Genomic DNA, 144,179 nt, shown 5'->3' on the forward strand with positions numbered 1-144,179 from the left:
CCTGTGATAGCTTAAGGAGCCATTCACATGTCGTGAACCATTCATATGTTGATGGTTGAATCAAAATCGGCAAAACAAGCCTATGGGTTCGTGAAAAATTCATGTGTCGCTCGGATGACATCCAAGTACAATCCGATTTTCAGACTGTAATAAAGGAGAAGGTGGAGAAACTTTTTTTTCTCCTCACGTATGATACTCGGACCAAACTCTCATCAAGATCTTGTTAGAACCCTCCTGTTAGTTTTTTCTATCTTGTGTTTTGCGGTCACGTGACCATCTGCCTTTATATTCCAACTCCACCCTTCTGGTTGTGCTGGACTTCAGTGTTGTTTAACTGTTTTGCTAGCCTGGGGCTTCGGTGCCTATCTCTGTCAGTTCGCTTGGTCCTCTTGGACCGCTAGTACTTTTTGTCAGTTTGTCTTTTGTGTTCTGAAACAAGTTCTGTTTAGGAGGTGTCCCATTTTTGTCCCAGTTCTTAGTACTTTTTTCTAGTCTTCGTTCAGACTAGCCGAGGACTAAGGCGGGTCTGTTCACAAGGAACAAGCAGCCCGCTACATCGCAGGGATTCAGCTTAGTCTTACTGTAGGGACAGCTTTCCCCTATCTTTCCTTAGTACTTGTTGCAGATCATAACAGATCTGATCCAAAATATAGTTCCATTTTTCTTGTACGTGAAAAAATGGACATCTGAATAAGACCTATGTCAGGCAAAATGTATTTTTGTCCTAGTTTTAAAAATGTTGAAAGGACAGCCAGAGATGTCTTAAATCTCCACCCCCTGTTCACTTGGAAGGGACCTCCATAGAACTCTACTCTTGCTTCCCCCAAACAAGGAATTTTTATAACCGCCATAAACATCAGCAGAGAGCAAGCATACTGGTCTACACTGGATTTCCCCTCCAAAGCCCTATTGTGTAACTGTACAAACTTTTAATGTCGAGTTTAATAATGCACATGACTGTCACAAACACATGGACCACATTTTTGGGATGTACACCTTTTTCCAGTTATGATGGTGTATCTTTCATAACTGGGAAACCACCAGAAACCTAGGAAATGGGTTCTGAGCTTCTGAACGTCATAGAAATATCATATTTGATATCAATCTCCGTGAATATTGGTGACGGCAAACATGATGTATCTATCTTGGATGTGGGCCTCCCCCATACCAAGATATGAAAGATGAAGGATTTTTATGTCTTGTGCAGCTGGGTGGGTTCACAAAACCAAGCCCCCATGTGAGGTAAACAACATGGGTGTGTCCTAGTGTTTTGCCTCCTTACTAAAAACCAGAACGTCCATCTTGGCTCATTCCAACCCAGGGACGTCAGACACAAGCACTCCTCACTGTGTGGAGGAATCACACCTAATTTCCGGGGAGCCGTCCCCCCCCACAGAATCTGAGACCATCACCTTGTGGCGCAGGTTTTGCTATTATTTACCCCTTTTATTTTAATAACTGTTTTATGCATATTTTGTAAACACTGCCAACTTTCGGGAGTAAATTAGTATTATTTACCAGCTTCGTTCTTCTTGTCCTATGTCGAGCAAACACGTTCCTCACCCGCTAATTCACGTTACCTAACGGGGACCCGATCCACCTGTTAAGAGATCGGTGGTGGCAGCATGCGGTGTATTTATGTGATATTGTGGTTGAGGGTGGCTGGATTGAGGTATATATACGTTCCTGGAAGGAACTGGTGGTATATATACGTCCTGTCACATCACGTGCCACAATAGTTGACATAAATGAGAGCAGCTGCGCCCTGTTGCTTATCCTCGGTCAATACCGTGTTTGACCAGCAGGATAAGGGAGCGCCAGAGGGCTGCAAGGTCTGACCAAGTTTTCCTGACAACCTAACTGAGATTTTAACCTGTAGCTCAGCAACAACTCATCCTACGAGGTCAAGGAGAAGAGGAGAAGACAACTCTATCGGAGAAATAAAGCTGCTATGAAAGTTTCAGAATTTTATCTGTATTTTATAAATTAACATGTCTGCTTCTATGATATCGCAATACCATTGGCTTCTATCCTTACACCAGGCCCATATCTCCACATGTGGATGGTAAGACATCAGACTCACCTTCCCTTTATCTCCTTCAGTCTATTGGGGTTCCATGTTTGATTGTACTTTATTGGACACCTTGCTTTGAAGGCATTACCTTATAATATACTAGGCTGTACAGACATACGTTCACATACCTTTCTGTACATGTTGGGTGTTTAGGTTCTATCTCAAGTTATTGATGCCCTGTATTCTTATCTTAGACAGGCTTTTATATGAAATTTAAAGAGCTAGACTCTAATGTTTATTTGTATGAATTCTATTCATTTAGGTAAATATCTGCGATATTACATTCAATTTATATGTTTTCTGTTTATGCTAAGTCTTTTTGTCAGGTTTGCTTAATTTAGCTCATGAAATTGCATAACACCTAAACCACAGGTGTGTACAGAGACCATAATCCCTCAAAGGAATGAGGAACTCACAAAAGAATATATCCTACAATATAATGGAGTAATGACCCCCCAAAATGGACAACATTGAAATATCAGCCATTATAGAATTTTAGAGATAAAAAATATAAATTTTATTGCAAAAGTCTCAGAAAGATAAAAGGCTTATGTATACCAATGGACAGACAGTAACATACAATTACACAAAAGAAATAGTAGGTCAATGCTAAGGACATAACTTGGACATCACCAAGGACAATAATATGTACAATGGAAAGATATAGGTGTAGCTGAAAATATATACATATACATGGTAAGTAGAAAGAATATATATAAGACAAGTCGCAATTCAGGAAAAGATAATGACATGCAGCAATATAGTATGGCCACAAGTTGGCACCAGAGTAAAGGAACAGTGTTCACAAAATATTACTACCAGAGTTTAGAGTCAGGATGTGTGTAATTCACTTGAACTGACCATTATTATGGGAAATAATGACTTATATTATAACGGTAAAAGGTTTACCCATATAATCGATTGCCCTGGTGTATATCTTCAGCCCTGACGCGCGTTTCACGTGTGCTTGCTTGGGAGGGGGGGGGCTGTGTGAGCCACTGTGTAATGTAATGCTTTTCATACTACCCCCAACAGGTATATGGGCTTTCTGCTGGGGCAATTGAGCGTTTGAGGGCGGGTCCTCAGCTGAGGTCAGGTCACTTTCGGCGATCTCAATGAATGCGTGGGTCAAGGAAAAGTTTCCTGTGGTGTTAATGGCCCGCGTTGTCTTGTTTGGATACCTTAAGGGACGGTGGTGGATCAGAGCTCCAACGCGCATGCGCATGCTGCGGCGGTCATTTTTCAACAGGGATTAAGTGTGTGCAACTCAGGTGAGTAAAAGTGTAAATAAAGAAAAAGGATGTAAATGAGTGAAAGGACCAAGGGATATGTGAATGGTAAATCAGTATGAAAAAAATGTTACACAATTGTGAAAGAAAAGAAGAAGGGAATGGGGGAAGAAAAAAGAAGAAATACTAATGCACAATAAAATTATTTATATAAAAAGTACTGTGTCACTGCAATTAGTACAAAGAAAAGGAGAAAAGAAAAAATAGGAAAAATAATACAAATACATATGATTAAAGGGGTTAACCCATGAGCAAAAGTTGATTTTAACCAATAGATCTTGAAATAATAATAATTTCCACAATTGGATGTGATATAATAATGTTCCTGTGCTGAGATAATCTTATAAATGTGCCCCTGCTGTGTACTGTGTAATGGCCATGTCTGACCATTCAGGGACATGGTCTGAAGCCCTTGTGTCTGGACATTGTCGATGGCTCCTGTGCCCTGATTGGCTAGCCCTAATTTGCACACATAAATTTAGGGGAAAAAACTCTCCCCACCCCCTCCCCTCATCTAACACGTCCCCCCGCTCATCATACAGCACCACTATCCTAGCCAAAGTGGAAACAGAATAATTTCCCGCACCTTTACCAAATTTTGCTGATTTTAAGTAAAAAAGCTTGTGTGTCTGATCACGAATTCAAATGTGTAATGTTCGGGCCGAATTTGAAATTGATGAACGTTTTTCGAACATGTTCACTCATCTCTAATTGTAATCCCATGAGGTCATAAATACATTTTAATTATTGCTGACATTTCCCCTCTAGCTAGGACTAGCAAACTAGCCAGTTATGGGGTAGCCATAGTTATGGGGTAAAGTCAGCCTCCTGCATTGCAGAGCAGATCTGGGTCTGATAAATTCCATCAGCTCCTGCTTCCTCCTGGCATCAAGTGATCACATGATCGTTTGCATCAGAGGAGGAAGCAGTCAGAGCTTCATATACTGTATACTCAATGCTTTTTTAGTGCTGGGTATACAGCAATCAAGAAGGCAGAGATAGTAAAAAAAAAGTCTGCCTTAACCATATGGAGTCCAGGCTTATATAACATCTGGCTCCCTACTCCTGCAACTGCACAATATTCCTGCAGCTGTTTACAATGACATTCTAAAATGTCAGATCAGAGTAATATTTGACACTGTTGACCACCAGCTGCTCCTCACTATGCTCCACTCATATATATACAGGGTGGTCCAAAAGTAGGTGGCCAGAAAATAATAACATAATAATAATAACATTTATTTTGATTTATATATAAAATTATATTTACTAACACATGCATAACATTAACTATTAAATTTTATTCTGAACAATAATACAAAAGCCCTTAAATTTGATCAATGCAGGCGCTCAAACTGTTTTCCATTACAATTTGCACAGCTTTGAAGTCTGCCTCTAACGCTTCGAAAAACTTTTCTGCACAAGTCTCTTTGGGTATTAATTTCTTGAAATGCATCTCTTATGTAATTTTTCAAATCACTGAAACTTTTTGATTTTCGACTATAAACTTTGTCCTTGAGTACTCAACAAAAGAAAAAATCCATTGGGGTCAAGTTTGGTGAATGGTGGCGGCCAATCAAGTGGGCCTCTTCGGCCAATCCATTTATTAGGAAATGTTTCATCAAGATACTCGAGGACTACTCTTGAATAATGTGGAGGGGCCCCATCTTGTTGAAAATAAAGGTCATTTGAATTAGGCTGTTGCTGCAACTGGGGAACAACTTGGTTCATTATAATTTCGAGATACTTACAGTACAGACCAAAAGTTTGGACACACCTTCTCATTTAAAGATTTTTCTGTATTTTCATGACTATGAAAATTGTACATTCACACTGAAGGCATCAAAACTATGAATTAACACATGTGGAATTATATACTTAACAAAAAAGTGTGAAACAACTGAAAATATGTCTTACATTCTAGGTTCTTCAAAGTAGCCACCTTTTGCTTTGATGACTGCTTTGCACACTCTTGGCATTCTCTTGATGAGCTTCAAGAGGTAGTCACCGGAAATGGTCTTCCAACAATCTTGAAGGTGTTCCCAGAGATGCTTAGCACTTGTTGGCCCTTTTGCCTTCACTCTGCGGTCCAGCTCACCCCAAACCATCTCGATTGGGTTCAGGTCTAGTGACCGTGGAGGCCCAATCACTCTTTTTCTTGGTCAAATAGCCTTTATACAGCTTGGAGGCGTGTTTGGGGTCATTGTCCTGTTGAAAAATAAATGATGGTCCAACTAAATGCAGACCGGATGGAATAGCATGCCGCTGCAAGATGCTGTAGTAGCCATGCTGGTTCAGTATTCCTTCAATTTTGAATAAATCCCCAACAGTGTCACCAGCAAAGCACCCCCACACCATCACTCTTCCTCCTCCATGCTTCACGGTGAGAACCAGGCATGTAGAGTCCATCCGTTCACCTTTTCTGCGTCGCACAAAGACATGGTGGTTGGAACCAAAGATCTCAAATTTGGACTCATCAGACCAAAGCACAGATTTCCACTGGTCTAATGTCCATTCCTTATGTTCTTTAGCCCAAACAAGTCTCTTCTGCTTGTTGCCTGTCCTTAGCAGTGGTTTCCTAGCCGCTATTTTACCATGAAGGCCTGCTGCACAAAGTCTCCTCTTAACAGTTGTTGTAGAGATGTGTCTGCTGCTAGAACTCTGTGTGGCATTTACCTGGTCTCTAATCTGAGCTGCTGTTAACCTGCTATTTCTGAGGTTGGTGACTCGAATAAACTTATCTTCAGAAGCAGAGGTGACTCTTGGTCTTCCTTTCCTGGGGCGGTCCTCATGTGAGCCAGTTTCATTGTAGCACTTGATGGTTTTTGCAACTGCACTTGGGGACACTTTCAAAGTTTTCCCAATTTTTCGGACTGACAGACCTTCATTTCTTAAAGTAATGATGGCCACTCGTTTTTCTTTACTCAGCTGCTTTTTTCTTTCCATAATACAAATTCTAACAGTCTATTCAGTAGGACTAACTGTTATGATCTGCAACATAAACTAAGGAAAGATAGGGGAAATCTGTCCCTACAGTAAGACAAAGCTGAATCCCTACGATGTAGCGGGCTGCCTGTAACTTGTGAACAGACCCGCCTTCGTCCTCGGCTAGTCTGAACGGAGACCTATAGAATAAAGGGAGGCGTCCCTAAAATAACTAAGAGCTGGGACAAAAATGGGACACCTCCTTTCAGAAGTTGTTGCAGAGCAAAAGACAAACTGACAAGAAGTACTAGAGGTCCCAGAGGACCAAGCAAACTGACAGAGATAGGCACAGAAACACCTGGCTAGATAGAGAGTCTAGAAAACACTGTAGTCCAGCAAAGCCAGAAGGGCAGAGCTGGAATATATAGGCAGATGGTCACGTGACCGCAAAACACAAGATAGCAAAAACTAACAGGAGGGTTCTAACACTATCAGCTGTGTATCCATCAGACTTCTGCACAACACAACTGATGGTCCCAACCCCATTTATAAGGCAAGAAATCCCACTTATTAAACCTGACAGGGCACACCTGTGAAGTGAAAACCATTTCCAGTGAGTACCTCTTGAAGCTCATCAAGAGAATGTCAAGAGTGTGCAAAGCAGTCATCAAAGCAAAAGGTGGCTACTGTGGAGAACCTAGAATATAAGACATATTTTCAGTTGTTTCACACTTTTTTGTTAAGTATATAATTCCACATGTGTTAATTCAAAGTTTTGATGCCTACAGTGTGAATGTACAATTTTCATAGACATAAAAATACAGAAAAATCTTTAAATGAGAAGGTGTGTCCAAACTTTTGGTCTGTACTGTATCTCCTGTGACTGTTCCTTCAAAAAATATTGGTCCTAAAACACCAAAACCTGAAATACCACCCCAAACATTGACACCAGGCTCATTTAGTTGTTGCTCTAATGTTAAATGCATGTTCTCATTATACCAGTAAATACAATTATGTATGTTAATATGGTCGGATAATTTGAAAGAAGCTTAATCACTCCACATAATGTTATCTAAAATTACTGGATTTTCTTCAATTTCGTTAAGCATAATCTCACTAAATTGCAGCCGCCTGTTTGAATCATCCTCCAATAGACCATGAATTAGACGTGGACGATAAGCTTTCCACCCAGTAGATTTCAGGATTCGCATGATAGAAGCTCGTGAAAATCCCAATTCCAGAGAGCCTCTTCTGTGGACTTTTTTGGACTCTGAACAAATGTTTCAGCAACACGTTGTTTATTATCTTCTGTACAGACTGTTTTGGGTCAACCAGTTTTTAGAGCATTAAGGATTGAGCCAGTGGCATTGAATTTGTCACGAATGCTGTAAATGGTTTGTCTCTTTGGGGCTTGAGTACCAAATGTTTCAACCCAATTTGCTCTAACGGTTTCAGCATTTTGAGATTTCCAATACTCTGTTAAAATCCATTTTCTTTGATCTGTATTTAAATTATTTGCTATTATGTGTTTTCTGAATTATCTGAAAAGAAAACAGATTTTGGGGAGATCTATCTGTGAATACTAGATCTGTGAAACTGGCTCAGTTGCCCTTAGAAACCAATCAGATTCCACCTTTCATTTTCCAAAAAGTCTGTGAGGAATGAAAAAGTGGAATCTGATTGGTTGCTAAGGGCAACTGAGCCAGTTTCACTTTACACCATGTTTGATAAATCTCCCCCTTCATAACCTTATTACACTTTCTGTCCACCTACTTTTGGACCACCCTGTAGATATATATATATATATATATATATACAGGGGCGGAACTACCGCCCGTGCAGCCGGTTCATTGAACGGGGGCCCCGAGGGAGAGGGGGCCCCTTCAGCCTCCAGCAGGGCCGCCATCAGGGCATGACTGCCCTGACTCCAGTATGGGGCCCAGCCGGTAGGGGCCCCCTTGGGGGCCCCCCTCTTGTGCGTCTCTCTCCTCATGGGGCCCCCGGCCCCATGCTAAGCGCCGGGGCCGGGACATCTCAGCGCTGCGCTGCTGCGGCAGCGCTTTCATGATTCCCCTGACTTCCGGTCATGTGACGGCACCGTCACATGACCGGAAGTCAGGAGAACCTGGTGTCAGCGATTTGGACGAGCGCCAGGATTCTGCAGGGATCGCATGGGGGTAAGTATAACAAGTTTTTTTTTTTTTTTAAATACAATTTACTAGGAGTGGGGGGAATGGGAGATGCACATGTGGTGGAGGGGGATGAGAGAGGTGCACATGTGGGGGAGGGGGATGAGAGAGGTGCACATGTGGGGGAGGGGAATGAGAGAGGTGCACATGTGGGGGAGGGGGATGAGAGAGGTGCACATGTGGGGGAGGGGAATGAGAGAAGTGCACATGTGGGGGAGGGGGATGAGAGATGTGCACATGTGGGGGAGGGGGATGAGAGATGTGCACATGGGGGGATGAGAGAGGGGCACATGTGGGGGAGGGGAATGAGAGAGGTGCACATGTGGGGGAGGGGGATGAGAGAGGTGCACATGTGGGGGAGGGGGATGAGAGAGGTGCACATGGGGAGGGGGATGAGAGAGGTGCACATGTGGGGGAGGGGAATGAGAGAGGTGCACATGTGGGGGAGGGGGATGAGAGAGGTGCACATGTGGGGGAGGGGGATGAGAGAGGTGCACATGTGGGGGAGGGGGATGAGAGAGGTGCACATGTGGGGGAGGGGGATGAGAGAGGTGCACATGTGGGGGAGGGGGATGAGAGAGGTGCACATGTGGGGGAGGGGAATGAGAGAGGTGCACATGTGGGGGAGGGGGATGAGAGAGGTGCACATGTGGGGGAGGGGGATGAGAGAGGTGAACATGTGGGGGAGGGGGATGAGAGAGGTGCACATGTGGGGGAGGGGGATGAGAGATGTGCACATGTGGGGGAGGGGGATGAGAGATGTGCACATGTGGGGGAGGGGGATGAGAGATGTGCACATGGGGGGATGAGAGAGGGGCACATGTGGGGGAGGGGGATGAGAGATGTGCACATGGAGGGGTGAGAGCTGCACATGGGGGAATTGGGAGAAAATGAGCTGCACATGGGGGAATTGGGAGTAGGGGGATAATGAGCTGCACATAATGAATGTGGGGTGGGGGACAGTAAATGATAAATGATGATGGGGTGGATGGGGTGGGGAGAGCAGGACATGATATAATGAATTGGGGCAGGGGGTGCATGTAAATAATGGATGCGGGGAGCAGGAAGTATAGAGTAGGGGGCGTTGCGGATGCAGGAGTGTAACTGGTAACAAATTGGCGGAAAGAGTAGAGGTTCTAATTAAATTATATATTAAGTGCCTATTTACAGTTAATGGGGGCACCGTGGTGGATTACAATTTATATTTGGAATGGTAGGTTGTATAATAACTAACCATATATTGATGGTGGATGCACGTCTGTATTCAGCTGCGTAATGTAGAAGTTGGGGAATGTGCTCTAGATAACTGTGTTATTTTATGCAGAGACGAGTCCTGGCTGGAAGACGTAATGGCGGTCTGTGCTGGATGAAGGAGAAAAGCGTAGCTGAAGGACTTCACCTAGAGACGTCACCAGTGAGTCAGTGTATTACATGTACACTTACACTATATACTATGTACCGGGCTCCTGTGTATAATGTCACTGGTGATCACTGTATTACCTGTACACTGACACTATATACAGAGCTCCTGTGTATAATGTCACTGGTGATCACTAGATTACCTGGACACTTACATTATACATACCTTGTATAGAGCTCCCGTGCATAATGACACTTATGGTAATATTAGTAATGTGGTGGTAATATTAGTAATGTGGTGGTAATATGTGGTCTGGTCATGGTGTGGCAGTTTTTCCCCCTTCTGTGTGGTATTATTCGGTCACTATGTTGTGGTAATATGTGGTCTGGTCATGGTGTGGTATTATTGGTCATTTAAAAAAAAAATGTATATGACACATTCCCTTAAAGAAAACTAAATAAAAATATATCTAAAAAGAGTATTGGATAAGAAAATTTTAATAGGTTAGAGTAGGGCCCTGCCAGAAGAGTCTACCTTATCGTGGTGGCGGCTTTAAAAATCTTTTGGCCAAAACAAAAGCTGATGGCTATGCATGTGGCACCGTCTGGTGGCAGCGACGTGGACGAGCGCCAGGATTCTGCAGGGATCGCATGGGGGTAAGTATAACAAGTTTTATTTGTTTTAAATACAAGTAGTTAACTAGGAGTGGGGGGGATGAGAGATGCACATGGGGGGGATGAGAGATGCACATGGGGGGGGATGAGAGATGCACATGGGGGGGATGAGAGATGCACATGGGGGGATGAGAGATGCACGGGGGGGATGGGAGATGCACGGGGGGGATGAGAGCTGCACATGGGGGGATGAGAGCTGCACATGGGGCGGATGAGAGCTGCACATGGGGGGGATGAGAGCTGCACATGGGGGGGCGAGAGATGCACATGGGGGGGTTATGTTTAGATAACTTTGTTGCCTTATGAAGCGCAGGGGGGGGGGGGGGGCCCAAAAAATTTCTTGCACAGGGGCCCACTACAGTCTGTGTCCGCCCCTGTATATATATATATATATATACATATATCAAAGAAAGTTCTCTCTCTTGGTGCATCTCTTCTATTGACATCAACCCCACTTATATACAAAATACTACGGACTGTCTATCTGCTGTCTCCAACATCATATCCTCCCTGTATCTGTAACTGAATCTCACCAAAACTAAACTTCTTGTGTTTCCTCCCCCTACCAGCCAAACGTTACCCAATATTGCAATTTCCTTGGGTGGTTCTACCATACCTCCCAGACAGCACGCTCGCTATCTTGGCACACAACTTTCATTTTATTCCCTGTATCCAATCACTCAGGTCAATCGCATCTTGAAAACATCTCCAGAATCCGTCCTTTTCTCACCTTTGAAACTGCTAAAACTCTTACTGTCACTCCTATTTACTCCTGTCTGGACTACTGCAACACTCTTCTGATCGGTCTCCCTCTAAGCAATCTTTCTCCTCTCCTATCAGTCCTCAATGTGGCAGCCAGGGTTGTATTTCTGTTCAGCTGTTATACTGATGCCTCCACCTTGTGCCAGTCATTACACTGGTTACCCATCTGTTACAGAATATAATACAAACTCATCTCTCTCACCCACAAAGCTCTCCAGAGTTCTGCACCACCCTATATCTCATCCCTCATCTCATCTCTGTCTATCACCCTACCCATTCCCTCCATTCTGCAACTGATCTATGATTAACATCCTCAATAATCCAAACCTCCTACTCTCATCTTCAAGTCTTCTCTTGTGCTGCCCCAGTTTTTTAAAATGCACTACCACAAGCAATCTGATTAATACCAAGCCCCCGCATTTTTAAGTGTGCTTTTAAAAACACATCTCTTTATTCAGGACTATCACCTCACTTCAGTAATTTAAATTTTCCCTGTTCCTTCTTTCTAAATTTTCCCCAGATTATGCTCCCTCTCATTCTTCTATCTCCATATCCTCCATGCACCAAATAGCACTTAGACAGATATTGGCTGGTGACCGGATCATGCAGCTGATTTGAAATGCCCTATTTATTATACTGATGGCAGGACCGTGCATGACAAGCACTTATTATCTATTGTGTCCCCCTATTTCTTTGTAGATTGTAGCTTGTGAGCAGGACCCTCACTCCTCCAGTAACTGGTGAACTTTGTGTTACTTTGTAATGTCTTTATTGTTTGTACATGATACCAATTTATGATAAAGTGCTGCGGAATATGTTGGCTCTATATAAAAAATTATTATTTATTTGGCTATGAAAACCTGTGGTAGCAGAAGTTATGATGCGAGAATCATCATCATATTCCAAAAAGTTTTACACTTCAGAGGGTGAATGTGCAAACCATAATAGATATTACCCCATTAAGACATTATTTGATTCAAACAATAGGAGTGAGTATCCCGCTCATAGGAGCCTAAAACTTTTGAGGAAACCAGGGTGACTTAAGAAGTAATTGTCATTGTTATATCCAATGATCCAGTAATCTTTACTACTAGAAGTGTAAATATACATAAACTTGCATGATCCAGTCACCAGTCAGTATTTGTGTATGTACAGATCTGAAGACCACCGGGTACAAGTGTGTGAGGGAATAGTTGAATGAGTCATGGGGTGCTCCCCTTTCTTTGTGGTGTATAAAAATTGTAACATACCTGGCGGCGTCCTTGCATAGTGGTCCATCTCCCACTGTGCAAGAGCGCGCGCTTGATCTCCTGTCCAGAATGTCTCTCTGGCTTCCCTCCATGCTGTCTGTTTGTGTCTGTTTCTGCTGCTTAAGGGCGGCGCCCGATCACTTCCTGCTTTTTGTACCTGCTGTGGGTCACACCCCTTGTGCGTCCTCAGCCTATTGCTGTCTGTCACCTGGTATATAGCTCAGCTGCTCCAATCAATTCCTGCCTGAGCATAGTGTTTCATTCAGTGTGTGCTTGCACTCTGAAGGTGCCAGGTCCCGTTCTGTGTTCTCTTGTCTGCCTATTCTGGAGGCTGTATTTCCAGGCCTGTCTGAACACGCTCCTAGCCTGTTCCTCCCGCCTTCTAGGGGCCGATTACCTAGACCCGCTCCTGTATCTTGTTTGTCCTGTCTGAACACGCTCCTAGCCTGTTCCTCCCGCCTTCTAGTGGCCGATTACCTAGACCCGCTCCTGTATCTTGTCTGTCCTGTCTGAACACGCTCCTTGCCTGTTCGTCCCGCCTCTCTGGGGGCAGTATTCCCAGACCCGCTCCTGTATCCTGCTGCAGTGTCGGTCTCCTCCGTACACTCAGTTCCAGTCTGAACTCTCTCCTATCCTTTACCTGTTTTTGCCTCTATGTCCGTTCCCTTCCTTTTTCTGCAGAGTCTGAACTCGTACCTAACTCCTGCTTGTTGTCTCTGTACTCCCGTTTGTGAGTTTGTGGTCCACTCGCTACTTCACTGCAAGTACCCTGTGGGTATCTGGCTCTGCCTTTCTCTTCCTGTCTGTTCCGTGTGAACAGAGCCCTGTCCCCCCTGCTCTGCCTTGCTCACCGCTCCGGCGGTTCTAGCCTGCTCCTACTCCTTTGCTCACCGCTCCGGCGGTTCTAGCCTGCTCTGACTCCTTTGCTCACCGCTCCGGTGGTTCTAGCCTGCTCTGACTCCTTTGCTCACCGCTCTGGCGGTTCTAGCCTGCTATGACTCCTTTGCTCACCGCTCCGGCGGTTCTAGCCTGCTCTGACTCCTTTGCTCACCGCTCTGGCGGTTCTAGCCTGCTCTGACTCCTTTGCTCACCGCTCCGGCGGTTCTAGCCTGCTCTGACTCCTTTGCTCACCGCTCCGGCGGTTCTAGCCTGCTCTGACTCCTTTGCTCACTGCTCCAGCGGTTCTAGCCTGCTCTGACTCCTTTACTCACCGCTCCGGCGGTTCTAGCCTGCTCTGACTCCTTTGCTCACCGCTCCGGCGGTTCTAGCTTGCTCTGACTCCTTTGCTCACCGCTCCGGCGGTTCTAGCCTGCTCTGACTCCTTTGCTCGCTGCTCCGGCAGCCTTGCTCCGCTCTGACCCTTTTGCTCACTGCTCCGGCAGTCTTGCTCCACTCTTACTCACCGCTCCAGGCGGCCTCGTCCTGCTTTACTCTTGCTCACTGCTCCGGCAGTCTCGCTCAGCTCTGACCCTTTGTTCACCGCTCCTGGCGGCCTTGTCCTGCTCTACTCTTGCTCACCGCTCCAGGCGGCCTTGTCCTGCCCTGTTCTCGCTCACCTCTGTTGGCGGCCTCACTCTGCTGTGTTTGTCCGCCATATCTGTGGTTCTGTTCCTGAGTACCAGTGTGTACTGGGTCCTATCCCGCCAGTGTCCCTACCTGCTAGTGCCTTCCTGTCTGCACTCTAGCTGTGCTTGCCCGCACCCCTCTACCTGTATTGTTCCTGAGTCCCAGTGTGTACTGGGTTCTATCCCGCCTGTGTTCCTACCTGCTAGTGCCTCCCTGTCTGCACTCTAGCTGTGCTTGCCTGTACCCCCCTGCCTGCATACCAGTCATGCCTGCCTATACCCACCAGTCTGTGTGCCAGCCTACCAGTTTGTTCCTGTATTCCCCTGTGTGGGTCAACAGCCGTGTCCGGGGTCTGTCCTGGAGTAGCACCTGGTCCCTCTGCTCGGTCCCTCCTTGGTGCACTGGCGTCGTATGCTGTCGTGCGACCCTGGTCGGATGGGGTGAATACCTAGTTACGCCCCTCCAGTCATTCACTCTCCGGCACGGTCCAGTGGAATCACTACAATCACACGCACACGCCGCTCAGCCCGGGCGTGTGCCTTACAAAAATGTTCCTCAATCGGTGACAAGGTAGGAGAAACAATAATGAATGCTAATTAGTGATGAGCAAGCATGCTCGTTAGTTGATGTTTACGAGCATGCTCGGGTGTTTTCCGAGTATCTTCAGCATGCTCCGGTGTTATATTTCAGTCACTCCATGCTCGTGATTTGCGACTGTCTGACAGCTTTAATACATGTGAGGAATGTGTTCACCTCCATGTGCCTCGCCACAAATTTTAAGAGGGTCAGTCAATAAGTGATGCCTCCTATTTTTTTTGAAAACCACAACATTAACGATTAATTTGTCACTTTTCAATATAATCTCCATTCATTTCCACAGTCTTGGTCCACCGTTTAACAAGGGCATGTATTCCAGCCTGGTAAAAAGCATTCTTGGGACCCACCGTTCACAAACTTTTCTGTATCCCAGTTGTCCAATAATTTTCATCACAATGCCTTTACTGAGGCAAATAATGCCACACAATTCATCTGCAGTCACCCGGCGGTCACCACGAATGATGTCATCGACTCACTGAATGTTGCTTGGAGTCACTGCGGTTACTGGCCTGCCACTCCGCATTTTGTCAGCCAATGGTGATGGCCCTTCAGCTGTGTTACAGTGATGAACCCATCGTCTAACAGTACGAATGGGCGTAAAGAGGAAATTCAAGATGTTTAAGCAACCCATCATAAAACGTATTATTACACAAGATAATAAATGAGGAAGCCGGGCAGCAAATTAATCATGGAACTAGCAAGGTGAGCCAGGGGGCAGCAGAAAACTACTATTTGCAAAGAGAAGAGCAGAAGAGTCTGAGGGTCTGGTCTTTATAGTTAGGAAATATTAGTGGGGGTATATAAAAAAATGCCTTTAAAAATGTAATACAGAAAAAAATGATGCTGACTCCTTCACATTTCCTCATCTCAGATCTTGAGTTCTAAAAAAGTGTAGACAACCATGAATTAGAATTCTATGTGCCATCACGAACCAGCAACTTATGAAGAATTTACGGTCATTACTGGCCCCAATCTCCTCCCTTTCCTATCCCAAAATTACTTTGAAAAATTTTAAGACACTGGTATCTGCTTTCGATGAAGCTGCAGAACAACCTGGCACAGATGTTGGCAACCCTGGCACACAATACAAACACTGCAAAACACATTTTCTTCAATGGTGCTCTAGGCGTAGTGAACATCGGTGAAGAAAATTACTTTCTGCAGAAGAGTTCTTCCATTTAAAAATTTTTGCTCAAAAGATAAAACTGTGTCCTTCATTTTGACAAACAATCCTATTTCACCACTCTCATCACCTCACTTTCCAACTCTTCATATTGACTCTTTGACACATTCCCTCTTTAGTCTTAAAGTGCAGCCCCAATCACCAACCTAAGCGCTGACAACCTGGCCACTTATTTAAAATAAAAAATGTACCATATCCAACAGGAAAATTTCTTCCAATTCCCCAACAACATGGATCTTCTTTCTTCAGTCATTTCACCAAGTTCACTTTCTACCTTTAAATTGGTCAAGGAAGAAAAAGTTACCAGGCTTCTTCTCACCTAACTATATACACCAGTGACCCTATGTCCATACATTTCCTCCAGTTCCTCTCCCCGGTTGTCAAAATTGTGAATTTAACCATTGGGTTTTCAAAGCAAAAACGGAGCAGAAACTGCAAGATTTTGAAGAGTTTTGCATTTTCTAGGAAATTGAGGCATTTTTGCTCAATTTCTACTTCAAAAACACCTGAAAAAAACTCAGTGTGCACATACCCTTAGACTGCCATGTATCTGTGAGAGTCAGCAGGTTAAAAGAAATAAGCAACGAAAGTTGGGTTTAGTGTATTAAAAACTGGTGGATTTTCTTCCAGAAAAATAGGCAATTTCACCTGTATGACATCCATTTTGCTGCAGTTTTGACCTTCATGCTTGCATGGTTTTGCAGTTGCTAGGTTAGCTTGTTAAACTACTACACTACTGCTCATCTATACTTTACATAGAAAGTGGAAATATATTGCAGAGAAAACACATGTGCTAGTCAGACTGTTTCAGAAAATTCAAGAAAATTTTAAAAAAAAGCATATAAAAAGTTACATGGATGGAAACCGAGGTCCAGCCAAGAGCTTTGTAAGTGATTAAGGCACGTTTAAGATATTAATTTTATTTTTTTTAAAAGGGTTCCCTAAGTTTGTACTATTTGGCATGTCCATAGAATCGGTGATAAATGTTGATCTTTCAGCTTCTGGAGAATGGGTTCCCCTTATGCTGTCAGAAAAAAGGTGGCCACACACACTCGTCTCCATCTATTCATTTTTATGGGAGTTTCAAAATTTACCAGATGTGCTTGCCAAACTCTACAATCTGTCAAAATTAACATTTTGTAACGTAAAGCTGAAATTTCACTTCTAGATCAATTATTGTCACAAGTTAATGCAGAGCGAATCATTTCAAATCAAATTCATTTGTCTGAAATGTTCCAAAAACTTTTCAATTTGCCACAATTTGAATTTTTTACATTTTGATTTTCCTTGAATCCAGTAAAGTAGCTGACCACATTTTTTCTAAATTCAAAAAGGCCAGGAAAAGTTAAAATAAATAAATAAGACTCATTAGACCCTCGTCTACTTTTTCTGGTCTGGTCACCAGTGTGATCTTTACCGAGTTCTCTTTGGCATCTTCATGTGCCCAGAATCTTTGTCACCTTCCCTAGTCCATTATGCATGCTATGCAATGTCATGATGTCCATCACATGTCGTTATAACATCATGGCTTAGTCAGTGTAAGAGACGCGGAACATGCTGGCTCTTTTGGAAGATGTTGAAGATGGTTCATTGAAGATTGTATCGGTGGCTGGACCGAAGAATACAACATGACCAAAACAGGCAAGAGTTTGGTGAGCGTACATTTTTTTTCTTTCTTTTTTTTTTTTTTTACATATGTTTATTACACTCTTGGGTCTGGATTCTTATAACACAACAATTTATAGGCCATTTGATTCACATAAAAAATATCAACGCAAATTGAATTTTCAGGCCAAATTGAAGGGAACTGCTGAATTAAAATTTTGTCAAATTTCCAGATTTGCTCATCTGGTACATCTGAAAGAATTATTAATAGTGATGATGAGATTACACTTACATTTTATGACAGGAGTTAGAAATTAAAGTATCATTGGAAATGGTTTACTAACTTTCTTTTTTAAAAATTTCGCCCTTTATTCGGCACTATACAGTATGAATCCCCTGCTATAAAGCACATGTTATACCAACTTCATCCTAATTACAATGTGATGCATAGAAATGTCATCTATTGCTGCACACATTTCCATCATGTCTCATCTTCTGGAGTCCGGACTGATGACAGCTGCGTAGACAATATGTTCTTCCTGATTTTGGCATGAAGTTGGATTTCTTGATTGCAGCTTGGTCTTGTTTAGTTCAGTATAGAGAATGTTATCCTAGGAGAGAACGTTCAGAAATATTAATATTTCTAATAAACAGTAATAAATCAAGCAGTATGCCCACACACACATTCTTATAAATGTGAACAAGGAGCAATTAGCTCACCTGTCCAGGTGCACTGCAAAATACTCCTGTAATAGCAACAATGAAGAGGTAGTTATCTAGCAACTCGTGAAAGTGACTTAAAAAATAGCCTTTATTTTGAAAAAATTAAAACCATGAGACCTATAGTCTCAGGCATAGGTTCACTGCTGGAGAGATTGGGTTCATGTTTGGATGACATGTTACAACCATTGGTAGTGATATCGCCCAGCTATTTGAGGGACAGTAAGCACGTTTTAACCATCATGAATGATGTGACATGGAGTGAGGATCTTACCTGGATGACCTGTGATGTCAGAACTTTATATTCCTGCATTCCGCACAGTTTGGCCATTCAAGCATTAACGGAACAAGTAAATGCGAATTCTAATTACTCTGATGAAATTAAGGAATACATTCTTGATGTTACTCTTTTCTTGCTTCAAAATAATTACTTTAAGTTTCCCATCAGTTTTATGTACAGTGCCACGGATGTTCCATGGGGGGCCAAATTCTCACCATCCCTGGCAAATCTGTACATGAACTGGTGGAAATCTAAATACATTTATGCTATTTCTAACCCTTATTCAGACTATCTGCGGTATTACATGCGCTTCATAGATGATGTTTTAATTGTTTGGAGTGGACAAGAGAGTGAGATTCTCGGGTTTAAACACTAATGAATTGAATTTATCCTTTACCATTGAAGCAAGAAAGGAAGAAATTTCCTTTTTAGATTTGAAATTGAAGGGTCATATTAATAACCATAGGGTGGAATGCAACCTTTTTCGTAAAAAAATAGCTGGTAATTCTATATTGCAAGCCTCGAGACAGAACCCTAAACATGTTATTAGCAACATACCCACAGGAGCGTTCATAAGGGCACGCAGGTGTTACACTGATGGCGTCAAATATGAACAGGAATGTCAAATCATTGAAGAGATGCTAATAAATCGAGGGTATGACACTAAAACCATAGAAGCATCAAAAGATAAAGCTAATGGTAAACCCAGGGATCCATATTTAGTACAGAGTTCCAAAAATGCAAATAGAATACATAAATTCCTGAAAGAAGTGATATTCTCAACCACATATAACAAAAATTATTATAATGTTATTGGTGTTGTACAGAAATATTTGCCATTGCTTTATACCGATAATACTCTAAAGGAAATTTTGAAAAATGGATGCAAATTTGTTCCAAAGAGGTCACGCACAGTGGGGAACATTATTTCTCCTAGTGAATTTAGAAATAACGAACATAGAAAGAGGGGGAATTCTTGACTGTCCACAAAAGGCTCATTTAGGTGTGGACAAAGGCAATGTGGCTTGTGTCCGTATATGATCAATAACAAATCGGTAATTAATAATGAGGGACAAATATACCGTCTAGTGACCTTTATGAACTACGGCAGTAATCATTGTGTTTATGTGATTCTCTGCACACAGTGTAATAAACAGTATGTCGGGTCCACAAGCCGCACTTTGAGAAAACGTTTGTCAGAACACATATACGATGTCCTAAATCCCACTACCCGCAGTTTGTCAGGAGCCTCCAGGCATTTTTTGCATGAACATGGAGGTAAAATCGGCTGCTTACGTATAAGTGCATTGGAATCTGTCCCTATATCTCATCGTGGTGGGGACAGGGTTAAATTATTATGGAAAAAAGAAGCACAGTGGATTTTGAAATTAAATACTAGATATCCAACGGGTTTAAATAGGAGAAATTAATTAATGTATTTGTATTAATATTCCGGTTATTTCCACCTGCACTATTTTACACCAGCTGATTTCCTGCTACATTCATTATAACTATCTGTTTCTAGGTCAATATTATGTGACTTATATTTAGCGAGTTATATTGATGGAGTTTGTAATTGTCTGGCAACTTTCCAAATTTTTTTTTTTCCCTTTAAAATAGAAACAGTCAGTTCATTTAGGGTTAAGTTTTCTGAGACTCTGGACTCATGTATAATTGAGCTTCTGAACAGGTGATGTTGGTGGGCGGCTACTTTCTCCATATGCCTTAAAAGTTTTTCCATTTCAACATTGTATTATGCTATGAATAAGGATCTACGTATCCGAAACGCGTAAGCCTCTGTATGCTTTTATTTGCACCATGGTCTCATGGTTATAATTTTTTAAAAATAAAGGCTATTTTTTAAGTCACTTTCACGAGTTGCTGGATAACTACCTCTTCATCACTGCCCAATATCTCCCACACGGGGATCTTTACAATCCGAGCACCGAGCCTCATGAGAAAGTGGACCGAGCAGGCTGACCCAGGTGAGCTGAAATATTTTTTCTACATTACTTACTCCTGTAATAGCAACAGCATAAACAATAGCCAGCACTAACATCTTCTTTAAAGAATTGGGTTATTGATCCAGTAGTACAAAATGCTCAAAAAATAGTTGAACATAACAACACAAAAGTTAAAGAGGCAGAATAGAAATATCCGCTGCACTCCCAGGCAAAAGGTCTTGGGTGTGTCAGGTGTGACAGACAGTTGCTCTGGAGCCGGCTGCAGAAGGTCACTGCGCTTGGCATTGCAGATGCCTTCTTGATCCTCTCATCTCTTTAGTATAGCTATATCCTTCTTCCTTTAGGACCCAGCAGCGACCTCCACCTTCTGCTGCTGATTGAAACACCCTTGCTTGGTAATTAAAAACTCTCAGTTTCTCCAGAAAGTCGCTGGTGATAGTTCTATGTACCTCTGTGCAGACTTGGAGTACTGGCAGTCAGCTAGTCTCGTCTTTGGTGCTCTTAGAGGACAGTAGGCGTTATCTCTCTGGTGTCTGCTCAAGCTAAGTGTATCCCCTTTGTTTGTTTACCTTGTTGTCTTTAGTTTGTAGTGGGGCCTGACTAGTGCTCATCCCGTCCCTTCTCTATCCAGGGCCTAGCTCTAGGGAAATGCTGGGCTTAGATTTCTGCTCGGCGATTTGTGCAAAACCAATATAGGGACAATAGAGTTGGCAAGGTGATATTAGATCTGACTAGGGGTCTCCACTCCCCCTTTCCCTAGTTGTTGGGCTCCCTCTCCCCTCTTCCCGTCATTGTACACTTATTCCTTTCCTCACCTTGTGTGACAACATGTCTCAGACCTACATGTTTTTTTGTCAAGCCTGACAAAGGACCATGTAGGTCTGAAACATGCTGCCTGGGAGTACAGCAGACATTTCTATTCTGCCTCTTTAATTTTTGTGTTGTTATGTTCAACTATTTTTTAAACCTTTTTTACTACTGGATCAATAAAGCAATTCTTTTAACTGTTGACCTTCTTATCAATTTATTGTTTTTCTTTTTTTTAGCTAAGATATATTTCTAAAAAATTAAAAGAGGCAGGTATCTCCATGAACTTTCATTTACTGTTATTTTTTATATGTGTGTTAGAAGGGTTGGGGTGTGGATTATGAAATAAAAGGGTTTATCTCATCTTGATAAATGGATTCAATTGTAAAGTAATTTTAAAAACAAGCAGTTTTGAAATTTACCTCTTATTAAAAATATTCTGCTTTCTCAAAAAAGATGGACATTTGAATCTAAAATGTACTGCTTATTACCAAGTTTTCCCGTCTACAAGGAGTGGCTGGTTTCCTAGTGTTTTCTATAGAGTTTGGTAACTCTGCTTTGAAGGTGGATGAATATTTAAACCCAGCCAGTTTCAGTCACCCTGTGCTTCTCTAATGCTTCCTTGTCGGAAAGTGCACAATTCGGATTACCAATGCTACCATGGCACCGGCCCAAACTGTTGTTCTTCAGGAGAGCACTGCCCACCGCCTACATAGGAAGCTGGGAGTCTTGGGAGACAGAATATTACATAAGTAATACAAAACAGAGCTATTCAGAAACAATAGACTTACACCAGTATAGCATTATCTACACAAATCATTTTCAATCCCGAAGAAAATAAAAAAGTTAAATTCTCCCAATATTTTCTCTACAATAACAAACATCTTGGAGACTTTAAACTATTTGCTAAAGCATAAAATGGTAATAAGAAGGAAAAACCAAATTGGAAGCTACTTTAAGTATAAAAAACAAGCACCGAAATTATTCGAGTTACTTATTTACCTTGACCCAATTTCCTGGTTATTCAGAAATACTGGGTCTTTGTGTGGGTTACTCCAAAGCCAACTCTCAACACATAAAAAAGGTGTAGATCTATGCTGAACTCAGACATCTGTGAAACAGTCTACGGACTCTGAAGTACAGACTGGCCATGAATACTCTGTAAACTTGACAGTTTCATAGACATTTATGAGACTGTTGAATTTGGAGTAGAAACTTCAACACCGGATCAAAATAAATAACACTGCAGTCCCATTTTCTTTTTTCTGGTGCTGAAGTTTCTACTTCTATTAGTCTGGACCACAAGTCCCTTCCTCAAAGCAAATTTACAGTATATCTAAAAGAACAGTGCTGCTCGTCTTTTTACTTCACTGCTGAATTTGGGCTAGGAGACCTCCATTTTTTCCCTGAAGAAAATTAATGAATGAATGCAACAATGGATGGAATACTGTTGAAATACTATTGCATCGGTGTTTTAACCCCTTCACAACTCTTTACATAAACTTTTGTCATGGTCAGGAAGAGGTTCACACAAAATTATTTAAATTTATATTATGGTCCATTAAATCCTCTAACTGCCGTGATCAAAAACCACCATACAGCTCCATCAGCGGAGAAATTTAATAGCTATATCTCTCAGAATACAAAATATGCAAAAAGAATGCTATTTTCTATAAAATAGTTTTTATTGTGTAAAAGAGCCAAAACAAAAAAAATATATAGATATGTGGTATCTCTGTAAACATACTAACCCAAAGAATAAAGCTGCCTTATCAATTTTACCACACAGTGAATAGCATAAAAAATCACCAAAAATCAATTCTCGAATTTCTGTGTTTTGTTCATTCTGCCTCCCAAAAATGGTACCAATCAAAACTCGTTCTGCAAAAATCAAGCAATCACATGACTCAAAAAATATAGAAAAATTATAGCTCTCAAAATATGGCTGTGCAAAACCATGTGTCTTTTAGTGTGTAACAGCAACCAAACATAAAAAAAAATATATAAATCTGGTATTACTGTAATCGTACCAACCCGAAGAATAAAATTGTCTAATCACTTATACCACACAAGGAATGGCATAAAAAATAAATAAAACCGATTCTTCACCTGCTGTTGATTTGTTCATTCTGCCTCACAAAGATCGCAGTAAGGCTCTTCTCACATCTATCCTGCTGAGCGCTTACACCGGGGTTTCCGTGTAAATCTCTGAAATATGTGATTCAGACAGATGCTTGCGCTTCAACTCAATCCACAAAAAAGCAAGTCCCTACTCAGCTCTGCCATCCATCAATGGAAATATAGGGGGCTTCCACATTATGAGTAGTACAAAGGCTCTTGAAAAGCGCTATGGCTCCTCACCCCCCCAAAACAAATCCAGCGATTTCTGTGCTCCCAAAATCAAATATTCCCCTTTCTTCTAAGCCCCACAGTGTGCCTAAACCACATTTAGTGTCCACATGTTTGGAATTTCTGTAGCGATGAGAGCCCACCTAATTTACGGGGTCCATGTCTCCAAAACCACAAGCTCTGCATAATGTACGGGCACTACTATGGCAGATTTGCAGTTTTCACTCAACAACATCCACTGCTCCTTGTTTCTGGAAAACATCCATGAAGTCAAAATTTTACACTACACCTGTAGATAAATTCCCAAAGGGGTTTAATTTCCAAAAATGCGTCACTTGTGAGGAGATCCTGCTCTTCTGGCACTTAAGGACTCTGTATGTGACGTCTGCTAACTATTCTACAATAATTTGTTCTCCAAGAGTCCTTCCCTCTCGAGTCTTGCCTTGTGGTATCATTTTTACCAATTTCTCCAAGTGAAAATATAAAAAGTGGGGCTAAAACAATGGTATAAAATTCTGTGACACTTGTGATGTTAATATGATCACTGCATGCTTAGATGAATTCATTGAGGTGTAGTTTGTAAAATGGGTCACCTTCCCTTCTGAGCTATCCACAGTGCCTGAAAAGAATTTCTCGAATACATGTAGGGTATTGGCTCACTCAGGAGAAATTACACAACAAACTGTGAGGTCCATATTTTTATATTAGCCCTTATAAAAATTAAAAACTTGTGGTTAAAATAACATTTTAATGGTAAAAATGTAATTATTCTTTTTCCACTGCCCAATGGTATAAAATTCTGTAAGGCACATATGGTGTCAACATGATCACTGCACCCCTAGATTAATTCATTGGAGGGTGTAGTTTATAAAATGTGGTCATTTATGGGGAGTCTGCTATTCTGGCACCTCAGGCGCTCTGCCAATAGGACATGGCACCCTCAAACCATTCCTGTAAAATCTAAATTCAAATATGGTGATTCTTCCATTCTGAGCTTTGCACTGTATTTCAAAAGTAGTTTTTCACCACATACTGCATAGTATTGACGTACTAAGGAGAAATTTTCTCCTATTATTCTTTTGGAAATGAAAAACTTTGGGCCACAGCAACATTTTAGTGGAAAAAAAAAGGTAATTTTCCATTTATTCAGCAAATGTTATATTCTGTGAATCGCCTGAAGGTTAAAAATGCTCAGTACACCTCAAAATGAATTTCTCAAGACGTGTAATTTCCAAAATGTGGTCACTTGTGGGAGTTTCTGCTGTTTTGGAATGTCAGGGGCTCTTCAAATATGACATGGCATCTGCAATCTATTCCAGCCAAAATTGAGCTCCAGAATTCAGTTGGCTTTCCTTCGCTTCTGAGCCCAGCATTGTCCCAAATAGTAGTTTTCCACCACATATGGGGAATTATTGTACTGAGCAGAAATTGCACAACAAATTATACAGTGCATTTTCCTCCAGTTACCCTTGTGATAAGAAAAAAACATCATTTTTGTGGGAAAAATGCATTTTTTCATTTTTCATGGCTCAAGGTTAAAAAAATCTGTGAAGCACCTGTATGTTCCTCTTCACACCCCTAGATAAGTTTCGTGAGGGATGTAGTTTTCAAAATTGGGTCACTTGTGGGGGGTTTCCGCTCTTTAGGTACATAAGCAGCTCTGCAAACATGTCATGGTGTCTGCTATCGATTCCAGACAATTCTAAAAATCAAATGGTGCTCCTTCCCTTTCAAGCCCTGCCGTGTGGCCAAACAGTAGTTTTCTCCCACATATGGTGTATGGACATACTCAGGAGAAATTGCACAAGACATTTTTTGTGCCATTTTTTCATGTTACCCCTTATAAAAATTTAAAATTTAGGGCTAAATTAACATTTTTGTGGGAAAAAGTAACATTTTCATTTTTTCCTTCCACACTTGCTTTAATTCCTGTTAAATACCTGAAGGGTTAATAAACTTCTTGAATGTGGTTTTAAGCACTTTGAGGGGAGCAGTTTTTAAAAAATGGTGTTACATTTGGGTGTTTTCTGTCATATTGGTCCCTAAAAAAAAAGTACAATGTGTAGCAAAAAAAAATAGAATCACTAGAATCACTGGGATACATTGAAGCATTTCAGAGCTGTTACCACATAAAATTACACTGGTCAGAAATGTAAAATTTGGCATGGTCAGGAAGGTGAAAACAGGCTTGGAGGTGAAGGGATTAAACTCTCTCTATAGACTTTAAGGGGTATATTCAATCTATAAAAACTGGTTAAAGCAACACATGCTGTGATTAAGAAAAGAAACAGCTTAAAAAATGACCTTGAAAATAAACCTATTAGCTTAAAGCACTATACATGAATCCATAAAATATGGACGCGTGCACTAGAGATTGTACAGGAGGAAACAGCTAAGAGTACAGGCTATGAATGTTAAGAAGCTTGATAAGATGAAAAAAAGTTCATGCAACCACGACAAAGTCAATAGAGAATGTACAATTGGAGATTTGTAGTTGAAGACCTGAAGAAAGAATGATACTTCTTGCTTACTTGAGATATTAGTGGCTCTATACGGAGAGATGACAATAGAAGATTGTGAATGGAAATGACATGAAGAAAATTTCCTCTATCCCGTATGGAATAAACGGAAGCCATATACAGGATATAAAAACAACAGCCTATGATTGATGGGAAATAAATAGAGATGAGCAGATCATTTGAAATTAGAATTCACAAGCTTTGGCAAATTTTTGCACAGAATTCGAATTGCGGTGAATAAAGTTGAAATGAATTGCAATACTGCAAGAAAAAGAAACGTATAACACTCTGCAGTCTTCTAGGACTGTACTGAACTCCTTTCGATCTCTGTAGTGAAAACACAGCCTTATTAATGTCCAAGTGACCTCAATCTTAATGGCTAGGGTAAAGCGGATTTTAATTGGTGGTATTCAACAGCGCTATTGAGGTGGCGTGTACAGCGCTAACATTGAACTATCACTTCAAGGAAGTGAGCAAAAATTTTTTGAGATTTTATTAATTATGAAGATTTTTCTTTTGTCTTCTAAAATAAATAAGTAAATTAATAAATAGTGACTTGTTCCTTTCACAATCGAAGTAGAACACTTTCTGTGACACACAAGCCTTGATTTCAGATTTTTTTGTTTATTAGAACAGAGCGGTGTTACACTCCCCTCTTTGTTTGCAATTTCGTATCATTACGGTGGTGTTCTGCGGTACGTCAAAGATCAATAAATTCACAGTCACACTGACTATGAAGGTACAGCACCTCACTATTTATCACTTGAGTTTGGGATTATTATTCTTATACTGACATTACCATTCCCATTTTACATCTGACTCAGCACTGTAGTAGTATACTAAAATCAGATTAGACCTCTTTCTTTTCCTAGGTGGAATGAGCTGTGCACTCTGACCTTCTATCCCTATGCTGCAAAATCATAAAATGGGGCTACTTGTCCGACCTCCGTATTTTTACTGGCTGTGATAGCCCTCATGATTGGCTGTGCTATGCCATGTGATGTGATAACTGCAAGGCATTATGGGCAATCCCTCTTGGCTAGTGTTGAGCCACCCCCGTAGTGTTCGAGTTCGGTTCGGTTCGTCGAACACCCGTGTGTTCGCCGAACTGTTCGTCGAACACCTTCGAACACCGTTAAAACCAATGGCAGGCAAACAAAAACACATAGAAACACATAGAAAACACCTTCAAAGGTGTCAAAAAGCTGACAAACTGCTCAGAAGACACAACTAACACATGGAAAAGTGACAAGTACATATAGTCATGCGAAAAGAAAAGAGGTGGAGGAGTAAAAGGAGGGGGAGACACAGATATAGGCATGTCATGCCCTTCTAAAATCCAAAAAGTGAGAAGCCGACATGTTCAGTCTGCTCCTGCCCGTGCCACCTCCGTGTCGCCGGGTTTGTGCCAGAGCCGCGGTGAACCCTGACGGCCAGCCCCCCTCTCCCAATACTGGTGCCTGTCCGCTGGTGGGTCGAGCGAGCCCCCCTGTGGTGGAGGCAGCTCTAAGCTTTTTAATTTAAATTGTCTCTCTAATTTGAATGAATACACTTTAAATCCATTTACAAGGATCTATTGGAGGGCAAGTCTCATGCCAGCAGCTGCGTAATTCCAGCTCCAGTAGCGTCCACTAAAGCTGCAAAAGTTAAAAAGCTTTTATAAGGATCGAGCTCGGCTGTCCACTGCAAGGCATCCTACTGCCAGTCCCAGCCCCTATGCCTTGGGGTGCCTCCTGATGCTCTTCACTGAGTATCCCGTGGTCCCGAAGCATTTCCTTTGAAAAAATTAAGTGTCCAAACTACAGGTGGTGTACCTTGCTTAACAGCCGGGATAATCCGCTGACTAGCAGACACTGCTACTAGGCACAAAGTATTTACTGGGCTAGATGCAGTTAAAAATTTGTAATTAGATACTCTCGTTGGATGCTGAGAAAGCATTCCATAGAGTCTCCTGGCACGCCATATATGATTCTCTTAAAAAGCTTGGGGTAGGGGGTCTAGGGGACCCTTTTATAGCCAAAATCACGGGCCTGTATCGCAATACGTCACCTAGGCTGAAGATAAATGGAACTGTAGCACCCCGAGGGCTCGGTTGCTACAGAGGTATTGCACCTCACCCAGAGGTGTGATATCTCACTCTCAGGTAAGGATGGAGTGTGGATCAGGACCCGACACCTGCATGCATTACACCACATTGCCGTGGGGCAGGGCGACCAATATGCCCCTGAGATGGGCACGACAGTCCCTGTCCCTGGCTGGAGTGGGGGGAGGGAACACTGAGGAAGGGGAACCCTGTAGTGCAGGAGCAGGGAGGAAGCAGTTCCTGGGTGCATTGAGAAGGGAGTATAAAAGGTGGGCACCATCTTAGTTCAGTGCAGAGAAGTCTGAGCAGAAGTGGCAGGGAGCAGGGGCTCTGCATGAGCTCTGCTCCGGAGGCGGGCCTAGTAACAGAGGCCCAGGCCTGGAAGAGGGAGAAGGAAGGAAGAGGAGCGGAGAAGGCTCCAGGAACGAGGAACGAAGGGATCCCAGGGGTGCGGACGGGCGAGTCGCCACCGCACGCCCGAATCCACCTGCGTGGAGGGGTCAGGCCAAAGGGGGAGACCGGTCCCCGAAACTAGTGGAGGCAGGAAACGACCCTCAGCTAGAAACCGGAGGCTGTGACATTTTATGTGGCGCAGCCCCTCGCTACACCCGCTAGGAAGGCACCACATAGGGTCAGGGAAACTGGCGCCAAGTTTACCAAGAGGAGGCCCGAGGCAGCCGGACAGAAGGGTTGGTAAGAAAGGCCAGACAAAGGACACACAAAGGGGGTCCTGTGAAGCGCTCCAAAGTTATCTGGGAGTTGTCTGAGCCCCTCACCTGGTGAGCACAGTACGACGTGGGCAGCCGTTACCTGCAGACGTGGTCTGGATAATAAGAACTGTGAGTAAAGGCCCTGGACTGCATCACTGACTCCGTGTCGTTACTGCTGCTGCCCTGCACCATCCCCCCCGTCCTCCGCATACACTGCCCTGAGGCTATACTCCTCCCGTGGGGAGTTATGCTACGCTCTGCTGCACCCACAACACCAGCCTCAGCGGTCTGCCCTGCAGCGGCGGTTCACTCTGACCGCAATCCACGGGTGGCGTAGTCGGACATTTAAACATCAAAACCACATAAATAGTTCCGCCACTGGTTTGACCACCTTGAGCCACGGAATCGGGTCGCCGGCACGAAGACTACAACCACCAGCATCCACCAAAAAGGGTCCGGCTCCGGGTGTCCCAAGGCCCAGGGGGTGCATCAGAACATTTTCATCACCTTTCACAATCACCAATGGGACAAGGAAGGGATGTCCTCTGTCCCCTCTCTTATACATCCTAGTGACGGAGCACCTGCTCTCATCAATTCGCCATAACCCCAATATTAGGTGGATTGAGGTGGGAGGCACCGAGTACAAGTGCTCTCTATTTGCTGATGATGTCCTAGTATATATCACTCAATCACATATATCCATCCATGCTGTTATGGCTGAAATAGATCACTTTGTTACATGGTCAAATTTTAAAATCAATGCAGCGAAGTCTGAGGCCCTCGATGTCTCCCTCCCCAAATCCATATAGGATTCCATCCAGTCCAACTTTCCCTTTGCCTGGCCCTCACAGGGTATCAAATACTTAGGAATTCCTATTCATAGAGACCTCTCCCATCTATGTTATCTTAATTTTGGGCCCTTTATTGAACAACTCCATACAGACCACGGTTGGCAAGTTAGAACTGTAAGATTCACTACGTGAACCACTGGTGTTTTGTGGAAAAGCACATGTACACTGTGTTCCAAATTATTATGCAAAAAGTGTTTAGGAGTGATAAGGGAAGAATTTGTTTGTTGGCAGTTAAACTCATTGATGGTGATGTGTGTCAGGGCTCTTTATATCACTGTAAGCAATTGCAGACACCTGTGCTAATTAGTTTGGCAGGTGTGACCAATGAAAGGCAAGACTACTTAAGAAGGCTGTCTCACATTATTAAGCAGCCTACATTTTCTGCCAAAATGGGAAAGAAAAAGGATGTGTCGGCTGCTGAGAAGCAACAAATTGTGGAGTGTTTAGGTCAAGGCATGACTACAATCAATATTGTGCGATGATCAGGATGAAGTGTCTTGGCAATCAAGAAGTATGTAGCTGATTCACAGTACACACGTGTGCGTGCTGATAAGGGCAAATTGAGGACTCTTTCCTACAGGCAATTACGTCAGGTTAAAAGAGCAGCGGCAAAAAAGCCTTGTCATAGCAGCAGACAAGTTTTTGAAGCTGCTGGTGCCTCCAACGTCCCCCGAACAACAAGATACAGGGTCCTTCAGAGGTTTGCAGCTGTGCATACGCCATCCTGTCGACCTCCTCTATCCACTTCACACAAGCAGAAACGGCTCCAGTGGGCCAAACATTACATGAAGACTGATTTCAAAACTGTTTTGTTCACGGATGAGTGCCGTGCAGCGCTCGATGGTCCAGATGGATGGAGTGGAGGATGGCTGGTTGATGGACACCCCACGCAAACACGGCTACAGCGCCAACAAGGAGGAGGTGGAGTAATGTTTTGGGCTGGAATCATGGGGAGAGAGATTGTCGGCCCCTTTAGGATCCCTGAAGGCGCTAAAGATGAACTCCATAATGTATGTGGATTTTCTCAAACAGCACTTCCTGCCATGGTTCAAGAAGAAGAACCGTGTATTTCACAGCAAGATCATTTTTTTGCATGATAATGCACCATCTCATGCTGCACATAAAACATCTGCATCTCTGGCTGATATGGGCATAAAAGGGGACAAACTTATGGTGTGACCCCCATGCTCCCCTGACCTCTACCCCATTCAGAACCTCTGGAGCATCATCAAAAGGAGTGTCTATGATGGCGGGAGGCAGTTCACATCTAAGCAACAGCTCTGGGAGGGTATTCTGTCCTCATGCAAAACAATTGAAGCAGAAACCATCCAAAACCTGACAAATTCAATGGACGAGAGAGTTCAGAAGCTCCTTTCGAACAAGGGGTCCTATGTGAAAATGTAACATCACCTAGAATAAAGTTTTGAGTTGAAAACTGTTTGATTTCAGTTTCTAATAACCTGCTAATGCTTATCATTTCAAAAATGACCATTTTTTTGGTCTTTATTAAAATGAAAAGGTTGATCGAAAAGTTTGGGGGATCTAAGAGTGTGGCAACCCAGTAGTCATGATTACTTCGAATTCTGACAATATGAGGGTCATGTTGCAGGTAGTGCAGCAAGAAGGCACTTATGTGTCTTGCGCATCTCGGAGCCCCAAAATTATTTTCCGGGCTAGATGCAGCTAAAAATTATTATTAATTTTAAATCTGGTGGAGCTTAGTATAGATGGCCTAATAGGATCAGTGCTGCACACTGCTACAAAGCCCAAATTATTTTCCAGTCAAGATACAGATAAACATGATTAGTAATTTTAAATCTGGTGGAGCTTATTATAGATGGCCTAATAGAATCAGTGCTGCACATTGCTACAAAGCCCAAATTATTTTCCAGCCAAGATACAGATAAACATGATTAGTAATTTGAAAGCTTAAAACGGTTGGTAGGGTGATTTTAACCAATCATCAAGCTTTTACTCTCCCCAGGATGACACAGGGGTAGAAAAGTCGTTTCGGATCCATGATTTGTTCATCTTTATGAACGTGAGTCTGTCTACATTATCAGTGGAGAGCCGCGTGCGCTTATCTGTCAGCACACCACCAGCAGCGCTGAACACACGTTCAGACAGAACGCTGGATGCGGGGCATGACAAGATCTCCAAGGCGTAAGTGGCTAGCTCCGGCCATTTATCCAGATTGGAAGCCCAAAAAGAGCAAGGGTCCAGTGACACAGTCATGGCTTCAATGTTTACTTGGAGATACTCCTGTACCATCGTCTCTAGGCGTTGACTATGTGTCAGACTTCTTGTCTCCTGTGGCCTTGCAAAGGATGGGCTAAAAAAGTGGTGAAATGATTCCACAAAATTGATGTTACCAACAGATACTGTGGTTCTGTTACGGTTTGAGTGCTGAACACTTGACGGTCCCATGGTTGGCAAGTTGGAACTGTGAGATTCACTACGTGCACCACTGGTGTTTTGTGGAAAAGCACATGTAAGATTCTGCAACAGTCTCTGCTCATACTCCTGCATGCGTGCATCCCTTTCTATGGCAGGAATAATTTCTGCAAATTTACTTTTGTACCGGGGATCTAACAGTGTGGCAACCCAGTAGTCAGGATTATTTCTAATTCTCCCAATTCGAGGGTCATGTTGCAGGTAGTGCAGCAAGAAGGCACTCATGTGTGTTGCGCATCCAGGAGCACCAAGTCCCTGTTGTGTTGGTGGCGAGGTAACAATCATGCTTCCTTCCTCTGTCCTCTCCCCCCAACCTCGCACAACAGAAATGTGATCAAGCTCTCCCTCATCTGATGAGTCTTCCATCAGTTCGTCCTCCACTTCTTCCTGGGCTCCTGCACCTTCCGCACTAGTTTGGCTGCTACCATGCGCCCTGGTAAAACCATCTCCCCCACCCTCACATGCCTGCTGCCTTGGTGCTGCCGACCGTCTGGACCTTGCAGATGTTAGCCCTTCCGCATACAACTCCTCCTCCTCTACTTCCTCCACCTCCTCTTGTGCCACCACCTGACTCCGAATTCTGTTTAACATGTGCTCCAGCATGTAAATCACCGGAATAGTCATGCTGATAATGGCATCGTCAGCACTAAACATCTTCGTTGCCATTTCAAAACTGTGCAGAAGGGTGCATAGGTCCCTGATCTGAGACCACTCCTCCAGCGTGATTTGCCCCACCTTTGGATCTCGTTGGCCCAGGCTATACGTCAGAACGTATTGCACCAGGGCTTGTCGGTGCTGCCACAGTCGCTGCAACATGTGCAGAGTTGAATTCCACCGGGTAGGCACATCGCATTTTAGCCGGTGAAGTGGCAGGCCCAACGACTTCTGTAGAGATGTAAGTCGCTGAGCTGCGGGATGCGAACGGCGAAAGTGAGCACACAGCGACCGTGCCCTCTGCAGAAGGCCATCTAGTCTGGGATAGTGGGCTAAAAATTGCTGGACAACCAGGTTCAACACGTGAGCCATACAAGGCACGTGTGTGACATTGCCCCGGCGAAGGGCCGCACCCAGGTTTGCAGCATTGTCGCACACGGCCTTCCCTGGTTTCAGGTCCAGTGGAGACAACCATTCATGAAATTGGTTCTCCAGAGCTGACCACAACTCCTCAGCTGTGTGACTCACATTTCCCAGACATTTCAAAGTAAAAACCGCCTGATGACTTTGAGCCCTACTGCCAGCATAGTAAGGAGGTGTGCAGGATCCCTTCTGCGCAGTAAGAAAGCTTGTGGCATGACCAGACAGGCTTTGGGTGCAGGTGGAAGACCGAGAGGAGGTTGAGGAGGCAGAAGCAGTGGAGGAACTTTGACATAAAGAGGAATGACGCACAACTCGTGGGGACGGCAAGACTTGGACAGCAGCCCCTTGTCCTGCTGTCACCATAGTTACCCAGTGCCCAGTCAGCGACATGTAACGCCCCTGTCCATGCCTACTCGTCCAAGTGTCTGTAGTGAAATGCACCCTGTCACACACAGAGTTTCTCAAAGAAGCGGTGATGTTGTGTGTGACATGCTGGTGGAGCGCAGGCACACCTTTCTTTGAGAAGTAGTGCCGACTGGGCATCTGGTACTGGGGCACTGCGACGGACATAAGGTCTCGAAAATCCTCTGTGTCCACCAGGCGGAAAGGCAGCATTTCTGTAGCCAAGAGCTTGCAGATGGTGAAATTCAACCTCTTAGCTTTCTCATGGCTAGGAGGAAATGGTCTTTTACTTGTCCACATCTGAGGGACCGAGGGCTGGCTATTGTGCTTAGACGGGGTTGATAAGGGTGTCCCCGGCAAACTGCCGGTCTGTGAGGAAGATGCAGGCGGACATGTTAGGTTGCCTTGATCCAAAGCGCTCAACACCAGCTGGTGTTACCACCTCCAAAGAAAATGATGACCTGCCAATCACGCTGGCTGTTGCGGGTAAAGAGGTGGCAGGTCTGCGCCCCAAAACAGGTGTGACTGCTGTCCCCCCAGTCACAGAGGATGAAGAGGCCGCGGATGCACAAGATATGGCAGACGGTGGTTGGCCCGGCTGGCTAGGCCGCATTGTAGCACACTGAGCTTCCCACTGCAACTTATGCTTCATGTCCATGTGCCGGTTCATGCATGAAGTACTCAAACTATGTATTTTTTGGCCTCTACTTAGCTTTTGCTGACAAATGTTACAGATAACACGAGTTGGGTCATCTTTATCGATCTGAAAAAATGCCCAGGCTATGCAAGGCTTAGCACCCATGCGACCTGAAGAGCCACCACGACTTGTGGTGAGAGGCAGAGTTGTGTTTGAGGATGCAGTTGTTGACGTGCTTCCAGTACTACGTCTCTGTCCAGGAAGGCGCAACCTGACCTCGTCGTCACTAGCATCTTCCTCCACCTCCTCTGCTGACCTCATCTCTTGGCTGACTGTGGGTTGACAGTAAGTGGGATCTCCAACCTCATCATCATCACCCTGTGCGTTATCACACCCGTCGTCCTCAGAGCCAACCTGTTCCTGCCCTGACAAAAAACTAAAGTTGTCGCTCCAATCAGGTATTTGAGTCTCATCATCGTCTTCCTCATTGTCTCCACCAACAGGAGTTACAGTTTGGGAATGAGGGTCTACATTATGGTCAGAACCTTCTGCGTCTGGTCCTGGATCCGACTCATAAAGATTCTGGGCATCAGTGCAGATCATTTCCTCGTCTGGATTCACAGAAGCGCTGGAGTCGACCTCTGATTCCCAGGCTATAGTATGAGTAAACAGCTCTGCAGACTCAACCATCTGTTCTACCTCATACTCAGACGGGCAGCTGGAGATTTGGGAACTGTGAGGAAGCAAGTGCGATTGGGGTGACACCTTTGAGAACTGGAGTATTTGTGATGTTGAAGTTGATGTGGAGGAGAGCCCACTTAAAGGAGCACTTGATATCCGTTGAAGCACCTGCTGTTTTGTGCGTCATCTGGAATTTGTAGCGATTGGTGTGGCCGTAAGAAAGGGATCTTATCACATTGTCCGCTAAAAGAAGTAAACATTTTAGTTTGGCTGGAAGATGGTCTTTCTTCTGCAGATGTTACTGTTGCTTTAACACCTACCCCACGGACACAACCTTTTTTCCCCTTCCCAACACGCCTATTCCCCTTTCCACCAGCAGCAGGCCTTTTTCCACTCATTTTGGTGGTTAACTAATTCACAACTCTGGAGTTGTTTGCACAAAAAAACAATGGATGGGAACCGAGAAGAGCTGAGTGGCCAAACTGTGGTATTAGGCCAAAACTATTGGCTGGGTTAGATGCAGAAAAAAATTATATTCAATTTGCAACCTGATGGAGGTCAGTATAGATGGACTAATAAAACAAGTCCCACACACAGCTAGAAGCCCAAATATTTTTTCAGAGGTAGATGCAGAAAAAAATTGTATTCAGTTTGCAACCTGATGGAGGTCAGTATAGATGGACTAATAGAACAAGTCCTACACACAGCTAGAAGCCCAAATATTTTTTCAGAGGTAGATGCAGAAAAAAATTATATTCAATTTGCAACCTGATGGAGGTCAGTATAGATGGACTAATAGAACAAGTCCCACACACAGCTAGAAGCCCAAATATTTTTTCAGAGGTAGATGCAGAAAAAAATTATATTCAGTTTGCAACCTGATGGAGGTCAGTATAGATGGACTAATAGAACAAGTCCCACACACAGCTAGAAGCCCAAATATTTTTTCAGAGGTAGATGCAGAAAAAAAATATATTTAGTTTGCAACCTGATGGAGTTCAGTATAGATGGACTAATAGAGAAAGTCCCACACACTGCTAGAAGGCCAAATATTTTTTCAGAGCTAGATGCAGACAAAAAATTATTTTGAATTTGCAACCTGATGGAGGTCAGTATAGATGGACTAATAGAACAAGTCCCACACACTGCTAGAAGGCCAAATATTTTTTCAGAGCTAGATGCTGAAAAAAATTATATTCAGTTTGCAACCTGATGGAGGTCAGTATAGATGGACTAATAGAACAAGTCCCACACACAGCTAGAAGCCCAAATATTTTTTCAGAGGTAGATGCAGAAAAAAATTATATTCAGTTTGCAACCTGATGGAGGTCTGTATAGATGGATTAATAGAACAAGTCCCACACACAGCTAGAAGCCCAATATTTTTTCAGAGGTAGATGCAGAAAAAATATATATTCAGTTTGCAACCTGATGGAGGTCAGTATAGATGGACTAATAGAGAAAGTCCCACACACTGCTAGAAGGCCAAATATTTTTTCAGAGCTAGATGCAGACAAAAAATTATTTTTAATTTGCAACCTGATGGAGGTAAGTATAGATGGACTAATAGAGAAAGTCCCACACACTGCTAGAAGGCCAAATATTTTTTCAGAGCTAGATGCAGATATAAATTATTTTTAATTTGCAACCTGATGGAGGTCAGTATAGATGGACTAATAGAGAAAGTCCCACACACTGCTTGAAGGCCAAATATTTTTTCAAAGGTAGATGCAGATAAAAATTATTTTTAATTTGCTGCCTGATGGAGGTCAGTATAGATGGACTAATAGAGAAAGTCCCACACACTGCTAGAAGGCCAAATATTTTTTCAGAGCTAGATGCAGATAAAAATTATTTTTAATTTGCAACCTGCTGGAGGTCAGTATAGATGGACTAATAGAGAAAGTCCCACACACTGCTAGAAGGCCAAATATTTTTTCAGGGCTAGATGCAGAAAAAAATTATATTCAGTTTGCAACCTGATGGAGGTCAGTATAGATGGAGTAATAGAACAAGTCCCACGCACAGCTAGAAGCCCAAATATTTTTTCAGAGGTAGATGCAGATAAAAATTAGTTTTAATTTGCAACCTGATGGAGGTCAGTATAGATGGACTAATAGAACAAGTCCCACACACTGCTAGAAGCCCAAATATTTTTTCAGAGCTAGATGCAGAAAAAAATTATATTCAATTTGCAACCTGATGGAGGTCAGTATAGATGGACTAATAGAATGATGCTATGCCCAAAAGATTTTACTTCACTAGGTGCAGTAAAAAAATTGGTATTCTATACACAGGTGGTATATCTTGCAACACAGATAGGCTACTCCACTGACTAACACACTCTGCAATAGGCCAAAAAGGATTAGCTTTGCTAGATTCAGCCAAATGCTGTGAAAAAAACTTGCACAGCACTGGCACAGACCTGCCTGGCAAAAACTGATAGGAACTGATGTAACCTAGTCCTGAAAAGGACTGCAATTACAATTAGTCTTTACTCCCACAATCTATCTATTTAAGAGCACAGACCTGCCTGATAAAAGTCATAGGAAATGCTGTAACCTAGTCCATAAAAGGACTGCAATCACAACTATTCCCTACTCCCAAGCTATCTGTAGATTTGTGCGAAAATTGGCTTGAAATTAACAAGGTATAGCGCACACAGCAACAGCGGTGCCGTCTAACACGCAGCTGCAGCAGTGAGAAAATGGTGGCGACGGGGAAAATGGCTGGGTCTTATAGGGCAAGGACATGTGACATACACTGCCAATGACACATGCCCTTGCTTGTGTGAAAAAAAGCACTTCGCTCCGTGTGTGCGCTGCTGATAGGCTGACAGATTGCACCTCCCCACTGCAAATGCGGGAAAGAGAAAAAAAAATGGAGATCTTCATTATTCCTGCAGAGATCCATCCCCTGCCCCTCCCCCCACCCCGCTGTACACTCAAACTGCGTATTAACATTAATTTTCATCATTACTGAGAAAAAATCCAGTTATGATTTTGGTGCACGAACAGTTATCGAACATAACCTCGAACAGCCGAATTTTTCTCAAATCGTTCGTGTTCGCCGAACGGCTCGAACACCGCCCAAAACAGCTCGAATTTGAGATTGGCGAACAGTTCGAGTCGAACAACGCTCATCTCTACTCTTGGCCACACCTGACTTCATTATCTCACTGTGTGAGTCTTCAGCAGTGTGTGAATTGTGCCCGACATTTTTTTGTTTGTGATCCTCACAAATTAAATTGAAAAGTGTTCTAGTTTGTGAATATTTAAGAAAATGTGAATAGAAGTTGGTCTTCCAAAAATCGATCTGCTCATGTTTAGATATAGCATATATAAAAGATCCTGAATCAATTACTGTGGGAGCACTGGCAGATATATAGGGAGAGATGACAATAACAGACTGTGAGTAACAAGTTTCTTTATCCACCCTTTTTAACCATTGAAGGCTGAACAGTAGAGTGACAGACTGACATTGGTGAGAGGAATGATAGCATAAAGGAACATTTCTTCATCATTTCTCCAGGTGTGACAGGAGAATGGAAAAAGGGAGTAATAACAAGAAAAAGTTCCAATATACTTCAGTTGGTTCACTGGAGCCTGTACAGAGGAAGAAATGATTGGTAAGATAATATGATAGCAAAAGAAAAGTTCCTCTACTTCCCGAGGAGTCACTAGAGGTTGCTTAAGGAGATATATTACAAAAACACACAGTAGTTATCAAGAGGTGATTACATAAGGAAAAGTTATTGTGGTCCCTCCCCCCACACACAAAACGGTTGTTTACTTGATGTTTTGATGACTTTTTATTGTATTTTTTCTTTTTTTTTGCAGAGATTCGGAAACCAAAAAAAGGCAGATCTTGCAATTCAATTTTTTTAGTGGCATGGCTTTAACTGTGTAACTTAAAAAAAGATTTTATTTTGATAGATCAGACTTTTACAGACAACGCAATACCAAATATGATTATTTAATTTATTATCTTTATTTTTTAACCACTTTACAGCACAGGACGTACTAATACATACCTGCGCCCTGGGCTTTAAGAGCCAGGTACATATTAGTACGCCCTGTTGATTTTGACCGCACACAGGCTGTGCAGGAGCGATCGCCGCCGGGTGTCAATTGATTGTCACAGCTGATACCCGGTGCTATGTGCTGGTAGTGCACAGCTCCTGGCACATTAACCCCCGCAATTCTGGGATCGAAGTCGAAATTTCATGTGCCTGAAAATGGTACCAATAAAAACGTCAGCTTATACCTCAAAAAACAAGCCGTCACATGACACTGTCGGCCAAAATATGGAAAAATTATAGCTCTCAAAATATGGCGATGCAAAAACAAGATTTTGCAAAAAAATGTGTCTTTTAGTGTGTGACAGCTGTCAATCATAAAAACCCGATATGATTCTGGTATCGCTGTAATCGCACCGACCAGAAGAGAAAAGTAATCTAATCACTTATGCTGCAAAGGAACAGCATAAAAAATAAACTCTAGGGTTAGGGTTAGGGTTGTGCTAGGGTTGGGATTTTTTTTCAAAAATAAAATAAAAAAAGATGACGATATGGCGACTAGTGTTGAGCGCAATTACCTCATAAAGTGACAGTGATCAGAATTGTAAAAATTGGCCTGGTCATTAACGTGCAAACCACCTTGGCTAGTAAAGGGGTAAAGGAAGAAATGTCGGGTGAATTTTAGAGTTTGGTAAAAACTTATTTTAAGTCCCCTTAAGGAATTTGAATCTGCAGTCATTTGATCACTGATGCTATTAACTGATATTGTTATGGTCTCCCTGAAATCACATCGTGGGGGGCAAAGAACTCAACTCTGTCTGCTACTGGTCCTGGCAGATGTTGGGTGTATACAATACTCAAAACAAATTGATGTTCTCCAGGAGTAGTGATCACCCACAGCATCATTATCTGTATATAAAGAAAGTAGAGGAGTGGACCTATAGGCAGGTTCACTGTAAATTCATTCTGCTGCTACTTACAGTTTCCTGTTCATCTACTTCTCTTTCCATCTTCTTTTCCTTTGCTCTCTCTTTGTCCTCCTCTGCTTGGTTACATTTTGTGTTCTAAAAATGAATTAAATTAATTATATATACACTCTTCAACACTGAAATTGCAGCACCAAGAAGGAAAAGTTGTGGTATTATGAAAATTAATGAATTCATTACTGAGTTTGAGTACAGAAATCCTTGCACTTACAGCCTCAGCTGCTATCAATGAGGTTATTGGTGGACACCCGAGGAAGGTTCTGCCACACTGAATGAACTTGAGCACATAAATCATGAAGATCCGCTGCTGGCTGCTCCCTGTACAATTGTCAACCAATAATGTCTCAGATCTTCTGATAGGAGACAAGTCCGGAGATGCTGCAGCCATGGGTGCAGGTTTGGGCCACATAGGCTGCTTACAGTAGCATGAGCAAAATGCGACCTGGTGTTAACAATGTCCCAGGAGCCGCTATTCAACATGACAAGTTCCCTTGTGAAGACCTCTTTATGGTGCTGCCCGAGTCATGTCCAGAGCAATCTCCAGTTATCTTTGTATGCAAGACCTCCATTTCAAGCCTCCATTGTCATCTTGCTCTGCACCATGATGGTGTTTAAGGGCGGTGATGTGACATCAAAAGAACAACTTCAGTTATAAGTTGTTGTCTTAACGCATTCTGTTGGTTTGTATAGTCACTATTTGACACCTTAGAATTAGTATGTGACATTTAATTTTACTTGTAGTACAGAATGGGTCACTTCACATAATCTCCTCACTCCATCTAAAACTGAATCTATCAAAAACTAAACTCCTTGTTTTTCTTTCCTAATCTTTCCAAACCCAATATTGCCATTTCCATGTGTGGTTTTACCATTACACCATTACAGGTCATATTTGACTCAGATCTTTCTTCCACTCCCCAAATCTGATCACTTGCTCACTCGTGTTACCTACACCTCAAAAACATTTCTTGAATTCAACCTTTTCTTACCTTTGACTCTGCAAAAACTCTTACTGTTGCTCTTATTCATTCTCGTCTGGACTATTGCAACTCTTTACTAATAGGTCTCCCTCTTACTAAATTCTCCCCTCTCCATTCCATCCTTAATGCAGCAGCCAGGATCATATTCCTTTCCAACTGCTAAGCTGATGCCTCTTCCCTGTGCCAGTCATTGCACTGGTTGCCTATCCACTACTGAGTCCAATATAAACGTATCACTCTCATACACAAAGCTCTCCATGATTCAGCCCCACCCTACTTCTCCTCCCTCATCTCAGTCTACCACCCTACCCATGCTATCCTTTCTGCTAAAGACCTAAGGCTAACATCCTCAGTAATTTGAACCTCACACTCACGTCTCCAAGACTTCTCATGAGCTGTGCCACTTCTCTAGAATGCACTACCCAGGAAAAATTGATTAATTCCCAATACTCACAGTTTTAAGCATGACCTAAAAACACACTTCTTTAGACTGGCCTATCACCTCACATCACTTAATTAACTATTCCAGTTTTGCCCTTCCAAAATTTTCTTCCAAATCTGGTCCTTCGTAGCATCTGTTTACAAACCCTCCATGCACTTAATAGCCCTCTGTTTCTATACTTATACAGTTACTGGCTGATGACCGGTTCATGCAGCATTATTTGAATACTTGAATACTCAATTATTACAATGATGGCTGGACCATACAATACAGACACTTTTTATCATTTACCTTTTGGGTCGCCCCTATTTCCTCATAGATTGCAGTTTGCGAGCAGGGCACTCACTCCTCTATTGAATTATATGCTATTCTGAAAATGTCTTGATTTTCTGTACAAGTCCCCTCTCTAAGATAAAGTGCTGTGGAATATGTTGGTGCTATAGAAATAAAAATGATTATATCATTCTTCGAATCAGATAAAACCTTGTGGGTATAGCCATGAAGAAGCCTTCATGAGGGAACATCAAATTGGTTCTATTCTTAGGATTATGGAGTGAGGTCGTATAATGTATGGCAGCCGGAACCCTTTATTCTTTATTCCAGGTAAACTAACAGCTCAATGTTACATTGATTTGGTCATGTAACCAATGGTTCAGCCATTTCTCCAAAGTGTTAAAGGAGCCATTTTTCAACCCGAAAACACCAGACCACATTTTGCAGGTTTTACTATGGGAACAATAATGGGAATGTGGTATGAGTAAACCATAATGAATGATCCAGCCTGTCCTAAAGGGTTTTCCCTTTTTGTTCCTGAGTGTTGATCAACTGCATCAATATTCCAAACAAAAATTTTATAATTATGTTAATTTCTTCTAAAAAGCACCTAAAACTTTTTTAGACCATCAATGTCTCCCACTATAACCAGCTCTGTTGGTAGACTATTTCACAGATTAGTAGTTCTTATGTTAAATATGTCTATTCTCCTCTGGAGATTGAACCTGTCTTTCTCCAGGAGGATGTAATGCCACCTTGTCTTTTGATGGTGTTCTATATAAAATAGCACTTGTCCAAAATTTTTATGGGCCATTTATGTAATTGAACAAATTAGTCATGTCCCCCCATAGACATCTTGTCTCAAGACTAATTGTGTTTAATTCTTTTAATTGATGCTAGTAGGTAAGATCATCCATGTACCTTATCAGTTTCGTGACTCTTCTTTATAACTTTTCTAATTTCAGGAGCTCCTTTCTATGAGCTGGTGCCCAGAGCAAAACTGCATATTCCAGATGAGGTAGCATTAATGCTTTGTATTAGTATTATGTTCCTTTCCCATGAGTCCATACCTCTATTAATACAAGACAATATCATGTTGCCTTTAGAGGCAACATTGTATGTTGTTATTTAGTTTGCAATCTATAAGACCACCCAGATCCTTCTTTACCAGGGACTCTCCTAGCTTTACTCCCCGTAGAACATCTAGTGCCTCAGATTAGTACTGCCCATGTCCATAGCTTTACACTTTTCCATTCTGAACCTTATCTGCCAAATGGATTCCAAAACACTTAGTTTCTCCAAGTCAGCTTCTAACTTTGAACATTCTCAGTAGGCTGCATTGTATAGCTTAGTGTCATCTGCCAAAATAGAAACACCACTATTAATCCCATTTTAAACATCACTAATAAACAAGTTGAATAATATTGGTCACCACTTACAGCAGAGAACATTAAGAGAAGCAGTCTATTTGGTTCACATCTAATAAATGTAATTTTCAAATTTCCTGGCCGACTTTGAGTGATTCGGGCACAATCCGATTATGCCATATTCGCTCATCCTTAGCCCAAACCTTTCTGAAACCTAAGTACAAATAAGCCCCTGCTGCCAACTAATGTCGATAAAGAAAGTACCAGAATCCCAAAATTAATAACAGATTCTTAAAATGTAGGCTGTAACAGAACCCAAAGGATTCATTAACTATTTTAGGGTAATTGAGATTCTCACCTTTGTTGAAATTTCACAATATGGCCTTTCCTCTAAAGGTAAATCTTTTGGAAATGAAATTAAAGGAGACTTTAAGTTATGTAAGAACAAAAACATAGAAAACAAAAATAATATTAAGTAAAAGACTGAAGTTTACAACTTGTAACAAATGTTCTTAGAAAGCAACTTGCAGCCTTTCTTTTAATATGTTTTACGATGTATCCAGAATTAGTATTTTTTTTTCAATGAACTATATCGGAATCTTTCTTTGTGAGACAGGGATTACTTGCGTCACCCACCCTAAATCTTTGAATATTTATGCAACAACATTATTTTCAGTTCTTTATTTCTCTTTTCCCACCCAAAAAGGTTTCAGATTAATTTTCAACTGCATTGTACAAAATTACAGGCGACATGTTGAAAATGTTCTGAAATTATTCTTCTGGGAATAATTTTTTTTAAATGACAAAAACTTTCCATTTCAACCTGGGTGTGAAGATGCCTGTATGAGCCAAACCAGAATCTCAATATCACTCTTCACAAGGAGAAATGTTATTCCTAAGACCCCAGTTAGAGGCCTCTCATACAGCTAAATCAGATCTCATACTTTGCACTGCGGAGGGGAAACACCTCGAAACACCATGTCTGCAAATTGAGATTCTGGTTTGGCTTTTATCCTAAGTCATGTGACCAGGCTCGTTAAAGAGTCGATATTGACTTTTAGAATCGCTGCTTCCAATAGGTGGCGCTAGAGTTCTAGTCCTTTTCCTCTCTGAAGAGACAATTTGCACATAAAAAGGTAAACAGAAATTGATTTTATCTCACATTTTTAATAAAAAAAATAGTCATCATCAAAAGATAATGGTAATAAATTTCACATTTATAATTACCCTCTTCTGCATTATCCATGTTCTTCGTTTGCCTAGGTTCATGAAAAGAAAAAAATTAATGTACGAGCAGTCCAATTTCTCCCAGTTCATTACCATGTTAAGGAGTGACAAAGAGGTTGGTTTTCCCTAAAGACTGCCATGAATATGATGTTATATTGTATTAGACTATGGCTAGATGAGTGTTTATTATCTCATGCGAGAGAATCGGATCAGTTTTGTTTATGACACTGAGTGTCAGGTTAGTGTGATATGATTCTCTCGGATGAGTAGAAGATGGAGAAGAAAATGTCTCCATCTTCTCCATATTGTGAATCTGTGGAAATCAGACTGCACTCAGATGTTATCCAAGTGCAATCCGATGAAATATCTTTAAAAATTAGCACTAAATGAAGAGGCCTATATCGCTAGTCACTACTCATGGACAAGTCGTGAGGTACGGTAGTCAAACCTTCCTGGGTCTGTTACCAAGACTGTAATAAACTAAAAGGGAAAGACAAAGGTAAAATCAGATCACAGTCCCAGGTCAGAATACCAGAAAGATAGCAGATCAGTGCAAAGAGGGTAGGCAAATGAATGGTCAAAACAAAGTCCAAGGTCAGGCAGCAGTAGATCAACAAATAGAGCACAGGAATACAAGGCAAAGCACCACCGAGCAAATGCTATGACTGGCAGTGATCTGGGACTGACAGTTTAGCTAATTAGCTGCGTAATCACTTGGAACAGGGAACACCTGAAGGAAACTCAGCACTTCCCAGTCTCAGATTGAATGGCTGAGCTGTCAATCAAAATACAGAAAGCTCAGTACGAGCCTGCACTATATTGGATGACTGAGCTGTCAATCAAAACATTGACAGCTCAGCACGCCCCTGCACTAGATTAAATAACTGAGCTGTCAGTCACTGCGTCCAAGACACACTGAGCGGAGGAATCGTGACAGTGGATATAGAATGAAAAATAAAAAAGAATACCCAGAAGAACAGTGGTAATAAAATATGAGCAACAACTATATACAGTACAGACCAAAAGTTTGGACACAGCTTCTCATTTAAAGATTTTTCTGTATTTTTATGACTATGAAAATTGTACATTCACACTGAAGGCATCAAAACTATGAATTAACACATGTGGAATTATATACTTAACAAAAAAGTGTGAAACAACTGAAAATATGTCTTATATTCTAGGTTCTTCAAAGTAGCCACCTTTTGCGTTGATGACTTCTTTGCACATTCTTGGCATTCTCTTGATGAGCTTCAAGAGGTAGTCACCGGAAATGGTCTTCCAACAATCTTGAAGGAGTTCCCAGAGATGCTTAGCACTTATTAGCCCTTTTGCCTTCACTCTGCGGTCCAGCTCACCCCAAACCATCTCGATTGGGTTCGGGTCTGGTGACCGTGGAGGCCAGGTCATCTGGCGTAGCACCCCATCACTCACCTTCTTGATTAAATAGCCTTTACACAGCCTGGAGGTGTGTTTGGGGTCATTCTCCTGATGAAAAATAAATGATGGTCCAACTAAACGCAAACCGGATGGAATAGCATGCCGTTGCAAGGTGCTGTGCTAGCCATTCTGGTTCAGTATGCCTTCAATTTTGAATAAATCCCCAACAGTGTCACCAGCAAAGCACCCCCACACCATCCCTCCTCCTCCTCCATGCTTCACGGTGGGAACCAGGCATGTAGAGTCCATCCGTTCACCTTTTCTGCGTCGCAAAAAGACACGGTGGTTGGAACCAAAGATGTCAAATTTGGACTCATCAGACCAAAGCACAAATTTCCACTGGTCCAATGTCCATTCCTTGTGTTCTGTAGCCCAAACAAGTCTCTTCTGCTTGTTGCCTGTCCTTACCAGTGGTTTCCTAGCAGCTATTTTACCATGAAGGCCTGCTCCACAAAGTCTCCTCTTAACAGTTGTAGAAGAGATGTGTCTGCTGCTAGAACTCTGTGTGGCATTGATCTGGTCTCTAATCTGAGCTGCTGTTTACCTGAGATTTCTGAGGCTAGTGACTCGGATAAACTTATCCTCAGAAGCAGAGGTGACTCTTGGTCTTCCTTTCCTGGGGCGGTCCTCATGTGAGACAGTTTCTTTGTAGCGCTTGATGGTTTTTGCAACTGCACTTGGGAACACTTTCAAAGTTTTCCCAATTTTTCACACTGACTGACCTTCATTTCTAAAAGTAATGATGGCCACTCGTTTTTCTTTACTTAGCTGCTTTTTTCTTGCCATAATACAAATTCTAACAGTCTATTCAGTAGGACTATCAGCTGTGTATCCACCAGACTTCTGCACAACACAACTGATGGTCCCAACCCCATTCATAAGGCAAGAAATCCCACTTGTTAAACCTGACAGGGCACACCTGTGAAGTGAAAACCATTTCCGGTGACTACCTCTTGAAGCTCATCAAGAGAATGCCAAGAGTGTGCAAAGCAGTCATCAAAGCAAAAGGTGGCTACTTTGAAGAACCTAGAATATAAGACATATTTTCAGTTGTTTCACACTTTTTTGTTAAGTATATAATTCCACATGTGTGAATTCATAGTTTTGATGCCTTCAGTGTAAATGTACAATTTTCATAGTCATAAAAATACAGAATAATCTTTAAATGAGAAGGTGTGTCCAAACTTTTGATCTGTACTGTATATTTATTTTTTCTGGGGAGATTGCTCTTCTCAGTAGGGCTGCCTAAAATGGCTGCCTCTCCTTCCTGGTTTGGACTTTATGAGGCCCTCCAAAACTCTCCTCCCACCAATGCAGTCCCACCAATCCCTATGTTCCAACTCACCCACATATTTCTTTTAACCCCACCTGCGCCTCAGTGCAAATCCCTAACTTTATTCCCAGCCTTAACCCTGTCATGCCTGCCTCCCTTTAATGGCAGGGCCCAGTACGGCCTTACTATCCCTAATGTAAAATAAAAACACATTATACTCACCTTCCATGCTGACACCATTCCAGTGCTGCATGCACATGGTCTCTCGAGCTGCCCATGACCATGTTATACCATGTGAGCCCTGCAGTCAATCAGTGGCTGCTATTTAGCTGCTGTGCTCTCATTTCTTTTGGACAAACCTCGGACGTCAGGTTAAAGTGCGAGTGCAGCTGCCTATTAGTGATTCCTAATTGGCTGCAGGGCTCATGTGACATAAAAATGTTATGTAAGCCCTGGGAGACTTGAGAGAAGGGAATATGGAGAGCAGAGAAAGTCATCAAAACTAGCAGTAGGAGCTCCAATGGAGATGTATAAATTTTACTGGGCTCTCAGATGATTAAGTTTTTACAGACACTCTGCTGCAGCAATATGATACATCATCCTTAAAGGAAACCTGTCACCTTGGAAAATGCTACTTACCTGCAGATATAGGGTAAATGTGTAGATTAATGGCATTACAATGCTTCTTGGCTGCCTGAAAGTGCGGCTACCAGGAGAATTGAAGTAATGTCCTGCTGGGAGACACCAGCTTTCAGTCATAGAGGCGTGTACAGAGTATAGTGACCACTTACAGCACAGCTCACTATACATTGTGAAGGGGCTGTAAGCATGACCCAGCACTTTGATTGACAGATTGCTTTGAGCGTGCTTAAAGTCACTTCTCACACTATACTGAGTGATGGATTTAGCCACCTCATACACGTGTGAAAATGGTTGACTCCTGGGATTAAATAAATACATTTTCTCTCGGAAGAAGCGCTTCCAGTAAGGCGGCCAGGCAGCATTGTAGCGCTATTTTCCTGCAGATTAATCATATATCTGCAGGTAAACTGCATTTTATGAGGCGACATGAAGACTATTTTGAACTTTACGTAGCTTTGCATTTAGGAGGCAAATGAACAATAAAACAGTATGTGTAAAGCTGTGCATAACCCTAAGCTATGAGCAATATTATGTGATTATCTCTGCTTTTTTTTCAGTGTATAAGATGATGTGGCCATGTCTTCCATTAATGCCCTTTTGCATTAATGCACTAGATATTTATTACTTAGTATAGGACAGTAATACTTACACATTTTTCTTTTTAAAAATGACTCCTAAAAAAAATATAAGCAGAATTACCCAAAAGAATACCTCTATCTAGTTTTGCATTCTGTCTGGCATTGAAATTAAATACAGAGTAAAGTAAATTCACCCAACGGTAGAAAGATGGGCCCTTTGCACGGCAGATAAATTGCCTGAAACAAGCTCTGATCTACAATATAGAAAGTAAATTGCAGTCAGAGTTGTGCCTAGAAGATTCATGTAGGTATATAGGGTCACAAGGGAACCCTAGGTAAACCATATACTGATGTATGGTGTCCCAGTATTATCCTCTGGAAATCAAACTCCTTTAGGGTGTTACCAAAACAGTTTTTTTGAGGAAATCCCAAGAGAAAAAAATCCTCATTGTTCCACCTTATGTTATTAAAGGTTTGGTCTGATAAAGTGGGGCCAAATAAATGAGTATGGGTCTCGTACACTGACTCAGTAGAATGCAAGACAAAGTAAAGATTTGGCGTATGAGAGGAAAACTAAAGGTTGAGACTCTTGAAAACATCAACTAAAACCCTAACACTCAACACAACTGCCTTGAAGGTTTCATGCAAGAAGACTGTGGAGTATAAACATTGAGATGGAAGGTTGCCCTGTAACAGAATGCAGTACATACTTCTCCTACCTTTTGTTTTCAAGATAATCAATATCATACACAGAACCAACAGGACCACCACAGAGATGGAAATAATGATCACAAGTTGGTAATCACCAAGGCCATTCTCAGATTCTGTAGAAGAATGAATCACAAGAATGACAGATTGTACATGAATCATGGAAGCCTCCATCATATCATATCTATAATGCACAATATGTATACACAACGATTATTTTTGTGATGAGGTTCTATATAATGATTTAGAAAGCTTTAAGGGGTTTTACCACCAAATAGTCATTAACATGCGATAGTTGATAAATAAGTCACCTCTTAGTGCTGACTCAAGCACGCCCACTCAGTGAGACTGGCGTGTACAATGATGGTATGTAGGCATCAGGGCCATTGTGAGTGGGTTATGGCAACTACAAGGACTTCAGTGCCTCTAGTGAAGAAAAAGTATTGAAAGTTAAAGGGGTTGTCAACTCCATTTTTTTATTTTAAAAATGGGCCCATAGTAGTCTTTAAATAAAAAAAGCCCATAGTGTCCTGCAATATGGTCACATTAATCACCTACAGTAAGAGGTAGCAAGGAGATTGGAAGGGCACATGTGCAGTTGTGAGGTGGAATGCCAGGAGTCCATTAGATGAGTATGTGTTTTTTTTCTTTAAGACCACAATAAGCCTACTGTAAAAATGTAGTGAGCAAGATAGTTAGTGGCAGGAGACACAAGTTTTCTTTCACCAAGGTCAAATATTGATTACAGCCCTAGTCATGTACACCTTGTTGCCCAAAGCTCTTTGCCATAATTATGCCCTACTTCAAATAATAGAGTATTGTGTATGTGGGATGACTGTCCAATGCAGTCTTCGGGTCTTCAATGAAATGGCGATGGAGTCAGCTCATGTGCAGATCAAGACCTCGGGTAGCATTTTATTGAAGACCCGAAGACCAGACGTGGAATATCACACTGCTCACACAGTGGCCACCCAATGATGGCAGTGGTGCAACATTTCAAAATGGAGGCTGGTCACTAAATAATTAATGACCTGTATAAACAAAGGAGGCAGGTGGAGGGGTGGAAGCAGAAGAAGATCCAGCCCCTCCAACCGTCCCAATGTACAGAGGACATAATCATAAGAAAATTGAAAACCATGGAACCACTGATCGGATTCTTTCAAAAAAATTATCAATTTAATCAGTGTAATAGCGCCATTATGGCTATATCTTTATATTATAGTGCTAAATTCTGCTGACCGGTTCTATTTAAGTGTGAGAGACTATTGGTTACAGAAAGTAGACTGTGAGAGGGCTCAAGAGTTCCAGATAACATACACAAGTGCATTGCAAGGATGAGAAAGACGTGTGCTGTTCGGATTGAGAGTCACACGGAGACTCTCCCAGTGTGATGGTGACGTTTCTGAGAAGAGTACCAGCAAGCTAACTTGTCACAAGTGCAGACTCTGTTACAAATGCAAAACTTTCTGCCTTGGTTCAAGTTATTTCCTCTTGTGAGATTGTGTGGAACCACAAAGTTTCCATTCAAGATACTATGTAACCTTCAAGCTCATTGCCTTTTTGTGAGTAAAGCTGTTTTTTAACTCTCCTCAGTGCATATAGTCCTTCTGACAATTCAATCTTACCTACTAGTGATGGCCTACTTTATGTCATTTAGTGTGCATGTGCTGTAAAGTGATTTACCAAACAAGGAGTATCGGCTTATTTGATTTTCCATTTTTTCCATTTATTGCTCTTTCAGCGGTTTAGTTTGATGACAATACCATATTTGCATCTGTTCAGTGTAAAATTAAGTACATAAATGTTTAATAACATTGTTTTTTACCTTCGACAATTAGCCTGGTTCCTTCTCCATACTGAATTATTTTTTCATATTCTCTATTTCCCGTGCACACCTTGAGCATCACAAAGCAGTAATACGTGGAGTCGTCTGACGTCTTCAGCCCCTGTATGTGGAGATCCGCTGCTCCTTTAATTTCTATTCTCCCTTTATAACTGGAATGAACCATTTCTTTGTAGGGGTGGTAGACATAAGGTCCACTTTTATTGCCCGCTCTCCAGTAAATATTAACCCAGAGGACGTCATTTTCTCTGTATTGGCTGTGAGAGCAGGTGAGAGTTACAGAGTCTCCTTCACGACCTGTGATGGTATATGGCTGCGTTACAGTAAATGGTGCAGAGGACAAAGAATCTAGAAAAACACAATGAATTAAAATATTCCAATTTTAAAAAGTAATTTATCAGACTAATAAAATATACTACAGATTCTCAGAGTTCACACTCTACACGACAATTGACATATACTTATTTACCAATTTGGTTAAAAATTATTGATCAATCTTTGCAAAGTTATCAATCTTTGCAATATATTCCATAATTTTATCTTGCATCCTCCCAAACCCCATGCTGAAAATGCTGTATGAACGGCCTCATCCATGGACCACTTAAGGTAGCGGATTTAACCTGAAGGTCTCTCCAATATCTGTATTCCAGTTCCCCTCTCCCATGCTTAGATTAGTTTTGTTACTCTTTAGCTCGCCTTTATGGGCTGTGCATCTGGTCTATATCGTAGAGAGTTTTGGTGGGCACTCAGCATGGTAAGGAGGTCCGGGTTGAACTCATTACCAACCTAAATTGAAATCGTAAAGAAATTAACCGCACTCAAGCTTGGAATATTTTTTACTGCTGAAGTTTTATTAGTACAACACAACGATGTAGTGCTGGGTATTTGGACATATGCGACTGGCAACGTGACATTTAGACCCATCCTGTGTCTTTTGCAAAGAGTCCCTGGTGGAGAAGTGAAAAAATAACATAATAAATGTGCTGTACAAGAAATAGTGAAAATAATACAATAATGTATTTGAAATGAAGGTCTCTTCAATATCTGTAGATATTCCTCTCTTCCATACTTAGGTTAGTTTAGTTACTCTTTGACTCCACTTTTTGGGCTGTGCATCTGGTCTGTATAGCTTTCCACAAACAAATACAAAACAGTCAGGTCTGGGTCCTGCCCTGCCCCCGTCTATTTTCAGGTGTGCGGACATATTGCGAGGTAAACCACAAGAGTTGGGGACAATCCTGATTGAGTACACCTTGTCGCTGTGGGATGGCTTTTATGCCATAGTCCCCTATGTTATTTACATGCACTATTACTATTTACTTACTCTAGGGCAGGGAAGTCAAAGTCAAACACACAGAGGGACAAAATTAAAAACTTGGAAAAAATCGCGGGACAACCAGTATACAGTATAATGGGCCCCACACAGTCCTCAATACAGTATAATGGACCCCACATAGTCCTCAATGCAATATAATGGACCCCACATAGTCCTCTGTACAGTATAATGGGCCACACATAGTCCTCCTTGTAATATTATGGCCCCACACTGCCTTCTATTCAGTATAATGGGCCCCACATAGTCCTCCATACAGAATAATGGGCCCCACATAGTCCTCCTTATAGTGTTATGGCTCCACACTGCCTTCTATACAGTATAATGGCCCCACATAGTCCTCCTTAAAGTATTATGGGCACCACACTGCCTTCTATGCAGTATAATGGGCCCCACACAGTCCTCAATACAGTATAATGGACCCCACATAGTCCTCTGTTCAGTATAATGGGCCACACATAGTCCTCCTTGTAATATTATAGCCCCACACTGCATTCTATTCAGTATAATGGGCCCCACATAGTCCTCCATACAGAATAATGGGCCCCACATAGTCCTCCTTATAGTGTTATGGCTCCACACTGCCTTCTATACAGTAAAATGGACCCCACATAGTCCTCATTCAGATTAATGGGCCCACATAGTCCTCGTTATAGTATTATGGCCCCACACTGCCTTCTTTACAGTATTATGGGCCCCACATTACCTTCTATACAATATAATAGCCCCACATAGGGGTGGTGGTTCTGGTGTCACGAGCCAAATATAATCACCCTGCTGGCCAGATTTGGCCCACGGGCAAGAGATTGACATGTGTGCTGTAAGGGATGTGCTCATTTTGTTTTTATCTTAGGGTCTGTCTATTAATGGCCACATTTTGAACGTGCACCTGCACATTGTACTTATCAGAACAAGTGTTCCGGCTCATTTCTTTGGTTTTCTTTTTAGTTTTTTTACGTTGTACATACAGGTCCATGGCTCCCCCTTTTTGGGCTGTGCTGTATCAGATTATAGCAATGCCTAAATTCTGACTCAGCAGTGGAAAAAAAAGAAGAAAACCTAATTCTAATATAACCTGATTTCTGGAAATACATGCAAGCATTCAGTGGTTAGTTCCAAGTATTTTGTCGCATGCTTGTCATGAAGGGAAAAAAAGGCAAAGTAATGAGTATTGAATCAAACTGCAACTAAACTAATCTGAGCTAAGAGTTACGTGCACTAACTGACATGATAGGTGTGGGTAATGTACAATGCCAGTTTTAAAAAGGAACTGTTATTTTCATTTTTATTTCATAAATCAATAATATACATAAAAATAAGAAACTTAGTCATATATCTTATCAGAAAAAAAAATCACTTTTTCCTCCTGGATTGATTGATCAGTCTCAAAATTCTAAATTCACGGGTAAAATCTGTATTCAGTGAAGGCAAGTTTACTCATTACTGAGATAAGAGATGACAGCTGGTGCGCACAAAGTTCTATGGAACTTTTCCAGTAGCTGTTCCCACCTCCCTACCGCCTCCAAAGCATTTTCTAAGCACCAACTGTCATCTACTAACTCAGCATTGGGAAAATTTGTCTTTCAATAATATACTTTTTATTAAGGGCTTTTTTTCCTGAGCACAAATTTTACCGATTTTTCTCATAAAGTGAGAGTGAAATTTCTCTGATGAGATACAGTTGAAACCAGAAGTTTACATATACTATATAAAAAGACTAGTGTTGAGTGAGCATGCTCGACACTGCTCGGTACTCACCCAAGCATCTCACTACTCGGGATGTTCGGCGAGCACCGAGCTTTTCCTGGTTACTCGGGCGGGAGCTCGGGTCTCCGCCCTGCATGTTTTGCGCTCTTTACAGAGCCAATGAACATGCAGGGATTGCCAGCCAGTCACTGTAATGTCGCAGACATGTTGATTGTGGGCATTACAGTGATTGGCTGGCCGCACAGCATCACCTCGTGTATTTAAAACCAGGCGCCACCATCTTGGACACAGTCGCTCCGGATCAGACGGTGTAGGGAGAGTGCTGCTGAGTTATGGAGAGATATATACTGCGAAATAGGTAGCGTAGGGTCTCTAAAGCCTGCCAAATCAAACAAACAGTCCTTCTCAGGACTAATATCCATCCCAGATATCAGGCAGGCAGGTTGTATAGGAGACGCAGTGGTTATGCCAACAAACACTGCATTACAGTCCTGTGTGCTGCTTTTCAAATTGCTAGGGGTCTCAGGGGCCAGGAAAAATCCCTTTTTTTCATCTAAATCCTCTTTTTTTTTTTTTTCCCTCAATCATACTGTACAAATACCCATCTCATTAACCTTTTGGTACTCCCCTCCATCCCCCCAAAAAAAAATAAAATTGAGTGTGTCTGTGAGTGTTCAGACACAAATATATCTGTTTAAAAGAGTCTGGTGTAGGCCAGATAACTAGAACTGTGGTTTTGCAGTACCACGGTTCAAATCTCTGTATTATCCACTTTTTTGCCCTTTTTCCATTAAAAAAAAAACATTTTGAGTGTCTCGCTGACTGTTCAGACACAAATATATCTGTTTAAAAGATTCTGGTGTAGGCCAGATAACTCGAACTGTGGTTTTCCTCTTCCACGGTTCAAATCTGGGTGTAATCCACCTTTTTGCATGAAAAAAAAAAGTTTCAGTGTCTCGCTGACTGATCAGACACAAATATATCTGTTTAAAAGAGTCTGGTGTAGGCCAGATAACTAGAACTGTGGTTTTCCTCTTCCACGGTTCAAATCTCTTTTTCATTACCCTTTTGCCATTGATAGTGCGAGTGTAAGCTATTTTACTTCATTTACAACGGGCAAGGAGCGTGGCAAGGGATGTGGAAATGGACGTTCTGGTGATGGTGCGTGCAGAGGACGGGGCCACAACCAATAGCCACATCTTCTCGCTCCCAGTTCTTGGCTGAATTACTAGGGAAACACACAACAACACCACTATTGCGAACTGATCAGTGTGAACAGGTTATTTATTGGATAGCAGATAATACTTCCAGTCACCTGGGCACCACCACTTCCGTGCTGTCTTCCACACGGTCAATTCTTAGTAGCCGTGAGTCTTGACCACATACTCCTCCTCACCCTGATGCTCCTTCCTCCCACCATGCCGAGTGTTGTCAGACAGCAACTGATCCCACAGTTGGACACTCTGAAGAGCTGTTCACTGGTCCATTTCCCTATTTGGGCCCCTCGCCTGCTCTGCTTGAAGTGGTGGAAGAGGAGATCCCATGTAGCGATGGCCAAATATTTGAACAGCCACGGCCACAGGAAGGCGACGCTGGCAATTTGTCACAAGAGGTGGATGATGACGAGAGACAATTTCCACGAATTGAGGAGGAGGACCGTGGTGCGGAAGTGGAAGAGGAGGAGGTGGTGGATGATCTAGTAACTGACCCAATGTGGCAGGAGGACACGCAGAACGAGTCTAGCAGCACACAGGGGGAGGGAGGCAGAGTACCCCAACAGGCAGGAAGAAGCAGTGTGGTGGCCGCAGACAGAAGGCGGGCAACCGCTCCCCGTAACACCAACACGAGGGATGTTGCCATTACAACCGGTAGGTGTTCCAGAGCCTGGAATTTTTTTAAAGATTCTGCTGATAACCCCAAAAAGGCCATCTTTACCACCTGCCAGGCCAGAATCAGCAGGGGTGACAAAACTACCAGCCTGACCACCACCAGCATGATCAGACACATGGCAGCAAAGCACCCGACTTTGTGGGGAGAACCCCAGGGTCCACGACCAGTGTCAGCGGGTGTCACCACTGCTTCTTCCTCTGTTGTGCGTGTAAGAGAACCCCCTGTTATGCGTGCAAGGCAATCCCCTGTCCATACTGCATGCAAAGATGCCCCCTCGTCTCAGTCTTCACTTGTTATGGCAGTTTCTCAAGAAACAGCATCAACGTCCACGTCCATGTCCCACCGCAGCGTTCAATTGTCCATATCCCAGTGCTTTGAATGAAAGCGCAAATTTGCAGCCAACGCCCCACAGGCCACAGTCCTAAATTCGCACATTTCACGACTGCTTTCATTAGAAATGCTGCCTTTTAGGCTGGTGGAGACGGAATCCTTCCGCAACCTTATGGCGGTGGCCGTCCTTCGGTACTCGGTCCCCAGCCGACACTATTTTGCCCCGTGTGCCATCCCCACACTACTCAAGCACGTGTTCCCAAACATCTGCCGTGCCCTCAACGCAGTTACTGGGAGAGTCCACCTGACAACGGACACGTGGACAAGTGCTTGTGGCCATGGACGGTACATCTCCCTGACGGCGTACTGGGTAAACATAGTGGAAGCCAGGACCCAGTCGGACCTTGGGACGGAACACATCCTCCCAACACCAAGGATTGCGGGCCCTATGTAAGTCTGAGTTGCCCCCACAGTGTACATCTCCTGCGCATCATCCTCCTCCTTCTCATGTTCAGCCTCCATCTCAGATATCACCACATTAGTTACAAGCTGGACGTACTGCAGTACTGCCTCAGCCAAGCGGCAACAGGCTGTGCTGAAACTCATAAGCTTAGGTGATAAACCTCACACTGCTTGTGAGTTGTGGACAGCTGTGAAAGAGCAGGCAGGTCTGTGGCTGTGACCACATCCGGGCATGGTCGTGTGTGACAATGGCCGTAACCTGGTGGCGGCTCTGAGGCGAGGCGAGATCACACACATACCATGCTTGGCTCATGTGCTTAACCTCGTGGTTCAGCGGTTTCTTAAATTGTACCCCGAGTTGCCAGATCTGCTCGTCAAAGTACGCCGCCTGTCAGCTCATTTTCGGAAGTCGGCTACAGCTTCTGCCGCCCTTGCTGTGTTGCAGCAGCGTTTCCAGCTTCCGGCACACCGACTGGAGTGTGATGTCCCCACATGTTGAAACTCTACCCTCCACATGTTGCAAAGTATTTGTGAGCAGAAGAGAGCAGTTGTGGAGTACCAGCTGCAAAAAGGCCATCAATATTCAGTTCAGACACCACACATAAGACCTCAGGAGTGGACCTGGATGTCTGACATATGTACCATCCTAACAAACTTTGAGGAGTCCACCAAGATGGTGAGTGGCAATGACGCCATCATTAGCATTAGCATCCCACTTGTCTGTCTTTTGCAACGCTCTCTGCAGAGAATTAAATAGGAGGCATTGCAGCCAGAGTATGATGATATGGATTAAGAAGCCATAGCGGGCGATCTCATCCCAAGGTGCATTGGGAGACAATGAGGGATAGGAGGAGGAGGAGGAAGAACAGGAGCTGCTATCATGAGCTGTAGACAGTAGTATCTGTGCAACTGTCATACCGACAGTTCAGCATTGGTGGCCTGAGGACAGGGGGGAGGAGGAGGAGGAGGAGAGCATGATCAGTCGTCATCTTGGTGAGGACACGGAAGTCTTGCCCGTTACCAGTCTGGCACGCATGACTGACTTTATGTTACGCTGCCTTAACTGTGACCCTCGCATTCTCAAAATGTTGAATGACAGTCATTACTGGTTGGTGACACTTTTAGACCCCCGCTACAAGGAGAACTTTCACTCTCTTATTCCTGAGGTGGAGAGGTCTACAAAAATGTGGCAGTACCAGAAGGCCCTTGCTACAGAACTGTTAAAAAATTCCCATCTGAACACGCTAGCGGCAGAGGTCAGAGTTCGTTGCCCCACCAAGGCAACTCCAATCCAGCAGAGGCAGGGGAACACTGTCAACGTTCTGGGACAGTTTTCTGAGACCCGCCCAGCTTACAGGCCCTGAGGCATGGGGTAAGCTCAAAAGGAGTGGAAAGTTTCAAATGATGGCCAACCGTACCAGCGTCCTCCGTGATTCCTCTGTGCCTTTTAATTATTGGGTATCCAAGCTGGACACTTGGAATGAACTCGATCTGTATGCTTTGGAGATCCTGGCCTGCCCTGCCACTAGCGTGTTATCGGAGCGTGTTTTTTAGTGCCGCTGGGGGAATTAAAACTGATTAGCGCACTCGCCTGTCAACTGATGATGCTGACAAGCTGACCCTTATCAAAATGAACAAGGGCTGGATTGGGCCAGACTTCTCATCACCACCAAATGACAGCAGAGTAACAAAGTCAAATCCACTGTGTTATTTCGGGAGGTGTATTCCCATGTACCGCTTCACACCCACACATGGGTATACGCTTCCTCATTTCGGCTGTTTTTTGCTCTTCTCCTTATCCTCAGCCTCCACCACCACTATACCACCAGGGTGACCGTGGTCCGTGTCGCCAGCATTGCAAGTTCCTCCATCCGAATTTTTGGCAGCTTTTGCTTGGAAGGCATAGGCAAAGACTATGGGAGACCCACTCCCCAATAATGGGAATAATGTTTTTAATATGCTGTACTGCATGGCTCTTGTAAGGGGCATTAAAATTGTCTCGTTAAGCTACTGAGACCTCCACGTCTCTTCCAAGGGGCATTGATATTGTCTTTTTATTCCACTACGATCTCCACCACTCTTCCAACGGGAATTGATATTGTGTTTTTATTCCACTGTAACCTCCACCACTCTTCCAAGGGTCATTGATATTGTCTTTTTATGCCACTGGGACATCCACCACTCTTTCAAGGGGCATTGATATTGTCTTTTTATTCCACTGGGACCTCCACCACTCTTCCAAGGGGCATTAATATTGTCTTTTTATTCCACTGGGACCTCCACGTCTCTTCCAAGGGGCATTAAAACCGTCATGTTAAACCACTCTGAACTCCATGTCTCTTCCAAGGGGCATTAAAACCATCTTGTTAAGCTACTGTGACCTCCACGTCTCTTCCAAGGGTCATTGATATTGTCTTTTTTTTCCACTGGGACCTCCACCACTCTTCCAAGGGGCATTGATATTGACTTTTTATTCCACTGCAACCTCCACCACTCTTCCAAGGGGCATTGATATTGTCGTTTTATTCCACTGCGACCTCCACTACTCTTCCAAGGGGCATTGATATTGTCTTTTTATTCCACTGTGATCTCCACCACTCTTCCAAGGGGCATTGATATTGTATTTTGATTCCAATGCGACCTCCACCACTCTTCCAAGGGGCATTGATATTGTCTTTTTAATCCACTGCAACCTCCACGTCTCTTCCAAGGGGCATTAAAACCATCTTGTTAAACCACTCTGAACTCCACGTCTCTTCCAAGGGGCATTAAAATTGTCTTGTTAAGCTACTGTGACCTCCACGTCTCTTCCAAGGTGCACTGATATTGTCTTTTTATTCCACTGCGACCTCAACCACTCTTCCAAGGGGCATTGATATTGTCTTTTTATTCCACTGGAACCTCCACCACTCTTCCAAGGGGCATTGATATTGTCTTTTTATTCCACTGTAACCTCCACCACTCTTCCAAGGGGCATTGATATTGTCTTTTTATTCCACTGTAACCTCCACCACTCTTCCAAGGGGCATTGATATTGTCTTTTTATTCAACTGCAACCTCCACCACTCTTCCAAGGGGCATTGATATTGTATTTTTATTCCATTGGGGCCTCCACGTCTCTTCCAAGGGGCATTAAAACCGTCTTGTTAAACCACTCTGAACTCCACAGCTCTTCCAAGGGGCATTGAAATGTTGTTTTTAATTACCTCTAACCACCACGACTCTTACAACGGGCATTTCATTTCCTCCTAATTTTAGTCAGCTTTTGCATTTCAATGCATAGGCGAACACTAAGGGAGACCCACTCCCCAATAATGGGTAGAAGGTTTTTAGTATGCTGTTTTCCACGTCTGTTTCAAGGGGCATTGCAGTTCCTCATAATTTTTGGAAAGCCTTCCATTCACTGCTTAGGCCAACAGTGTACAGGAGACCCAGTTGCTATAAATGGAAAAAAACAGTTTAGTTAAGGCTCTCTGACCTCTATGTCACTTCCAAGGGGCATTGGAGTGCCTCGAAATTTTTGGTAGGCATTGCACTCACTGTATGCCCTATTACTGTGTAGCCGAACCACTCCTTTTGGTACAGAAACATATCCTACAAGACTTGTGTGGTTGACTGGCCTGATATTGATGTGAATGATCCCTGTTCCTCCTGCTCTTTCTCCTTTACCACCACCTCATCCATCATTCATCACCTGAAGCTTTGTTTTAACAGGAGTAATAGAACTGGGATAGTTGCAGGAAATCATCCAGTAATCCTCGGAGGAGGTAGGATATGCACCAAAACTCTGACCACCTCAGGCCTAGCCGCTACTGCATACATGCGCTTCCATTCCAAGGAACAGAAAGCTAAGGAGATGGATGGCCTCATGATGATGAATAATTTATTCGTTGTGTAGGAGGCCGACCACTGCTGCTGTCTACCTTCTGAACTTTGTGTTGAAGCCTGATTGACCCAGGACTCGCAATCCTCTATGTGTGGAGGACGTGTTGCATTCCAGTGTTCAACTGTGTCCCGGCTTCCACAATATTAACCCAGTGTGAAGGCGTCAGTGAGATGGACCATCCCTGGCCACATTCACTTGTCCACGTGTTTGTGGTTAGGCTGTCCTTCCCACTAAATGCACTGGGGAGGGCAAAGGTAATGTTTTGGTATGTGCGCTTGTGTAAAAGGCGCATCGGGACAAATAGGGGCTGCTGGGGTCCGTTTATGCACACCCGGCCACCCCCGGGCGGCTGGGAACCCTGCGTGGGCACCTGGCCGTGGGGCGGCTGGGGACTGAGTATGGATACCAGGCCGCCGATGCAGCCATGACATGGTGGCCTGATTCCGCCTCCACATGCCTAAAAGGCCCAATTTAAAGTGCAAGCAAGCAGTATGGTATTGCACATGGGGGTGGGTGGGTGGCAGGCTGCATACTTGTGCTTGCATTGCAAGGAATGGGGGAGATATAATTGAACACTGCCCTGGGACAAGGACTTGCACGGGGATAGTTGCAAGTCTGCATCTTCTGATGCGGCAAGGATCACTTCTGATGGGCACACTTTTAGGCAGTGACCTGGGTGTCAGAGATGCTTCCAGGGGTCTTCCCCATGCTGTTCCCATGTCTTTTCTGCATTGTATGCATGTGTCACACAGCACATGGCCAGATAAGGTTGTAAAATGTTAAAATGAAATTTCCAGGTGAATGCATTTGTCACGGTTGAAAGCAATACCAAAGTGCAAAAACGCATAAAAAATGTTACTTGTGAACATAGCCCAAGGTGTGGAGGAGTATTTTTGCTTTTGTTTATTTATTTTACCTTATACACAAGTCTTTACCCTGGAAAGGATGTTCCTTAACATATTTCACAGGAAAGCAGTTTCAGTTTAGTTTTTGAACGTTTTATTGTGAGCCCATAAAAGTGGCTTAATACCTCTGACCACGTTGTTGACAGCAGTGACCTGGGGGTCCGAAATGCTTCCTGGGGCGATACCCATATTGTCCCCATGTCATTTGAGCACTATTACTATCGTTTTGGGCACTTTTTAGGCTTTCTACAGACTGCCGGGGGTGCCGCCGCAAAAATGCTCGGGTCTCCCATAGACTAACATTGGGCTCGTTGCTCAGGCCGAGCACCCTAGTATCACAGTGAGCTCGACCCGAGCTTCGAGCACCCGAGCATTTTAGTGCTCGCTCAACACTAAAATAGACACATCTGCGTGTTTTCTCAAAATCTCACATGAAATCAGAATAAACTTTTCCTGTTTTAGATCAATTAGGATTACCATAATTTTTAATATTTGTCAAATGCCAGAATAATGAGAGAATGTTTTAAGGCATTTTTATTACTTACTGCAAAGTCAAAAGTTTGCATACACTAAGATTGCTATGCCTTTAAACAATTCCAGATAGCCCACATCATGTGGTCATGTGTTTGGAAGCTTCTGATAGTTTTTTTGGCAACATCTAAATTAATTAGAGACACACCTGTGGATGTATTTTAATGCACACCTGAAACACACTGCTTTGTGTTGCATCATGGGAAAGTCTAAAGAAATCAGCCAAGATATCAGGAAGAGAATTGTAGACTTGTACAAGTCTGGTTCATCCTTCGGTACAATTTCAAGATACCTGAAGGTGCCTCGTTATTCTGTACAAAAATTATACTCAAGTACAAACAAGATGGGAATGTCCAGCCATCATACCGCTCAGGAAGGATAGGGGTTCTGTGCCCCAGAGATGAGTGTGCTTTGGTCCAACATGTGAATATCAACCCAAGGACAAAAGCAAAAGACCTTGTGAAGATGATGGCGGAAGCTGATAAGATTGTGTCAATGACCACAGTGAAACAAGTACTGTATCAGCATAGGCTTAAAGGCCACTGCCAGGAAGAAGCCATTACTCCAAAAGAAACATAAAAACACCAGATTAATGTTTGCAAAAGCACACAGGAACAAAGACCTTAATTTTTGGAGACATGTCATGTGGTCTGATAAAACTAAAATTGAACTTTTTGGGCATAATGACCATCGTTACATTTGGAGGAAAAAGGGAGAAGCTTGGAAGCCAAAAAACATCGTCCCAATTGTGAAACACGAGGGTGGGAGCATCATGTTGTTGTTTGTTTGTTTTGCTGCAGGAAGGACTGGTGCACTTCACAAAACTTCAGGAAGTTAAATCATGGGTGGAAATGGGTCTTCCAAATGGACAATAACCCAAAGCATACTGCCAAAATGGTAAAAAAGTAGCTTAAGGATAACAAAGTCAATGTTTTGGAGTGGCCATCACAAAGCCCTGATCTCAATCCTATTTCAAATTTATGGGCAAAGCTGAAAAGGCAGGTGCGAGCAAGGCAACCTACAAACCTGACCAGTTTTGTCAGGAGGAATGGGCACAAATTCTGACTAACTATTGTGAGAAGCTTGTGGAAGGATATTCTAAGCGTTTGACCAAAGTCATTCAGTTTAAGGGCAATGGTACCAAATACTAATGAAAGTTATGTAAACTTTTGACTTTGCAGTAAGTAATAAAAATGCCTTAAAACATTCTCTCTCTCAGTATTCTCGCATTTGGCAAATATTAAAAGTTATGGTAATCCTAACTGACCTAAAATGGGAAATGTTTATTTGGATTTCATGTCAGATATTGAAAAAAACATACATATGTGTCTTTTTATATAGTGTATGTAAACTTCTGGTTTTAACTGTATATTAGAAAGTTGCTTATTTTCAGAAATATTATTGATTTCTAAAATAAAAAATAAAACAATGGTTACTTTTTAACCCCTTAATAACATCTGACGTACTAATACGCGTCTGTGCCCTGGGACTTAAGAGCCAGACCCATATTAGTACGTCATATCTTTAATGCGGCACCGCGACTTAAGTCGCGGTGACAGCATTAAAGTTACGGTGCCATCTTACCTCCTGGTAGATGGCGTCATCATCCCGGGGGCTGTCGCCGCCCCCCCGCACCAGCGTTCGCTGTGATTGGCTGTTCAAATCTGAACAGCCAATCACAGCATTTCTCACTGTTTCCGGCAATGTGATTGCCGGAAACAGTGATCTGCAGCCTAGGATCGGTGCTCCTATGAGCACCGATCCTAGACTGTTGCTAGGACACCCCAGCCCTGGCCCCGGACTGCTATGATCGGTGCGATCGCCGATCACATCGATCGCACCGATCGTAGCGCGACCGCGCGGTGACAGGGCGGTCATGGGGCGGTGACCGGCTTGTGACCTGCCTGTCACCGCCCCATGACCCCCTGTAATGTGACTCAAGCCCCCAGACTGCTGTGATTGGAGCGATCGATGATGACATCGATCGCTCCAATCAGAGTACCTGAATACAGGTGACCAGGCGGTCACAGGGAGGTGTCACCCCTCTGTGACCCCCTGTGGTGCGTGCTCTGCTCCAGCCATGTCTGATTGGTGCAATCAGTGTCACCAATCAGATGGCTGGGGCACAACATGCACCACAGGGGGTCACAGAGGGGTGACACCTCCCTGTGACCGCCTGGTCACCTGTATTCAGGTACTCTGATTGGAGCGATCGATGTCATCAATGATTGCTCCAATCAGATTACCTCCACCTGTCACCACCCCATCATCACCCTGTGACCGACCTGCAGACCCTCACATTTGGTGAGGATTTCTACAGAGCGATCACATCTGATGTGTCTGTGCTGGGCCTTGTAGTGCCACAGAATATTCTGTGACACCACAAGACCATCTTCTCACTGTTCCAGTCGCTGCTGCTGCCGCTGCTCCTGGATCTTCTGTTCCAGCGTCCTGGATCTTCTTCTCCAGCTCCTGGATCTTCTGCTCCTGACCTGCTGTGGTTCCTGCTCCAGAGCCTGCTGCTGATCCTGCAGAGAAGACTTTGGTAAGTCTGTTCTCCCCTCATCCACCCCAATCCCCCCTCCCCCCTCTTTTTACCCCCCCTTACCTTTTTTTTCTGCGTCCTGCAGCGGTCTCCAGCTCTGGTCCGAGTCTCCAGCTCCACTCCTGGTCACCAGCGCCGGGCTCCTGGTCACCAGCGCCGGGCTCCCGGTCTCCTGCTCTGGGTCTTCTGTTCCAGTCCTGCTGACCCTTTGGTAAGTCCATCTCTGATCTCCCCTCATTCACCCCAATCCCCCTCTTCCCACTCCCCTGTCTTTTTACCCCTCTTCCCACTCCCCTGTCTTTTAACCCCCCTTCCCACCCCAGTGTCCCTGTTAATTCTTTTGCTTCTGATCTCCAGCTCCAGTACCGGTCTCCTGCACCGGGCTCCTGGTCTCCTGCACCGGGCTCCTGGTCTCCTGCACCGGGCTCCTGGTCTCCTGCTCCGGGCTCCTGGTCTCCTGCTCCGGGCTCCTGGTCTCCTGCTCCGGGTTCCTGGTCTCCTGCTCTGGGTTCCTGGTCTTCTGCTCTGGGTCTTCTGTTCCAGTCCTGCTGACCCTTTGGCAAGTCCATCTCTGATCTCCCCTCATCCACTCCAATCCCCCTCTTCCCCCTCTTCCCACTCCCCTGTCTTTTTACCCCTCTTCCCACTCCCCTGTCTTTTAACCCCCCTTCCCACCCCAGTGTCCCTGTTAATTCTTTTGCTTCTGATCTCCAGCTCCAGTACCGGTCTCCTGCACCGGGCTCCTGGTCTCCTGCACCGGGCTCCTGGTCTCCTGCACCGGGCTCCTGGTCTCCTGCACAGGGCTCCTGGTCTCCTGCTCCGGGCTCCCGGGCTCCTGCTCTGGGTCTTCTGTTCCAGTCCTGCTGACCCTTTGGTAAGTCCATCTCTGATCTCCCCTCATCCACCCCAATCCCCCTCTTCCCACTCTCCTGTCTTTTTACCCCTCTTCCCACTCCCCTGTCTTTTTACCCCCCTTCCCATCCCAATCTGCCTCACCCCAGTGTCCCTGTTAATTCTTTTTCTTCTGATCTCCAGCTCCAGTACCAGTCTCCTGCTCCGTGCTCCTGGTCTCCTGCTCCGGGCTCCCGTCTTCCTGCTCCGGGCTCCCGGTCTCCTGCTCCGGGCTCCCGTCTTCCTGCTCCAGGCTCCCGTCTTCCTGCTCCGGGCTCCCGTCTTCCTGCTCCGGGCTCCCGGTCTCCTGCTCCGGGCTCCCGTCTTCCTGCTCTGGGCTCCCGGTCTCCTGCTCCGGGCTCCCGGTCTCCTGCTCCGGGCTCCTGTCTTCCTGCTCCGGGCTCCCGGTCTCCTGCTCCGGGCCCCCGGTCTCCTGCTCCGGGCTCCCGGTCTCCTGCTCCGGGCCCCCGGTCTCCTGCTCCGGGCCCCCGGTCTCCTGCTCCGGGCTCCCGGACTCCTGCTCCGGGCTCCCGGTCTCCTGCTCCGGGCCCTCGGTCTCCTGCTCCGGGCCCCCGGTCTCCTGCTCCGGGCTCCCGGTCTCCTGCTCCGGGCTCCCGGTCACCAGAGCCGGGCTCCCGGTCACCAGCGCCGGGCTCCTGCTAAGGGCTCCCGGTCCTGAAAGAACAGAGAGGACTTTGGTAAGTAATCTGATCTCCCCTCATCCAACCCAATTCCCCTCTTCCCACTCCCCACTAGTGTTGAGCCACCCCCGTAGTGTTCGGGTTCGGTTCGTCGAACACCGGGATGTTCGAGGAACTGTTCGTCGAACTGTTCGTCGAACACCTTAGAACACCGTCGAACACCGTTAAAACCAATGGCAGGCAAACAAAAACACATAGGAACACATAGAAAACACCTTCAAAGTTGTCCAAAAGCTGACAAACTGCTCAGAAGACACTCTCTTTAAAAAAGCCGGCCGGCAATTCAGCAGCGGCATACACCGGTACCCGACAATTTAGACATGAAGGAATAGAGCCTCACACATAGATTAGATAGATAGAAACGTGTCAGTCACATATATATGAAGTACAGTGACAGTGTTGCTTACTGTACTTGTCATTTAGTGTAAAGGATTTATTAAAAAATATAATAGTGTTTTCGTGCACCGTCTCTTTAAAAAAGCCGGCCGGCAATTTAGCATCTGTACCCGACAATTTATAACAGACAGAATAGAGCTTCACACATAGATTAGATAGATAGAAACATGTCAGTCACATATATAAGAAGTACAGTGACAGTGTTGGTTACTGTACTTGTCATTTAGTATTAAAATAAAGGATTTATTATTAAAAAAAATTGGCGTGGGGTTCCCCGTAATTTTAGGCTCTAGCGGAGGTTAAGCAGACAGCTGGGGCAGATGTTTGAAGCCTGGGAAGTGGGTAATACCCACGGAGCTTCCCAGGCTACTAATATCAGCCCCCAGCTGAATACCTAGCCTTTACTAGCTATTAAAATGGAGGACCCCCTCCAAAAAATGACGTGGGGTCCCCCCTAATTTAATAGCTAGCAAAGGCTAGGCAGACAGCTGGGGGCTGATATTAATAGCCCAGGAAGGGAGCCATGAATATTGGCCCCCTCCCAGGCTAGAAACACCAGCCGTCAGCCGCCCCAGAAATGGCGCATCCATAGGATGCGCCAATTCTGGCACTTAGCCTCGCTCTTCCACGCTGCCCTGGTGCGGTGGCAGGGGGTAATAGGGCTGGGGTTGATGTCAGCTTATAATGCCAGCTGACATCAAGCCCAGGTTAGTAATGGAGAGGCGTCTATAAGACACCCCCATTACTAACCCCATAGTCAAAGTTAAAAAAAAAACACAAACACCCAGAATAAAGTCCTTTAATTGAAATAAAGACACAATTCTTTATTGTTCTAAATTAAACCATACTTACCATCACGCCCATTCCAGCTGAAGCCAACGATCTCCTGCAATAAAAGAAAAATAATAAAGCAACCTCATCCTTACCTTTCGATGGATCCCACGACAGCTTCAGCTCTGCTACATCGAGATGACAGGCTGGACCGCAGCAGAACGCTGCCATCCAGCCTGTCATCCCGCGGACACTGAGAAGCGCAGGCATGCTTGCGCTCCTCAGTGTCTGACTGTGACGGCATCCAGATGAGCCGACAATGAACTCGGCTCACCTCATGTACGTCACTGACAGCGTGGGAAAATTCTCCTGCACTCAGCGCTTCAGCGTGAGAATTTTCCCACGCTGTCAGTGACGTGCATGAGGTGAGCCGAGTTCATTGGACATGACCTCGGCTCATCTGGATGCCGTCACAGCCAGACACTGAGGAGCGCAAGCATGCCTGCGCTTCTCAGTGTCTGCGGGATGACAGGCTGGATGGCAGCGTTCTGCTGCGGTCCAGCCTGTCATCTCGATGTAGCAGAGCTGAAGCTGTCGTGGGAGCCATGGAAAGGTAAGGATGATGTTGCTTTATTATTTTACTTTTATTGCAGGAGATCATTGGCTTCAGCTGGAATGGGCGTGGCGGTAAGTATGGTTTAATTTAGAACAATAAAGAATTGTGTATTTATTTCAATTAAAGGACTTTTTTTCTGGGTGTTTGTGTTTTTTTTAAATACTTTACTAGAAATTCATGGTGGTCATGTCTAATATTGGCGTGACCCCATGAATTTCGGGCTTAGGGCCAGCTGATAATGCCAAGCTGGCCTTAACCCCTTTATTACCCAGTGAGCCACCGCACCAGGGCCCTGGATGAGTTGGGTACAGCGCCAGAAGATGGCGCTTCTATGAACGCGCCATTTTCCGGGGCGGCTGCGGACTGCAATTTGCAGCGGGTGGGGCCCAGAAAGCTTGGGCCTCCCTGCGCTGCAGATTCCAGCCCCCAGCTGCCTAGTTGTACCTGGCTGGACACAAAAATAGGGCGAAGCCCAACGCATTTTTTTTTTAAATTCATGAAATTCATGGAATAATTAAGAAAAAAAGGCCTTCCCTATATTGTTGTGTCCGGCTAGGTACAAATAGGCAGCTGGTGGTTGGGAGCAGCCCGTTCCTGCCTGCTGTACCTGGCTGGACACAAATATAGGGCGAAGCCCCACATCAATTTTTTTTTCATTATTTCATGAATTTCCTGAAATAATTTAAAAAAAATTGACCTGGGGCTTCGCCCTATATTTGTGTCCAGTCAGGTACAGCAGGCAGGAACGGGCTGCCCCCAGCCACCAGCTGACTATTTGTACCTGGCCAGACACAACAATATAGGGAAGCCCTTTTTTAAAAAAATTATTTCATGAAATAATTAAAAAAAAATTGACGTGGGGCTTCGCACTATATTTGTGTCCAGCCAGGTACAGCAGGCAGCTGGGAGCTGGAATCCGCAGCGCAGGGAGGCCCAAGCTTTCTGGGCCCCACCCGCTGCAAATTGCAGTCCGCAGCCGCCCCAGAAAATGGCGCGTTCATAGAAGCGCCATCTTCTGGCGCTGTACCCAACTCATCCAGGGCCCTGGTGCGGTGGCTCACTGGGTAATAAAGGGGTTAAGGCCAGCTTGGCATTATCAGCTGGCCCTAAGCCCGAAATTCATGGGGTCACGCCAATATTAGACATGACCACCATGAATTTCTAGTAAAGTATTTAAAAAAACACAACACCCAGAATAAAGTCCTTTAATTGAAATAAAGACACAATTCTTTATTGTTCTAAATTAAACCATACTTACCGTCACGCCCATTCCAGCTGAAGCCAATGTCTTCTGCAATAAAAGTAAAATAATTAAGCAACCTCATCCTTACCTTTCCATGGCTCCCACGACAGCTTCAGCTCTGCTGCATCGAGATAACAGGCTGGACCGCAGCAGAACGCTGCCATCCAGCCTGTCATCCCGCGGACACTCAGAAGCGCAGGCATGCTTGCGCTCCTCAGTGTCTCGCTGTGAGGGCATAAAGATGAGACAAGCTCATGTCCAATGAACTCGGCGCACCTCATGCACGTCACTGACAGCGTGGGAGAATTCTCCTGCACTCAGCACTTCAGCGTGAAAATTCTCCCACGCTGTCAGTGACGTACATGAGGTCAGCTGAGTTCATTGGACATGAATGAGCTCACCTCATGCACGTCACTGACAGCGTGGGAAAATTCTCACGCTGAAGCGCTGAGTGCAGGAGAATTTTCCCACGCTGTCAGTGACGTGCATGAGGTGAGCTCATTCATGTCCAATGATCTCAGCTCACCTCATGCACGTCACTGACAGCGTGGGAAAATTCTCCTGCACTCAGCGCTACAGCGTGAGAATTCTCCCACGCTGTCAGTGACGTGCATGAGGTGAGCTCATTCATGTCCAATGAACTCAGCTGACCTCATGCACGTCACTGACAGCGTGGGAGAATTCTCACGCTGAAGTGCTGAGTGCAGGAGAATTCTCCCACGTTGTCAGTGACGTGCATGAGGTGCGCCGAGTTCATTGGACATGAACTCGTCTCATCTTTATGCCGTCACAGCGAGACACTGAGGAGCGCAAGCATGCCTGCGCTTCTCAGTGTCCGCGGGATGACAGGCTGGATGGCAGCGTTCTGCTGCGGTCCAGCCTGTTATCTCGATGTAGCAGAGCTGAAGCTGTCGTGGGAACCATGGAAAGGTAAGGATGAGGTTGCTTTATTATTTTTCTTTTATTGCAGGAGATCGTTGGCTTCAGCTGGAATGGGCGTGACGGTAAGTATGGTTTAATTTAGAACAATAAAGGAATGTGTCTTTATTTCAATTAAAGGACTTTATTCTGGGTGTTTGTGTTTTCTTTTAACTTTGACTATGGGGTTAGTAATAGGGGTGTCTTATAGACGCCTCTCCATTACTAACCTGGGCTTGATGTCAGCTGGCATTATAAGCTGACATCAACCCCAGCCCTATTACCCCACTGCCACCGCTACAGGGCAGTGGGAAGAGCGAGGCTAAGTGCCAGAATTGGCGCATCCTATGGATGCGCCATTTCTGGGGCGGCTGACGGCTGGTGTTTCTAGCCTGGGAGGGGGCCAATATTCATGGCACTCTTCCTGGGCTATTAATATCAGCCCCCAGCTGTCTGCCTAGCCTTTGCTAGCTATTAAATTAGGGGGGACCCCACGTCATTTTTTGGTGGGGGTCCTCCATTTTAATAGCTAGTAAAGGCTAGGTATTCAGCTGGGGGCTGATATTAGTAGCCTGGGAAGCTCCGTGGGTATTACCCCCTTCCCAGGCTTCAAACATCTGCCCCAGCTGTCTGCTTAACCTCCGCTAGAGACTAAAATTACGGGGAACCCCACGCCAATTTTTTTTAATAATAAATCCTTTATTTTAATACTAAATGACAAGTACAGTAACCAACACTGTCACTGTACTTATTATATATGTGACTGACGTGTTTCTATCTATCTAATCTATGTGTGAAGCTCTATTCTGTCTGTTATAAATTGTCGGGTACAGATGCTGAATTGCCGGCCGGCTTTTTTAAAGAGACAGTGCATGAAAACACTATTTTTTTTTTAATAAATCCTTTGCAGTAAATGACAAGTACAGTAAGCAACACTGTCACAGTACTTCATATATATGTGACTGACATGTTTCTATCTATCTAATCTATGTGTGAAGCTCTATTCTGTCTGTTATAAATTGTCAGGTACCGCTGCTGAATTGCCGGCCGGCTTTTTTAAAGAGACGGTGCACGAAAACACTATTATATTTTTTAATAAATCCTTTACACTAAATGACAAGTACAGTAAGCAACACTGTCACTGTACTTCATATATATGTGACTGACATGTTTCTATCTATCTAATCTATGTGTGATGCTCTATTCCTTCTATTCTAAATTGTCGGGTACAGATGCTGAATTGCCGGCCGGCTTTTTTAAAGAGACGGTGCATGAAAACACTATTATTTTTTTTGATAAATCCTTTACACTAAATGACAAGTACAGTAAGCAACACTGTCACTGTGCTTCTTATATGTGTGACTGACATGTTTCTATCTATCTAATCTATGTGTGATTCTCTATTCCTTCTATTCTAAATTGTCGGGTACAGATGCTGAATTGCCGGCCGGCTTTTTTAAAGAGACGGTGCATGAAAACACTATTATTTTTTTTGATAAATCCTTTACACTAAATGACAAGTACAGTAAGCAACACTGTCACTGTACTTCATATATATGTGACTGACATGTTTCTATCTATCTAATCTATGTGTGATGCTCTATTCTTTCGGTTCTAAATTGTCGGGTACCGGTGTATGCCTCTGATGAATTGCCGGCTTTTCATGTTTCACTGTGAGCACTGTTCCCATCGATTTGGGCAATCACTGTAATGCCACAACCACCATGGCTGTGGCATTACAGTGAGTGGCAGACAATCCCTGCATGATTGGTGCTCTAAATAACGCCAGACATGCAGGACACGCTTTTGGTGCACGAACAGTTATCGAATATAACCTCGAACAGCCAAATTTTTTGCAAATCGTTCGGGTTCGTCGAACAACTCGAACACCGCCCAAAACAGCTCGAATTTGAGATTGGCGAACAGTTCTAGTCGAACACCGCTCATCTCTACTCCCCACACATTTGTGCGCACATCCAGCAGCCGCCGAGTATTGATCGGTGGCATAGTTCACCAATCCACACTCATGCTCGCTGTTTGCACCACATACAGTATTTCCTTTTTCCACACACTCTAAATAAAGTACTGACACACACACACTCTCAAAGAATTGACACACACGCACCAGATACATAACAAACAATGTCCTGCTCATCCCAAACTCATTATTCAGCGGAGGAGGCATACGCTATTCTTGCCTCCGACACTGACAGTGAGGGTGAGGATCCCACATTTCTTTGTTTTTCCGACTCCTCGTCGTCTTCCTCCTTCTCTTCTTCCTCCTCTTCCTCAGGTTCTGCTGGCCCGCCCCGCCGTCGTCGCAGGAGAGATGTTCCAGCTCCCCCCACTACTGAGCCTATATGGACTTCACCCCCCGAAAATTATGAGCCGCTGATTCCTGATTTCGTAGCGGAATCAGGAATCAAGTTTGACACCACCGGCCTCACAGAAATAGACTTTTTCAAAGTCTTTTTCTCTGAGGATTTTATAAACCTCATGGTGGGAAAAACTAATTTATACGCTCATCAATTTTTAGAACAAAACCCCTCTTCATCATTTTCTCACTGGTCTCCTGTAGACGCAGTAGAAATGATGAAGTTTTGGGGCCTGGTCCTTCTTATGGGGATCTTGAAGAAGCCCGAGCTTCGGCAATACTGGAGTGTTGACGTTTTGTATAACACTCCAGTGTTCCGAATGGTCATGCCCCAGACACGTTTTCAGGCCATCTACAAGTTCTTGCATTACTAAGATAATGCAAGGTGTCCTGCACGCGATGACCCGAACTTTGATCGTCTTTTCAAAGTTCGGCCGGTCATCGAACACTTCAACAACAAGTTTGGTGAAGTGTACGTGCCCCAAAGGGACATTTGTGTGGATGAGTCCTTAATTTCGCCGCCGTGTTTTTTTTTTCACTTTTTCATTGTTACGAATCAATTTGTGAAGCACCTGGGGGTTCCAATTGCTCACTATGCATCTAGATAGGTGCCTTGGGAGGTCTAGTTTCCAAAATGGGGTCACTTGTGGGGGAGCTCCAATGTTTGGGCACACAGCGGCTCTCCAAACGCAACATGGTGTCGCTAACAATTTGAGCCAATTTTGCGTTAAATTTGTTAGTGGACACCATGTTGCATTTAGAGAGCCGCTGTGTGCCCAAATATTGGAGCTCCCCCACAAGTGACCCCATTTTGGAAACTAGACCACCCAAGGCACCTATCTAGATGCATAGTGAGCACTTGGAACCCTCAGGTGCTTCACAAATTGATTCATAAAAATGAAAAAGTGTTTTTTTTTTCACTTTTTCATTGTTACGAATCAATTTTTGAAGCACCTGGGGGTTCCAAGTGCTCACTATGCATCTAGATAGGTGCCCTGGGGGGTCTAGTTTCCAAAATGGGGTCACTTGTGGGGGAGCTCCAATGTTTGGGCACACAGGGACTCTCTCAATGCAACATGGTGTCCTCTAACAAATTTAACGGAAAATCGGCTCAAATTGTTAGCGACACCATGTTGCGTTTGGAGAGCCGCTGTGTGCCCAAACATTGGAGCTCCCCCACAAGTGACCCCATTTTGGAAACTAGACCCCCCAAGGCACCTATGTAGATGCATTGTGAGCACTTGGAACCCTCAGGTGCTTCACAAATTGATTCATAAAAATGAAAAAGTGTTTTTTTTTTCACTTTTTCATTGTTACAAATCAATTTGTGAAGCACCTGGGGGTTCCAAGTGCTCACTATGCATCTAGAAAGGTGCCTTGGGGGGTCTAGTTTCCAAAATGGGGTCACTTGTGGGGGAGCTCCAAAGTTTGGGCACACATGGGCTCTCCAAACACAACATGGCGTCCGCTAATTATTCAAGCAAATTTTACAATCAAAAAGTCAAATGGCGCTCCTTCCCTTCCGAGCCCTGCCGTGCGCCCAAACAGTGTTTTTTCCCCAAATATTGGGTATCTGCGTGCCCAGGGGAAATTGCACAACAAATTTTGGGGTCCATTTTTTCTTGTTACCCCTGTGAAAATAAAAAAAATTGGGTCTAAAGTAACATTTTTGTGAAAAAAGTTAAATGTTCATTTTTTTCTTCCACATTCAAAAAATTCCTGTGAAGCACCTGAAGGGTTAATAAAGTTCTTGAATGTGGTTTTGAGCACCTTGAGGGTGCAGTTTTTGGAATGGTGTCACTATTGGGTATTTTCTGTCATAAAGACCTCTCAAAGTGACTTCAAATATGATGTGGTCCCTAAAAAAATGGTTTTGTAAATTTTGTTGGAAAAATGAGAAATCGCTGGTCAATTTTAACCCTTATAGCTCCCTAACAAAAGAAAATTTTGGTTCCAAAATTATGCTGATGTAAAGTAGACATGTGGGAAATGTTATTTATTAACTCTTTTGTGTGACATATCGCTCTGATTTCAGGGCTTAAAAATTCAAATTTTGAAAATTGCAAAATTTTAAAAATTTTCGCCAAATTTCCATTTTTTTCACAAATAAACGCAAGTGATATCGAAGAAATTTTTCCACAATCATGAAGTACAATATGTCACGAAAAAACAATCTCAGAATCAGGGGGATCCGTTGAAGTGTTCCAGAGTAATTACCTCATAAAGTGACAATGGTCAGAATTGTAAAAATTGGCCCGGTCATTAACGTGCAAACCACCCGCGGGGCTTAAGGGGTTAAAGTATTTAACCAGCTACTCTGATACAAACAGGCAGTGTAGGACAGTGTGTCCAATACATAAAAATAATTGCAATAAAAGGGGAAAACAATTAAAATAATATTTTAGTGGTCCTTTTTGGTCATAATTCAAAAAAGTAAGTAAATATAAAGTGAAAAATAGATACATATTTTTTTTCTTTATATTATCTTCTGATATTAAGATGAAACTTATTTTCAGATTTCAGCTGCTGCTAAATCTCGTAGAACTCCTTTCTAGTTTTTTATTGTACAGCCTTTAGAAAAATCAAAGTGACCTCACCTTATCTGACTAGGGAAAAACAGAAAGTAACCGATGTTAACCAACAGTCTGTTTAACAACACACCGCAGAACTGACATTTTAGGGTACTTAAATTTTAAAAAAATGGTCAAAAAATTATCCCTTTTTGGAGCTAAATGCTGGCTCTGCTGTTTATAAAAAGGTGATTCAAACAGAAGTATTCATGACTTTATCTCAAGGTGGGAGGTGGAGCCAAATTATCCCTGTTTAGAGATTATTAAGAGCTTTGTTATTTGCTAAATGAAAAGTGATAGCCTTTACAAAATCCATTTAAAAATTATCCCTTTATTTAGACCAATGGCTGATTGTTCTTCTCTTTTAATAAATTATATGGAAGAAACTGTTCTGATGAAATAACTTCCCTAGTTCCCAATGTGTATAGGGATAGTAGACGAAGTGGCAGAGCAGAAACAAGAGTCATTGACTAAATTAAAATCTCAATATACAAGTTATGCAAAACTTTAAATTATTAATATATATGTTATGGATATGTACAGTGGCATGTGTTTGGTCACCCATGGTCAAAATTACTGTTAATGTGAATAGTTAAACAAGATGAAGATGAAATGATCTTTAAAAGGGCTAAAGTTAAAGATGACACATTTCCTTTGTATTTTAGGCAAAAAAATAGTCATTTTTAAAATTTTAAAAATTACAAAAAGGAAAATTGGCCAATGCAAATTTTGGGTACCCTTGGAGATTTATATGCTCAGATAACGTTAATCAAGGTTTCAGACCTTAACTAGCCTGTTAGGGTTATGGCTTATTCACTATCATTGTTAGGAAAGGCCAGGTGATGCAAATTTCCCACCTTTATAAAAACCCAGCCTCCCCTAACCTTGTGCCAAAAAACCTCAGCCATGAGTTCTTCTAAGCAGCTGCCTAGCACTCTGAAAATTAAATGGTGAAGGCCCACAAAGCAGGAGAAGGCTTTAAGAAGACAGCAAATCATTTTCAAGTTGCCCTTTCCTCAGCTCGAAATGTAATTAAGAAATGGCAGTTAACAGGAACAGTGGGGTCAAGGTAAAGTCTGGAAGACCAAGCAAAATTTCAGTGAGAGCTGCTCATAGGATTTCTGGAGAGTAAAAACAGAACCCCTGCTTGACTGAAAAAGACCTTCAGAAATATTTAGCAGACTCTGGAGTTGATACATTTTTCTTCTGTTCATTCAAAGACACCTGCACAAATATGGCTTTTATGGAAAAGTCATCAGAAGAAAATCTCTCCTGCGAAACAAGCCTGAGGCATTTTGGAAACTAGTCCTGTGGACCGATGAGGTTAAAATAGAACTCTTTGGCTACAACAATGAAAGGTACATGTAGAGTTAAAGAGCACAGAATTTCAGGAAAAGAACATCTTGCCAACCATTAATCATGGCGGTGGATCAATCATGCTTCAGGGTTGTATTGCAGCCAATGCACCGGGAACATTTTACGGGTAGAGGAAAGAATGGGTTCAATAAAATTTCAACAAATTCTTGATGCAAAGATAACATCATCTGTAAAAAAGATGAAGTTGAAAAGAGGATGGCTTCTACAAATGAATAATGATCCTAAACACACATCAAAATCCACAATAGACGACCTCAAGAGGCACAAGCTGAAGGTTTTACAATGGCCCACACAGTCCCCTGATCTGAGCAGCCTTGAAAATCTGTGGCTAGATCTCAAAATAGCAGAGCATACATGACGCCCCAGGAAGAATTTTCCAAGGAAGAATTGATGAAAATCCCTCAAACAAGAATTGAAAGACTCTTGTCTGGCTACCAAAACATTTACAAGCTGTGAAACTCTCAAAAGGGGGGCGCAAGTGGGTACTGACCATGCAGGGTGCTAGTAGCCCATTTTCCTTTCTGTAACTTTTAAACTGTAAAAGACGAAAATATATAAGTCTTTTTTTTACCTAAAATACAAAGGAAATGTGTCATTTTAACTTTAGGCCTTTTAGAAATCAGTTCATCTTCAACTTGCTTCACTGTTCACAATAACAATAATTTTGATCAGGGAAGCCGAAACTTTTACATGCCACTTTATATAGACGCATGGTACAGTTGTCAAATTGGACTAATATAGATTATATTTTTCCCTATTTCTTTATAAACGTATGTGGTTTAATTTAAATTCTCCACCCACTTTTGAAAAAAAAGCAAAAATGTAGCTCTATAAAGATACTTTACTAGTTAGATACACATATGGAAAGGAATATGCAGAAAAAAACAGCTGTATTGTTGTAGTATGTTCAGTTGCTAATTTGGACTAAATTTCTTATTTTTCAAAGATTAAAAAAATAAATAAATAATACTCCCTGGGCCTTTACCTAAAAGGAAGTTACAAGAAAAGTTGGCTATGTTCATGTACCAAAAGCAAGCATCTGCAACAGGCCACGGTATTCAGGTGCTATGTACAGGTTTAATATTGGACTATTACCAAATGTACAAGAAAAAATTATCAATCTTCTTAGAACACACACACTTTGTGATGAAGTCAGTTGCATTTAGATTTCGGTTTGAGTATTTTTTTAGCACAAAATTTCCATAGTGGAGACTTAAATTGACCCCTTTACCTGTGGTGCATAAAAAATATATATATATTTATAAAGAGGACAGGGTTCCAAGTTTCTCAAAGGAACCAGAAGAACAAAAAAAACCTAAAAACAAACATACTTTATTCGTTCAAAATGAAAAAATTCTACAATACAGGTTTTACACTCCAAATTCTTTACTAAGCGCCTTTTGCACATTGCTAGGTGTCGTAGTTGGGAATCCGAGACAATGCAATTAGTTGTTGTATATAAAGAGTTACGGTGACTGTCCCTATACTCTTTCTTAAAAATTCCCTACCTTGCCGCGGAGGTTGGCTGCCTAATATGTAAGAAATGGCTGCCCCGCTCAATGTCGGATGGCCCTCGTGTGCCTTATTATACACCCTGCCATCAATAAAGTGCAAATCAAACGTGTGTCCTAGACAGGGACAGTGCTTTGTGATGGGATAAGTAGTGATAATATATAGAATGATTGAGCATGTATTCTGCATCTGTAAAACCCCAAATGGCTACTAATTTCTCCACCCTCATAGTTTATAATGCCAGTGCTGATCACCACTGATTGTATGAGCTAGACCATGTGATGTGATAGCTGCAAGGCACTATGGGACAGTCCATACTGCCGCGAGCTGCAAGGCACTATGGGACAGTCCATACTGCCGTGCCTGACATCTTGTGAGCCCACTCTCTTTTCAGCAATGTGTAAAATGGCGTTGGAATTTTTATTTTTGGGTGGCAGGATCTACACAAAACCAAATCACATATTATTGAAATTTGTTGAGGAATGCAAATATCGGTCAACTAAACTGAGATTTGCAGCAGATCCATTTAATCATCTCTATTGAGGAGCCTAAAGGGCAAAATAAATCCAAAAATTCAAAGTCTCTTTTTACAACACAAATATATTTCTTTACCTGCTATGATCAGCTCTGTACCCAATCTGCTTTCTATTCCTTTATTGATGACCACTCGACAACAAAAATATTGGTGTTCATTATCCCGGACAGTATTTATACGCAGAGAGACATCTTCAGGAAATTTCACCAGTGAAAACCGCTTATCATTGTCTGATTCACCCCAGGTGTAAATTATTTTATTCTTATTATAGGCACATAGATTATTTTCTCCAGAATACCAGGTCACTTGTAGAGCCATCCCGAGCTTCTCCAATGGGTAATAACACGGGATGATCAACTCTTCTCCTGGGACAGCGATTAATTCCTCCATCTGAGACACACCTTTCTCATCTATAAACAGAAGCCAGGGTGATATATATTATATATAAACCCATCAACATGGAAGTTTCAACATCGAGAATAAAAAGTCATGGCATGATTGAAATGACAGGATGGATAGATATGTTAATTATGTTCAAATAGGGAAAATAAGGAACAAAACATTTCGCTTTAGTTTGCATCGAGTATGAGCACCATGTGCAGAAATCCCGGTGTAACAGGCCAGAGTAAACCCCAAATCCAGACTATACCTGGTGTAACAGGCCAGATTAACCCCCCGCCGAGAATATACCCAGGGTATTAATTGGCCTAGGCCAGATTATACCCTTCTGGGCCAGAATATACCCTGGGTATACTATGGCCTAGGCCAAACTATACCCCGGGGTATATTCTGGCCCAGAGGGGTATAATCTGGCCTACACCAATTTAACCCCGGTTTATTCTGGATGGAGGAGTTAATCTGGCCTGTTACACCGGGGTTAAAGCAGCCTAAGCTTGATTATACCCTAGGCTATTTGATATCCCCTCATGCCAGATTATACCCCCTTAATATCAGCAGAATTGAGAGATATACACAAGAATTATTTAATTTTTCAAATTCTTAATGGGGGTTCTGGTTTGTCAGGTAAGTTATTTCAGAAGATAACTGACTTAAATCCTAAAGTTCTTAACACATAGAAGTGGAACTCTAACAACTAAATCATTACAAAAAACATGACACATCTCAGATATTATCCACAGAAGAGAAGAAGGAGCACAAACTAAGATGAACCCTAGTTCAATGTTCTAAGGAAGCCACTTGGAGGATTAACAGCATAGAGGCAAACAAACAGCATCCAGTCCAGGGTGATGCATTTAAAAAATTTAAGTTTATTCCATCATCATACAAAGTTTCGACCTGTCATGTGCCCAGAAAGGTGCGGGCTCATCGCCGGAGCACGCGCCACAGATGGAGACATGACATGCGTCGTACATGCAAGGCGCATATCGTGTAGGGGTTTAAAATGGCATCTAAAATCTCATTTTCAATAAAATAGAGGGTTATAGCAGTAATCACAGTCAATCAAGTTATCTGAACTGATTATTACTGCACAGTGAAAACCAGAAAAACAAAACCCCTAAAACACAGGTTTTCACCATTGTAGTACAAGAAAAGCTACGTCTTATATAACATAAATGACATCATTTGATATTTTTTCAGAAAATGTATCTACCTGCAAAGTATAGAGAGGTCCCAAACTTATCATAAAATTCATAGGAATCACGACTGTAAGTTGCTGTACAGCAGAACGTGATTCCATCTGAAGCTTTCACTCCTCGGATTATGAGAGACTCGGTCCGGTTGTTATCAGGGGGCTTTACTATAGACATCCGGTCTTTATACTCATCTATAATATTCCCAGAACCGTCTGTGATGTGTTTCTTGGTACTGGAGCAGTATAGACCATCATGATCCCCCCATCTTACTGTAATCTGTGACTCTTTGATGTGCTGAGGATAGGTGTATGAACACGGGACGGTGACTGAATCTCCTTCCATAACGGAGAGAGTTTTTGGTTGGTAAACGCAATAACGTGATGTCCAGCAAGTTCCTGTAATAAACCACAGGGTTCAATGAGAGAAAAATTATGAAATTATTTTAACAGTTTATATAACAGTGTTACAGGGGGGAAAGATAATCCAAAGTTAGTAGTTATGAGTAAGATGTATCACCTCGAAACACGTTAACCTTGATTGTCATTTTTGGGACTTTTTCCTCTAATTGATTATGTCATTTTTTGTCACATGATTTTAACTGGATACTAGATCTCACTACGGGTCTCCTCCCTGCATGTTTGGCGCTCTTTAGAGAGCCAATGAACATGCAGGGATTGCATGCCACACACTGTAATGCCGTAGCCATGTTAGTTGTGGCATTACAGTGATCGGCTGGCTGCTCAGCGTCATCGGGTCAAGATAAGACCTGGCGTAGCCGTGCTCGTCAGTCAACTCCGGAATCAGGCAGTGTAGGGAGAGATGCTGCTGAAAGAGGGAGAGAATTGCTTGTTTATTAGTTAGTGTAGGTATATCACAATATATTATACACAAATCCATCTCAACTAACAGTCCTTCTGAGGACTAATCCAGCTGCATCTATTCAGTGGTGACAGCAGGAGTTAGGCAGGCAGGCAGTGTATGTGGCAGACTGCAGTGCATATAGCAAGAGGGTCCATTGAACGTCCTTTTAGTCTAGGTATTCCACAACATATATATATGTGTATATATATATATATATATATATATATATATCAGAGCTAGGCAGGCAGTGTATGTGGCAGAGTGCAGTGCATACATGTGTTACAGATATTTCTAGAAATAGCCCCAGGTATCAGGGGCCAGGGATAATTTTTTCTTGATCTTAGTCCTGATTATTTGCTTAAAAACCAATCCAGAAAACACCATTTTTCTGCTCCATTTGCTTGTCGGCACTGCAGAATACAGCCAGATTCTTTCCATATTAAAGCAATAAAAATCTAGAAATTTGTAGTGAACATGGAAAATATTGGCCTCCATTTAAATTTTGTTGCAGTGTGTCAGTGAAGTTATTGACACCAGGTCGCTGTGAAAAATAGTAACCTACAGGCCAGCTATGTAAAACTGTGGTTTTCCGTCACAAGTATCACATATAAGTGCACTCCAAATTCAGCCATTTCTGGCCTCGATCTTCCTGTCCCAATTAATAGGGGACCGCAAAACACCACTATTGAACCCAGAGCAGTGTGAAAAGGTTATTGGTTGGATAGCAGATAATGCTTCCAGTCACTTTTCCACCACCACCGCCCTGTCTTCCACAAGGTCAAGTATCAGTAGCCGTGAGTCTGGACTGCATATTCCTCACCTTGATCCTCCTTCCTCCCACCATGCTGAGTGCCCGGAGACAACTGATCCCACACTTGGACACTCAGAAGAGTTGTTCACTTTTCCATTTAGAGATCCGGGCCTCTCGCCCGGCCCACTTGAAGTGGGGCAAGAAGAGATCGCATGTAGCGATGCCCAAATATTTGAGCAGCCACGGTCACACTAAGGCGACTGTGGGAAAGTGTCACAAGAGGTGGATGATGATGAGACACAATTGCCAGAAAGTCAGGAAGAGGACCAGGGTGCGGAAGTGGAAGATGAGGTGGTGAACAATGAATTCACTGACCCAACCTGGCAAGGTGACATGCAAAGTGAGGACAGCAGCAAACAGGGGGAGGGAGGCATAGCATCAAAACAGGCAAGAACAAGCAGTGTGGTGGCCGCAGACAAAAGGCGGGCAACTGTTCCACGTAACATCAACATGACGGAAGTTGCTAGTAAAACTCTTAGGTCTTCCCAAGTCTGGTTGTTTTTTAAAAACTCTGCCGATAACCCCAAAAAGGCCATTTGCACCACCTGCCATGCCAGTATCAGCAGGGGTAGCAAAAATAGCAGCCTGACCACCACCAGCATGATCAGTCACATGACAGGAAAGCATGCGACAAAGTGGACCGAACCCCAGGGGCCAGCAACAGTATCTGAGGGTGACACGACTGCTTGTTCCGCCGTTGTGCATGCACGCCAATCCCCGGTCCATGGCGCATGCCAAGATGCCTCCCGCCCTGCACCTGTCATGGAATCACTCTCAATTAGCACCATCAGCAAGCACGTTCACGTCCTTGTCCCAGCGCAGCGTTCAGTTGTCCATACCCCAGTCCTTGGAAGGCAAGTGCAAATACGCAGCTAATGCCCCACAGGATACACTACTAAATTCACTCATTTCACAAATGCTTGCTCTCGAAATGTTGCCTTTAAGGCTCGTGGGGACCGAAGCTTTTCGGAACCTGATGGCGGCAGCCGTCCCTCGGTACTCGGTCCCCAGCCACCACTATTTCTCCCGGTGTGCCATCCCCGCATTACAGAAGCATGTGTCCCACAACATTAGCCATGCCCTCAACAATGCAGTTACTGGGAAAGTCCACCTAACCACGGACACGTGGACAAGTGCTTGTGGGCAGGGATGGTATATCTCACTGAAGGCACACTGGGTTAACATAGTGGAAGCTGCGACCCAGTCGGACCTTGGGACGGAACACGTCCTCCCGACGCCGAGGATTGCAGCCTTAGGTGAATCAAGGTTGCCCCCACATTCTACAGCTCCTGCACCTCATCCTTCTCCTCCTCTTCAGCCTCCATCTCTGAAATGACCACATCACTCACAAGCTGGAAGCACTGCCTCTGCCAAGCAGCAACAGGCTGTGCTGAAGCTAATATGCTTCGGTGACAAACCGCACAATGCTGAAGAGTTGTGGACAGCTCTGAAAGAGCAGGCAGATCTGTGGCTGACACCACTGAACCTACAGCCAGGCATGGTCATGTGTGACAATGGCCGGAACCTGGTGGCAGCTCTGAGGCGAGGCAAACTCCCACACGTACCATGCCTGGCCCATGTGCTTAACCTCATGGTTCAGCGGTCTCTCAAAACCTACCTGGATCTGTCAGATCTGCTTGGCAAAGTATGCCGCCTGTGTGCCTATTTTAGAAAGTCAGCTACAGCTTCCGCCACCCTTGCCATGCTTCAGCAGCATTTGCAGCTTCCAGCTCATCGACTGATCTGCGATGTCACCACGCGTTGGAACTCTACATTGTAGATGTTGGGAAGGATTTGTGAGCAGAAGAGGGAAGTTGTTGACTACGAGGATCAACAAGGCCGTCGGTACTCAGGTCAGACTCCACACATAAAACCTCAGGAGTGGACATGGATGTCAGACATATGTACCATCCTCCAAAACTTTGAGGACTCCATCAAGTTGGTGAGCGGCGATGATGCCATAAATAGCTTCACCATCCCGCTTCTCTGTCTTCTGAAACGCTCTCTGCTCTTAAGTAAAGAAGATGCATTGCGGGCGGAGCACGATGAGATGGAGCAAGGAACCATACAGGGTGATTACACACAGTCCAGCCCCATCTCATCCCAATGTGGATTGGATGACAATGAGGAAGAGGAGGAGAAGGAAGAACAGGAGCTAGTTTCATGCTCTATAGAGGGTACTAACTGCACTGTCATTCCGTCTGTTCATCGTGGATGGCCTGAGGACAGGGAGGAGGAGGAAGAGGAGGAGGGTGAGGAGGAGAGCATAATCAGTCATCCTCTTGGTGATGACACAGAAGTCTTGCCTCTTTGGAGTCTGGCACACATGACTGAGATTATGTTACGCTGCCTTTCCCATGACCCTTTAGTTGTCCAAATTTTGGGTGACAGTCATTACTGGTTGGTAACATTTCTAGACCCACGCTACAGGGAGAATTTTATGTCTTTTATTCCTTTGCAGAACAGGCCTAAAATGGGGCAGTACGAGAAGGCCCTTGTTGTGGAATTATTGAAAAAATTTCCATCTGAAAACGCTGGCGGCAGAGGTCACAGCTCATTGGACAACCAAGGAGTACAGGCGAGAGAGCCACAAATGAAATCCAGCAGAGGCAGGGGAACACTGTCAAAGTTCTGGGACAGTTTTCTCAGAACCTACCATCACACAGGCCCTGAGGCGGAGGGTACTCTCACAAGGAGTGCACAGTTTCGGAAGATGGTGAGGGAGTACCTTGCCGACCTTACCAACGTCCTCCGTGATTCCTCTGTGCATTATAATTATTGGGTATCCAAGCTGTACACATGGCATGAACTGGCTCTCAATGCCTTGGAGGTCCTGGCCTGCCCTGCCTCTAGGGTTTTGTTAGAGGGGTTTTTTACTGCCGCCGGTGGAATTACAACCGATAGGAGCATCTGCCTGTCAACTGAAAATGCTGACAGGCTGACTCTTATAAAAATGAACTTAGGCTGGATTGGGCCAGACTTCTCTACACCACCGAATGATAGCAGCATAACATGAACTCAAATCCAGTGTCTTTTTTGGGAGGTGTATTCCCATGCACCTCTTCACACCCACACATGGGTATACGCTTCCTGATTTTGGCTATTTGCTCTTGTCCTCCTCCTTCTCCTCATCCTCATCCTCCACCACCATATCACCAGGGTGACCGTGGTCCATGATGCAACACCCACATCATTTTATTAAAGGGTTTTTATGATGCCCATAAAAAAATATATACAGTATGTTCATGTATACCCCCCAGGGGTAAATGTTTGTCAGCCCATACACTTAGTGCATGGGCATTACAAGTATAGGAGACCCGCTCCTTTCTAATGGGAACATTTTTTTATGAGTCCCTCTAAGTCTCTTCCAAGGGGCATTGGAGTGCCTCCAAATTTTTGGCAGCCCTTGCATTCACTGCATAGGCCAAAACTATGGGAGACCCTCTCCTTTCTAATGGGAATATGTCATGAATGTGGCCCTTCTCTATCTGTCTTTAAATTGTTAGTGGGGTTTTTCCTTAATTTGGTCAGCCGTTGGACTCACTGCATACCCTATAACTGTATAGCAGACGCTCTCCTTTCTAATGGGAACATGTCATACTCATTACTGTGGCCCTTCTCTATGTGTTTTTAAATTGTTAGTGGGGTTTTTCCCAAATTTTGGCAGCCCTTGCAGTAACAGCATGGGCATTACCACTATAGGAGACCCGCTCCTTTATAATGGGAACATTTTTTTAACTGAGACCCTCCTTTATGTCTCTTCAAAGGGGTATTGGGTTGCGTCTGAATTTTTGGCAGCCCTTGCAGTCACTGCATACGCAATAACAGTATAGGAGACCCTCTTGTTAATAATGGGAACAACAAATCATAGCCGGCTGATGGCTCTCAAACAATAGCGAGGGCCGACTGCTGGCCTTCTAAGAATAGTAAGGGCCGCCTGATGGAGAGTCCCTCCATCATAAATGAAGCAGGATATGTCTGATGATGTGTCACACACCACATTGCCAGATAAAAGATTTTAAAATGTTAAAATGACATTTTGCGGTGAATGCATTTGTCTTAAAAAATAACATAAAAAAAAACAGTAGGATCTTTCTTTAGTATAAAAAACAGAGTCGCCAATTTATCCTCAATGTAATCACATTGTTCATCTCCTGCACCTCCTCCTCCATCTCCGAAATGACCACATCAGTCACAATCTAAAAGCACTGCAGCACTGCCTTGGCCAAGCGGAAACAGGCTGTGCTGAAGATAACATGCTTAATGCTAAGGTGACAAACCACCCAGCGCTGCAGAGTTGTTGAAAGCTGTAACACAGCAGCCTGATCTGTGGCTCTCATCTCTGAACATACAGTCAGGCATGGTCGTGTGTGACAATGGGCGGAACCTGGTGATGGAGAAATGACAGCCGGAGTAGATACGGTTTCCCTCTATGCCAGTCCTTTCACTGAGCTAAAGAATATGGCTTTGGTGAAATACAACTCCCACTGAGAAGATGTTTCAGATTGAAAAACATTGTGCCCACCAGAGGATTTGATTCTGAGGGCTCATCTTTCTTCCCTGCTCAAGCCCCATAGCAACTGAAAATTTATCGCTATCATGAACTCTTCTGAGGTAGAAGCCAGGGCACACCAGAGGATTCTCTGGTGGGACCATCCAACCCTGCCAAGAAGCAGTCCTGGCTAAGAAAAGTCTGTGGGAAGGTTCCCGGACACTCTATGGCTGCTTTTTTAATGAGGTGGAAACACACGCAAACACGGGGAGAACATACAAAGTCCTTGCAGATGTTGTCCTTGCTGGGATTTGAACCCAGGACCCCAGCGCTGCAAGGCTTCAGTGCTAACTACTGATCCAATGTGCTTCTGTTCACCCTCTAATATCTAACAGGCTGGAGAGACTTGCACCTATTGCCACTCTATCTTCAGCTCCTTTGTGAGAAACTAATGTATTTGGGCAGCCACTCAGTCTACCAAATAAAATTCCTGAGAAGGTAATTGGGGATGGCTTCACTACTGGTACTGGGGGCGGTGCTAATACCATGGCGTCATACCATAGTTTACTGGAAATATTCCAGGCTGTTAGGAGGCAAGCAAATTCCCACAGAAAAGTACCAGCAGAAATGTTCAGGGATCCGCGCTTGTACAAGCCGGAGACTACACCGGGAGAAATAGTGACGGCTGGGAACCGAGTATGAACACGAGGCATGAGGCATGAGGTTGTGAAAATCTTCCGCCTCCACGAGCCTAAAAGGCCACATTTCAAGTGCAAGCAGCTACCCAGAAATCTGGCAGTTTAGTATTGTGGCCTATGGGTGGGTGGGTGGATGGCTGGCTCATACTTACGCTTGCATTCCAAGTAACAGAAAACTAAGCAGATGGTGGCCTCTATCATCATTATGGCCACACCTCGGCACTATGAACTCTCCTGAAGGAGAAGCCAGGGCCAACTGGAGGAGTCTCTGGTTTTCTGGTGTGTCCGTCCATCTCTGCCGAGAAGCAGCCCTGGCTAAGAAAAGTGTGGGGGAAAGTTCCCAGACACTCTATGGCTGCTTTTTTAATGTGCATCGGATGTGCTTATGCATGTTATTTCTCAAACCGTATTGCACATCAGGCCATTGCCCAACTCTGTAGTCATGAAATTACATGCGCAAAGAAAGATGTTAGTGTGTCAAAGAACCACTGACAAGTGTGAGTTGATGTTGGACGGGCTGCCATTGCTTCTGCAACAAGCTGCATTAGAAGACTTCCTGGGAGAAATGACACCCGGAGTAGATACGGTTTCCCTCTATGCCAATTCTTTCACCGAGCTAAAGAATATGGCGGGGGTGAAATACAACTCTCAGTAAAAAAAGCTGTGGATTGGCTCCGTATGCACAGCACAGTCTCATTATTTAGCACATTTAATATGCATTAGTTTTGGTGCTTTCATATCCCCCACTCATTAACCGGCATACTTATAATATGTAGAGGCCATATGCCTCAACACTTGAACTCTTATTTTTATAAGAATTTACATATGTATGTCTTTTTGATGCTATTTTGATGCTATTTTTCTATATATTTAAACGAAACCCCTTTTTGCACTTGCACTTTACTTATTCTTAGGGGGTCTTATGCATTTATTCATTTACGTATCAACTGGTCATAGCACTTTAAAGTAGGGTTAGTGCAATACAAAGTTCATGATCTCAAATGTGCCATAGATGGGCCAGCTCTCACGTACCAATACAGCTATGATGGAGGTTTGGTTGTTGTAACATTTGAAGCTACCTGTTTTTGTTTTTTTTTTTAAAATATTTTAAATTATTGAAATAAACTGCATTGATTTTATATGAGTCTATTTAATCTTCCTTTGAACTGGGCCTATGCAGCCTGAGTTTTTGTTTTTTGATACATTGCCCAACTCTGTAGTCATGAAATTACATGCGCAAAGAAAGATGTTAGTGTGTCAAAGCACCACCGACAAGTGTGAGTTGATGTTGGACGGGCTGCCATTGCTGCTGCAACAAGCTGCATTAGAGGACTTCCTGGGAGAAATGACACCCAGAGAAGATAAGGTTTCCCTCTATACCAGTCCTTTCACCGAGCTAAAGAATATGGCTGTGGTGAAATACAACTCTCAGCAAAAAAAGCTGTGGATTGGCTCCGTACCGTCCCTGGCCACATTCTTCTGTCCACGTGTTTGTGGATAGGCGGTCCGTCCCAGTAAGTGCACTGGGGAGGGCATGGGTAATGTTGCAGGACCCATGCTTGTGGAAGGCGGAGACGATACTGGGAGAAATAGTGGTGGCTGGGGACCGAGTATGGACACCCGGCCGCTGCTGGCATGAGGTTATGAAAAGCTTCCGCCTCCATGAGCCTAAAAGGCCACATTTCAAGATAAAGCAGCTTTAGAGTACTTCCTGGGAGAAATGACAGCTGGGAAGATATGGCTGTGGTGAAATGCAACTCTCAGCAAAAAAAGCTGTGGACTGACTCCGTACTGTCCCTGGCCACATTCACCTGTCCATGTGTTTGTGGTTAGGCGGTCTGTCCCAGTAAGTGCACTGGAGAGGGCACGGGTAATGTTGTGGGACCCGTGCCTGTGGAAGGTGGTGATGATACCGGGACAAATACTTGCGGCTGGGAACCGAGTATGGATACCCTGTCACCACCGCCATAAGATTGTGGACAGTTTCCACCTCCACGAGCCAAAAAGGCCACATTTCAAGTGCAAGCAGGTGTCAAAAATTTGGCAGTATAGTAATGCAGCCTGTGGGAGGGTGGGTGGCTGGCTGCATACTTGCGCTTGCATTCCAAGGAATAGGGTAGGGACAACTAAACGCCGCACTGGAACAAGGACATGGATGGTGATTGTTGCAAGCCTGCAATGCCAGGTGCATGGCGGGAGGCATCTTCCCATGCACCATGGATCATTTACAGTACAGACCAAAAGTTTTGACACACCTCATTTAAAGATTTTTCTGTATTTTCATGACTATGCAGACATCAAAGCTAATGGTCTCTACTTTGAAGAACCTAGAATATAAGACATATTTTCAGTTGTTTTACACTTTTTTGTAAAGTATATAATTCCACATGTGTTAATTCATAGTTTTGATGCCTTCAGTGTGAATGTACAATTTTCATAGTCATGAAAATACAGAAAAATCTTTAAATGAGAAGGTGTGTCCACACTTTTGGTCTGTACTGTATATTACCCCTGTACTATGACATCAATGTGTATATTACTCCTGTACTGTGACATCAATGTGTATATTATCCATGTACTGTGACATCACAATGTATACTACCCCTGTACTGTTACATCGCTATGTGTATTACCCCTGTACTGTTACATCGCTATGTGTATTACCCCTGTACTGTGACATCACTATGTGTATTACCGCTGTACTGTCACATCACTGTGTATTATCCCTGTACTGTGACATCACTGTGTATATTACCCCTGCACTGTGACATTAATGTGTATATTATCCCTGTACTGTAACATCACTGTGTATATTTTTCCTGTACTGTGACATCACTGTTTTTATTATCCCTGTACTGTGACAACACTGTGCATACTATCCCTGTATTGTGACCTCACTGTGTATATTATCCCTGTACTGTGACATCACTGTGTATATTATCCAAGTACTGTGACATCACAGTGTGTATTATCCCTGTACTGTGACATCACTGTGTTTATTACCCCTGTACTGTGACATCAATTTATGTATTATCCCTGTACTGTAACATCACTGTGTGTATTATCCCTGTACTGTGACATCACTGTGTGTATTATCTCTGCACTGTTACATCACTGTGTGTATTATCTCTGTACTGTGACATCACTGTTTTCATTATCCCTGTACTGTGACAACACTGTGCATACTATCCCTGTACTTTGACCTCACTGTGTATATTATCCCTATACTGTGACATCACTGTGCATATTATCCCTGTACTGTGACATCAGTGTGTATTATCCCTGTACTGTGACATCACTGTGTGTGCTATCCCTGTACTGAGACATCACTGTGTTTATTACCCCTGTACTGTGACATCAATTTGTGTATTATCCCTGTACTGTGACATCACTGTGTGTATTATCCCTGTACTGTGACATCACTGTGTGTATTATCTCTGTACTGTGACATCACTGTGTGTGTTATCTCTGCACTGTGACATCACTGTGTGTATTACCCCTGTACTGTGACATCACTGTGTATATTACTCCTGTACAATTACATCACTGTGTACATTACCCTTGTACTGTGACATCACTTTGTATATTATCCCTGTACTGTGACATCATTGTGTGAATTATCCCTGTTCTATGACATCACTTTGTATATTATCCCTGTACTGTGACATCATTGTGTGAATTATCCCTGTACTGTGACATCACTGTGTGTATTATCCCTGTACTGTGACATCACTGTGTATATTATCCCTGTACTGTGACATCAATGTGTATATTATCCCTGTACTGTGATATCACTCTGTGCATTATCAGTGTACTGTGACATCTCTATGTTTATTATCCCTGTACTGTGATATCACTGTGTATATTATCCCTGTACAGTGGCATCACTGTGTGTATTATCTCTGTACTGTGACATCACTGTGTATATTATCTCTGTACTGTGACATCACTGTGTATATTATCCCTGTACTGTGATATCACTGTGTATATTATCCCTGTACTTTGACATCATTGTGTGTGTTATCCCTGCACTGTGACATCACTTTGTTTATTATTCCTGTACTGTGACCTTTTTCAGGCGGTGGTCTGCAGAGGGCCTAAAAATTGCCCAAATCGACGGGAACAGTGCTCAAATGACATGGGGACAGCATGGGGAAGACCCCTGGAAGCATTTCTGACTCCCAGGTCACCGCTGTTAACAACGGTGTCAGAGTATTACGCCACTTTTACAGACTCACAATAAAACATATAAACACGAAACCTAAATGGATTTTCCTGGGAAATATGCTAAGAAATATCCTTTCCAGGGTAATGAATTGTATAGAAGGCAAAATAAATAACCAAAAGCAAACATATTCCTCCACACCTTGGGCTATGTTCACATGTTGCGTTTTTGATGCGTTTTTGCACTTTTGCATTGCTTTCAGCCAAGACAAATGCATTCACCAGGAAATGTAATTTTAACATTTTACAACCTTATTTGGCCATGTGGTGTGTGACACATCACCAGACACAAGCATACAGTGCTGAAAAGACATGGGAACAGCATAGGGAAGACCTCTGGAAGCATTTCTGACTTCCAGGTCTCTGCTTAAAAGTGTGCCCATCAGAATTGATCCTTGGCGCATGCGAAGATGCCTCCCGCCATGCACCTGTCATTGCAGACTTGCAACAATCACAGTCCACGTCCTTGTCCCAGTGCAACGTTTAGTTGTCCCTACCCCATTCCTTGGAATGCAAGCACAAGTATTCAGGCAGCCAGCCACCCACCCACTTACAGGCTGAAATACTATACTGCCAAATTTTTGACAGCTGCTTGCACTTGAAAAGTGCCCTATTAAGCTCGTGGAGCTGGAAGCTTTTTACAACCTCATGCCGGCGGCGGCCAGGTGTCCATACTCGGTCCCCAGCCACCACTATATTTCCCGGTATCGCCTCCGCCTTCCACAAGCACGGGTCTCACAACATTACCCGTGCCCTCTCTAGTGCACTTACTGGGAAGGACCGCCTAACCACAAACACGTGGACAGGTGAATGTGGCCAGGGACAGTATGGAGCTAGTCCACAACTTTTTTTTGCTGACAGTTGTATTTAGCTCGGTGAAAGGACTGGCATAGAGGGAAACCCTATCTACCCTGCATGTCATTTCTCACAGGAAGTCCTTTAATGCAGCTTGTTGCAGAAGCAATGGCAGCCCGTCCAAAATCAACTCGCCCTTATTGGTGGTGCTTTGACACACACACATCTTTCTTTGTGCATTTAATTTCTTGAATACAGAGTTGGACAATGGCCGGATCTGTAATACGGTTTGAGAAATAATATGCAGAAGCATGGCCGATCCACATTAAAAAAGCAGCAATAGAGTGTCCAGGAACCTTCCCCCACACTTTTCTTAGCGAGGGCTGCTTTTCGGCAGGATTGGACGGCCCACCAGAGAACCGGAGACTTCTCCGGCGGGCCCTGGCTTCTCCTTCAGGAGTGTTCATAGTGCCGAGGTGAGGCCATGATGATGATAGAGGCCACCATTTGCTTAGTTTTCAGTTACTTGGAATGTAAGTGCAAGTATGCAGCCAGCCACCCACCCACCCACAGGCTGCAACACTAAACAGCCAGACTTCTGAGCAGCTATTTGTACTTGAAATATGGCCTTTTAAGCTCGTGGAGGTGGAAACTTTTCACAACCTCATGCCGGCGGCGGCCAGGTGTCCATACTCTGTCCCCAGCCACCACTATATTTCCCGCTATCGCCTCCGCCTTCCACAAGCACAGGACCCACAACATTACCCGTGCCCTCCCCAGTGCACTTACTGGGAAGGACTGCCTAACCACAAACACGTGGACAGGTGAATGTGGCCAGGGACGATACGGAGCCAGTCCACAGCTTTTTTTTGCTGACAGTTGTATTTAGCTCGGAGAAAGGACTGGCATAGAGGGAAACCCTATCTACCCTGCATGTCATTTCTCACAGGAAGTGCTGTAATGCAGCTTGTTGCAGAAGCAATGGCAGCCCTTCCAACATCAACTCGCCCTTGTCGGTGGTGCTTTGACACACACACACATCTTTCTTTGCACATTTAATTTCTTGTATACAGAGTTGGACAATGGCCTGATCTTTAATGCGGTTTGAGAAATAACATGCATAAGCATGGCCGATCCACATTTAAAAAGAAGCCATAGAGTGTCCGGGAACCTTTCCACACACTTTTCTTAGTCAGGACTGCTTCTCGTCAAGGTTGGACGATCCCACCAGAGAATCCTCTGGTGTGCCTTGGCTTCTACCTCAGGAAAGTTCATGATAGCGCTAACTTTGCAGCTGCTATGGGGCTCTTGAGCGGGGGAGATAGGTTAGCCCTCAGAATCAAATCCTCTTGTGGGCACAATGTTTTTCAATCTGAAACAGCCTCTCAGTGGGAGTTGTATTTCACCACAGCCATATTCTTTAGCTCGGTGAAAGGACTGGCATAGAGGGAAACCGTACCTACCCCGGCTGTCATTTCTCCGTCACCAGGTTCCGCCTATTGTCACACACGACCACGCCTGGCTGTATGTTCAGCGGTGAGAGCCACAGATCAGTCTGCTGTGTTACAGCTTTCAACAACTCTGCAGCGCTGGGCGGTTTGTCAATTAATCATTAAGCATGTTATCTTCAGCAGAGCCTGTTGCCGCTTGGCCAAGGCAGTGCTGCAGTGCTGTCAGCTTGTGACTGATGTGGTCATTTCGGAGATGGAGGAGGAGGTGCATGAGCTGAACAATGTGATTACATTGTTGCTAAATTGGTGACGCTGTTTTTTATACTAAAGAAAGATCCTATTGTTTTGTTTTTTTTTTTTTAGTTTTTTTTAAGACAAATGCATTCACCGGGAAATGTCATTTTAACATTTTACAACCTTAGCTGGCAATGTGGTGTATGACACATCATCAGACACTTCCTGTTTTATTTATGATGGAGGGACTCTGAAAGTCATAAAGCCTATTTTTATAGGGACATCAGACGGCCTTTACTATTCTTAAAAGGCCAGCAGTCGGCCCTCGCTATTGTTAGAGAGCCATCAGCCGGCTATGCTTTGTTGTTCCCAATATTAACAAGTGGGTCTCCTATACTGTTATTGCGTATCCAGTGACTGCAAGGGCTGTCAAAAATTTGGACGCAACCCATTACCCCTTTGAAGAGACATAGAGGAGGGACTCAGTAAAAAAAATGTTCACATTATAAAGGAGCGGGTCTCCTATAAGTGGTAAAAACCCATACTGTGACTGCAAGGGCTGCCAAAATTTTGGAAAAACCCCACTAAAAATTTAAAGACACATAGAGCAGGGCCACAGTAACAAGGTACGACATGTTCCCATTAGAAAGGAGAGAGTCTGCTATACAGTTATAGGGTATGCAGTGAGTCCAATGGCTGACAATATTAGGAAAAACCGCACTAAGAATTTAAAGACATATGGATCAGGGCCACAGTTACAAGTACGACATGTTCCCATTAGAAAGGAGAGATTCTGCTTTACAGTTATAGGGTATGCAGTGAGTCCAACGGCTGACAATTTTAGGAAAAACCGCACTAAGAATTTAAAGACACACGGAGCAGGGCCACAGTAACAAGTACGACATGTTTCCATTAGAAAGGAGAGAGTCTCCAATAGTGTTGGCCAATGCAGTGAATGCAAGGGCTGCCAAAAATTTGGAGGCACTTCAATGTTCCCATTAGAAAGGAGAGGGCCTCCTATACTTGTAATGCCCATGCACTAAGTGTATGAGTTGTCAAACATTTACCCCTAGGGGGTATAAATGAACATACTGTATCAAAAATTTATTTTACGGGCGTCATAAACACCCTTTAAAAAAATTAGGTGGGTGTTGCATCACGGACCACGGTCACCCTGATGATATGGTGGTGGACGATGAGGAGAAGGAGGAGTACAAGAGTAAATAGCAAAAATCAGAAAGCGTATACCCATATATGGGTGTGAAAAGGTGCATGGGAATACACCTCTCAAGAAAAGACACTGAATTGGAGTTTATGTTACACTGCTATCATTCGGTGGTGTTGAGAAGTCTGGCCCAATCCAGCACTTGTTCATTTTTATAAGAGTCAGCCTGTCAGCATTTTCAGTTGACAGGCGGAGGCGCTTATCAGGCCTCAGGGCCGGTCCGATGGGAGGGTCAGAGAAAGCTCTCCTAGAACTTTGACAGTCTTCCGCTGCCTCTGCTGGATTGAAGTTGTGTCTCTCTCGCCTGTACTCCTTGGTTGTCCAACGAAGTTTGCCCTCTGCCGCTAGAAGCGTCACCAACCAGTAATGGCTGTCACCTAAAATTTTGAGAACGCGAGGGTCATGGAAAAGGCAGCGTAACATAAACTCTGCCAAGCGTGCCAGACTGCTAACAGGCACGACTTCCGTGTCCTCACCAAGAGGATGACTGACCATGCTTTCCTCCTCCTATCTCTATCCTCTCGCCATCCACGCTGAAAAGACGGTATGACAGCTGTGCAGGTAGTACCATCTATAGTGCATGAAACTAGCTCCTGTCCTTCCTCCTCCTCTTCCTCATTGTCACTAGTGTTGAGCCACCCCCGTAGTGTTCGAGTTCGGTTCGGTTCGTCGAACACCCGTGTGTTCGCCGAACTGTTCGTCGAACACCTTCGAACACCGTTAAAACCAATGGCAGGCAAACAAAAACACATAGAAACACATAGAAAACACCTTCAAAGGTGTCCAAAAGCTGACAAACTGCTCAGAAGACACAACTAACACATGGAAAAGTGACAAGTACATATAGTCATGCGGAAAGAAAAGAGGTGGAGGAGTAAAAAGAGGGGGAGACACAGATATAGGCATGTCATGCCCTTCTAAAATCCAAAAAGTGAGAAGCCGACACGTTCAGTCCGCTCCTGCCCGTGCCACCTCCGCGTCGCCGGGTTTGTGCCAGAGCCGCGGTGAACCCTGACGGCCAGCCCCCCTCTCCCAATACTGGTGCCTCTCCGCTGGTGGGTCGAGCGAGCCCCCCTGTGGTGGAAGCAGCTCTAAGCTTTTTAATTTAAATTGTCTCTCTAATTTGAATGAATACACTTTAAATCCATTTACAAGGATCTATTGGAGGGCAAGTCTCATGCCAGCAGCCGCGTAATTCCAGCTCCAGTAGCGTCCACTAAAGCTGCTGCAGTTAAAAAGCTTTTATAAGGATCGAGCTCGGCTGTCCACCGCAAGGCATCCTACTGCCAGTCCCAGCCCCTATGCCTTGGGGTGCCTCCTGATGCTCTTCACTGAGTATCCCGTGGTCCTGAAGCATTTCCTTTGAAAAAATTAAGTGTCCAAACTACAGGTGGTGTAGCTTGCTTAACAGCCGGGATAATCCGCTGACTAGCAGACACTGCTACTAGGCACAAAGTATTTCCTGGGCTAGATGCAGTTAAAAATTTGTAATTAGATACTCTCGTTGGATGCTGAGAAAGCATTCCATAGAGTCTCCTGGCACGCCATATATGATTCTCTTAAAAAGCTTGGGGTAGGGGTCTAGGGGACTCTTTTATAGCCAAAATCACGGCCCTGTATCGCAATACGTCACCTAGGCTGAAGATAAATGGAACTGTAGCACCCTGAGGGCTTGGTTGCTACAGAGGTATTGCACCTCACCCAGAGGTGTGATATCTCACTCTCAGGTAAGGATGTAGTGTGGATCAGGACCCGACACCTGCATGCATTACACCACATTGCCGTGGGGCAGGGCGACCAATATGCCCCTGAGATGGGCACGACAGTCCCTGTCCCTGGCTGGAGTGGGGGGAGGGAACACTGAGGAAGGGGAACCCTGTAGTGCAGGAGCAGGGAGGAAGCAGTTCCTGGGTGCATTGAGAAGGGAGTATAAAAGGTGGGCACCATCTTAGTTCAGTGCAGAGAAGTCTGAGCAGAAGTGGCAGGGAGCAGGGGCTCTGCATGAGCTCTGCTCCGGAGGCGGGCCTAGTAACAGAGGCCCAGGCCTGGAAGAGGGAGAAGGAAGGAAGAGGAGCGGAGAAGGCTCCAGGAACGAGGAACGAAGGGATCCCAGGGGTGCGGACGGGCGAGTCGCCACCGCACGCCCAAATCCACCTGCGTGGAGGGGTCAGGCCAAAGGGGGAGACCGGTCCCCGAAACTAGAGGAGGCAGGAAACGACCCTCAGCTAGAAACAGGAGGCTGTGACATTTTATGTGGCGCAGCCCCTCCCTACACCCGCTAGGAAGGCACCACATAGGGTCAGGGAAACTGGCGCCAAGTTTACCAAGAGGAGGCCCGAGGCAGCCGGACAGAAGGGTTGGTAAGAAAGGCCAGACAAAGGACACACAAAGGGGGTCCTGTGAAGCGCTCCAAAGTTATCTGGGAGTTGTCTGAGCCCCTCACCTGGTGAGCACAGTACGACGTGGGCAGCTGTTACCTGCAGACGTGGTCTGGATAATAAGAACTGTGAGTAAAGGCCCTGGACTGCATCACTGACTCCGTGTCGTTACTGCTGCTGCCCTGCACCATCACCCCCATCATCCGCATACACTGCCCTGAGGCTATACTCCTCCCGTGGGGAGTTATGCTACGCTCTGCTGCACCCACAACACCAGCCTCAGCGGTCTGCCCTGCAGCGGCGGTTCACTCTGACCGCAATCCACGGGTGGTGTAGTCGGACATTTAAACATCAAAACCACATAAATAGTTCCGCCACTGGTTTGACCACCCTGAGCCACGGAACCGGGTCGCCGCCATGGAGACTACAACCACCAGCATCCACCAAAAAGCGTCCGGCTCCGGGTGTCCCAAGGCCCAGGGGGCGCGTCAGAAGATTTTCATCACCTTTCACAATCACCAATGGGACAAGGCAGGGATGTTCTCTGTCCCCTCTCTTATACATCCTAGTGACGGAGCACCTGCTCTCATCAATTCGCCATAACCCCAATATTAGGTGGATTGAGGTGGGAGGCACCGAGTACAAGTGCTCTCTATTTGCTGATGATGTCCTAGTATATATCACTCAATCACATATATCCATCCATGCTGTTATGGCTGAAATAGATCACTTTGTTACATGGTAAAATTTTAAAATCAATGCAGCGAAGTCTGAGGCCCTCGATGTCTCCCTCCCCAAATCCATATAGGATTCCATCCAGTCCAACTTTCCCTTTGCCTGGCCCTCACAGGGTATCAAATACTTAGGAATTCCTATTCATAGAGACCTCTCCCATCTATGTTATCTTAATTTTGGGCCCTTTATTGAACAACTCCATACAGACCACGGTTGGCAAGTTAGAACTGTAAGATTCACTACGTGAACCACTGGTGTTTTGTGGAAAAGCACATGTACACTGTGTTCCAAATTATTATGCAAAAAGTGTTTAGGAGTGATAAGGGAAGAATTTGTTTGTTTGTCAGTTAAACTCATTGATGTTATGTTCTGCTACCAGAGCTAAGGAAAGAGAGGAGATCTGTCCCTACGATAGAACTCAGCTTTATCCCTACGATGTAACAGGGGACCTGATTCTGCGATCAGACCTGCTAAAGTCCTAAGCTAGTCTGTACGGAGACCTATAGATGTGAGGAAGGAATCCCTACAAGTACTAAGGACTGGGAGGAAAATGGGACACCTCCTAACAGAAATAGTAGCAGACAGACAAACAAACAAAATATATAGAACACTGAGGTCCGTAGACCAAGCAAACTAACAGAGTTAGATACAGAGCACAGGCTAGCTAGAAAGTAGTTATACAAAGAAGTCCAGCAAAGCCAGAAGGGCGGAGCAGGATTAAATAGGCCAACAAGGTCATGTGACCAGCAAAGGAAAAAAAACCTAAGAGCAAGGTTCTAACAGTACCCCCCCTTCTAAGAGGATCCTCCGGATCCCCTAGGACCAGGCTTATCAGGAAATCTCCTGTGAAACGCTCTGATAAGTCTGGACGCGGAAACATCATCCGACCTCACCCAAGAGTTATCCTCGGGTCCGAAACCTTTCCAGGCCTCAAGATACTGCAAACTACCTCTATACAGTCTAGAGTTAAGGATGCGAGAAATTTCATATTCCCCGTCCTCCACCACCGGAGGAACAGAGGCAGAGGCGTCACAATCCGATACAACAGCTTTTTTCAACAGAGAGACATGAAATACCGGATTAATTCTCCAGGAGGTAGGAACCTCCAACCTAACAGCAGATTGGTTGACAACCTGAAGCACCTTAAAGGGCCCTACAAACTTGGGACCCAATTTCTTAGAAGGAATCCTCAACCGCAGATTCCTAGAGGACAACCAAACCATGTCACCAACAGCGAACAAAACCTCCTGTCGTTTCCTATCAAAGTAGTCCTTAGATTTTCTGTTGGCCTCCTGAAGATTACCACGCACATCCGTCCAAATTCTCTCCAAATCACCGGAAAAATTCTCCTCCTCAGGCACGGCAGATCCCAACTTGGAGAACGACCCAAACGACGGATGTCTCCCAGAACAACAAAAAAAAGGCGAACAACCAGCAGAAGAAGATGTATGATTGTTCAGAGCAAATTCAGCAAGTGGCAGAAACTCAGACCACCCCTCTTGATTGTCTGCCACAAAACAACGCAAGAACTGCTCAACATCCTGGTTTTTCCTTTCTGTCTGGCCATTAGATTCAGGATGATATCCGGACGAGAATGACAAATGAACTCCCAACCTGTCACAAAAGGCACGCCAAAAACGAGCCACGAACTGAGGACCCCTATCAGAAACAATGTCAGTAGGAACGCCATGAAGTCTGACAATTTCCTTGACAAAGGCCTTAGCGAGAGTTTTAGCGCAGGGCAGTTTGACGAAGGGAACCAAGTGACACATCTTGCTAAAACGGTCCACGACCACCCAGATGACAGTAAAACCCTCAGAGGGGGGAAGGTCACTTATAAAGTCCATAGCCAAATGTGTCCAAGGAGCACTGGGAACCTCCAAAGGACAAAGCAACCCCGCAGCAGGAGTATGTGAGGACTTAGATCTAGCACATATAGAACATTGACGCACCCACTTAATGACTTCCTTCTGCCATCCAGGCCACCAAAAACTGTGACCCACCAGTCTCTTGGTCTCAGAGATTCCGGGATGACCTGCCAACCGAGATTCGTGACACTCAACAAACAAATCTCTCCTAAAGGTCCCAGGCACAAACAACCTCCCATGAGGAGTGTTAGATGGGGCATTTTCCTGTGCTTTAAGAATCTCATCTTCCAAAACGGAGTCCAAAGCAGCTATCACAACACCTTCTTGTAAAATGTTCTCCTCTTTCTCAGCACCGACTATGGGAGAAAAACTGCGAGACAAGGCATCCGCCTTAACATTCTTAGTACCAGGGATGTAAGTAGCGGAGAAATTAAACCGCGAGAAAAACAGTGCCCACCTAGCCTGACGGGCATTCAGGCGCTTGGCAGCATCAAGATAAATCAGATTTTTATGATCCGTATGAACCTGAACGGGAAATTCCGCACCTTCCAAGAAGTGGCGCCAGTGTTCAAATGCGAGTTTAATAGCCAATAATTCCCGATTACCAATATCGTAATTCAGTTCAGTCTCCGAAAATTTTTTTGAAAAAAAGGCACAGGGATGTAATCCATCCCCGTTATCCTGAGACAATACTGCGCCAACCCCCACAGAGGAAGCATCAACCTCAACCAAAAACGGCTTAGTCACATCAGGCTGCATAAGGATGGGAGCAGAGGTGAACCTCTCCTTGAGATACACAAAAGCTTCAATGGCCTCAGAAGACCACTGAACCGCATCAGCACCTTTCCTGGTGAGATCGGTCAGAGGTTTGACAATACTAGAAATTTTTTTTATGAATTTTCTGTAATAATTGGCGAAACCTAAAAACCTCTGTATCGATTTCAAACCAATAGGCCTAGGCCATTCCTGTACAGCTTGAACTTTAACCGGGTCCATCTCAAAACCTTCGCTGGAGATAATGTAACCCAAAAAACTAATTCTCTGTACAGCGAACTCACATTTCTCCAGCTTAGCAAAAAGCGAATTGTCCATTAACAACTGTAATACCTCACGTACGCTCCGCCAATGAGACTCCAGATCCGGCGAATAAATCAAAATGTCATCCAAATACACAACCACATTTTTGCCGATCAAAGGTCTAAGGATGTCATTAATAAGATTCTGAAAAAAATGCAGGAGCATTAGTAAGACCAAAAGGCATAACCAGATTCTCAAAATGACCCACAGGAGTGTTAAAAGCAGTCTTCCATTCGTCACCCTCCTTCATGCGCAACAGATTGTATGACCCCTTAAGGTCAATTTTAGAGAACCACTTGGCCCCCATTAACTGGTTAAACAGATCAGGAATCAATGGCAGTGGGTAAGGATTGCGTACAGTAATTTTGTTAATCTCACGAAAATCCAGACAAGGACGTACACCGCCGTCCTTTTTTTTTACAAAAAAAAATCCAATCGCCACAGGAGACTTAGAGGGCCTAATGTGACCGGCGGCCAAACTTGTCTGTATGTATTCCTCCAAAGCTTTCCTCTCAGGAATAGTAAGGTTAAATAAACGACTTTTAGGAAGAGTCGCTCCAGGGACAAATTCAATAGAACAATCATAGTCTCTATGGGGAGGCAAAACCTGCGATTCCTTCTCAGAAAAACTCTCCAAAAATCCTGAATAGGAACAGGCAATTCTCCCCTATCCAAAGCTGCAATACGCCCGTTACAACACTTGTCATAACATTTATGGCTCCAGGATTTAATTTCACTGGTAGACCAATCCAGTACAGGATTGTGAAATTTTAACCAGGGCAATCCCAATATTACTGGAGAAGGCAAGTTATTCAAAACTACCAAATCCAATTTCTCATGGTGAACACCATTAATAGTGAGAGGAAATTCACAGACCTTGAGAGTAATATTCTTCAAAGGGGAACCATCCACAGAAACCACAGCAATGGGGGATGATAAAGGTTCGGGTTTTAAATTGAGTCTTTCCAAGAATCCCCCATCAATTACATTCAGAGTAGACCCACAATCAACAAACACCCGAAATTCCATTAATTTTTCCTGAGCAATCGTGGAATCAGCTAAAAATACACCCTTGGAATTTAAACAGGCAATACGGGCATGACTGACCATTTTTTTTTCTTTCTTCATACGAAGCTCACAGCCTTTAATCAAATGACCAGATTTTCCGCAATAGAAACACAAGCCTTCAGAAAATCGACGGTCTTTTTCTTGAGAGCGAGGTGCCACCGATCCAATCTCCATCGGTTCACCACTGTTCGTACACACATTCTCATAACCAGAAACTGACATAGCAGAGGATTTGCTCTCATTAACCCTTGCACGCAGTCTCCTATCCACCCGTATAGCTAATTGCATAGCCTGTTGCAAATCTTCAGGTGTAGGATAAGCAATTAGCAGGTCTTTAACCCTTTCATTGAGCCCAGCAAGAAATAGACTTTTCAGAGCAGAATCGTTCCACCCTGTTTGAGTAGACCAACGACGGAAATGAGTACAATATTTTTCTACATTACCTAATCCCTGTTTCAAACGTCTCAACTCAGTCTCAGCTGAGGCGACACGGTCAGGATCATCATATAATAGCCCCAAAGCAGAAAAAAAACTATCCACTGATCTGAAGCATGTATCACTAGGTTGCAAAGAAAAGGCCCACTCCTGAGGCTCTTTGTGCAAAAGTGACATTATGAACCCTATGCACTGGGATTCATCCCCAGAGGACTTGAGTCTCAAACGAAAATACAATAAGCAAGCATTTTTAAATGAAAAAAATTCTCGGTGTTCACCAAAAAATAAATCCGGCAAACATACCTTAGGCTCCAAGAAATGTGCTCCAGGACAGTTACTCACGTGCTGACGGAGCTCGGCCACCTCCAGAGAGAGTCCCTGCAGGCGATGAGCCAAATCCTGAACCGACACCATGATGGAACAGAAAAATCTTTCCTTAGAGAATTTGCAGGCTGGACTTACTGTTATGTTCTGCTACCAGAGCTAAGGAAAGAGAGGAGATCTGTCCCTACGATAGAACTCAGCTGAATCCCTACGATGTAACAGGGGACCTGATCCTGCGATCAGACCTGCTAAAGTCCTAAGCTAGTCTGTACGGAGACCTATAGATGTGAGGAAGGAATCCCTACAAGTACTAAGGACTGGGAGGAAAATGGGACACCTCCTAACAGAAATAGTAGCAGACAGACAAACAAACAAAATATATAGAACACTGAGGTCCGTAGACCAAGCAAACTAACAGAGTTAGATACAGAGCACAGGCTAGCTAGAAAGTAGTTATACAAAAAAGTCCAGCAAAGCCAGAAGGGCGGAGCAGGATTAAATAGGCCAACAAGGTCATGTGACCAGCAAAGGAAAAAAAACCTAAGAGCAAGGTTCTAACAATTGATGGTGATGTGTGTCAGGGCTCTTTATATCACTGTAAGCAATTGCAGACACCTGTGCTAATTAGTTTGGCAGGTGTGTCCAATGAAAGGCAAGACTACTTAAGAAGGCTGTCTCACATTATTAAGCAGCCTACATTTTCTGCCAAAATGGGAAAGAAAAAGGATGTGTCGGCTGCTGAGAAGCAACAAATTGTGGAGTGTTTAGGTCAAGGCATGACTACAATCAACATTGTGCGATGATCAGGATGAAGTGTCTTGGCAATCAAGAAGTATGTAGCTGATTCACAGTACACACGTGTGCGTGCTGATAAGGGCAAATTGAGGACTCTTTCCTACAGGCAATTTCGTCAGGTTGAAAGAGCAGCGGCAAAAAAGCCTTGTCATAGCAGCAGACAAGTTTTTGAAGCTGCTGGTGCCTCCAACGTTCCCGAACAACAAGATGCAGGGTCCTTCAGAGGTTTGCAGCTGTGCATATGCCATCCTGTCGACCTCCTCTATCCACTTCACACAATCAGAAACGGCTCCAGTGGGCCAAACATTACATGAAGACTGATTTCAAAACTGTTTTGTTCACGGATGAGTGCCGTGCAGCGCTCGATGGTCCAGATGGATGGAGTGGAGGATGGCTGGTTGATGGACACCCCACGCAAACACGGCTACAGCGCCAACAAGGAGGAGGTGGAGTAATGTTTTGGGCTGGAATCATGGGGAGAGAGATTGTCGGCCCCTTTAGGATCCCTGAAGGCGCTAAAGATGAACTCCATAATGTATGTGGATTTTCTCAAACAGCACTTCCTGCCATGGTTCAAGAAGAAGAACCGTGTATTTCACAGCAAGATCATTTTTTTGCATGATAATGCACCATCTCATGCTGCACATAAAACATCTGCATCTCTGGCTGATATGGGCATAAAAGGGGACAAACTTATGGTGTGACCCCCATGCTCCCCTGACCTCTACCCCATTCAGAACCTTTGGAGCATCATTAAAAGGAGTGTCTATGATGGCGGGAGGCAGTTCACATCTAAGCAACAGCTCTGGGAGGGTATTCTGTCCTCATGCAAAACAATTGAAGCAGAAACCATCCAAAACCTGACAAATTCAATGGACGAGAGAGTTCAGAAGCTCCTTTCGAACAAGGGGTCCTATGTGAAAATGTAACATCACCTAGAATAAAGTTTTGAGTTGAAAACTGTTTGATTTCAGTTTCTAACAACCTGCTAATGCTTATAATTTCAAAAATGACCATTTTTTTGGTCTTTATTAAAATGAAAAGGTTGATCGAAAAGTTTGGGGGATCTAAGAGTGTGGCAACCCAGTAGTCATGATTACTTCGAATTCTGACAATATGAGGGTCATGCTGCAGGTAGTGCAGCAAGAAGGCACTTATGTGTCTTGCGCATCTCGGAGCACCAAAATTATTTTCTGGGCTAGATGCAGCTAAAAATTATTATTAATTTTAAATCTGGTGAAGCTTTAGTATAGATGGCCTAATAGGATCAGTGCTGCACACTGCTACAAAGCCCAAATTATTTTCCAGTCAAGATACAGATAAACATGATTAGTAATTTTAAATCTGGTAGAGCTTATTATAGATGGCCTAATAGAATCAGTGCTGCACACTGCTACAAAGCCCAAATTATTTTCCAGCCAAGATACAGATAAACATGATTAGTAATTTGAAAGCTTAAAACGGTTGGTAGGGTGATTTTAACCAATCATCAAGCTTTTACTCTCCCCAGGATGACACAGGGGTAGAAAAGTCGTTTCGGATCCATGATTTGTTCATCTTTATGAACGTAAGTCTGTCTACATTATCAGTGGAGAGCCGCGTGCGCTTATCTGTCAGCACACCACCAGCAGCGCTGAACACACGTTCAGACAGAACGCTGGCTGCGGGACATGACAAGATCTCCAAGGCGTAAGTGGCTAGCTCCGGCCATTTATCCAGATTGGAAGCCCAAAAAGAGCAAGGGTCCAGTGACACAGTCATGGCTTCAATGTTTACTTGGAGATACTCCTGTACCATCGTCTCTAGGCGTTGACTATGTGTCAGACTTCTTGTCTCCTGTGGCCTTGCAAAGGATGGGCTAAAAAAGTGGTGAAATGATTCCGCAAAATTGATGTTACCAGCAGATACTGTGGTTCTGTTACGGTTTGAGTGCTGAACACTTGACGGTCCCACGGTTGGCAAGTTGGAACTGTGAGATTCACTACGTGCACCACTGGTGTTTTGTGGAAAAGCACATGTAAGATTCTGCAACAGTCTCTGTTGATACTCCTGCATGCGTGCATCCCTTACTATGGCAGGAATAATTTCTGCAAATTTACTTTTGTACCGGGGATCTAACAGTGTGGCAACCCAGTAGTCAGGATTATTTCTAATTCTCACAATTCGAGGGTCATGTTGCAGGTAGTGCAGCAAGAAGGCACTCATGTGCGTTGCGCATCCAGGAGCACCAAGTCCCTGTTGTGTTGGTGGCGAGGTAACAATCATGCTTCCTTCCTCTGTCCTCTCCCCCCAACCTCGCACAACAGAAATGTGATCAAGGTCTCCCTCATCTGATGAGTCTTCCATCAGTTCGTCCTCCATTTCTTCCTGGGCTCCTGCTCCTCGTTGGCCCAGGCTGTACGTCAGAACGTATTGCACCAGGGCTTGTCGGTGCTGCCACAGTCGCTGCAACATGAGCAGAGTTGAATTCCACCGGGTAGGCACATCGCATTTTAGCCGGTGAAGTGGCAGGCCCAACGACTTTTGTAGAGATGTAAGTCGCTGAGCTGCGGGATGCGAACGGCGGAAGTGAGCACACAGCGACCGTGCCCTCTGCAGAAGGCCTTCTAGTCTGGGATAGTGGGCTAAAAATTGCTGGACAACCAGGTTCAACACGTGAGCCATACAAGGCACGTGTGTGACATTGCCCCGGCGAAGGGCCGCACCCAGGTTTGCAGCATTGTCGCACACGGCCTTCCCTGGTTTCAGGTCCAGTGGAGACAACCATTCATGAAATTGGTTCTCCAGAGCTGACCACAACTCCTCAGCTGTGTGACTCACATTTCCCAGACATTTCAAAGTAAAAACCGCCTGATGACGTTGAGCCCTACTGCCAGCATAGTAAGGAGGTGTGCAGGATCCCTTCTGCGCAGTTAGAAAGCTTGTGGCATGACCAGACAGGCTTTGGGTGCAGGTGGAAGACCGAGAGGAGGTTGAGGAGGCAGAAGCAGTGGAGGAACTTTGACATAAAGAGGATTGACGCACAACTCGTGGGGATGGCAAGACTTGGACAGCAGCCCCTTGTCCTGCTGTCACCATAGTTACCCAGTGCCCAGTCAGCGACATGTAACGCCCCTGTCCATGCCTACTTGTCCAAGTGTCTGTGGTGAAATGCACCCTGTCACACACAGAGTTTCTCAAAGAAGCGGTGATGTTGTGTGCGACATGCTGGTGGAGCGCAGGCACACCTTTCTTTGAGAAGTAGTGACGACTGGGCATCTGGTACTGGGGCACTGCGACGGACATGAGGTCTCGAAAATCCTCTGTGTCCACCAGGCGGAAAGGCAGCATTTCTGTAGCCAAGAGCTTGCAGATGGTGAAATTCAACCTCTTAGCTTTCTCATGGCTAGGAGGAAATGGTCTTTTACTTGTCCACATCTGAGGGACCGAGGGCTGGCTATTGTGCTTAGACGGGGTTGATAAGGGTGTCCCCGGCAAACTGCCGGTCTGTGAGGAAGATGCAGGCGGACATGTTAGGTTGCCTTGATCCAAAGGTGGTGCTATCGATGTCGGACAGCGCTCAACACCAGCTGGTGTTACCACCTCCAAAGAAAATGATGACCTGCCAATCACGCTGGCTGTTGCGGGTAAAGAGGTGGCAGGTCTGCGTCCCAAAACAGGTGTGACTGCTGTCCCCCCAGTCACAGAGGATGAAGAGGCCGCGGATGCACAAGATATGGCAGACGGTGGTTGGCCCGGCCGGCTAGGCCGCATTGTAGCACACTGAGCTTCCCACTGCAACTTATGCTTCATGTCCATGTGCCGGTTCATGCATGAAGTACTCAAACTATGTATTTTTTGGCCTCTACTTAGCTTTTGCTGACAAATGTTACAGATAACACGAGTTGGGTCATCTTTATCGATCTGAAAAAATGCCCAGGCTATGCAAGGCTTAGCACCCATGCAACCTGAAGAGCCACCACGACTTGTGGTGAGAGGCAGAGTTGTGTTTGAGGATGCAGTTGTTGACGTGCTTCCAGTACTACGTCTCTGTCCAGGAAGGCGCAACCTGACCTCGTCATCACTAGCATCTTCCTCCACCTCCTCTGCTGACCTCATCTCTTGGCTGACTGTGGGTTGACAGTAAGTGGGATCTCCAACCTCATCATCATCACCCTGTGCGTTATCACACCCGTCGTCCTCAGAGCCAACCTGTTCCTGCCCTGACAAAAAACTAAAGTTGTCGCTCCAATCAGGTATTTGAGTCTTATCATCGTCTTCCTCATTGTCTCCACCAACAGGAGTTACAGTTTGGGAATGAGGGTCTACATTATGGTCAGAACCTTCTGCGTCTGGTCCTGGATCCGACTCATAAAGATTCTGGGCATCAGTGCAGATCATTTCCTCGTCTGGATTCACAGAAGTGCTGGAGTTGACCTCTGATTCCCAGGCTATAGTATGAGTAAACAGCTCTGCAGACTCAACCATCTGTTCTACCTCATACTCAGACGGGCAGCTGGAGATTTGGGAGCTGTGAGGAAGCAAGTGCGATTGGGGTGACACCTTTGAGGACTGGAGTATTTGTGATGTTGAAGTTGATGTGGAGGAGAGCCCACTTAAAGGAGCACTTGATATCCGTTGAAGCACCTGCTGTTTTTGTGCCTCATCTGGAATTTGTAGCGATTGGCGTGGCCGTAAGAAAGGGATCTTATCACATTGTCCGCTAAAAGAAGTAGACATTTTAGTTTGGCTGGAAGATGGTCTTTCTTCTGCAGATGTTACTGTTGCTTTAACACCTACCCCACGGACACAACCTTTTTTCCCCTTCCCAACACGCCTATTCCCCTTTCCACCAGCAGCAGGCCTTTTTCCACTCATTTTGGTGGTTAACTAATTCACAACTCTGGAGTTGTTTGCACAAAAAAACAATGGATGGGAACCGAGCAGAGCTGAGTGGCCAAACTGTGGTATTAGGCCAAAACTATTGGCTGGGTTAGATGCAGAAAAAAATTATATTCAAATTGCAACCTGATGGAGGTCAGTATAGATGGACTAATAGAACAAGTCCCACACACAGCTAGAAGCCCAAATATTTTTTCAGAGGTAGATGCAGAAAATTTTTTTATTCAGTTTGCAACCTGATGGAGGTCTGTATAGATGGATTAATAGAACAAGTCCCACACACAGCTACAAGCCCAATATTTTTTCAGAGGTAGATGCAGAAAAAAAATATATTCAGTTTGCAACCTGATGGAGGTCAGTATAGATGGACTAATAGAGAAAGTCCCACACACAGCTAGAAGGCCAAATATTTTTTCAGAGCTAGATGCAGACAAAAAATTATTTTGAATTTGCAACCTGATGGAGGTCAGTATAGGTGGACTAATAGAACAAGTCCCACACACTGCTAGAAGGCCAAATATTTTTTTCAGAGCTAGATGCAGAAAAAAATTATATTCAGTTTGCAACCTGATGGAGGTCTGTATAGATGGATTAATAGAACAAGTCCCACACACAGCTAGAAGCCCAAATATTTTTTCAGAGGTAGATGCAGATAAAAATTATTTTTAATTTGCAACCTGATGGAGGTCAGTATAGATGGACTAATAGAGAAAGTCCCACACACTGCTAGAAGGCCAAATATTTTTTCAGAGCTAGATGCAGATAAAAATTATTTTTAATTTGCAACCTGATGGAGGTCAGTATAGATGGACTAATAGAGAAAGTCCCACACACTGCTAGAAGGCCAAATATTTTTTCAGAGCTAGATGCAGATAAAAATTATATTCAATTTGCAACCTGATGGAGGTCAGTATAGATGGACTAATAGAGAAAGTCCCACACACTGCTAGAAGGCCAAATATTTTTTCAGAGCTAGATGCAGAAAAAAATTATATTCAGTTTGCAACCTGATGGAGGTCAGTATAGATGGACTAATAGAGAAAGTCCCACACACTGCTAGAAGGCCACATATTTTTTCAGAGGTAGATGCAGAAAAAAATATATTCAGTTTGCAACCTGATGGAGGTCTGTATAGATGGATTAATAGAACAAGTCCCACACACAGCTAGAAGCCCAATATTTTTTCAGAGGTAGATGCAGAACAAAATATATTCAGTTTGCAACCTGATGGAGGTCAGAATAGATGGACTAATACAACAAGTCCCACACACAGCTAGAAGCCCAATATTTTTTCAGAGGTAGATGCAGAAAAAAATATATTCAGTTTGCAACCTGATGGAGGTCTGTATAGATGGATTAATAGAAAAAGTCCCACACACAGCTAGAAGCCCAATATTTTTTCAGAGGTAGATGCAGAAAAAAATATATTCAGTTTGCAACCTGATGGAGGTCTATATAGATGGACTAATACAACAAGTCCCACACACAGCTAGAAGCCCAATATTTTTTCAGAGGTAGATGCAGAAAAAAATATATTCAGTTTGCAACCTGATGGAGGTCTGTATAGATGGATTAATAGAACAAGTCCCACACACAGCTAGAAGCCCAATATTTTTTCAGAGGTAGATGCAGAAAAAAATATATTCAGTTTGCAACCTGATGGAGGTCAGTATAGATGGACTAATACAACAAGTCCCACACACAGCTAGAAGCCCAATATTTTTTCAGAGCTAGATGCAGAAAAAAATTATATTCAATTTGCAACCTGATGGAGGTCAGTATAGATGGACTAATAGAATGATGCTATGCCCAAAAGATTTTACTTCACTAGGTGCAGTAAAAAAATTGGTATTCTATACACAGATGATATATCTTGCAACACAGATAGGCTACTCCACTGACTAACACACTCTGCAATAGGCCAAAAAGGATTAGCTTTGCTAGATTCAGCCAAATGCTGTGAAAAAAACTTGCACAGCACTGGCACAGACCTGCCTGGCTAAAACTGATAGGAACTGATGTAACCTAGTCCTGAAAAGGACTCCAATTACAATTAGTCTTTACTCCCACAATCTATCTATTTAAGAGCACAGACCTGCCTGATAAAAGTCGTAGGAAATGCTGTAACCTAGTCCTTAAAAGGACTGCAATCACAACTATTCCCTACTCCCAAGCTATCTGTAGATTTGTGCGAAAATTGGCTTGAAATTAACAAGGTATAGCGCACACAGCAACAGCGGTGCCGTCTAACACGCAGCTGCAGCAGTGAGAAAATGGTGGCGACGGGGAAAATGGCTTGGTCTTATAGGGCAAGGACATGTGACATACACTGCCAATGACACATGCCCTTGCTTGTGTGAAAAAAAGCACTTCGCTCCGTGTGTGCGCTGCTGATAGGCTGACAGATTGCACCTCCCCACTGTAAATGCGGGAAAGAGAAAAAAAAAATGGAGATCTTCATTGTTCCTGCAGAGATCCATCCCTTGCCCCTCCCCCCACCCCGCTGTACACTCAAACTGCGTATTAACATTAATTTTCATCATTACTGAGAAAAAATCCAGTTATGATTTTGGTGCACGAACAGTTATCGAACATAACCTCGAACAGCCGTATTTTTCTCAAATTGTTCGTGTTCGCCGAACGGCTCGAACACCGCCCAAAACAGCTCGAATTTGAGATTGGCGAACAGTTCGAGTAGAACAACGCTCATCTCTAATTGTCACCCAATCCACTTTGTGATGAGATGAAGCTTAGCTGTGTGTAATCACCCTGTATGATTCCTTGCTCCAACTCATCGTGCTCCGTCGGCAATGCATCCTCTTGGATTGTGAGCAGAGAGCGTTTCAGAAGACAGAGAAGTGGGATGGTGATGCTAATTATGGCGTCATCGCCACTCATTATCTTGGTGGAGTCCTCAAAGTTTTGGAGGATGGTACATATGTCTGACATCCATGTCCACTCCTGAGGTCTTATTTGTGGAGTCTGAACTGAATACCAACGGCCTTGTTGATGCTGGTACTCAACAACTGCCCTCTTCTGCTCACAAATCCTTCCCAACATCTGCAGTGTAGAGTTCCAACGCGTGGGGACATCACACACCAGTCTGTGTGCCGGAAGCTGCAAATGCTGCTGAAACTCTGAAAGGGCGGCGGAAGCTGTTGTTGACTTTCTAAAATGGGCACACAGGCGGCGTACTTTAACAAGCAGATCCGGCAGCTCCGGGTAGGATTTGAGAAACCGCTGAACCACGAGGTTAAGCACATGGGCCAGGCATGGTACGTGTGGGAGCTCGCCTCGACTCAGAGCCGCCACCAGGTACCGGCCATTGTCACATGCGACCATGCCTGAGTGTAGGTTCAGCGGTGTGAGCCACAGATCTGCCTGCTCTTTCAGAGCTGTCCACAACTCTTCAGCATTGTGCGGTTTTTCACCTAAGCATATTAGCTTCAGCACAGTCTGTTGCCGCTTGGCCGAGGCAGTGCTGCAGTGCTTCCAGCTTGTGACTGATGTGGTCAATTCGGAGATGAAGGCTGAAGAGGAGGAGGAGGCTGAGGAGGATGAGGTGCAGGAGCTGTAGACCGTGGAGGCAACCCTGATTGACCTAGGGCCCGCAATCCTTGGCGTCGGGGGGACATGATCCGTCCCAAGGTCCGACTGGGTCCCGGCTTCCACTATGTTAACCCAGTGTGCCGTCAGCGAGATGTACCATCCCTGCCCACAAGCACTAGTCCCCATGTCCATGGTTAGGTGGACTTTACCGGTAACTGCGTTGTTGAGTGCATGGATAATGTTTTGGGACACGTGCTTGTGTAATGTGGGGACGGCACACCGGGAGAAATAGTGGCGGCTGGCGACCGAGTAATGAGGGACAGCCTCCGCCATCAGGTTGCGGAATGCTTCCGTCTCCACGAGCCTAAAAGGCAACATTTTGAGTGCTAGCAGTCGTGAAATGTGAGAATTTAGTAGTGTGGCCTGTGGGTCATTGGCTGCATATTTGTGCTTGCGTTCCAAGGACTGGGGTATGGACAACTGAACGCTGCGCTGGGACAAGGACATGGACGTGCTTCCAGATGCTTCTACTTGAGAGTGCGCAACGACAGTTGCAGGGCAGGAGTCATCTTCGCATGCACCATGGACAGGGGATTGGTTTGCATCCACAACAGCGGAAGAAGCAATGGTGCCACCCGCAGACACTGTTCCTGGACCCTGGGGCTTGGCCCACAAAGTCGGGTGCTTTGCTGCCATGTGCCTGACCATGCTGGTGTTGATCAGGCTGGTCGTTTTGCCACCCCTGCTGATGATGGCCTGGCTGGTGGTGCAAATGGCCTTTTTGAGGTTATAGACAGAGTCTTTAAAAAACAACCAGACTCGGGAAAACCAAACAGTTGTACTGGCAGCTTCCTTCGTGTTGGTGTTATGAGGAGCAGTTGCCTGCCTTCTGTCTGCGGCCACCACACTGCTTCTTCCTGCCTGTTGTGGTGCTCTGCCTCCCTCCCCCTGTGTGCTGCTGTCCTCGCTCTGCATGTCCCCCTGCCAGGTTGGGTCAGTTACTATATTGTCTACCACCTCGTCTTCCACTTCCGCACCCTGGTCCTCCTCCTGACTTTCTGGCAATTGTGTCTCATCATTGTCCACCTCTTGTGACACTTTCCCACCGTCGCCTTCGTGTGACCGTGGCTGCTCAAATATTTGGGCATCGCTACACGCGATCTCCTCTTGCCCCGCTTAAAGTTGACCGAGCAAGAGGCCCGAATCTATAAATGGAAAAGTGAACAGCTCTTCAGAGTGTCCAAGTGTGAGATCAGTTGTCTCTGGTTACTCTGCATGGTGGGAGGAAGGAGGATCAGGGTGACGAATATGGGGTCCAGACTCATGGCTACTGAGACTTGACCGTGTAGAAGACAGGTTGGTGGTGGTGGTGGCTAAGTAACTGGAAGCATTATCCGCTATGCAACCAATAACCTTTTGACACTGCTCTGGGTTCAATAATGGTGTGCTGCGGTCCCCTAGAAATTGGGACAGGATGGTCAGGTGAGAAGATGTGGGTGTTTGTTGTAGCACAATTTTGGCTTGCCCACGGCCTTGTCATCTACCTCTGCATGCACCATTACCATCATGTCCAGTTCCCCTTCCCTTGCCACGTGCCTTGCCCATTTTAAATGGAGGACAGTATCTTCCACGCTCACTACAAATGACTGAGTTTGGAGCGAACTTATATGTGATCTGTGTGATGGAGAAAACAGAGTTTTAAATACCTGGCCTGTAGGTAAGTAGTTTGAAGAGCAATCTGGTGTCAATTGCTTCTCTGACACACTGAAATTTTTTTTTAATGGAGGCCAGAAATGGCAGTATTTTCTGAAAACATATATGTAATCCGTGTGACGGAGAAAAAAACAGTTTTAAATAGCTGGATTTTTAGCGCTGTAATATGGAAAGGATCTGGCTGTATTCTGCAGTGCCAACAAGCAAATGGCCCAGAAAAACGGTGTTCTATGGATTGCTTTTTAAGCAAATTATGAGGATTAAGATGCAAAAAAAAATATTCCTGGCCCCTGAGACCTGGGCCTATTTCTAGAATTATAACAGCAGCAGAAGGCAGAACTGGAATGGAGCCTCTTGTGCTATGTGCACTGCAGTCTGTTATATACACTGCCTGCCTATTTACACTGCCTGCCTGATATCTCTGCAGATGGGTTAGTCCTCAAAAGACTGTTTGTTAAGTTGGATATGTGTAATGTACGGTTTTTCTCCCTACACTACCTAATACATGATTAAATCTCTCCCTGATACAGCAGCAGCTCTCCCTACACTGTCTGATCTGGAGTGACTGTGACGAGCATGGAGGCGCCAGGTCTTATATAGACCAGATGACTCTACGCGGCCAGCCAATCACTGTAATGCCCACAACCAACATGGCTACGGCATTACAGTGCATGGCAGGAAATCCCTGCATGTTGATTGGCTCTCTAAAGAATGCCAAACATGGAGGGAGGGGACCTGAGTTCCCGCCCGAGCAACGCGGAAATACTCGCCGAGCGCCGAGCTTGTCGAGCACCATGATGCGCGTTCACTCTTCACTACTGTGTATATTATCCCTGTACTGTGACATCACTGTGTATATTATCCCTGTACTGTGACATAACTGTGTATATTATCCCTGTACTGTGACATCACTGTGTTTATTATCCCTTTACTGTGACATCACTGTGTTTATTATCCCTTTACTGTGACATCACTGTGTGTATTATCCCTGTACTGTGACATCACTGTGTGTATTATCCCTGTACTGTGACATCACTGTGTTTATTATCTCTGTACTGTGACATCACTGTGTTTATTATCCCTGTACTGTGACATCACTGTGTGTATTATCCCTGTACTGTGACATCACTGTGTTTATTATTCCTGTACTGTGTCATCACTGTGTGTATTATCCCTGTACTGTGACATTACTGTGTGTACAATCCCTGTACTGTGACATCACTGTGTTTATTATCCCTGTACTGTGACATCACTGTATATATTACCCCTGTACTGTGACATCACTGTGTGTATTATCCCTGTACTCTGACATCACTGTGTGTATTATCCCTGTACTGGGACATCACTTTGTTTATTATCCCTGCACTGTGACATCACTGTATATGTTACCCCTGTACTGTGACATCCCTGTGTTTATTATCCCTGTAATGTGACAACACTGTGTGTATTATCTCTGTTCTGTGACATCACTGTTTATTATCCCTGTACTGTGACATCACTGTGTGTGTATTATCCCTGTAGTGTGACATCACAGTGTTTATTATACCTGTACTGTGACTTCACTATGTATATTATCCCTGTACTGTGACATCACTGTGTTTATTACCCCTTTACTGTGACATCACTGTGTATATTATCCTTCTACTGTGACATCACTGTGTATATTATCCTTTTACTGTGACATCACTGTGTATATTACCCCTGTACTGTGACATCACTGTGTGTATCACCCCTGTATTGTGACATCACTGTGTATATTACCCCTGTACTGTGACATCACTTTGTATATTATCCCTGTACTGTGACATCACTGTGTATATTACCCCTTTACTGTGACATCACTGTGTGTATTACCCCTTTACTGTGTATGAGGCAGTGACTGGAATCATATGCGATGGACGGTATGTTTCTCCTACAATGTGCATAGAGGCATAATAAAACCGCTGGAGTGCATTACAGTCACAGAGAAAGCTATGATTGCAGTGCAGAATAAAAGTAAGTTTGGACTTTTTCAGACTAGTTGTCCAATCAGATTGGTAAAACCTGCATGGGGTTTTATTCTTGGAGTGGTCTACAGGAATGGCAGTGGGGCGGTCCACTCCCTCCAGCCCGAGTCTTACAGGTGGCTCAAGGCCACAGTTTCCTGTTTAAAACCTGCAACAAAGGTTTGATTGTGTCAGTATTTTGGCTACAAGCTTCAGTGCAGGTGGCTCTGCAACACAGGCATGTGTGAAGCTGAACACAGAGCCAAGGAAAGCAAAACTTCTGGCACACTTCAGCGTGACACGGCGGTGCTTTCGCCTTTGGTAACGGGTTGGAAAAGGACTGTGTTACGACCCGGCTGCGATCCAGAGGATATAGTTTACTCTTACTTTGTGAGTTTTTGCTGAATAAAGCCATTTAAGTTGGACTTTCCTTGGATTACTGCCTCATAACTGCACAGTGTGAACACCGCCACACTTTATTATGGTGGAGAATGCGGGTAGTGTGAACTGAGGCATACCCCAATGCCAGCTGCATGTCTGTTATTAGGCCTGCCACCTTGCAGCCTAGGCCCACAGACAAAATGGAGGAGCTACTAAAGCAGGTGGTACTCACCCTGCGGCAACAGCAGGAGCAGGATCAGCAGCACAATCAGCAGCAGCAGCTACTGTACCAGCAGCAGCAAAAGACTAATGAACTGATTCTGCAACAGATTGCTGCCCTACGAGAAATGACTCCAATGCTGATCCCGATCCGACGTGAGGCCAGAGACAAAGTAAGAGCAGTGTTGAGGAAGATGGGTCCTGAGGACGACATGGAAGTCTTCCTCACAGTTTTCAAATGAACAGCGGAGTGAAAGTGCCTGCCAGCCTATCAGTGGGCTGAATTTTGGCTCCGTTTCTGATGGGCGATGCTCAGAAGGCCTACTTTGACCTCAGTCAGGAGGATGCCCAGGACTATGAGAAACTGAAAGGTCAGATTCTTGCCTGACTGGGGTTTAATACATATGTGCGTGCCCAACGGGTGTTTTCATGGACCTTTGTGGAGGCCCGACCCGCCAGGTCTCAGGCAAATGACTTACTGCAGCTACTTAAAAGATGGCTTCAGCCTGAGACCTTGAGTCCAGTGAAAATGGTAGAGAGGGTGGTGGACTGGCTGGTGCGGACTCTGCCAGCTGCCATACATCGTTGGGTGGGACAAGGAGACCCAGGCAACCTGGATCAGGTGGTTAGTCTGATCGACCGATATACAGCCACTCAGGACTTTGCACGGTACTCTGCCCCACTGCGAATGGCACCCCAGCTCCTGCAAGCCCAGGAGTCTGGTAAAGGACCCCGTCCCTCTGCTGGGGACAGTCAGCACCGAGCCCATATTGAGGGGGTACCCCGGAGTGAGGGTGGCAGGAGATCAGTTTCCCCTAAATCTGTCTCAAAGACTGGCGGTGCCACCGCTCTTAGGTGTTGGCGATGCCAAGAGCCAGGACATGTGGCTGCCAACTGCCCCCTGACTGCTAAACCATTGGACTGTGGGTTTAACCGCAGGTCGTCTATGTATGCTCGGACCATCTACGCCGCGGACCCCGTCTGTACAATGGGTGAACCCCATCTGTGCCAGGTGCGTGTCAATGGACATCGAGCTGAGGCTCTCTTGGACTCAGAGTGCCTAGTGACCATCATTCATGGGTCATTGATCTCTGGATAGGAACCCACTGGAGGAAAGGTGGGGGTCATATGCATTCATGTCAAACTCCACAAGTATCTGACGGCAGAGGTTAACTTTTCCACTCCATGAGGAGAGGTTAAACATGATGTCAGAGTGGTAAAGGCTCTTCCTTACGGGACTGTGCTGGGAAGAGATTTGCCACTCTTTTGGTCCTTGTGGGAGAGTAAAATTAACCCACCCAGAATAAAAGTGTGTTCGGGTGCGGAACCCTAAGATCCCTAGTCAGGGATACCTGCCATAGGGGTCGCCAACCTAGTGACAGAGAGTAACCCCGATAGGTTCCCCCTAGAGGTATTGGCAGGAGAGGTCGAGGAGACCCCATCGATCACAGAGCTGAAAGTGTGCCGGGGAGCATTTGGGACAGCTCAGCTATAGGATCCTACCCTGACCCGGGCACGGGAAAGGGTAATAGAGGTAAATGGGGTGGTTCAGCAACCAGGTGCATTAAGAGTTTTTCCACACATAGCAGTCAACCAAGATTTACTCTATAGGGTTGACAAGATTTGGGACGAGGTCGTGGAAGAACTAGTAGTGCCTCAGTCATACCGTCGGGCGGTACTTGAAATGGCCCACACACACCTGCTGGGGGGGCATCTAGCGGTTCTTTTGGCCTGGGATTCATGCGGACGTACAGCGGTATTGTGAGTTTTGCCCGGATTGTCAGCTGACCACACCCACCGCAAGCTTCTGTAGCCCATTGGTACCTCTGCCAGTTATAGCGGTACCTTTTGAACGGATTGCGATGGATTTGGTGGGGCCCATTGTAAAATCCACTTGTGGCCGCCAACACATACTGGTGGTCGTTGATTATGCCACCCGTTACCCAGAGGCCATTCCGCTACGCCATACCTCGGCTAAACTTATTGCACGGGAGCTGTTTGCCATGTTCTGTCGCCTTGGGCTGCCTAAGGAGATCCTTACAGATCAGGGGACTCCTTTCAAGTCCAAGGTGACAAAGGAACTGTGCAACCTGCTGAAAATAAAACAGTTGCGCACGTCGTTGTACCATCCACAGACCGACAGGCTAGTCGAGCGATTTAATAAAACCCTCAAGTCCAAGCTAAAAAAAGCGGTTTTCAAGGATGGGAAGCATTTGGACATGTTACTGCCCTATTTAATGTTTGCCATCCATGAGGTACCACAAACATCCTCGGAGTTGTCACCCTTTGAGCTACTGTATGGCAGGCATCCTAGGGGGTTGCTGGACGTAGCCAAAGAGACGTGGGAACAGGAGCCAACTCCACATAAGAGTGTAATTGAGCACGTTGCAAATATGCAGGATCGGAAGGGGACGGTCCTGCCTATAGTAAAAGAGCATCTAATGGATGCCCAGGCAGTGCAGAGTCGCACATATAATAAAAGGGCCACAGTCAGATCCTTTAAAGAAGGGGATCGCGTATTGGTATTAGTGCCCACTGCAGAGAGTAAGCTCTTGGCCAAGTGGCAAGGGCCATATGAAGTTCAGGAAAAGGTGGGGGAGGTAAATTATAGAGAATACCAGCCTGGTAAGAGGAAACCCGAACAGTTATACCATGTCAATTTGCTTAAAGCCTGAAAAGATCGGGAATGTATGATTAAGGAGCCAACTCCGATCGTGTCATCTTGGACCCTTCGAAACCGGCCGGAGGAGGCCGGAGGAGAGGTAACAATAAGTGACGCTCTCAATAAACATCAGCAGCGGGAGGCTCGGAAATTAATGCAGCAGAATGGGGACGTATTCTCCGAACTGCCAGGCCGCACTTCTGTCATCCAACATGACATTCTCACCGAGCCTCAGGTGAGGGTGCGAATGAAACCGTACCGTGTACCCAAAGCCTGGAGGCAAGCCATTTCAGCAGAAATTAAACAAATGCTCAAACTAGGGGTAATCGAGGAATCCAGGAGTGAGTGGGCTAGCCCCATTGTGCTGATTCCGAAGCTGGATGTATCATTACGGTTTTGTAACGACTTCCGAAAATTGAATGAGGTGTCAAAATTTGACCTTAATCCAATGCCCCAGGTGGACGAGCTGATTGAGAGACTGGGGCAGGCCCAGTACTTCAACACGCTCGATCTGACCAAGGGTTACTGGCAGGTGCTTCTGACAGAATCGGCAAAGGAGAAGACCACCTTTATAACACCAGAGGGCCTCTATCACTATGTCGTTACATGGGGACCCGGCTACATTCCAGAGGCTGATGGACATAGTTTTGGAGCCCCATCAGAATTACGCATCTGCATATTTGGATGATATTATCATCTTTAGTACTGATTGGCAGACCCACTTGTCCCAGATACAAGCAGTAGTAGATTCGCTCAGAGTAGCGGGCCTGACAGCGAACCCCAAAAAATTTGCGATAGGCCTCGAGGAAGCCCGGTACTTGGGGTACATGATTGGCAGTGGGGTTATTAAACCCCAAATAAACAAGATTGACGCCATTCAAAACTGGCCCAAGCCTGTGAGTACTAAACAAGTGAGAGCGTTCCTCTGCATTGTTGGGTACTACCGATGATATATACCTAACTTTGCTGGGAGAATGGCGGCTTTGACCAATCTGTTAAAAGATAAGAAGTGGGTAATGGTTCGGTGGAAGCGTTCTAGTTCATGAAGTTGGCGTTGTGTGCACAGCCGGTCCTCATCAGACCCAACTTCAAAAAAACCTTCATCGTGCAAACTGATGCCTCAGAGGTAGGCCTAGGTGTGGTACTGTCGCAAGAGGTGAATGGAGAAGAACATCCGGTCACCTACTTGAGCAGGAAACTTACCCCGACAGAGAAAAATTATAGCGTAGTGGAGAAGGAGTGCTTGGTAGTTAAGTGGCCCTTGGAGTCCCTACGCTATTATTTGCTCGGGCGACGTTTCGCTTAGTTAAGGACCATTCGCCCCTCGTCTAGATGACAAATGCAAAGGGGAGGAATGCTCCGGTTACCAGATGGTTCCTGTCCCTACAAAATTTTAGACTTTCGGTGGAACATCGGACTGGGAAGTCGCAGGGAAATGCAGATGCCTTGTCACGGGCACCCTGTATGGTGACAAGTGTTCAACCCCACAAGTTTGCACAGAGGGGTAGGAAACACCCCACAAGTTTGAACAGGGGGGAGAATATGTGAAGCAATGATGGGAATCATATGCAAGGGATCCATTTTTCTCCTAGAATGTGCATAGAGGCATATTAAACCCACTGGAGTGCATTGCAGTCACAGAGATAGCTGTGATTGCAGTGCAGAATAAAAGTAAGTTTGGACCTTGTCAAACTAGCTGTCCAAGGCAGATTGGTAAAACCCGGCATGGGCTTTTCTTCTTGGAGTAGACTACAGGAATGGCAGTGGGGCGGTCCACTCCCTCCAGCCCGGGTCTTACAGGTAGCTCAAGCCCACAAATTCCTGTTTAAAACCTGCAGCAAAGGTTTGGGTGTATCAGTGTTTTGTCTACAAGCTTCAGAGCAGGTGGCTCTGCAACACAGGCCTGTGTGAAGCTGAGCACAGAGCCAAGGGAAGCAAAACTCCTGGTGCACCTCAGCGCGACACGGCGGTGCCATTGCCCTTGGTAACGGGTTGGAAAAGGACTGTGTTACGACCAGGCTGTGATCCGGAGGATATAGTTTACCTTTACTTTGTGAGTTTTTGATGAATAAAGCCATTTAAGTTGGACTTTCCTTGGGTCACTGCCTCATAACTCCACAGTGTGAACACTGGCGCGCTTCATGTGACATCACTGTGTGTATTACCCCTGTACTGTGACATCACTGTGTATATTACCCCTGTACTGTGACATCACTGTGTATATTATTCCTGTACTGTGACATCACTGTGTGTATTACCCCTGTACTGTGACATCACTGTGTGTATTATCCCTGTACTGTGACATCACTGTGTGTATTATTCCTGTACTGTGACATCACTGTGTATATTACCCCTGTACTGTGACATTACTGTGTATATTATTCCTGTACTGTGACATCACTGTGTATATCTCCCCTGTACTGTGACATCACTGTGTATACTACTTCTTTACACAGTTGGATATATCTCTCTGATCGCTCTTATGATTTATGTTTTTGCATCTACACAATAATTATCGTCCCCATAATATATAAAGTGAGAAATCAGTGACTTACCGTGGAAACAACAGAAGATCAGGATTGAAACTCTCATTGTAGATGTGGAAATGATGAAGTGTTGATCCGTAATCATCAGGTCTCTTTTCTTTCTGGATCACTATTTGATATTTTTTACGTTTATGAAGCAAAAGGAAGTGAGTAGGAGGAAGTCCCCGTCCACCCCGCGGTGGTTCCTTTTTTGGAAGTAAGAGAATTAAAGGATAAAAGCTTTGTATACTTAGAAAAAGAAGGAATGGGCAGAGAGCCATAAAGTGTATTTTTTCTTATAAATCAGATCACGTGGTAAATGAAGAGGAATGATGCATGCAGCAGGATAAGGTAAGGAAGGTTACACATCACATCATCTGGTGTTAGCCAGGATGACCTGTGCTGCACATTGCTGTAAGGGGGAACAACTACTTGTAAGTCATCCAAAAATGATGAAATAGACAGTAGCACCAAGGTCTCAGAATATTCCATAGTGTGGCTGTATTACTACCACATACTGTGCAGCGTTTCGCTCAGTATTCGGTCAGTATTTGGTCGGTATTCGGTCAGTAATTTTTCTCAGGAGTGGGAGCCAAAACCAGGTGAGGAACAATCAGAAAAAAGGTATAATAGAAACAAGTCACCAATTCTGCATTTATCACCCACTACTGGTTTTGTCTCCCACTCCTGAGAAAAAATACTGACCGAATACTGACCAAATACTGATAGTGGGGCCGTGGCCTCAGTCTCAGTATCTGCCCAGTATCACTGCCAATCTCAACAAAAACTGTGTCTGGCAGCACTCACTGTGTGGGATGCAGGTCCATGTTTACCAAGGAACTCACTTGGAGATATCACAGCTACCAAAGAAATGTAAACCGCATCCAGTCCAGGGTGTGGAATTTAAAAAGATGAAGTTTATTTTGCCATAGATAGCACAACGTTCGACCCATAATATGTCTTTTTCAAGTACACACAATATCTAACATGGTGGACTTAGAAGGTGTGGTTAACAAACAGGTACCAATCACCATATAGACCCAGCCCACTGTCATAAAATACACTATTTATAAATATTATCCATCAGGAGACAAACATAAAAATTAGTTAAGATCATTCATATATAACAGGTGAAAACACTCTCCATATATACTATTAAAAACATACTTTGTATATACTCTAACAGAATCACTGGTGATGTCTGTGAGGAGAGATATGTTTCACTGTGGCTTTTAGCTTCAGTGAATTGAACCTAGAAGTTTTCTCCAGCATGTTAGGTGAAGAAGAGGTTAATCAGCCATCTTAGGATGGGTTTTTATGAGTAGGTCTGGGACCGGTGGGATGCCTACTCACCATATCTCCACCTCAAGGGTGTGGCTGGAGAAGGTAAATCTCCAGCAGTGTTTTTTTTTTTTCTCTGTTGTGAATTTGGAGAAGGAAGTCTCCAGACTGTGTGGAACTTCAGCTCAGGAGGAGCTGAAGTGTGCTGCAACCTAAGCGGGCGAGTCCATCATACTATGGACTGTTTGCATTTATCTTTTGTTTTGCCATTGTGCCAGCAAGGCCATGTGCATTTTGTCGAACCTGCAGTGCTTTATGCCATTTTGAATAAACCTTTAACAGACAAGTATGCAAGTAACTGCATACTATATATGTATATCATGTTATCAAAATAGCACGTACCCATTAAAATATATAAATCCTACAAAGATGCAACGTTACTCAAATATATAATAGATTGCATGCTTTATTGAACAATTCAAATTACGTTAAGTACATATAGAAAAAAAAAATACATATAGAAGATGGGGATATATACACAAATGAATCACTTTCCCTTGTGAAAGCCAGTGAGGCGAAATGTACATCGGGTTTTGCTCTTTGTGAGAGGTCTGTACATTTACTATTTACTGCTTCTTCAGTCCTTATTTCTGTTTTGCACTGATTGCACTATGGGCACTTTGGTAGCTACTTCTTTATAGACAGGCTTTATGCACTTGCGCTTTAATATATATCTTGTCCCTATAGATGTGGATAGAACTTAAATCTTAATTGCAAAGAGTTTGTATGTTCTCCCCGTGTTTGCGTGGGTTTTCTCCGGGTTCTCCGGTTTCCTCCCACACTCCAAAGACATACTGATAGAGAATGTAGATTGTGAGCCCCGATGGGGACAGTGACGATAATGTAAGTAAAGCGCTGCAGAATATGTTAGCGCTATATAAAAAAATAAAAGATTATTAATTGCCTCTATATATATACAATTATGCCCTTGGCAGGAATATTTATGGATTTTATAGGCAAGCCAAATACCAGTGCTCATTAGAGATGAGCGGTGTTCGACTAGAACTGTTCGCCAATCTCAAATTCGAGCTGTTTTGGGCGGTGTTCGAGTTGTTCGACGAACCCGAACGATTTGCAAAAAATTCGGCTGTTCGAGGTTATGTTCGATAACTGTTCGTGCACCAAAAGCGTGTCCTGCATGTCTGGGGCTATTTTGAGCACCAATCATGCAGGGATTGTCTGCCACTCACTGTAATGCCACAGCCATGGTGGTTGTGGCATTACAGTGATTGCCCAAATCGATGGGAACAGTGCTCACAGTGAAACAAGAAAAGCCGGCAATTCAGCAGCGGCATACACCTGTACCCGACAATTTAGAATAGAAGGAATAGAGCTTCACACATAGATTAGATAGATAGAAACATGTCAGTCACATATATAAGAAGCACAGTGACAGTGTTGATTACTGTACTTGTCATTTAGTGTAAAGGATTTATAAAAAAAAATATTAGTGTTTTCATGCACCGTCTCTTTAAAAAAGCCGGCCGGCAATTCAGCAGCGGTACCCGACAATTTAGAATAGAAGGAATAGAGAATCACACATAGATTAGATAGATAGAAACATGTCAGTCACATATATAATAAGTACAGTGATAGTGTTGATTACTGTACTTGTCATTTAGTGTTAAAATAAAGGATTTATTTAAAAAAAAATTGGCGTGAGGTTCCCCTTAATTTTAGTCTCTAGCGGAGGTTAAGCAGACGGCTGGGGCAGATGTTTGAAGCCTGGGAAGGGGGTAATACCCACGGAGCTCCCCAGGCTACTAATATCAGCCCCCAGCTGAATACCTAGCCTTTACTAGCTATTAAAATGGGGGACCCCCCAAAAAAATGACGTGGGGTCCCCCCTATTTTAATAGCTAGCAAAGGCTAGGCAGACAGCTGGGGGCTGATATTAATAGCCCAGGAAGGGTGCCATGAATATTGGCCCCCTCCCAGGCTAGAAACACCAGCCGTCAGCCGCCCCAGAAATGGCGCATCCATAGGATGCATCAATTCTGGCACTTAGCCTCGCTCTTCCCACTGCCCTGTAGCGGTGGCAGTGGGGTAATAGGGCTGGGGTTGATGTCAGCTTATAATGCCAGCTGACATCAAGCCCAGGTTAGTAATGGAGAGGCGTCTATAAGACACCCCCATTACTAACCCCATAGTCAAAGTTAAAAAAAACACAAACACCCAGAATAAAGTCCTTTAATTGAAATAAACACACAATTCTTTATTGTTCTAAATTAAACCATACTTACCATCACGCCCATTCCAGCTGAAGCCAACGATCTCCTGCAATAAAAGAAAAATAATAAAGCAACCTCATCCTTACCTTTCCATGGTTCCCACGACAGTTTCAGCTCTGCTACATCGAGATGACAGGCTGGACCACAGCAGAAAGCTGCCATCCAGCCTGTCATCCCGCAGACACTGAGAAGCGCAGGCTTGCTTGCGCTCCTCAGCATCTCTCTGTGACGGCATCCAGATGAGCCGAGTTCATGTCCAATGAACTCGGCTCACCTCATGCACGTCACTGACAGCGTGGGAAAATTCTCACGCTGAAGCGCTGAGTGCAGGAGAATTCTCCCACGCTGTCAGTGACGTGCATGAGGTGAGCTCATGTCCAATGAACTCAGTTCACCTCATGCACGTCACTGACAGCGTGGGAAAATTCTCCTGCACTCAGCGCTTCAGCGTGAGAATTCTCCCACGCTGAAGCGCTGAGTGCAGGAGAATTTTCCCACGCTGTCAGTGACGTGCATGAGGTGAGCTGAGTTCATTGGACATTAACTCGGCTCATCTGGATGCCCTCACAGAGAGACACTGTGGAGCGCAAGCAAGCCTGCGCTTCTCAGTGTCTTCGGGATGACAGGCTGGATGGCAGCGTTCTGCAGGTCTAGCCTGTCATCTCGATGTAGCAGAGCTGGAGCCGTCCTGGGAACCATGGAAAGGTAAGGATGATGTTGGTTTATTATTTTTCTTTTATTTCAGGAGATCGTTGGCTTCAGCTGGAATGGGCGTGACGGTAAGTATGGTTTAATTTAGAACAATAAAGAATTGTGTGTTTATTTCAATTAAAGGACTTTATTCTGGGTGTTGTGTTTTTTTTAAATACTTTACTAGAAATACATGGTGGTCATGTCTAATATTGGCGTGACCCCATGAATTTCGGGCTTAGGGCCAGCTGATAATGCCAAGCTGGCCCTAACCCCTTTATTACCCAGTGAGCCACCGCACCAGGGCCCTGGATGAGTTGGGTACAGCGCCAGAAGATGGCGCTTCTATGAACGCGCCATTTTCCGGGGTGGCTGCGGACTGCAATTTGCAGCGGGGGGGGGGGCCCAGAAAGCTTGGGCCTCCCTGCGCTGCAGATTCCAGCCCCCAGCTGCCTAGTTGTACCTGGCTGGACACAAAAATAGGGCGAAGCCCCACGTATTTTTTTTTTAATTATTTCATGAAATTCATGAAATAATTAAGAAAAAAAAGCCTTCTCTATATTGTTGTGTCCGGCCAGGTACAAATAGTCAGCTGGTGGTTGGGGGCAGCCCGTTCCTGCCTGCTGTACCTGGCTGGACACAAATATAGTGCGAAGCCCCACGTCAATTTTCTTTAAATTATTTCATGAAATAATTAAGAAAAAAAGGGCTTCCCTACATTGTTGTGTCCGGCCAGGTACAAATAGGCAGCTGTTGGTTGGGGGCAGCCTGGTCCTGCCTGCTGTACCTGGCTGGACCCAAATATAGTGCGAAGCCCCACCTCAATTTTTTTTTAATTATTTCATGAAATAATTTAAAAAAAAAGGTCTTCCCTATATTGTTGTGTCCGGCCAGGTACAAATAGGCAGCCGGTGGTTGGGGGCAGCCCGTTCCTGGCTGCTGCACCTGACTGGACACAAGTATAGTGCGAAGCCCCACGTCAATTTTTTTTTAATTATTTCATGAATTTCCTGAAGTAATTTAAAAAAATTGAAGTGGGGCTTTGCACTATATTTGTGTCCAGCCAGGTACAGCAGGCAGGAACGGGCTGCCCCCAACCACCAGCTGCCTATTTGTACCTGGCCGGACACAACAATATAGGGAAGGCCTTTTTTTCTTAATTATTTCATGAATTTCCTTAAATAATTAAAAAAAATTGACGTGGGGCTTCGCACTATATTTGTGTCCAGCCAGGTACAGCAGTCAGGAACGGGCTGCCCCCAACCACCAGCTGCCTATTTGTACCTGGCCGGACACAACAATATAGAGAAGGCCTTTTTTTCTTAATTATTTCATGAATTTCATGAAATAATAAAAAAAAAAATACGTGGGGCTTCGCCCTATTTTTGTGTCCAGCCAGGTACAACTAGGCAGCTGGGGTCTGGAATCTGCAGCGCAGGGAGGCCCAAGCTTTCTGGGCCCCCCCCCCCGCTGCAAATTGCAGTCCGCAGCCACCCCAGAAAATGGCGCGTTCATAGAAGCGCCATCTTCTGGCGCTGTACCCAACTCATCCAGGGCCCTGGTGCGGTGGCTCACTGGGTAATAAAGGGGTTAGGGCCAGCTTGGTAATATCAGCTGGCCCTAATCCCAAAATTCATGGGGTCACGCCAGTATTAGACATGACCACCATGAATTTCTAGTAAAGTATTTAAAAAAAACACAACACCCAGAATAAAGTCCTTTAATTGAAATAAACACACAATTCTTTATTGTTCTAAATTAAACTATACTTACCATCACGCCCATTCCAGCTGAAGCCAACGATCTCCTGAAATAAAAGAAAAATAATAAACCAACATCATCCTTACCTTTCCATGGTTCCCATGACAGCTTCAGCTCTGCTACATCGAGATGACTGGCTGGACCGCAGCAGAACTCTGCCATCCAGCCTGTCATCCCGCAGGCACTAAGAAGCGCTGGCATGCTTGCGCTCTTCAGTGTCTCGCTGTGACGGCATCCAGATGAGCCGAGGTCATGTCCAATGAACTCGGCTCACCTCATGCACGTCACTGACAGCGTGGGAAAATTCTCACGCTGAAGCGCTGAGTGCAGGAGAATTCTCCCACGCTGTCAGTGACGTGCATGAGGTGAGCTCATGTCCAATGAACTCAGCTCACCTCATGCACCTCACTGACAGCGTGGGAAAATTCTCCTGCACTCAGCGCTTCAGCGTGAGAATTTTCCCACGCTGTCAGTGACATGCATGAGGTGAGCCGAGTTCATTGGACATGACCTCGACTCATCTGGATGCCGTCACAGCGAGACACTGAGGAGCGAAGCAAGCCTGCGCTTCTCAGTGTCTGCGGGTTGACAGACTGGATGGCAGCGTTCTGCTGCGGTCCATCCTGTCATCTCGATGTAGCAGAGCTGGAGCTGTCCTGGGAACCATCGAAAGGTAAGGATGAGGTTGCTTTATTATTTTTCTTTTATTGCAGGAGATTGTTGGCTTCAGCTGGAATGGGCGTGATGGTAAGTATGGTTTAATTTAGAACAATAAAGAATTGTGTGTTTATTTCAATTAAAGGACTTTATTCTGGGTGTTGTGTTTTCTTTTAACTTTCACTATGGGGTTAGTAATGGGGGTGTCTTATAGACGCCTCTCCATTACTAACCTGGGCTTGATGTCAGCTGGCATTATAAGCTGACATCAACCCCAACCCTATTACCCCACTGCCACCGCTACAGGGCAGTGGGAAGAGCGAGGCTAAGTGCCAGAATTGGCGCATCCTATGGATGCGCCATTTCTGGGGCGGCTGACGGCTGGTGTTTCTAGCCTGGGAGGGGGCCAATATTCATGGCACCCTTCCTGGGCTATTAATATCAGCCCCCAGCTGTCTGCCTAGCCTTTGCTAGCTATTAAATTAGGGGGGACCCCACGTCATTTTTTTGGGGGGTCCCCCATTTTAATAGCTAGTAAAGGCTAGGTATTCAGCTGGGGGCTGATATTAGTAGCCTGGGAAGCTCCGTGGGTATTACCCCCTTCCCACGCTTCAAACATCTGCCCCAGCCGTCTGCTTAACCTCCGCTAGAGACTAAAATTACGGGGAACCCCACGCCAATTTTTTTTTTAATAAATCCTTTATTTTAACACTAAATGACAAGTACAGTAACCAACACTGTCACTGTACTTATTATATATGTGACTGACATGTTTCTATCTATCTAATCTATGTGTGAAGCTCTATTCTTTCTGTTATAAATTGTCGGGTACCGCTGCTGAATTGCCGGCCGGCTTTTTTAAAGAGACAGTGCATGAAAACACTAATATTTTTTTTAATAAATCCTTTACACTAAATGACAAGTGCAGTAACCAACACTGTCACTGTGCTTCTTATATGTGTGACTGACATGTTTCTATCTATCTAATCTATGTGTGATGCTCTATTCCTTCTTGTCTAAATTGTCGGGTACCGGTGTATGCCGCTGCTGAATTGCCGGCCGGCTTTTTTAAAGAGAGTGTCTTCTGAGCAGTTTGTCAGCTTTTGGACACCTTTGAAGGTGTTTTCTATGTGTTTTTGTTTGCCTGCCATTGGTTTTAACGGTGTTCGACGGTGTTCTAAGGTGTTCGACGAACAGTTCCTCGAACATCCCGGTGTTCGACGAACCGAACCGAACCCGAACACTATGGGGGTGGCTCAACACTAGTGCTCATGTACTGTTTTAAACTGATGTAATAGAATTTAATTATGTACAGCTGTATCTCTCATCTAGCAGTATTTGATTCACTTGTGTACATATCCCCATCTTCTATATGTATTTTTTTTCTATATGTACTTAATGTAATTGGAATTGTTCAATAAAACATGCAATCTATTATATATTTGAGTAACATTCCATCTTTGTAGGATTTATATTTTGACACCAATAATGAAAAAGCATCATTGTCTAGGCTACCAAGGCCGAATTTCCTTCTAATGAGTCATGAATATGCATTCTAAATTACTAAATTATTTGGCACCATATCGCTCCAATAGAGACCAAGTAAAGGGAGTGTATCATCGATCAGCATCCAATTGCCCAGGTAACAAAAGAGACAACTGTTATGGATCCGGGTGGTGGAACCTCTGTGCTGGGGTGCAAGGAGGGACCGGAGGGGCGTAACTAGGTATCAACTCAGACTGACCAAGGTCGCACGGTGGCTCAATCGACTCCGTGAACCAGGGAAGGACCGAGCAGAGGGACCAGGTGCTACTCTGGACCAGTCCTTGTATGAGAGCAGGTGACTCCCATGGGTCAGAAGGCAGGGACTGACCGGTACAGCAGATGAGCAAGGCAGGCAGGCTGACGGGTGATCCGGGTAGACGGACTGGAAAACAACACGGGTAACTGGCAGGAGCCTCCAGGTAGGCTGGCTGGTAGGCACGGCAGGTAACTGGTACGTTCTCCGGGTAGGCAGACAAGCCTGGCCCATAGACAGACTGGCGGGTTTGGACCTTAGGCAGACCGTCGGGCTGGAGAGTGTACTTGGCTGGTGGACTGGACTGGTAGTCAGGCTGGCGGACTGGACTGGTAGTCAGGCAGGCGGACTGGACTGATAGTCAGACTAGCAGCGGGACCTGAGAGCTGAAGCAGAGTTAATACACAGAGCTACAACCTTGCACGGGCACCTCCATTTTGGAGGAGGTGCCTTTTATATGAGAGGTCCTTCGGCCATTGGCTGGGGACTCCTTAGGATGGCGGGCGTGGCCCCTCTTAAGTGGGAGGGAGCGCTCACGCGCGCGCCCTAAGTATAGTGCTCGGGAAGCTGCGCGCGCCTGCAGCAGCAGCAGGAGGGCCGGAAGATGCCGGGCCAGGAGCGCAGCGGTAAGGGGGACGGCATCTCTGTCCATCAGAGGGCAGAGACGCTGATGTTACACCAATCGTCATCCAAGGACTCTGCAATGCACTGCGCACGCGCAGGAAGTGTCCAATCGCTTCACTGTTATCAAGCACATCATCGGAAAAGCGATCACTCTGATGCGCAGGCCCAGCACACATGAGTGGACGACAACCAGAGCTTCTCACATCTCCACAGCAATAGTCACATGATCGCAGCAGCGGTGACATCAGGATAAAGCACAAAGGTTCTGGCTAAGACCTTGTCACCATGAAAGCAATGGCATCATATTCTCCCATAGATTATATAGGGTCAATATGTATATTACAAAAACCATGAAAAGAAAAAAAGGACAGATAAAGCGGAGGAATAATAAAATGAGGGGAAATAAAGGGGAACAAGATGGGGGGTAGGAGACCCGATTAATGAATGGCAACTCACTACTCATTTCATCTTGTAGTAATGATGTCAAAAAGACAATGTTGGTCTTTCTTCCCACACCTTCATCCACGTCACCTCCCCCAAAAAAGAGAGAGACCATCACCTATTAAAAAGAGAGAAAAAAAATATAAAAATAAATACTGATGAGGAGATCAGATAGAAGGGGTTCATGATAGACAACTTTGTAAATTAAATCAATCCTTTAGGTTGCAATCTCCCTACTTCTAGGTTAGCACCATGCCGGATCCCCGTTCTGACAGGCAGGGTTTCCGGCGTGTCACTTCACTCACCCGCGCTGCGGCCGGTGCTTCCCTCCCCTGTGCTCTGCCTGCTTCCAGCCATGTCCTTAGGGCACAAGCTCTCCGGCCCTCTTAATGGGCCAGTGCATACAATTGCTATTACGTCCCCAGCCAATGGCTGTGTGAAAATACAAATATATTGCTTCCTCCCCACTGGGGAGGTGCCTGAGCAACCTTCCTGCAGTCTATGTTATTAAGGTTGCATACCAGTCCTCATTGCAAATCCAGCTTGCTGCACTCTGGTGCAAACTCTGCCTTCTGCACTCTGGTGCAAACTCTTCCTGCTGAACTCTGGTGCAAACTCTTCCTGCTGAACTCTGGTGCAAACTCTGCCTGCTGCATTCTGGTGCAAACTCCACCTGCTGCACTGCGGTGCAGACTCCGCCTGCTGCACTGCGGTGCAGACTCCGCCTGCTGCACTCTGGTGCAAACCCAGCCTGCTGCACTCTGGTGCAGGCCCAGCCTTCTGCACCATCCAGTCTGCCCTTCTGGGTCCAGCTACTGCGCGTCCATTGATCTGTTCTGGAGTGGCACCTGGGATTCATCGGGAGCCAAGTCTAACCTCTCCATCAGAGGCTCTAGTGAACAGTCTGGTGCTCACATAGTTATGCCCCTCCAGACTCTCCGTGGTCCGTGGAACAGTGGTTCCACAAACCACGTCCGTAACAGTTTGTTCAGGCCATGGAATCCACTGGGTCCCAGCTCCTGTCTGATCAGACCATGAACCAAGACCTCTGTCGATAGAAAGGCGAGCAGGAGAAGTTGAGGATGCAGTTACAGTCCTTGACTACCAAACTGGAGGCTTTAAACATCTCACCCGAGTCCTCCTATGTGCAAGCAGCCAAGTTGCCTTCAGGACCTTCTCTGTTTGTTTGCTTTGTCCAAGGTTGAGGACCTCGACTCGCCACCCCACCATTCTTTGACAGCAATCTGAAGCTGTGCCGCGGGTTCATTAATCAGTGCAGGTTACATTTTGAACTTCTTCCTCACTTCTTCCCATTGCACCAAACATAGGTGGCATTCCTGATGTTGCACCTTGGAGGCTAGGCCCTGGCATGGTTAAAACCATTATGGCAGAGAGAAGATCCGATCATCTCCAATTTTCCAACATTCTTGGAGGCTTTTCGTAAAGTATTCGATGAACGTGGGCAAACTACTTCTTCGGCATCTGCTCTTCTCCGTGTATGTCAGTCCAGCTCATCTGTGGGACAATACGCAGTACTCTTTCGCACTCTGGCATCCGAACTCCGCTGGAATAAAAAGGCGCTGGTGGCGACATTCTAGGAGGGGCTTTCTGGAAATATTAAGAAAGAGATGGCTGGTCAAGATCTACCATTTACTACCAAGGACCTGATGTCCCTCTCCATCCATATAGTCCTTTGTTTCCAGGAGCGTTCCCAGGAGGTGGCACGTGAGAGAAGATCGTGGCACCTGGCTCCATCCTTCCAAAGGCTGCTTGTTCCTCTGCTGTCCCCTGCCAAGGCTTCTTCTGTACTTATGCAGGTTGACCGCTTTGCCATCGCTAAATAGTGACAGAGGGATCACCGCGCTAAAGTCTAGTGCCTGTACTGTGTTGACATAGCCACTTCATTCATGCCAGTTGGGTGAAGCCGGAAAACTCAAGCATCTAGGTTCGGTAAGAGAAACCTCCCTAGATGGAAAAGACACCTCTCTACCCCTGACCCTTACTGTGGCCATGACAACTGGTCAATCCCAGTTTATTGAGACAGCGTATTTGGATTCCGGGGCAGCAGGAAATTTTATCCTCCAGGCTGTAGTGGATTGCTTACAAATCCCAGTTTGTCCACTCCAAAACCCCCTGGCAATAAAATATGTCGATGGGAGATCTCTTCGGGAGATGGTTCGTCTGGCTACTGAGCCTCTTGCGGTCCATATTGGGATGCTTCATACTGAGAAGATAGTTTTCTATGTTCTTTCCCATGTCTCACGCCTTTTTCTTAGGCCTACCATGGCTACGGCAGCATGAACCTGTGTTGGACTGGAGAGGAGCTCCTCTGGGGACATTCTTGTTATAAGAATTGTCTGGCCCCTGTACGTGTTTCTTAATTGAGAATTCAAGTTGCGAAACAGATCCCTGAGCCACGACGGGGCGGCGATAGTCACCGCCTTTTGAAATGAAGGGAGAGGTTTTGGATTTACGAACTCCAGACACTGTCACCTACAGGTCTCAACAAGGAATAAGAAATAGTTATTGTTGCTTTAATGTGCTTTAGAGGTTAATTTTCTATGTTTAGATATCCTTTTCTACAATATTCATACAGTACAGAACAAAAGTTTGGACACACCTTCTCATTTAAAGATTTTTCTGTATTTTCATGACTATGAAAATTGTACATTCATACTGAAGGCATCAAAACTATGAATTAACACATGTAGAATTATATACTTAACAAAAAAGTGTGAAACAGCTGAAAATATGTCTTATATTCTAGGTTCTTCAAAGTAGCCAACTTTTGCTTTGATGACTGCTTTGCACACTCTTAGCATTCTCTTGATGAGCTTCAAGAGGTAGTCACCAGAAATGGTTTTCACTTCACAGGTGTGCCCTGTGAGGTTTAATAAGTGGGATTTCTTGCCTTATAAATGGGGTTGGGACCATCAGTTGTGTTGTGCAGAAGTCAGGTGGATACACAGCTGATAGTCCTACTGAATAGACTGTTAGAATTTGTATTATGGCAAGAAAAATCAGCTAAGTAAAGAAAAACGAGTGGCCATCATTACTTTAAGAAATGAAGGTCAGTCAGTCCGAAAAATTGGGAAAACTTTGAAAGTGTCCCCAGAAGCAGTTGCAAAAACCATCAAGCGCTACAAAGAAACTGGCTCACATAAGGACCGCCCCAGTAAAGGAATACCTAGAGTCACCTCTGCTTCTGAGGATAAGTTTATCCGAGTCACCAGCCTCAGAAATCGCAGGTTAACAGCAGCTCAGATTAGAGACCAGGTCAATGCCACACAGAGTTCTAGCAGCAGACACATCTCTTCAACAACTGTTAAGAGGAGACTTTGTGCAGTTGGCCTTCATGGTAAAATAGCTGCTAGTAAACCACTGCTAAGGACAGGCAACAATCAGAAGAGACTTGTTTGGGCTAAAGAACACAAGAATGATGAGTCCAAATTTTAGATCTTTGGTTCTTTGCTGGTGACACTGTTGTGGTTTTATTCAAAATTGAAGGCATACTGAACCAGCATGGCTACCACAGCATCTTGCAGCGGCACGCTATTCCAACCGGTTTGCGTTTAGTTGGACCATCATTTATTTTTCAACAGGACAATGACCCCAAACACCTCCAGGCTGTGTAAAGGCTATTTAACCAAGACGGAGAGTGATGGGTGCTACGCCAGATGACCTGGCCTCCACAGTCACCAGACCTGAACCCAATCGAGATGGTTTGGGGTGAGCTGGACCGCAGAGTGAAGGCAAAAGGGCCAACAAGTGCTAAGCATCTCTGGGAACTCCTTCACGATTGTTGGAAGACCATTTCCGGTGACTACCTCTTGAAGCTCATCAAGAGAATGCTAAGAGCCTGCAAAGCAGTCATCAAAGCAAAAGGTGGCTACTTTGAAGAACCTGGAATATAAGACACATTTTCAGTTGTTTCACACTTTTTTGTTAAGTATATAATTCCATGTGTGTTAATTCATAGTTTTGATGCCTTCAGTGTGAATGTACAATTTTCATAGTCATGAAAATACAGAAAAATCTTTAAACGAGAAGGTGTGTCCAAACTTTTGGTCTGTACTGTGTATTAAGCCCAGTTGTTTTAAGTTATTCAGATTGTCCCTTTCGGTGTGGGTTAGCTTATACCTGTATATAGATATGGTGTTCTTTCTTGCACTTAATATATTACATCAATTGCCGTAAATCAATACAGAGACAATACACATGACCTCATCATATGGGCAGTCCAGAATTGTTTAAACGCATAGCAATCTTAGTGTAAGTAAACTTTAGACTTTGCAGTTAGTAATAAAAATGCCTTAAAACATTCTCTCTCTCTCATTATTCTGGCATTTGGCAAATATTAAAAATGATGGTAATCCTAATTGACCTAAAGTGGGAAAGGTTTATTCTGATTTCATGTCAGAAATTGAGAAAAAACATGAATATGCATCTTTTTATATAGTGTATGGAAACTTCTGGTTTCAACTGTATATATAACATGTAAATCGAGTGATTTTCTGGTAACGCATTCAATTGAAGTAATTTTATTTTTGCTTTTCTTTTTCATCTGGTGCTGAACGCTGTGACTTCTTCCAACAAGGCAAGTAACACACATCCATCTATGACTAATCACTTCTACAGCCCCCTCCATACTTTTTCTTCCACTTCTACAGTAAACTGCTCCATCCTGGCCCCATTTTTTAGTAATGTCTCCCATCATATAATAATGTCCCCCATGCTGGCCACTTTGTTTAATAATGTCCCCCATCCTTTAAAAGGAGCCTGTCAGCTGATACATGCTGCCCAAACCTTGGAGAACATGTATCAGCCACGGTCTGTATTATCTCCGCCAGGTATGCTTGCTTCTGGAACGCTGCGGGGTTTCAGAGAAAAACGTGTTTTTAACGGGGTACAGAGCCGCATTGTGCACAAGTCAGGCAGGAAGGTCCCTGGTGGGTGCTCCCCGCTCACTGACACTGACTGACAAGCCTCTGGCTATACACGTAGTGAGACACTTGCTAGCTGCTTCTTCCCTCCCACTAACAATGACTATTACAAGCATGTTTTTCTCAGAAACACAGCAGTCCTTCAGAGACAAACACACCTGACAGAGATAATACAGCCTGTGACTGATACTTGCTATCCACGGTTTGGGCAGCATGTATCAGCTGACGGATTCTCTTTAATAATATTGCCTGTTACGGCCCCTTTCTTCATAGCCCCTTCCTTTCCTAATGTCCTCTATCCTTTAGTAATGTTCCCTTTCAAAGCCCCTTCCTTTAATAATGTCCTCTATCCTTTAGTAATGTCTCACATCCTTTAACAATGTCCCATCCTGACCCATTTGTGTAACAATGTCCCCCTCCTTGCTCCTTTGTTTAATGTCCCACATACTGGAGCTCTTTTTAAACACAGTTTAAAAAAAAAGATTCTTCTTACTTCTCTCTGCTCCCACCATGCGCAGTGTCTTCTCCTCCAGAGCTTGCGAAAGTCAACTGGAACGCCGACGTCAGGTGCTCACCTCTGATACTGATTGTGGTGGATATATTGGTGCCACAATATATTTTAGATAAATGTGTGTCACTTTCATTTTACAGGTGAAAGAGTGAACCCCACTGACTATAAGAGCTTACAGTCTACTCTAGAGAAGAGAGAGGACCATGCTGACCATAGGAGCTTACACTCTACAGGAGAGAGAGGACCCTGCTGATCATAAGAGCTTACACTCTACAGGACAGAGAGCATCCCGCTGACCATAAGAGCTTACACTCTACAGGGGAGAGAGAAGACCCCACTGACCATAAGAGCTTACACTATACAGGAGAGAGAGAGGACCCCACTGACCATAAGAGCTTACAGTCTACTCTAGAAAAGAGTGAGAGCGAGGACCCCGCTGACCATTAGAGCTTACACTCTACAGGGGAGAGAGAAGACCCTGCTGAGCATAAGAGCTTACACTCTACAGGAGAGAGAGAGGACGCCACTGATTATAAGAGCTTACACTCTACAGGAGAGAGAGAGGACCCCGCTGACTATAAGAGCTTACATTCTACAGGAGAGAGAGAGGACCCCACTGACCATAAGAGCTTACACTCTACAGGGGAGAGAGAAGACCCTGCTGAGCTTAAGAGCTTACACTTTTCAGGAGAAAGAGGACCCCGCTTACCATAAGAGCTTACACTCTACAGGAGAGTGAGAAGATCCCCCGACCATAAGAGCTTACACTCTATAGGAGAGAGAGAGGACCCTGCTGACAATAAGAGCTTACACTCTACAGGAGAGAGAGATGACCCCACTGGCCATAAGAGCTTACACTCTGCAGGAGAGAGAGGACCCCAGTGACCATAAGAGGTTACACTCTACAGAAGAGAGAGAGAGGACCTCGCTGACCATAAGAGCTTACACTCTACAGGAGAGAGAAAGGACCCTGCTTGATCATAAGAGCTTACACTCTACAGGACAGAGTGGATCCCGCTGATCATAAGAGCTTACACTCTACAGGAGAGAGAGATGACCCCACTGGCCATAAGAGCTTACACTCTGCAGGAGAGAGAGGACCCCAGTGACCATAAGAGGTTACACTCTACAGAAGAGAGAGAGAGGACCTCGCTGACCATAAGAGCTTACACTCTACAGGAGAGAGAAAGGACCCTGCTTGATCATAAGAGCTTACACTCTACAGGAGAGAGAGATGACCCCACTGGCCATAAGAGCTTACACTCTGCAGGAGAGAGAGGACCCCAGTGACCATAAAAGGTTACACTCTACAGAAGAGAGAGAGAGGACCTCGCTGACCATAAGAGCTTACACTCTACAGGAGAGAGAAAGGACCCTGCTTGATCATAAGAGCTTACACTCTACAGGACAGAGTGGATCCCGCTGATCATAAGAGCTTACACTCTACAGGAGAGAGAGGACCCCGCTGACCATAAGAGCTTACACTCTACAGGGGAGAGAGAAGACCCCACTGACCATAAGAGCTTACACTATACAGGAGAGAGAGAGAGGACCCCACTGACCATAAGAGCTTACAGTCTACTCTAGAGAAGAGAGAGAGCGAGGACCCCGCAGACCATAACAGCGTACACTCTACAGGAGAGAGAGAAGACCCCACTGGCCATAAGTGCTTACACTCTACCAGAGAGAGAGAAGACCAGCCGACCATAAGAGCTTACACTCTATGGGAGAGAGAGAGGACCCCGCTAACCATAAGAGCTTACACTCTACAGGAGAGAGAGATATCCCCACTGGCCATAAGAGCTTATACTCTACCAGAGAGAGAGAAGACCAGCCGACCATAAGAGCTTACACTCTACAGGAGAGAGAGATATCCCCACTGGCCATAAGAGCTTACACTCTACCAGAGAGAGAGAAGACCAGCCGACCATAACAGCTTACATTCTATGGGCGAGAGAGAGGACCCCAGTGACCATAAGAGGTTACCCTCTACAGAAGAGAGAGAGAGGACCTCGCTGACAATAAGAGCTTACACTCTACATGACAGAGAGGATCCCACTGACCACAACAGCTTACATTCTACAGCATCGAGAGGGGACCCAACTAACCATAAGAGCTTACACTCTACAGGAGAGAGAGAGGATCTCGCTGACCATAAGAGCTTACACTCTACAGAAGAGAGAGAGGACCACTCTGACAATAAGAGCTTACACTCTACAGGGGATAGAAAGGACCCCACTGACCATAAGAGCTTACAGTCTACAGGAGAGAGAGGGGACCGCGTTGACCATAAGAGCTTACACTCTACAGGAGAGAGAGGACCCCGCTGATCATAAAAGCTCACACTCTACAGGAGAGAGAGAGGACCCCGCTGATCATAAAAGCTCACACTCTACAGGAGAGCAAGACTTACTCAGTGACTCTGGAGATGGAATATTACTTTTCCATTCAAGCTGTGCCCCACTGGGAACCATTGATCTGTGATGTCCCAGGTACTGACCAACAGTGTTCAAGGTGTGATAATCCGCTAGTTGTCATAACTACAGGACAGTAATATACTGAAGATGAACTGGGCTGACAAGGATGATTGGTGACAGGGCCGGCATCAGCACCCGGTGCACTCAGGCAAGTGCCGGGACCCTGGACCATCAGGGGGGCCCACTCGCCGTCAGGTCCAAGGCCGCTTCCCTGACCATCTGTGCAGGACCGCCTGTGCTGTCTGAGAAGCCCTCCTCTGCTTCATGCAGCAGCAATCAGTGTGTGGTCAGTGTGCTGCTGCTCCACCAATCAGGCCCAGTGCTGTCACTTTCCAGACATGGCCGCGCGCAGTGCGCTGTGCGGCTGTGTCTGCTTAGCTAGTAATGACATGGCAGGGGCGACACTGTGCCTTTAATTGTGCTTGTGTGTCACACCTGCCGCGTCATCACTATCAGACACAGCCGCACAGCGAGCAGCGCGCAGCATGCAGCCATGTCTGGAAAGTGACAGCACTGGGCCTGATTGGTGGCGCAGCAGCACACTGACCGCACACTGACTGCTGCTGCATGAAGCAGAGAAAGGCTCAGACAGCACCGGTGGTCCTGCAAGTGGCCCGGGCCCTGAAGGCAAGTTGGCCCCCGTGATGGTCCAGGGCCATGTGATATGTCGGAGGCCCCGCATTGCCACATGACTGAGGAGCTGGATGGGACACAGGCCAGGGGGCATGTGAGCGAGCTTCCCTAATCCCCATATTAAAATATTTCTAATGTGTGTGTGCATGTATGATGTGAATATCTGCCTATGTCAGTGTGAATGACTGTGTACATATATTTGTCTGTTTGTTAAATGTGTTTTTAAGAATGTGTTCAAATATTTACTGTGTGTATGTATCTGTGTATATGTTCGTGTGCGTGCATGTCTGCATCTTGTATGTGTGTATATCTGTGTACCATGTGCGTGCGCATGTCTGCGTAATGTGTGTATGTCTGCGTACTGTGTGTGTGCGTGCATGTCTGCATATGTGAAGGATGAAGGGACAGGCTGGGCCCTGTGTTGTATACCTATATTTCTCCAACGTATCTGTGCATCATGAATAGTGGTATGTGGTAAAGGGGCCACTGAGACTTTCGCCCGGGTCCCACGAAAACCTGTATCCAGCCCTTATTGTTGGTGTATACCTCAGTGATGATGTTAAGAATAAGTTTCAGGCCACTATTTTATATAAATATAAAGGAAGCCATTTTCACTTCCATAAAGGGTTCTTCCCAACAATACAAGTTATAACCTGTTAATAGGTATTGGTCCAACCAAGAATGGGGCCCCTCAGAATGGAGCAGTGGTCATCCTCCACTCTATAGTTGTCTATGCAGTTCCTTTGGCATAGACAACAATAGAGTGGAGGAGCACAATTGCGGCATCAGTGGGGTCTTAGCGGTTGAACTTCCACGGAGACAGCCAGTTGGGATAGGTGATAACCTGAAATGTTGTGAATAACCCTTTTATCACAAGTTTTTAATATTTTTTTTCTTTTCATGAATTTTCTCACTATATGGAGACTTTAAAACTGTCAAGTACATTCTTGCTCAACTGAATGGCAGATCAGAACAGCTAAACTTGCCAACTTCTCGTATTGCATCAAACTTCTGTTTTCTAACAAACACCACCACATTTTGTGTAAAGATTGTGTCATCAAGACAAAGCATTTCTACACTCGGCTATACAGACTTTTTATATCCATGTGTGTCAAATAGGCGCACCGCAATAAAAAATTATTTCATCCATATTTTATCTTACTTGTCTATTTTACTAATGTTTACATAAAGTCCAGATGGAAAAGCTTTCATTAACCTCTTCACGACCTTTAATGTACCTATACATCATGGTCAGGAAGGGATTCCCGACCAATGACGTACATTTATGTCATGGCGATTGTGCAGGGCACAGAAGCTGTGGCCGCATGATCGCCACCATGAGCTCAGCTTAAGTGAAAACCGAGCCCCAACTATCACAGCCAGGCGCATTGCCTGCACCGCTCTTGGCTGTTTAACTTTCTAAATGCCATGAACAATAACGATTGCTGCATTTAGAAGGCCAGGAGAGGGAAGGGGATGTAATCGCGTGCTGGAGGTCAAATGACGACCTCTTGGTCTGCCAGCTACGGTGGCCTGTTAGACCATTCAAGCAGTATGGTCTAAAAGGCGTTCTCTCAGTGTAACAGTAACAGGTATAATGCATTGCAGTGCTGATGCATTGTAATGCATTATACCAGTGATAAGAGTATTCAAAGTTAAATTCTTATAGAGGGACTAAGTAAGAAAAAAAAAAAAAAAAAATTAAAAAATATTTTTTTCAAAATCACAAAATAAATGAAAGATAAAAAGAAATATTATACATCTAAACATTATTATAATAAATCTTTATAAATATATTTGTGTATAAACAAAAAAAATACATATATTTGGTGTCGCTGTTTTCAGAACGACCTCTTCTATTAAACAGTTACACTAGTTAACCCCTTTCAGTGAACACCGTAAAAAAATAAAAACCCTGGCAAAAAACTATGTTTTTCCATCATGTCGAAAAAAAAAATGGAATAAAACACGATCAAAAAGACAAATGTAAAAAACAGGCTGCCATACTCCTCCGTTGGTGGGGAAATAAAAAAGTTATAGCTTTCACAATATAATGATGCAAAAACAATTCTTTTTTCTATAAAATTTTTGTTGTGTAAAAGTTTCAAAACATAAAAAATGACATGCCGTATTTTTCGGACCAAAAGACGCACTTTTTTTCCCCAAAATTTGGAAGGAAAATGGGGGGTGCGTCTTATGGTCCGAAGGTTACTTTACCGGTGGTGGTGGAGCGGGAATCGCATGGTCCTCCGGCGGCAGCAGAGGTGAGATGCGGCTGGAGCCGGGGCCTGTACCTGTGCTGGAGTGGCTGGTGCCAGGTGGTGAAGCAGAGGAGCCGGGGCCTCGGCCGGACTGTGAGCAGTGTCCGGCGGTGCAGCAGAGCAGCGTGTGCAGCTTTCGGTGGCCGCTGCCATCTTCCTGAGGCGTGATCCACAGAAAAATGGGCACCTGAGCCGGCGCATGCGCTGATCGGGAGTTCCGGCGGCCGTTTTTCTGTAGATCATGGCCTCAGGAAGGTGGCCGTGGCCACCGGAAACCACACACGCTGCTCTGCTGCATCGCTAGATGCCGCTCGCAGCTCGGCACAGGACCCGGCTCCTCTGCTTCACTGCCAAACGCTCACAGGTCCAGGCCCCAGCTAGTCCACATGCCCCAACAGGTCCACAGGCCCCAGGCAGGTCCACAGGCCCCAGAAAGTCCACAGGCCCCAGCAAGTCCACAGGCCCCAGGCAGGTCCATAGGCCCAAGGTCCCAGCAAGTCCACAGGTCCCAGCAAGTCCACAGGCCCCGGGCAGGCAATAGGCCCCAGCCGGTCCACAGGCCCCAGCAAGTCCACTGGCCCCGGGCAGGCCACAAGCCCCAGCCGGTCCACAGGCCCCAGCTGGTCCACAGGCCCCAGCCAGACTCTGGCATCTCAACTTTTCTGCTGCCACCGGGTTCCTGAGGCAGGGAACAGAGGGACCTGCAATCCTGCTCTACCATCACCGCAACTCACAGCTTCTGGAGCACCGGCTTCATGTATCCAGGGTCCGCAGCATTCCTCCACTTCCGCCGGGCCGGTTTCCTGAAGGACCATGCCTGCTGCTCCATCACCCCCCAGGTAATATACCTAATCAGACTATAAGATGGACCCCATCTTATAATTTTTTTTTTTTTCGTATTTTCTATCCCAAAATTTGGGGTGGGTCTTATGGTCCGGTGCGTCTTATACACCGAAAAATATGGTGAATGTGTTATCATTGTAATCGCAATGACCCGAAAAATATAGCTGTCTTATCAATTTTACCACATGGTTAATGGCATAAAAAATTCCTGAATTGTTGGTTTTTGTTCACTCTGCCTCCCAAAAATCGGAATAGAAAGAGATAAAAAAAATGGTTGTGTCCAAAAATGGTACCAATAAAAATGTCCAAAACCCCTCCAAAGAGACGTAGAGATCGAAGGGCCTCCTGAAAAAAATGCACCCATTATTAGGAAGTAGGTCTCCCATAATGTTTGTCTATGCAGTGAATGCAATGGCTGCCAAAATTTGGAGGAACTCCAATGCCCCTTGCAAGAGACGTAGAGGTCGGAGGGCCTCCTTAAAAAAATGCTTCCATTGTTAGGAAATGGGTCTCCCATACTGTTTGCCTATGCAGTGAATGCAACGGCTGCCAAAAATTTGGAGGAACTCCAATGCCCCTTGCGAGAGACGTAGAGATCGAAGGGCCTCCTGAAAAAATGGAACCTATTATTGGGAAGTAGGTCTCCCATAATGTTTGCCTATGCAGTGAATGAATTGGCTGCCAAAAAATTGGAGGAACTCCAATGTCCCTTGCAAGATACGCAGATATCGTTATTTGGTAGACATGATGGTGATATGGTGGTGGAGGATGAGGAGAAGGAGGAGGACAAGAGCAAATAGTCAAAATCAGGAAGCATATACCCATGTCTGGCTGTGAAGACAGAGGTGCATGGGAATAGAGTTAGGCTTCCCCAAAAAAAAGACACTGTATTTGAGTTTATGATGCACTTCTATCATTTGGTGGTGTTGAGAAGTCTGGCCCAATCCAGCCCTTGTTCATTTTTATAAGAGTCAGCCTGTCAGCATTTTCAGTTGACAGGCAGATGCGCCTATCGGTTATAATTCCACCAGCTGCACTAAAAACCTTCTCTCACAAAACTTTAGCGGCAGGGCAGGCCAAGACCTTGAAGGCGTAAAGAGCCAGATCATGCAACGTTTCCAGCTTGGATACCCAATAATTTTAGGGCACAGAGGAATCACGGAGGACGTTGGTCCGGTCAGCAAGGAATTCCCTCACCATCTTCCAAAACGTATTCCTCCTTATCAGAGTGCCCCGCAATTCAGGGCCTGTGCGATGGGAGGGTCTGAGAAAACTGTCCCAGAACTTTGACAGTGTTCCCCTGCCCCCGCTGGATTGGAGTTGTGTCTCTCTCGCCTGTACTTCTTGGTTGTCCAACTAACTGTGACCTCTGACGCCATCGTTTTCAGATGGGAATTTTTAAATAATTCCGCAACAAGGGCCTTCTCGTACTGCTCCATTTTATTAGGCCTGTCCTGCGTGGGAATAAGAGACAGAAAGTTCTCCTTGTAGCGTGGGTCTAGAAGTGTCCCCAACCAGTAATGACTGTCACCCAAAATTTGGACAACGTGAGGGTCACGGGAAAGGCAACGTAACATAAACTAAGCCATGTGTGCCAGACTGCTAACAGGCAAGACTTCCATGTCCTCACCAAGAGGACTACAGACCATGCTCTCCTCCTCCTCCCTGTCCTCAGGCCATCCACGCTGAACAGACGGTATGATAGTTGT

The 144,179-nt window shown here is 44.6% G+C and overlaps 1 protein-coding gene across 4 annotated transcripts; it reads right to left on the bottom strand.

Annotated features, from left to right (window-relative positions):
* Positions 1-17,155: 17,155 nt before the first annotated feature.
* LOC141165422 (uncharacterized) lies at positions 17,156-121,442 on the bottom strand. Of its 4 annotated transcripts, none has more exons than XM_073651020.1 (10): positions 121,290-121,442; positions 79,891-80,268; positions 78,356-78,688; positions 50,768-51,133; positions 48,954-49,058; positions 48,306-48,330; positions 44,302-44,333; positions 43,433-43,479; positions 40,007-40,090; positions 17,156-18,085 (listed from the first exon to the last, which is right to left on the bottom strand). In XM_073651020.1, exons 1-10 carry the CDS (start codon positions 121,363-121,365, stop codon positions 17,963-17,965), a joined length of 1,569 nt encoding a protein of 522 aa, XP_073507121.1. In that variant the 5' UTR covers positions 121,366-121,442; the 3' UTR covers positions 17,156-17,962. The 4 variants fall into 4 exon arrangements, with proteins under 4 accessions (XP_073507121.1, XP_073507122.1, XP_073507124.1 ...); XM_073651021.1 differs by having other exon boundaries at positions 17,162-18,085; positions 43,433-43,476; XM_073651023.1 differs by lacking the exons at positions 17,156-18,085; positions 40,007-40,090; positions 48,306-48,330 and having other exon boundaries at positions 43,433-43,476.
* Positions 121,443-144,179: the final 22,737 nt, after the last annotated feature.

Source organism: Phyllobates terribilis, unplaced genomic scaffold, assembly GCF_046119375.1.
Source record: "Phyllobates terribilis strain yellow unplaced genomic scaffold, ASM4611937v1 Scaffold_11__3_contigs__length_659146591, whole genome shotgun sequence".
NCBI lineage: Eukaryota > Metazoa > Chordata > Amphibia > Anura > Dendrobatidae > Phyllobates > Phyllobates terribilis.

What these genes read in the sequence shown, in the direction of transcription:
- LOC141165422 (XM_073651020.1), bottom strand. Translation starts at nt 121,365, where the DNA reads ATGATTACGGATCAACACTTCATCATTTCCACATCTACAATGAGAGTT. An exon ending in TACAGAGCTGATCATAGCAG is followed by an intron (nt 51,134 to 78,355) that starts GTAAAGAAATAT and finishes GTGTTTTTCTAG; the next exon opens with ATTCTTTGTCCTCTGCACCA. An exon ending in ATTGTGAAATTTCAACAAAG is followed by an intron (nt 40,091 to 43,432) that starts GTGAGAATCTCA and finishes ATTCATTTTTAG; the next exon opens with AACACAAAATGTAACCAAGC.